This window comes from Mya arenaria, chromosome 16 (genome assembly GCF_026914265.1).
Source record: "Mya arenaria isolate MELC-2E11 chromosome 16, ASM2691426v1".
Taxonomy (NCBI): Eukaryota; Metazoa; Mollusca; class Bivalvia; order Myida; family Myidae; genus Mya; species Mya arenaria.
Window position 1 is genome coordinate 22,013,136 of NC_069137.1, and position 144,179 is coordinate 22,157,314.

General features: G+C 34.2%; 6 protein-coding genes across 10 annotated transcripts in view; 3 read left to right on the forward strand and 3 right to left on the reverse strand.

Moving 5' to 3' along the window:
* Window positions 1–5,521: 5,521 nt before the first annotated feature.
* LOC128221157 (uncharacterized) lies at window positions 5,522–64,727 on the reverse strand. Of its 3 annotated transcripts, XM_052929618.1 has the most exons (14): window positions 64,622–64,727; window positions 61,808–61,928; window positions 30,934–35,169; window positions 29,777–29,894; window positions 28,975–29,101; window positions 27,605–27,834; window positions 24,499–24,651; window positions 23,668–23,744; window positions 21,310–21,422; window positions 21,057–21,121; window positions 19,234–19,339; window positions 18,475–18,677; window positions 16,394–17,032; window positions 5,522–15,824 (listed from the first exon to the last, which is right to left on the reverse strand). In XM_052929618.1, the coding sequence occupies exons 2-14, from the start codon at window positions 61,895–61,897 to the stop codon at window positions 15,118–15,120; spliced, it is 6,864 nt and encodes a 2,287-aa protein (XP_052785578.1). In that variant the 5' UTR covers window positions 61,898–61,928; window positions 64,622–64,727; the 3' UTR covers window positions 5,522–15,117. The 3 variants fall into 3 exon arrangements, with proteins under 3 accessions (XP_052785578.1, XP_052785577.1, XP_052785579.1); XM_052929617.1 differs by lacking the exons at window positions 61,808–61,928; window positions 64,622–64,727 and adding an exon at window positions 51,667–51,863; XM_052929619.1 differs by lacking the exons at window positions 61,808–61,928; window positions 64,622–64,727 and adding an exon at window positions 39,245–39,640.
* Window positions 64,728–72,693: 7,966 nt separating this feature from the next.
* LOC128221488 (cell death regulator Aven-like) lies at window positions 72,694–73,457 on the forward strand. Its single transcript, XM_052930095.1, has 2 exons — window positions 72,694–72,929; window positions 73,304–73,457. Exons 1-2 carry the CDS (start codon window positions 72,694–72,696, stop codon window positions 73,455–73,457), a joined length of 390 nt encoding a protein of 129 aa, XP_052786055.1.
* A 5,609-nt stretch (window positions 73,458–79,066) lies between these two features.
* LOC128221934 (cysteine dioxygenase type 1-like) lies at window positions 79,067–104,381 on the forward strand. Its single transcript, XM_052930630.1, has 5 exons — window positions 79,067–79,593; window positions 87,820–87,937; window positions 88,808–88,928; window positions 89,446–89,615; window positions 99,054–104,381. The coding sequence occupies exons 1-5, from the start codon at window positions 79,259–79,261 to the stop codon at window positions 99,096–99,098; spliced, it is 789 nt and encodes a 262-aa protein (XP_052786590.1). The 5' UTR covers window positions 79,067–79,258; the 3' UTR covers window positions 99,099–104,381.
* A 1,889-nt stretch (window positions 104,382–106,270) lies between these two features.
* LOC128221118 (heterogeneous nuclear ribonucleoprotein R-like) lies at window positions 106,271–124,510 on the reverse strand. Of its 3 annotated transcripts, XM_052929573.1 has the most exons (17): window positions 124,426–124,490; window positions 122,109–122,151; window positions 121,182–121,264; window positions 120,367–120,516; window positions 118,411–118,484; window positions 117,637–117,737; window positions 117,042–117,212; window positions 115,887–115,962; window positions 115,231–115,361; window positions 114,294–114,433; window positions 112,931–113,005; window positions 111,514–111,664; window positions 110,466–110,651; window positions 109,262–109,307; window positions 108,540–108,553; window positions 108,407–108,473; window positions 106,271–107,422 (listed from the first exon to the last, which is right to left on the reverse strand). In XM_052929573.1, the coding sequence occupies exons 2-17, from the start codon at window positions 122,137–122,139 to the stop codon at window positions 107,290–107,292; spliced, it is 1,629 nt and encodes a 542-aa protein (XP_052785533.1). In that variant the 5' UTR covers window positions 122,140–122,151; window positions 124,426–124,490; the 3' UTR covers window positions 106,271–107,289. The 3 variants fall into 3 exon arrangements, with proteins under 3 accessions (XP_052785533.1, XP_052785532.1, XP_052785531.1); XM_052929572.1 differs by having other exon boundaries at window positions 108,407–108,553; window positions 124,431–124,510; XM_052929571.1 differs by having other exon boundaries at window positions 108,407–108,553.
* A 6,803-nt stretch (window positions 124,511–131,313) lies between these two features.
* On the reverse strand, window positions 131,314–132,882 carry LOC128221489 (uncharacterized). The gene has a single exon (XM_052930096.1). It carries the CDS (start codon window positions 132,880–132,882, stop codon window positions 131,314–131,316), a length of 1,569 nt encoding a protein of 522 aa, XP_052786056.1.
* Window positions 132,883–141,644: 8,762 nt separating this feature from the next.
* The window catches only part of LOC128221881 (CDC42 small effector protein 2-like), a 24,290-nt gene continuing 21,755 nt past the window's right edge, over window positions 141,645–144,179 (forward strand). Inside the window, exon 1 of the mRNA XM_052930521.1 lies at window positions 141,645–141,776. The gene's annotated coding sequence lies outside the window, so the exon portion shown is untranslated. The remainder of the gene's footprint in view (window positions 141,777–144,179) is intronic.

Sequence of the window (144,179 nt, forward strand, 5' to 3'; positions counted from 1 at the left end):
ACAGCGCGTTAAGGACACAAATATAGACACATATCCGGAAATAGAGAGAACGGCAGATTTAAAACTTACTGATTCAAAAAGTATTGAACAGGCTTAATAAAACAGTTACAGTTAAGACTACATTGCTAGATTTCGTAAAGTTTGTTTAAAGGATGAAACTCACACGTCTTGTGTACGTACCTATAATATCAATGTTGCTTGTATGTTTGTGGTTTGAGGGAATTCAGGAGTCATTTTCTTTGTGTGAAATATACAGATATACTATTGAAATGGTGTTTAGGCGAAAAGCTCTTCCTGTGCCTATAGTGTCGTAGAAAAAAATTCTTATTTCCAATGGTGTTTCTGGCGCACAGAAAATGTACAAAAGTACTGGAGCATTACTATGGAGTATGCACAACTTGTTTTTACGACATTGTGTTTAATTAAGAAACCTGGCGAGTCCTTTGTGTTTAAGAAAGATGACTGTTTGGCGCAAAAAAAATATCGTGCCTGTTTTAAAATCGGGAATCTTGCAAGAAACAAAAGCCGCTTCTTTGAGTAGAAAGTCATCGAGTTACTCTTTTATCCACAAAACTGTTCAAGAGTTCCTAGCTGATATGAACATGTTCCACAACCCTAACGAGTTGCATATAATGTATTGACATATTTTAAAGAAAGGTTATTGGTTGGATGTTTCACAGGTTTTTATTTGCATGCAAGGTCTCAGCATTGAGTAAACAAATAAGATGTTTACCGAGATAACGAATAGTAGACACCCCTCGTTTACGATATATGGATAATGAATTCAGTCACATTCAACTTCATTTGGAACTCCTCGGCCTTTTACACTTTCGTGGCAATCAATTTAAACTTAGATATGCTTATAGACGTTAAAACACAACATTTAATTAATTATATTATTTAAAAAAATACTAACTACTGATGTACCGGCATGCATCCGAGATTGTTTTCGATAAAAAAAAATGGCCGCGGAGCTCCGAAAGTTTCAGCGTACGATTGTTTCGGGTTTTAAAGAGGCTCAGGCCTGTCAAGTATCGCAATATGTAATGGCTTGCCTTCAATCTTTTATTTTCTAAGGCAGACTGTGTGTGATGCTCATAGTTTCAAACAATAACTGCGTTGTATCGTCGCAAAGTGTTGAATTAGGTACTCTGAATTGTGTTCCTCCGTCTGCAGATAGAGCAGTGATCCCTAATCATTGAAGTACTTGAGGTTTACCTATTAGCTTATTATTATTTGTTTTATTAGTAAGTTTCCTCAAGTTAATCTTATGCATACCTTGATAAGATTTACCTTTTACGTTTTTTATTTATTCAGGACTGTTGGGATAAGATTGAGGTTTGTGCACGTAAACTGGTTTAAACTCCCCAGTAAATTTACATTTTACTGACCGTTCCAAGGCGGTACATAACAATCCTTGATAAACATACCTAGTTTATTTATATAGTATATATCTGCACTGTGTTGTTTGTGGAGTTTTGTGCTTTTTTTTTCATGTTACTTCTTTGTATTTTTTTTTGTGTTCTATGTCTTTTGCGTTTAGCTTGTGCCTTTAAACGGGGTTTATATTTAAACTTTTGGCTACTGAGCTTTTCTATAGTTTTTTTTAACATAAATATCGCTTTCAATAAACATATTTAAGATACGTCATATCGTGATCTCATTCGGTATGACCCAGGCGAAACTCCAGGAGCTGTTCAAATAGCTCAACGGAAACTCTTATGCCAAAGAAAAAAGATTTCGTTACAGTTACATCCATTCAAAAACAGGAAAGGTCGTTAGTCTTTTTATTTGTTTTTATTTTTATAAGGCTTTATTTAAGAACGTTATTATCATCTTTTTAGAATGGTGTTCAAGTAAAATTTTGAACAAAGCTTTAAATGTTTTAAACTAAATATTAAAACACAGATGTTTTTATTATTTTTTTACCTACTGAATTTAATGACGGTAGAGTCGATGCCTATTTCGAAGGTAGGGTCGGGTAACCCAATCAAATGTATTTTAATGCCTTACAAATGTTGATATATTTTGATTTGCTGGACATTATGACCTTTCTGTCTGCAAACTTCTCCAAATTTTATAAATTAATGAATCTGAAACAACGGATATCGTGGTCAATGCCTTAAGTTTAGTTACATTGGGATTAGATTAGTGTTTCAAAATGTTTTGTGGACAGTATTTTGCAGTTATTTAAGGATGGGTCGAAGATTTGAAAAGCTTGGATTTAAGCATTCATTTATTCTGTCAGACACTTTCCAAACTTAACAATTTATATGAATTGCATATATCAGGTAAAGACGTCGATGATCTCACTCTGATCTAGTTATGTTCCGATGATCGATTATAATCGAAAATCGATTGGTTGGGCCTGAAATCAGCCACAATCGATTGCATAAGGTTATAATCGATCATCGAAAAAAAATTATAATAAATTTTTTTTAGTAAGTGTTCAGGTGTTATCTTTTACCAAATGGCTGATGAAAGCCACAATGAGCAAGAGAATGAACTATTTTTAATACAACAACATTTACTTACTTCAATCATAGACTAACGTATATGCATATATTGATTAAGAGTATAATACTGTGCATGGATAAAACTACAATTCAGGCTCTATCTAGTATTTAAAACAAACCGATTTTACAATCGATTATCGGTTACTTGAGTGGAACCGATTATCGATAGTAACATTGAAACCGATGTCCAACACTTCCCTGATCCTCCCAGTCTCTGTCACAGCAGCTACACTGGCCATGCTGACAATGAAAGCGTAAGCGTTGTGGATGTTGTCGGAGAGGCATTAAATCAGTTATGAACTATATTGGTGTATGTTCCAACCAATCACAGAGTACGAATGTATTAAACGGTATATTCAAATGGTTGGTCATTTCCCGTACAAACAGGACACAATTCCGTTGGATAATACCATAAATAAACGTGATAATTATGGATGTAGATATTCCATACTACGCACTTTAAATACATATATACAATGTTAATCAATAATACAAATAGGCGAAGTGGCATATGGAAGCTTTTGCTGCTGAAACTGAAACAAAATTGTTCCGAGAGGGACGTTAAATGGTTGTCCAGTGTGACAAAGCTATACACTGGTGCACGTTAGAGAACAAGTGTAGCTCTAACCAGAGTAACATTCTGCCCCTGCACTATGCTCCAAAAACCTAATATGACTTACAATATTATCGGAGCATTCACCAAATGGGCCTTGACCAAGTGCAAGAATAAATAAACTCACTCACCAAACCCTTTTTCGTGGACAGCGGATGCAGACGGTATGGACATGGAATACATGTCTTAAAGTGACTCGCTCATGTTTTTCGACCAAAAATTAGTTTTCACGGTAATGCATCTGAAAACACTTATATCATCATTATTTTACTCTTGATATCGAAATTGCAGAAAAAAATACAGATATAGCATAAAAAGTATTTGGGTTTAAATGGGTCGACCTATACCGGTAAAGTCAATAAAAAAAATAGAAAACAGCCTGGTAGTCCACACGACCACCGGGACTTTAACAAAAGAGTTGGATATGCCTTCCTGTTAGGATATTGATAAAATCATGTGATAATGTCAATCAACCAATCACGCAACACCACACCGTAATTATTTTCAATCACGTTATGAACACTTATGAGTATTGTGGTCTTCAAAGACGATATTTGAGCAACTATCAACATTTGCTGAAGTTGTTCCAGCTTTTGGTATTTTTGTTTTAACACTTCTTATGATTTGCCACACTTTATTTCGTAATTAAAAAAGTGCATTTTACGAACCATGAGCGAGTCTTTTTAAAGCTACACTCTGACAGATTGAACGTTTTGACAACTTTTTTTTATTTTTTGTCTTGGAACGAGCCATTATTTGCGAAAATCCATGGAAACCAGACTGCTGACAAAAAATTAGATCGTAGATTTTTATTTTAAAGTTTAAAAAATGATGTTTAATGCATTTTTCTTAAACCGTTAGATACAGTTTAAGCCATAAAACATTAATTTTCGAACGTAAATATGAAAATCACGATCTGATTTCTTGTCAGCAATCATCGGTTTGCAGATATTTATGCAAACAAGAGGCCCCTGAAGGCCCTGTATCGCTCACCTGATCCAATTCAACTACCTTGCTGTAATAAGTACATTCTGAGCAAGTTTCAAATAGATAGAGTAGAAAATATGGCATCAACAGTGTTTTAACAATGTTTTCTATGATTTGACTCCGTGACCTAGTTTTTGAACTCAGGTTACCCAGTTTCAAACTTGACATAGACTTCATAATAAACACAAACATTCTGACATAGTTCCATGGTGATCAAAGAGAGAATGTAACCTCTACAGAGTTAATAAGTTTTTCTATGATTTGATCTAGTGGCCTGGTTTTCGACCTCTGATTACTCAGTTTCAAATTCTACCTAAAGGTCATCAAGGATAACATTCTGATCAAGTTCCATGAACATATGGTCATAAATGTGGCCTCTAGAGTGTAAACATGCATTTCCTATTATTTGACCTTATGACCTAGTTTTTGACCGCACATTGCCCAGATGCAAACTTGGCCTAGAGCTAATCAATATAAACATTTTAACTAAGTTTCATGAACATACAGTCATAAATGTGACATCTAGAGTGCTAACAAGCTTTTCCTATGATTTGACCTAATGACCTAGTTTTTGACCGCACATGACCACGATTTAAACTTGACTTAGAGATTATTAATACAAACATTCTAACCGACTTTCATGATGATACAGATATAAAAGTGACCTCTAGAGTGTTAACAAACTTTTCCTTCAATTTAACCTGGTGACCTAGATTTTGAACGCACATGACCCAGATTAGAACTTGACATAGAGATTATTAATATTAACATTCTGACTAAGTTTTAAACATACAATCATAAATGTGACCTCTAGAGTGTTAACAAGCTTTGCCTTCAATTTGACCTGGTGACTTAGTTTTTTACCGCAATTGACCCAGATTGGCACCAAAAAGTTTTTTTGTGTAACAAATCTCAGCACAATTATCTAATAGAATGCGTTACGCTTTGATATCATAATTGTAAAAAAAGTACCAAAATGTAAAAAAAAAAATTGTGTCGGAGACCGGGTTCAAAGCTGTGTCGCCAAAATTGCGGTCCGATCCACTGAGCTACGACGGCTTATTTTAATTGGGTGACATAATTAGGCTATACACCTACCTCGGTGATATCCGTGATTACACCGACTAGCCAATCATGCATAAGGAATGAAATCTACCTGGTAGACATATCCAGTAATATTTTTTAATGGAAAAATACGAAATAACTGCTAAACTTAAATAAATTGTAAACTATGTTGTACTTCAGTTAGTAAGTTTAATGCATTGTACACATCAATACCAAGTAAATGTAAGTTTTCAACAATTTTCTTTTTTTCTCGCTATTTTATGATACGGAGTACAGCCCCTTTAAAGATTTCTATCAGTGACCATTGAGTGCATTATGGAATAATTAAAGACAAGGCCAATTAACTGAAGTCAGATTTATTTGACATAAACTAAACAAATCTAGTTAGAATGTCAGAAATAAAACAATATGAATAATGGCATGAAATAAAGCAGCGATTTGAAATATAATCTTGTTTCACAATGAAATTATGCTTTCAAGGGGAGATAAAATACAATATTATTACCATAGTAACAGCATATTTTAACAAAGAGTATAGACGTTTCAAGGCAAACATGTGTAAAAATTGTGAAATCATAAAGAATAATACATCAGAGTAATGCTTCTTAAAACAAATTACTTTCAAACTCGTCTTAAAGGTGCACTCTCATGGATTGACCGTTTCGACATTTCTTTGTCCTAAAATGAGCCAATTTTTGCATTAATGTCTGGAAACTAGTGATATAAGACTGCTGACAAAAGAACAAATCGCAGATTTAATATTCATTTTGAAAATTGATGTTTTATGGCTAAAAGCGTTACTGACGCTTTAGGAGAAATGAATTTTAGGGCAATTTTACAAAGTATTGAGATATGTTCTTTAGTTATCTTCTATGACTGGATTGAAGGCAGTGATACCAAAATTAGCTCAAAACTGTTTTTTTTTTAAACAGGTGCCAGTATTAAACATTGAGGCATAGGGGATAAGTGTGGCGGCCCCCTGAGACAAATGTGCAAATTCTGAAATAAAAGATGAAAATCCAGAACAAATAAGCATCAATTTTCAGAGATGAAAACAGAAGATTAATTTGCAGTTGGCCTGTCAATTATTTCAGTAATACGTAGTTCCGCAAAGGGTAACACGAGTCTGAGAACATACAGAAATTTGTATCTTCTATAATGCAGCGTTTTCCATTTAATAAGAATGTGACAAACTCTCTAAATGCTAAAAACAATCACAGATGAATGTGGTAAAAGGTAACATAATGTAAACCTGTTTACTTTAAAGCTGCACTCACACAGATAGAACGTTTTGACAACTGTTTTTATTGTTTATCTTGGAACAAGCCAATTATTGCAAAAATGCATCGAAACCAGTGATATATTAAGATTGCTCACACAAAAATCAGATCACAGGTTTTCATATTTATATTAAAAAAATGATGTTTTATGCAATTTTTAGCATTAGTAACGCTTTTCGAATTTTGAAAGGAAATATGAAAAACTGCCATCTGGTCCTTTATCAGCAGTGTTATATCACTTTTCTAGACATGAACACAAAATTTGCCTGATTCTAAAACAAAAAAATAAAAAAGTTGTCAAAACAGTCTATCTGTGAGAGAGCAGCATAAAAACACAATGTCAATATATCATATTATGTTACGTTATGAAAAATCTTTTACAATATTGTTGCACATGCATTGCAATGACGTCTCAGGCGAAAACAGCTAAACCTCCTTATAAATACATCATCGCAACCACCATACCTTCCTCCATTACACTCTATGATAATACAGTGTGAAAATTGACTGGCAAAATCTGGGTTTTTTATGAAAAAGCATGAAGCAGGGGGGACAACTCTTCTTCAAATTGAAAACTCTATAATAACCCTGTTATGTCAGTTGTCTCCACAGGCGAGTGGTCTACGTAGCTCTTTTGAAATTTGAAAAGAACTTGCAGACAGAGTGTAATCCCAGTCTAAGCCAATTTACTTTTTCAGTGTATGTGCATATTGCCACAATGGTTTCTTAAAGAAAATAAAACCGCCTCATTGATTATTCATGATAACGAGATTTTCTTGCCAAATCGCCAACGGGACACAACGAAGCATAGCGCAGTAGTGTATGAGAGGTACCAAACGATGTATCAAAATTAGAAGGAGATACGTTTGTATTGCACTGAGCCGTCGATTAAACAATTAAAGAAAGGTAATAAGCGCCTATCAAGAGTTGTTGCATAACACTTGTAACTACATATTAAAATATTCATAGTTACGTCGCTTTTGCACCAATCCCCAGACATATTGACAATGTTCATCAAAACAATAATATTCACAACACCAAATTTAGCACAATGACCTTCCAAAAAAATTGTGGTACCAAATCGAAGGGTGGTGTGAAAATAGTCTGTGTCAATGAGTGACATCAAAAATAATATCATTCGGAGCTCCGCAGCCATTTCTATTGAGAACAACCTTGGATGTATGCCGGAACATCAGAAGCAGTTCCTAATTTTTTGAATTATATCATAAATGGAATATAGTGTTTTAGCTGGTATTTATGGATCTACCGCTAAGTTAAAATTGATTGCCAGTGAAGTGTATCATTGCAAACATAATTTAGGTTAACAAGAGTTAAGTCAGTAAGTTTAACTGCTAAATTAAATTACTAAGGGATCTATTTGCAGCGGACTTAAACAGTACTGTTTTCTGACTATGTTAACCGTCCATATACATCCATGGTTGTTTTCGATAAAAGTGGCCATGGGGCTCCGAATGAAATAATATCAGAGAGAAGAATTTCTTATTCACCCCTCGATATATTGGTACCCACAATGATTCGAAATTCACAAAGGTTGGAAAACCAAAATGCATATGATGAGGTCGGAAGGGTGGAAAGATTAATACTCTTTTTGAAAAAAAAAAGACAAATTTGTGGCGAGGCGAGATGAAATGCTCCTCTGTAAAGAAATCAGCTAACAAAAAAATAAAATAGAGACCAGAAAATATATGAGACATCAAATTCAATCACAGCCAAATAATATAGTAAAAACCCGTTGGCTCGGTGTTGCTGGGACTGGGCCAAATATTTCGAGCTCGTGAATATCAAGCCAAGCAGGAATGCTTTCAAAGAGTAAAACAAAATCGTCATTTACATCCAGTTCAAGCCAACAATGAACCAGCGATATCCAGCCAACAGGTTTCGACTGTAAATGCATATGTATAATGTGTAAGCGCCATTTACATTGCCAATGAGAAAGTCTAATAAACACCTCTGCCATAATCATAAAATGGCATAAATTTGTGATGAATACAGAGGTACGAATACACAAACATTGTTCTCCTCAACCAGATTACAGAATGTGTTGGCCGGCTACTTTAATTAACCAATCACCAATTATCAGATTTGCCAGTGTGTTTGTCCATGGCCGATGTCCAAGATTTTCAAAAAGATTTTAATTGGATTAGGCAACCATGTGCTCTTGATAATTAAAGAATCAGATCGCCATGCCGTTGTGTTTGTCCAAGGCCGATGTCCGAGATTTTTAAAAAGATTTGATTGGATTATGCAACCATGTGCTATCATTGGTGACCAATCATAATTTCATTACCTCATCTCTTCATCCTATGTTTGTCCAAGGCCGATGTCCAAGATTTAAAAGTTTTTTTTTTAAATTATGCAACCATGTCATTTCTCATTGATGACCAATCATACGTTGATTTACCTCATCGCTACGCCGTTATGTTTGTCCAAGGCCGATGTCAAAGATTTTACAGAAATTTGATTGGATTGTGCAACCATGTGCTCTTATTGGTAAACCAATGATAATTGGAGAATCAGATCGCTGTTGCATTTGTCCAAGGCTGATGTCCAAGATTTTACAGAAATTTTATTGAATATGCAACCACGTCATATCTCATCGGTGACCAATCATATTTTGATTTTCCTCATCACTACCCCATTGTGTTTGTCCAAGACCAATGTCCAAGATTTAACAGAAATTTGATTGGAGATTATGCAACTATGTGCTCTTATTGGTAAACCAATGATAATTGGAGTATCAAATCGCTTTGCTGTTGGGTTTGTCCAAGGCCGATGTCCAAGATTTTTAAAGAAATTTGATTGGATTTTGCAGCCATGTGCTCTAATTGGTGACCAATCATAAATTTGATTACCTCATCGCTATGTGGTATGTTTGTCCAAGGCCAGTGTCCAAGATTTTACAGAAATTTGATTGGATAATGCAACTATATCATATTTCATTGGTGACCAATAAAATTCGATTTACCTCATCTCTACGCCGTTATGTTTGTCCAAGGCCGATGTCCAAGATTTTTAAAGGAATTGGATTCGATTATGCAACCATGTGCTGTCATTAGCAAACCATTCCAGTACCAGATCACTTGTGTTGTCCAAGGCCAATGTCAAAGATTTTTAAGGACTTTTGATTGGATTAAGCAACCATGTGCTCTTATTGGTAAACCAATGATAATTCCAATATCAGATCACTGCACTGTTATGTTCATTCAGGGCTGATGTCCTAGACTTTTAAATAGATTTTATTGGATTATGCCATCAACAGCTGTAATTGGCAAACCAGTGATACTATAATTGTCAGATCACTATGCCGGTGTATTTGTCCAAGGCCAATGTCCGAGATTTTAAAGAGATTTGAGTGAATTAAGCAGCCATGTGCTCTTATTGGCAATCAATGATAATTCCCTTACTAGTTATTTGAATAAGTCACTGATGATTGGTGATTGGTTGAATCATAATTTAAATTAACCAATGAGGTGCTATTATTCCATTACCCAACATTGTTATAAGGTTTGTTGGAAGTGACTGGCCTATAAAGTTCAACATAAAACATATTACCCATTAACCAAGAAAGAGATACAATGTACATTGATTAATTGCAGTAGTAATATAATCAAATAAACTTTAGGGCTAAGCAAAAGACTGACAATAACCCTTCTACCGGATATATAACCATCTTGCCCTGAACACTCCATTTGTATTTGGTTTGGTTTTTCTGGTCTTTTTCAAGGCAGCAGATGAACAATTCTGAGAATCTTTAATATATGGTAACGCTATAATATTTCGGTATCATTATATAAGTGTTAATTAGAAAAATATTAGTAGGAAATGAATGTGTTAACAATATACCCCAAAACAATTTTCTTTGGTTCTTTACCATGGTATGTCATTCATGCCAAATTTCCGTTGAAATAAAGTACAAAAACATTAGTAATATGAATCCAATGCCCTATGAAATAATACCAAAATTATACTTGGGCGCCAAGCGTTCAAATTCAACATAACTGCCAATAGCATAATAAAATGAGATGTTTGTACATGTACATCAGATACCAGGCCCCAATTTCTTGAAACTTTTTAAAGAGACCAAACACCAGATGGTCCAAAAATCGGCAAATACAATTATTCCTCAAAACAACCCCAGAATTGTCAATGTGAGCTCAAAGAAAGCAAATAATACATCATTTAACATGATTAAAATAATAAGTGCAACAATTATTTTCATGTCTCATCTGAGTTTCCCATTTAAAAATAGCGCATAACGGTTTCCTAGTTTAAATCATATCTGTTTATGAGTACAGATAAATATACCGAGGCTATATTTTAAACTTACTGGGATTTACATGGTAGACAACCCCAATAAATTTCGATTTGGAAAAAAACCTGTGCGAGATGCATGTGTCGTAAGCAATGATACATCTGTAAGTAAGATTCAATGTGTTGTAAACAACGATATCGAGTTTTTGACAATTTTCATTTTTTTTCCTGCACTTGTATCATCTGGTGTCTGGTCCCTTTAAGCTCAATAGGCTTAAGTAGTTCACTTCACTTAGCCAAAATACAAACTTAAATTTGATTTCTATATTGAAAAAATTGTAATTATCAGAAACATCATTTCTATTTTAAGTCAAAAGTCTCTTAAGAGAAGTAAATATTACACAAATTTTAGGAAAACAATAATTGTGAGATTAGCTTAATCCTGTTATAAGGGACTTAAGATGTTTTGCGAAATTTGGGCCAGTAGTATAACTTAATATTGCAGACTGGCATAAGAAATATGAATTTAGCATTATGAAAGATTTCAATGTTACAGTACATAATTTAATAAAGAAAATTGTAGAATATGTAAATATGTTATTGCACAGGATCAACATTTGTATACGAATGACTTAGCATAATAAAAAGTAAGACTTAGCATGATAAATCAATCATTTTATAAGTAAATACTAATCTTAATAAAATCAAAATACTGAGAAGTAATTAGCATAATAAAATTTACATTTTTTTAAGTAAGACTTGGTTTGTAAAAATGAAAATGTTTATAAGTGAGACTTTGCTTAATAAAATTTAAATTTTTATAAGTGAGACTTAGCTTAATAAAACTGACATTTTTAGAAGTAAGACATAGCATAATAAAATCAATATTTTTAGAAGTAAGACTTAGCATAATAAAATTGATATTTTTAGAAGTAAGACATAGCATAATAAAATTGACAGTTTTAGAAGTAAGACATAGCATAATAAAATTGACATTTTTAGAAGTAAGACTTAGCATAATAAAATCGATATTTTTATATGTAAGACTAAGCATAATAAAATTGATATTTTTAGAAGTAAGACTTAGGATAATAAAATCAACATTTTAAGAAGTAAGACTTAGCATAATAAAATCAGCATTTTTAGAAGTAAGACTTGCCATTATAAAATTGAAAAATATATATTTTTAGAAGTAAGATTTAGCAGAATAAAATCGATATTTTTAGATGTAAGACGTAGCATAATAAAATTGAAATGTTTATATTTAGCAAGAATTTAAGCATAGGAATATTTATCTTTCATCTCTATTCCAATCATCCGTCGATTCGCCTTTTTACGCCTCACATATTTGCCTTATATAACGAGGGGATAAACCAGGGGCCGGTCTTATAGCAAGAATGAGAAGACACACCCCTTGGGCCAATTTCTCGAAACTACCTATGTCTGTTATAAGATGATTAAGCTAAGCTCATTATTTTTGTTCTTACATAATTTGTGAAATATTTACTATTTTGGAAGTTTTTTTTTATTGTTGATTGAAGTTATCTGTCTGATAATCACGAACAACTGAGTTTGATTTATCAAAATCAGGTTAAAGCAAGAAATTTTGCTAAACAAAATAAGCTACTTAAGTCTGTTTAGCTGAAGGAGTTTCAAGAAATCAGGGCCAGACTCAAAGATGTTAATAAATACAAAACCCAGATTTAAAACATATTTATGAATAGATATCGTACTGAAGAATCAAAATATGTTTATGAATAAAGACACAAAACTCAAAACATGCCAATTAAAATAGATGTATACTGTACCTCAGACTTAAAATATGTTAATGAATACACAACGCAGATTTAAAAGATGTTCATAAATTAATATCATACCGAAAAATCAAAATATGTTAATGAATGCAGAGCAAACAAATCAAAGCATGCTAACTAATTTTGATGTTTACTGTACCTCAGAATTAAAATATGTTAATGAATACAGACTTCAGAATCATAATGAGTTAATGAATACAGACCTAAGACTTAAAACATGTTTATGGATATAGACCCCAAACTCAAACATGTTAATGAATACAGACCACAGACCAAATCTGAACAATGATAGTGAATTACATACATTAGAATGAAATCTTTGTTATCTGTTATTATACATTAATTTAAATAAGAACAATGTATGTGAACATATATATATGCACTTAGAATTGTACACAGACTAAGCATTTTACAATTGGAGTTCTAAAGCAAAAAACATAATTATACAATTATAATTAACATTACACCAATGAAAGATTAAATAGGCAAAAATGTTTAATATAATAATTCACAACACCTTTTTTAAGCAAGAATATCACAAGAAAACATAAGCAAGGCAAGCTGAGGCCAACGACCGTCTGTTTTTCTCAGCAAAATATTGGATTTGGCTATATACACAATTTAGTCAGGGACTTTGTACTCTTTCATAAAGGGGAATAACTCTTTACTTCATTTAATCAGACTTTTGGGACTCATACATAAAGGGGAATAACTCTATACTTCATTTAGCCAGAGCTTTCGCACTCACACATAAAGGGAAATAACTCTACATTTAATTTAGTCAGACCTTTGTGACTCATACATAAAGAGAAATAACTCTATTCTTCATTTAGCCAGACTTTTGGACCTTTTAGATAAAGGGAATAACTCTACACTTAATTTAGTCAGACCTTTGGGACTTTTACATAAAGGGGAATAACTCTATACTTTATTTAGCCAGACTTTTAAGACTTTCTACACACATACACAAGGACATAATTAAACGTTTGTATCGAATAGCATATTAATATCCTGGGATAAAAATAACAGTTTAGTGTTTTTTATAAAACCACAAACTGTCAACAATGCCAAAGCTATGACAATAACTCTGTAAAACAGACTAGCTTAGAACAACCGAATTATACATCTTGAAAATAAATAACATGATAAATAGAAGCTATTATGAAATTTACACTAACAACATTTTTTACATCCCATAAATGATAACACATAATGCAATCATTTCTAATTATCATGAAACCTATATACATTACATGATCACAAAAATGAAAAAGAAAATCAGGCATAATCATTTTCTTCACAAATGATTTTTTTTTCAATACTATAAAAACTACAATGCCATTTTCACAACTTCAAATATTTCAGGTTACAGTCAACTTACATATACTTAAATAGCCAGAAAATACCAATAACACCTTATAATAAATAAAATCTTGAACATGTATATACAAATCTAAAATAAAGTTTCAATCATAAACACACATATATATATATACAAATATATACCTTTTTGTCATGGTATACATACACATAAATGTAAAATTGTAAATGAGAAAATTAAAAAATCAAAATGAAGCTTCCAGTCTGAAGTGTGTTCTGTTCTGTTCTGTTTAAATATCTATTTTAAAGCCGAGTTTAAGTACTTTTATAGAAGCTTTTTTTATGTTCAAAGAAAAAATTTGAACACTTGAATATTTTAACTACTGTATGTACATTAGCTCCATAAATTGGTCACATGGCTACATTTTCCATGACATCAATGCATTGGTTAAACAAACATGATATCTGGGCCGCATCACGCGATTTAGGTCTTCCGACATGATAATTACAATGAAATAATCATAAATATAAGATGCCGAAAATAATGATTTTTTCAATGCATTTTATTTTCTATCATTTTTTTGTATTAAAAGGAATGTCATTGGAAATTAAGTTCCTTGACAAATAACAGACAATGTTTTGACGACAGTTTTCATAACAGCAATGTTTTCTTTAATTTTGACTTTTTATAACTACAGTCATAGTGTCTATTTAAATTTCCGTTCTGTTTTGTAATCACGTATCTTTCAGAGAAATCACCATGGAGTTTTCTTCATGAAATTTTATAGTTACACTCAATAAAATAATAAAAACCAAATGAATGTCTGAAGGCCCAAAATTGCGCAATGTGGCTCATATTGTATATACAAATATTGTTAACCATATTGTGTTAACCATTTGTGGCGGTATCGGTCAGGGTCTGTATCATATAAATTTGATATTATAATTTTTATTAGTTTATACCAATTTATTTGAGTTGATTGTCAAGACAGGTGAAAGCCGATATGAATTCTAAAACTGGCTTCATCAATAGAAACCAATATTAGTGTTCTTTATCAGAGGCCATGAAAAAGTACCCCTGGTGAGGTTCGAACCCACGACCTCTTGGTTGAGAGGCGGACACCGTATCCACTAGACCACACTCACCCCTCATATGTATATAATTATAAAATGAAATCATCTGACCAATACTACCACCTATGGTTTACACAACAAGACAGAACACATTGACAAACATATTAGGTGAAAGTTTACAATGTTGCCATAGACTTGTTTCTAGCCTGGTGAACTGGTGTCGATTTTTTGCTGTCTGTTTCGGACTGAACCAGTCTAGGTGGTTTAGGAGGGGCAGAAACTCTTGAAGCAGTTGTCTTTGTTGATGTTCTACTGCCCTTGCGTAATTTATTATCTGTCGAGGCAGGTTTTGGTCCATGTTTAGGAAAATGTTCATTTCTACGTGGAGAATCTGTTGTTTTTCCTCTATTTTTAGACTGGTTTTCTTTGGTTGTCGTAAGCTGCTGTGTTTTCAAGTCAGTATCAGTAGAAGCTTTACTCAATGTAGACTGGTTTTCAGAAATGGCAGGTGATGTAGATTTTGTAATCCCAAAGTTCCAACTCCATCGATTTTTCGGTACTGGAATTTTACTGACTGGTTTAGGTTGTGTTGGTTTGCCCTCAGGATTACTTCCAGGCAACAGAAGTTTGTCAAACATTTTGACAATGTCAAATGACACTCTTTTGTTCCTATTTTCACAAGCCTGGGCGTCCGGTTTCTTCTCCCTAAACTTTACTTCAATTTCTTTGTCACCTTTTTCCTCATTCACAGCTTTCTTTGATGCCTCATTCTCATTGGCTGGATTTTCTGCATTATCAGACTGGTTTACTTTCATATCAGGATTTTCACTCTTGACTGGTTCATTTTTCGTGATTTCATCTTGAAAACTGTAATCTGTTACACCTGAAATATACAACAATTTACAATGTTTTGAATAATGTCCTTTTAAGCATATTACGGATGGCTTGTTTCTTTTCAATTAGGTAGCATTTTTACTCTACTTAGTTTTTGAGAACTTATGCATATAAACAATATTTATGCAAAAAAACTACAGAAACAAGCTCTGACAGTAGCAGAAAGTTTAAACATAAACCTGGTTTAATGACACTGGGTAAATGCCAAAGACATAGAACATAAAAACAAAAAAATCACAAACAAGAAAAATGGAAAAACAGCACAAAACTCCACAAACAGCACATTGCATACATACTATATTTATAAAAAAAACAGGTATGTTTATCAAGGATTGTTAGGTACCGCCTTGGAACGGTCAGTAAAATGTAAATTTACTAGGGGTTTAAACCAGTTTGTGTGTACAACCAAGTTCAATACTAAGTGATACATGATACTGTTGCATGAAAATCACATTCAAAAACCTAGCTAAAACACGATAAAAAGTCTAGCTATCTGATGAGGTTAAAAAAAAATATACTTTTGCATGGCCTTCTGCGTTACCCTTTTTGTCACATTACCTTTTTTATAAGTCTTCTGGCTGGAACCTAACTTTATACCAGTCAAGCGCAACATCAGGCTGGATGCTGATGATGTCATAGACTGGGTCAGTGATTGGCTGATGGATTGTTCACCTGACCTTGACTGGTTTGACTTGTTTTCTCCTAGTCTTGCAGACAAGGTGGAGAAAAGAGAGGTGAAACCAGTCGCTGAGCTTATACTTGATCTTAAACTTTCATTTTGAGAAATAAATGGATCCACATCTAATTGGCTTAGTTTGGCATCAGAGTAAAGCTGCCTTTGTGATTCACTCAGTTCATATTTAGGCTTAATGGTTTTGGAAATAACTTCATCATTATCATCCAGCACATTTGTTAACTCTGGCACCTGATTGGTTGAACAATCTGAGTCAGTACTTTCATTGGTTGAATCAGATGTTTTGAACTTAGAATCAGTCACATCTACAGAACTCTGCATTCGTGATATTGTTGCATTAGCCAGCCAGTTAAGGGCTTTGGAAGCGCTGAAATCAAGCATACTGGGTCTGCTTCGTGATGGGGTTAAATTGGTGGGAGTGTCAACATCTGCATTCTGATTGGCTGCTACTTCAACCATTCCTGTATCAGAATTTGTCATTTCTTGTGACTTGAATTTGGAATCTGAAATCAAAACAAATACATTCCGGAGAACAAGGTTTTGACACTCAAAGAAGCATTACAAGTTGCACAAATGATTTAAACAATGCAAATGTATAGAGGAATGGTTAATCAAATATTTAATTTGGTGGTTTACCTGTCACAGTCAGAGGGAAAAAACAAACATTTAATCTTTACAAAAAGAGGTAGAAAAAACCTTCACAAAGCGAGGTGAAACATGATCAGTTAAGCTTCACAAAGGGAGGCAAACACAAACCTTTAACCTTCACAAAGGGAGGTTAAAAAACTATTGACCATTTACAAAGGGAGGTAAAAAGAAACAATTGACCTTTTATAGGAAGTAAAAATCTTAAACAAATAAGGCAGACAATGCGAATGTCCGTCAGACAGTCGGACATGTCCGGTATATTTCCATATTGACCGACGAAACTTTCGTTTTGGTCGGTCACAATGTCCGATGAAAAATTACAGTCAGCACCGTTTTATTTTCGGCAAATTTACTTTCAGTTTCTAAATAAATGTTAAAGAGTTATTTTTAACTATTATATCATGATTATTCAGCGTGTTAATGCGTGTATCACTATTTGTAAACCCTGTTTCGACATGTTCCCGTAAAAGCCGATAAAACGCGTAAGGTTCCGATTTTAGCTCGTACTGTAAGACTTTAATTTTACGGAAATGTTCGGAAATTACAAAATTCCATATGTATTTTTTTTTTGGCAAAGTGGTTCCCGCCAATCGTGTTAATTTTAATATGATGATGAATATACCGAGCTGCCACTCTTTCCGCTCTGTTTAACATTGCCAATAACAAGAACTCTACTTTCGTTTTTGCATTTAATGTTGCGTCTGAGTTTGACTTGTAGTACAATTCGTTACATTTTATAACCCTACTGTATCTTTAATTTAAAGATGAATTAAAAGAGTAAGATCTAGCTGTTCCATGGGTAGACGAACCAGATGAGTTTTTTTGGGTGGCATGGGGGAAAAAATGACATAATATCCGAATTTTTTTTTTTACATGATTTTAAGCTTCCCTTTTGTAATTTATAATGGAAACACACATCTATCCAAGAAGATTTAAACCTGTTATAATGGGGAATTACAAAACTTATTTAAATAAGAGACTTAAAATCAAGGTTTAGGCTGATGTAACTGAATACCGTTTGTAACATTGCGACAGGTAAAAATTTGGTGCGATGTCCTGTGAAGAAAAAAACGTTTTCGCGTTGTCTGATAAGGGAGGTAAACCACAAACATCTAAGCTTTATAAAAGGGAGGCAAAACTGAAATATTTTAGCTACACAAAGGGAAGGAAAACACTAACTCTCATATTCACAAAGAGTTCGGGTAACAAAGGGAGGTAAAAACAAACATTTAAATTTAAGAAAGGGAGGTAAACACAACTCTTTAACCTTTAAATGGAGGTAAAACTTGACACACACCTGTAAGCGCCTTCTCCTTGATAAAGGTCATATCAAGATGGAAAGGGAGTACACTCATTTTTCCAAGGGAGGTAATCATGTCATCATAGTGTTTCTTCAGAGCTGTAGGGGAGTGAACTAGGATTGCCCCAGAGTTGTAGAACTTGGCTAGTTGTTCTTCTTTCTGTCTAAGGTAACTCATCCAGAAGTCCAGCACTCTCAGGCTGCAAGGTAGGAACATGTTCTAATCTAGTTTTTTAAAATTGGTATTTAAAATCAATAAAACAAATATATATAATTTTCAGTGATAAACCTTTTACTTTTCATGTAATGCATATTACAAAATTACTGAAGTTAAAACCGAAACTCAACTCATATTACCACATAAAAGCCTAGTATGATTAAAACATCTTGAATGTTTTTATACTTTTTGAAAACATATTAGTAAGTTTTTGGCTGAAAAATATTTTTCCCTTGGAATCTAGACCAAAGGTTTTAATCAACATATTCAATAATGGTTGTCTGGTTAGCACAGTGGTTAGGGCACTTGCTTATCACTAAGGCGACCCGGTCGGGTTGGATACCCAGCCTGGGCACAATTGAGTTTGGTTTGTGGTCACCAAGCCGGACAAGAGGGTTTTCTCCGGTTGCCCCACAACACAAGACAACTCTCACAACATCGTGCCAACAAGAGTGACTTAGTATAAGTAATAATAACTTCTTCACAGTCATTGTAAAACTGTCACTCCGACAATGTTAAACAAAAATAAGTTTACTTACTTAAGAAGTCCAAATACAAAGGCATCAAACTTCTGTTGATGTGTTGCCAGATAGCTTGTTTGTTTAACTTTCTGTACAAGGTCACAGAGCGATCTCGTCTGAGGTACTGAAAAAACGAAAAGTATTTTTTTTTTAATTTTCTTTAGTTTAATAAATGTGTTACAAACAAGATATTTTTGGATTTCAGTGGATGTTTTTGATTGAATTAAGGATTATGTGTCAGAAATATAGAGAAATGGAGATACAGAAAAGCAGAAAAAGAAAGGGAGATAGAGTGAGGAGAGATAGAGGGAAGTAGAAAGGGGGAAAAAAGAGAAATAGAGAGTGGGACAGAGAGAATGGGATAGAGGGGAATTGACAATGGGAAAGAGAGAATGGGATAGATGGAAATAGAGAGTGGGCAGAGAGAATGGGATAGTGCAGACATCGCGAAAGCCGTCAGTCCGACGGTCCTGACCAGTAAATTTTGACTCGGTCCGACTAAATTTGTGATGGGATTGGTCTGTCTGACCGACAGTGTTCACGGCGAGATGTAAAAAATAATAAAGACTTAATCTTTATCAATTATCAAACACCCCTTATAAGTAAGAATAATTTATTTTGTTTATCAGAGAATCAATAATATTGTCAATTAACCATTTGTTTATCAATCCGATGTCGTTTTCCTGTGTAGATGCTACCGTAAAATTTTATTCCGGGGCAAAACCTGGCAATATTTTTATCAGATAAGAGTTATATGATCTGTTCTTTGAGTTCAAGTTGAAATGGTTAATATCTTAATATGTTTTTATTTCTTGGAAATTAGCAACAAAGGTTATGAAAAAGCAAGTTTTCAAACAATAATTGTCGGACAGGCAAATTTTATTTCGGACCGACAAAATATCACAGGCTGTCGGTCCGAATGAACTTTCCCGATGTCTGATAGAGGGAAATAGAGAGTGGGACAGAGAGAATGGGATAGAATGAAATAGAGAGTGGGAAAGAGAGTGGGATAGAGGGAAATAGAGAGTGGGACATAGAGAATGGGATAGAGGGTGGGAAAGAGAGAATGGGATAGAGGGAAATAGAGAGGGGGGCAGAGATAATGGGATAGAGGAAAATAGAGAGTGGGACAGAGAGAATGGAATAGAGGGAAATAGAGAGGGGGACAGAGAGAATGGAATCAAGGGGAAAAGAGAGGGGGACAGAGAGAATGGAATAGAGGGAAATAGAGAGGGGGACAGAGAGAATGGAATAGAGGGAAATAGAGAGGGGGACAGAGAGAATGGAATCAAGGGAAAAAGAGAGGGGGACAGAGAGAATGGGATAGAGGGAAATAGAGAGGGGGACAAAGAGAATGGGATAGAGGGAAATAGAGAGTGGGACAGAGAGAATGGAATAGAGAAATAGAGAGGGGGACAAAGAGAATGGGATAGAGAGGGAACAGATAGAATGGGATAGAGGGAAATAGAGAGTGGGACAGACAGAATGGGATATAGGGAAATAGAGAGTGGGGTAGACAGAATAGGATAGAGGGAAATAGAGAGTGGGACAGACAGAATGAGATAGAGGGAAATAGAGAGTGGAACAGAAAGGGCAAAAAAGATGAGTGGTAAAGTGAGTGAGACAAAAAAGTGAGATAAAGAAGGAAATCGAGAGAGAAGACAGAGAAAGCTTGAGGCAGAGAGATCGAAATAGAGGGAGACAGGGAAACAGAGATAGACATAAGGAGACAGATGGTTTTATAACAATGTATTTTTTACATATTATTTTTCTACATGTAAAACCTTTTCCAAAATAAAATTAAAAGTGATTTGTAGATTTTATACTCCTTTTACCCATACCTATTTCCACAGAGGCTTCGACCACTTTCCAAACTGTCACTTGAACACTGCCAAACATCTGGAACCTGGGGATACCAAAACAAACTTATGAAAATCAATACAAACTCATGTTTTTTTGGCCTAAATAGGCAGGGCAAAATATCATCAATGTCAACTTATTTTATATAAGTGTTGTGTAATTGATGTATTATACTCAAAACAAGCAAAATCATGTAATAAGTAATTGTTCATGGTTGCATTCTGAACAACCTACCCAGCTAAATGATGCTTCAGTCCATCCTGCAACACAGCTGTAATTGCCGTACACAGCCGAGTGATGACAATATCTCCCAACACAGGGGTCTCAGTAGTGTTGCCTAACCTCAACTGAAAAATAAAATTTTAGGTTATTTCCCTTTGTTTATTTTCTTCCATTTTCATGACAGTTATTTCCCATTGTTTATTTTCTGCCATTTTCATGACAGAATAAGATGGATGACAATATCTCCCAACACAGGGGTCTCAGCAGTGTTGCCTAACCTCAACTGAAAATATTATTTTAAGTTATTTCCCTTTGTATATTTTCTGCCATTTTCATGACTGAATAAGATGGATGACAATATATCCCAACACAGGGGTCTCAGCAGTGTTGCCTAACCTCAACTGAAAATAAAATTTTAGGTTATTTCCCTTTGAATATTTTATGGCAATTTCATGACAGTTATTTCCCATTGTTTATTTTCTGCCATTTTCATGACAAAATTAGATGGATGACAAAATCTCCCAACACAGGGGTTTCAGCAGTGTTGCCTAACCTCGACTGAACATATGATTTTAAGTTATTTCCATTTGTATATATACTGCCATTTTCATGACAGATTTAGATGGATAACAAAAACAACCAAACCATGATTTTTCAGGAGGGCCAAACCACAGCTGAAATTGTTAATTAATTTACCAAAATGTTTTGGTAAACTTTCAATGGCTGACAGTGGTCTACTTAACCTATCTAAGTTAATTACAATTTCCAGTGAAGTGTATAATTGCAATAATAAATAAGATTCCCAAGATTTAAGTCATTAAGTTAGAGTGCAAAATTAAACTAGAGATTGCTTTTTTTTTAAAAGCGCTTGTCTCCCCTATTGTGTGGTTGTAGCTAAGAAAAAATAAATGATGGACATGAAATTTGTAATTTGGGACTGGAGACTAACCAACAGTGAAGTTGGGTTTATTCACACGTATTAAATAGTGAACATCTACTGCGACCTTGACCTTTGACCTTCTGATCTCAAAATCAATAGGGGTCATCTACTAGTCATGACCAACAAGCATACCAAGTATGTAGTTCCTGGGTGCATGCGTTCTTTATTAACTGAGCGGAAACCAAGTGGGACGTACAAACTGACGTACAGACTGACGGACGGACGGACGGACGGACTGACTGACGGACTGATCACAAAATCAATAGGGGTCATTTACTAGTCATGAACAACCTGGATACCAAGTATGAAGTTCCTAGGTGCAAGCGTTCTTTAGTTACTGAGCAGTAACCGTTTCTTCGTCTCAAGGTCATGGTGACCTTGACCTTTGACCTACTGATCTTAAAATCAATAGGGTTCATCTATTAGTCGTGACTAAATAGCATATAAAGTGTGAAGTTCCTTGGTGCAAGCATTCTTTCGTTATTGAGCAGAAACCGTTTCTTCACGTCAAGGTCACAGTGACCTTGACCTTTAACCTACTGATCTCAAATTCAATAGGGTTCATCTACTGTCAGGACCAACTAGCATACTAAGTATGAAGTTCCTGTATGTAAGCGGTGACCTTGACCTTTGCCCTACTGATCTCAAAATCAATAGGAGTCATCTACTAGTCATGACCAACTAGTATTCCAAGTATGAAGTTCCTGGGTACAAGTGTTCTTTAGTTATTAGGCAAAAACCATTTTTAAGCTTAAGGTCACCACCAACACTTTACTTGAAGGTAACAGCCACCTTGACCTTCGATCTTTTGATCTCAAAATCAATAGGGGTCATCTACTATTCATGAACAACTAGTATACCAAGTATGAAGTTCCTGGACCCAAAGGATCTTTAGTTATTGAACGGAAACTGTTTTTTTCACCTCAAGTTTACAGCGACCTTGACCTTTGACCTACTGATCACAAAACCAATAGGGGTCATCTACTAGTCATGACCAACTAGCATACCAAGTATGAAGTTCCTGGGTCTAACTGTTCTTTAGTTATTGAGCGGAAACCGTTTTTTCACCTCAAGGTCACGGTGACCTTGACCTTTGACCTAGTGACCCCAAAATCATTAGAGGTCATCTACTAGTCATGACCAACTAGCATACCAAGTATGAAGTTCCTGGGTCTAAGCGTTCTATAGTTATTGAGCGGAAACGAAGTGTGACATACAGACTGACTGACTGACTGACGGACAGGGAAAAACAATATGTCTCCCCATGAATGGGGGAGACATAATTACAATGGGATCTACTTGCAGTGGGCTTAAAGTGTTTCGATTTCTGACTTTGTAAACCGTCCATATACATCCAAGGTTGTTTTCTATAAATAGGCCAAGGAGCTCCGAATGGATATGAGGGCTTTTAAGAACAGTGTGTGTCTCACCTTGTCAAATGTACTGGTTGATGTGGCAAAATGAGCCACGAGAACATCTGAGGCCTTCGATATTGACTCTAACAACCCTGAAATATTAAAAGAAATAACATTAATTGTGGATTTATGTGATAAGGTAAAATAGTAAGAATGTGTACCCCCAAAACACTACTACACTATGCTTTGTTGTGTACCATTAGTGATTTGGGCTATGAAAAATCTCGTAATCATGAATAATTAATGAAGCAGTTTCATTGGTTCCAAAAGGTACCAGATGCTCTCAGCCCGGCTGTAGAAAATTATTCTGACGAAAGCCGGAATAGAACAGGGTCTGCCATTTTAATACAATATTTTCAACAGCAGTTAATACCACTCGGCCACTGACACTATAGGGTTATTGAAGAATATTGAATTGTAACATGCCAATTCATTGGAAGAAGAGTTCTCTCCCTTGCCTCGTGCATATTCATTAAAACGAAATTTTGTCAGTCAATTGTCTCATAGTATTTATGAAGTATAACGGAATAAAGTACAGTGGTTGTCGACGATGCGAACAGAAATTGGTTTTTGAGTTTATTTCTGAAATTATCAGTTCAGCAGTCCCCATTCCATATTAATTTCCAGGAAACTATGACATTTTCAACCTGATATCTAAAAGACAAGTACTATTTGAGCATGTCATGGTTCATTCAATGTAAAATAAAAAAACTCTTAGATAACTGTGCATATTGTCTCTGGCAACAGGTATACCAAGTTTCATTCAAATATCTTTAACAGATTTTGAGTTATAGCCAATGTTTTTGCAAAAAAAGTACAAGGAAAATTCAAGAATATCGGATGTACCTATTTTCTCCAACATGACGTCTTCGAACCAAAGATTGTCATTGGTATCCATGGTAACGTGGAACTCACTAGGGGCGGAGTCTGTGCTGGAACTGTCTCCTTGACAACTCTCATCGAGGCTACAAGCACCTGCCTCTGGCGACAAAGGCTTTCCTAGAAGATAAATATTTGAAAAATAATAAGTTAATGAATATAGCAATGGGTGTTTTTGTGTTAGAGCATAAAGGTTGGTGTTAAATTTTGACTACAGTAACTGTTATCTAAGCTACAAGCACCTGCCCCTAGCAACAGTGAGTTTCCTGATAATTATCTCAACTCGTGAACATCAAAAAATGATTATGTTACTTGTGAAATACGTCTTCTGGTGCTTACTCGGTGATATATATTACAATCTTATACTTAAACAAACAATTATCCTTTATATACTTCATAAATTCATGTTTTTTTGTGGATATTAGATTTTTTTATGCTGCAATCATTTTTGGTCTTGAAAAAAAAAATGGACAAAAATCTTTTTTTTTATATTTTATTTTTTTAGGGGTGGGGTGTGTGGTCTGGTGTAAGATGGTGAAAATGGCCAAAGGATGGGTGTTTTCTACATAACTGCCACCTATGGATCAAACATGATAATATTTCATGAGTCAATTGGTATGTTTATCATAATTTTACAAAACAGCAACCAGTAGTTTAAAGTGGCACTCGTATTTAAAATTTATACATACAAATGTATTAACAAGCATGAATTACGAGTGATAAATCTACTACTAGTACTACTTACTAAATAATGCATTTATTGAAAATATTTATTACTGATAACAAGACTGTAAATATGCATTTAATAGCGGAAAACGCACAAATATTAAACGACTGGTGGGTCTTTAAAGATTTACAGTGTTCAACTATTGTCTCATAAGGTAGAAATACTGAAGATTCTGCACATTTCTTTCAAAGTAAACACAGTATCTTTCATTAGAACCATTGTTTTCAGTATTTATTCATTCATTTTGGTAAATTAAAACAATTGTATTAATTCTGGTACATCTTAACTTTTCAGAGTAAAAGTGCATCTTTAAATTAATAACAGTACTGTTATACAAGGAATAGGGAAGTTTAAAACACTTCAACAAGGAATAAGAAAGTTAAAAAACTCACTTAAGTAACATGTTCACACTTAACTCAATTTTATCTTTTTCAACATTTATATGAATTAAATCCCATCTGCTCACTGTGTTAAAATACAACTCAATTTTACTTCCTCGTTTTAAATGAAATGAGATATCTTCATGTAGAAAATAATGTAAACAAACATGTACAATCACATACAGTTAGTTAACAGATGTTCACAAAGATGACCTACATTTTAAACGTTACTATGCTGCAATGTTGTACAATGTAATTATAGTTCAGTTCTCACTGCTCGGTTGTTTTGATTGAATGTTTAATATATAAGCTATTGACTTTAAAAGGCTACCATTTATATGACCCTTATTCTACAGCATTCAAACTTTCACACAGTGATGTTGAAATATTAAAAATTTACTTAAGGGCTGGCCACAATGCATACGTCGTTTGAAGGACCAAAATTTAAAATGTTTAAAGATGCACTCTTACTCCCAATTAAGATTTATCACAATTAATATTAAATATTGTTTTAATATTCCAAAAAGGATGAATAAATGTCAAAAACAATGGTTTTATGAAGGATATCGAGTTTAATTTGAAAGAAATGAGCATAAAAAACAGTATTTCTACCTTATAAGACTAAAGTAGAATCTTGTTAATCTTTTAGCATTCACAAATCATTTAATATTTTTCCGCTTTCTGCTAATAAATTCACTGTTACGATCTTGTTATTAGTAGTAAATATTTTCCATAAATGCATTATTTAGTATTATAAAGCAGTTTCAGGTTTATCAGTCAAAATTTATGTTTGTTATACGTGTGTATGTATTGATTTTGAAAGAGTGTCACCTACTACTCAAAAAATGTCACCAAGAATTTGTGTTTTACTCCCAAAAAAGATCATTCCTTAAAAATAAGTAAAACATGAACTTTTGAATTTTTTACCTTCCCCACCCACTTTTGCACTGTGGCTGGCCCTTATGCTGTCAGAAATTGAAATTCATTCAATATAACCATGGAGACACATTCTTGTCTCAAAAATGTAACTTTTATGTAGCAAAAGTATTGTTTTTCATAAAAACATTTATGTTTATCTATGAAATCGATCCAATTTAAGTTTTTTGGGGAATAATGAAGATAGAATACAGGGCTTTTTCTGCCCAATTTGGGAAAAAGACCCTAGACATTTTGGGAAATTTTGCGTCGTGAAAATGCCGAAATTGGGAAATTTTACAGTTAAACGAAAAAGCTGTCTAGTCTCCAGCGAATAGGAAATGGTTTTATATTAGTTTATTTCCCTTTAAAATAACCAAAATGGCTGAAATATCAATCCTTGGTGTAAATATCTATTGCAATAAATCGATCATGACAGATAATATTTTATACAGATATCTGAATGTGATGAAAATCAATGATTTCCGAATTCAATTATCAAAAAAACTTTACATCACATAATTGATATGATGTTGAAAATGATCCAGTACATGTAAAAAGACTTTCTAAAAAAAATAAAAAAAAATAAAAAAAAAAAAAAAATATTTTGATTGGGATTTTTTTCTGAAAATTGGGAAAAATATCTTATATTTTGCTTTGGGAATGGGTCCGATAGTCGGACCCGTGGGTACTATAGAAAAAACCCTGGAATATAATAGGAAAGATGTTAATAATTCAAAGTTCTTCAAAAGTTCAGGAAATATTTGAATATCTATTTATCATTCATCAAAAGTTGTTTTATGGTGTTGCATTGTGTTTTTTTTTCAATTCAAGTCTGGCCTTGGCCAGTATTCAATATTGATATCATCCTTATCCTTAGACAAGCCTATTCCATTCAGCCTATTGGTCAGCTAAATACAGGCCAATCAAAACACTTAGTTTCTAATCTTAAATTTAAAGTTCAATTAACGTTTTTTATTGAATTCCATTCCTGGAATCAAAAAGAGATTTAATGAAATATAAAGGACTCGTGTAAAACATCCTTAGATACCTTTTTCCGGGGATGTGTCTTCAATTTCCTTCTCAGTCTCCTTCTGTGATGTCACTTCCTGTTTATCTGATGTCAATTCCTGTTTGTCTGATTCCACTTCCTGTGTGTCAGCCTCACTTTGACTACCATTTTCTGCCGTCTGCTGTTTCCGTGGTGATGCAGCTGGGCTTATCGACTGGATAGAAACTTCGGACGCAAAACTCACAGATTTGCGCTTACCGTTCCCTTCTCTGAAAGGAAAACATCCATTTGAAAGTTAATACATATAACAAAAGTGCTACTGAAGAATGCCAACCCTGATCTGTATTGTTTATTAGGAACCAGGGGCTGTTTTTACTAATGTCTCAGGCTCAGAAAAGCAAACTTTTAATTTTGTTTTAAAACTGCTATTACAGGAGCAAATATGGTCAAAAGTGGTGCATCTGTTACAAATAATCAGGCACACATTTTTTGTAACAATTAGTTATATCATAGATTTTTTGAATAATTCAAGAATTCAGTTTTCTGAGCCTGAGTCTCAAGAATGTCAAGATGTTAGCGAATACAGCCCAAGGGATAATTTTAGTAAGTAATTTTCGCTATTTTTCACAAAAAAATAAATTGTCCAAATCACATTGAAAATAGATAAATGCATGATATTCTCATGCTTGCTCGCATTATGTGTATTTTGTGCCTTTTCAATTTTATAGTTTATCAACTTACAGCGTCATCGTTGCCTATGGACTCTCTTGTTGTTAATTGAATTAAGGCATCGCTGTTACCAATGGTCTACCAGTGCCTAGCAACTTTTATCATTGATATTGTTTATACACTTATTTTCAAGCATTTTTGTGACCCGTATTAGTTATTTTACACAGGTTTCAATCTGCATTTAATATGCCTGTACAATTTGGGAAGTATTTTGTAAACCTCCCAAAATGTCAGGACAGAAAACATTGTTTTCATTCATTTTTTATTAAAAATCTCAGTAAAATTAAAATTCTCTCATCACTTTTGGACAAATAGGAGCAATTCTCTCATCAAAAATCAGAAGTCGAATATACCCTGTTAAAAACTCATCAGTTTTTAAAGTCTACTGAACTAATTTCCTAGTAGTTTTTACTATTTTAATAAGAAATAAAACCGCACACTTCATGGAATTTGCTCACATCCCCTGCTGCATTCATACAGCAAAAACGCAAGAAAAACTGCAATCAAATCATTAATTATCAGTAGAACTATCGCTAGCATCTATATTATCCACAGCTTCAATTTTGAAATAAGCCAGTTAAAACAGTGTTCTTTAAATCTGATTCTGGGGATAAAACTGAAAACAAACATCATAATTTTTTAAGGCCTAAGGTATAAAATCTTTTTAATGCTAGTCTTACTTATCAGTTGAACTATCATCGCTAGCGTGTATGCTATCAGCAGCTTCAATGTTGAAATTGGCAAGAGATCCGAAGTTCTCCAAGTGGTTCCTCTGTCCCTCTGTCATATGGCATTCACCATCCTTACCTATAAAAGGTATGAATATATGGAACAAAGGGAGACAATAACCTACACAAAACATGACTGGTTCCACTATTTGTTTTGTGATATACATTAATATGAAAAATTTGTCAACACTAATAATGACAATTTCAGAACTTAGGGAGATAATTACCTAGATAAAACATGACTAGTTCTGCAGGTTCCTTGCTTTATAAATCATCAGGTACAAGAAACATTCATCAAAATAAATAAATGATGATTTCAAAACTACGGAAGACAATTACCTAGATAAAACATGAGTTTGTCTGATTGATACACAATAAGTTGTCTTTTTGTCAATCACAAAATGGCATTTTTGAAACAAAGGGAGATAATTACCCAAGTAAAACATAACAGGTTCTGCAGAGTCATCTGCTTGAAACAGCATTAAGTTGTTATTTTGTCAATCACAAAATGACATTTTTGAAACAAAGGGAGATAATTACCAAATTAAAACATAACAGGTTCTGCAGATTCATCCGCTCGATACATCTGAACTTGTCATTTTGTCAATCACAAAATGGTGTTTTAATTAAAAGGGAGATAATTACCCAAGTAGAAGAACATAAAAGGTTCTGCGGAGTCACCTGCTTGATACATCTGAACTTGTCATTTTGTCAATCACAAAATGGCATTCTTAAAACTAAGGGAGATAATTACCCAAGTAGAACATAACAGGTTCTGCGGAGTCGTCTGCTTGATACATCATCATCTGTCCATGTTCGTCCTGCACTATGTAAACCTCGTCACAGCCGTATGAGTGGCGATGATTGCGCACCTGTAATTAATATAATAATTTGTCAGGCTTAACCTTCTCAATGTATCTTATATCTAGATATATCAATCTATTATCTATAATAGTTCTACCATTGTATCATATTTCATTTAGCTAAATTACTTGCTTAAACTTAATTTAATAACCCCAAAAATAGGGGCGGGTGGGAATGAAAACCCAGTAATTAATTTATAATCACCTTACAGCTGAAAACTGGACCCTAAAGCACTTTATTTGTACATGCGAAAAAATGAAAACAATTAACAATGTTTATCAATTATGCACCAGCCAATTGTAACCACGGCCACTCCAGGTCCAGGGACCAGCCGGGACTTTGACTTTCGGCCTAGGCAAGCCCGGGTAAAATCCCCACCAAATACCCTCGCACCCCAGTGACCCTAGTTAAGGCCCATTCCCCGCTATATTTGGCACGAAGAACAAAACCACCACGTTCACCCGGCACTGCGGGGCCACCTGGAAGGTAAAAACATGGCCCATTTCCCCGGCTATCCCCAGTATACCCCCGGACCTGGGGGAGCCGTGGTTACAACTGACTGGTGCATTATCATAACAATTCACACAAAATATATATAAAAAAAATTTGTAAATCCAGAATCCTAAAATTTTGCATAATGATATAAAATTTAAGTTTAACTAAGATTATTCCCATATGAAGCTCAGGGGACTATAAATTAATTGCTAGATTTTCATCCCTACCCGCCCCTTTTTTTTGCCGCCCCTTAAATTGATTGACTCAAATAAAAATATTGAATTGGGGTCTGTATCTGCATATCAGTCCAGTACTGTCTGGAAATAGCGTTTATTCATACCTACGATGTTGATGTATAACATTCACGTGTAAAAAAAAAAGGTGAATTGTTACGATCATCTCCATGGTTCCTCTAGAAATACATGTATATGGTCCATTATGCAATAAGATAGAGCATGAACACATATTCAATGGCGAAACAGGCAGAAAAATAAAACCCACCCTAAATAACACATTTTCACAATGTTTGTTTTATCAAACATTCAATCTCACCTTTGCCTCAATGTCATCGAAGTTCAAGGTCATTGTATCAGTTGCTGACATTGATCTAGTTGACCTCAGTGTCCGGTTACGCTTCCTTAGACAAGACTTAAGTGGCTTTCTATCACCATTTGGAATGGAACTCCCGCTTGAGGAGTTAGAATCAATATCCATGGCAACGCCGGCATAGTAACCATTTCCCACCACAATCATTCTGTCATTTTCGACAGCCTGGTAGAATTCACTTTCTGTAAAGTCAGTTTCCCCTCCCCCGTATAATCCACAACTGCTGTTGTCATGGTTACATGTAGCATCATGGCAGCTGTTTTCATAGCAACCGCTGTCTCTATGGTAAACAGGGCCATCAGGGGATGCTACCGGTGTCTGCTCTTCTTCCAAAGCATACAAATTGTCAGCCGCAACCTCCCCTTCCACATTTTTATTTCCACTGATCCACTTTGCGCTAATCCTACACTGACCTTTTGAGCCTTGACATTGAACTTTGGCAACAAGAGGTCGTGCCTCATTTGCATATTTGGTGAATTTTGTCTCATACCCATTAGCATTTGCACACTCTGACAATCGGCTAGGAACAGACTGAGCTTTTCGCCTGGCATTGCAACAATCTTTAGCGATCTTAATCTTCTCCTCAGTATGGGGTGGGAAGAATATTAATCTCTCAAGGTCGTTTTCTGGACTTTCCAATGACCTTGACCTACAGTCACAGTAACCAGGGTCAATACCAGATGATGCGGAACTGGTTGAAATTCCACTACTGCTTGATGCGGAATCTGGGTCGGATTTTAAGCTAAGTTTTGCAATATTGATGCAACATTTGGTCTTAATATTCTGTAGTTGTTGTTCTTTCAATTGTTGTTGTGGTTGAGACTGGCTATTCTGACAGATGCTTGGTTTCTTGTTGTCATGGTGATGATGACAAGGGCCAGAACTCTGTTTGTAAATGTTAAATTGTTCAAGCTCTGTTTTCGGTGCAATGGTTACAGGGTAGGGAAGGTCGAGTTTCATTATGTCAAATAGCGAGTCCCTTGATTCTTCCTTGTCGATCGAAATAGAAGAAGTTAAGAACGCTATATCTGGCAACGACTGTTGGGAATAGTGTTTGCTTATCCCCATTCTGCGCCTACATGACACAGATGAAGACCTTTCTCCCAAGCGTCCCACTGAACGTGATCGACCAACCCCAGAAGCGTATTCATGAGGTACTGGTTGTGATGCATTAGGGTTTCGATAACCTTCTGCACTTTTTGATCTTTGAATCTTAGCACTTTTGTTTTTTAGATCATTCTCAAAATATTTTAAGTCTGGGCAACTTATCAGTTCTTTTGCACTTCTTTCATTGGACTTTAGAAAATTGAAATCTTCAAAATTGTCCGATAAGATCGACAATATTTCTTCTTCCTCAAAATCCGACGTTTGTAAAGCCTGATCTTTCTTAACACAATTCATAAACTTATCATTCAAGTTCAGATTGTCATTGGAGTTTTGGAGGTTCACAAACGTTTGAATTGCACAATCCTTGGTTTTTGGCGGGAACTGGGATCCCACAGTTTTCGTACCACACCATAATGTAACAGTCTGTGGTGAAATTAATGTCTCTTTTGTTGAACACTCTGGTATCAGACAAGTCTGACAAGCGAGTGAACTTGGTCTGTTGGAATCTTTAAGCGACCCTGAGCACTCCATTTTCAACCAATCAAAAATCCTCTTGTTTGTGTACGCTTTCGTACCACTGTCAGCCAATTCGACACCTTGCAGTTTGCCCAAACAATGAGGACATTCTTGCGATGATCCTGAAGAATCTGTCAATTCTCCGGATTTTACTTTTTGACTGATAAAATTTGGCCACAAAATTTGCTCAAGGTTATTCATTGTATCTGGGGAAACTGGATTTGATTCACTCTTCATTCTCTGATAAAACTCCAGCAGTGAGGCAGAATGCCTCTTGTTGTGAAAACTCTCACTCACATCTGCCAATTTCCGGCATTTTAGGGCTGCTATATCTTCCCAACTAGTGCATGTTGGTATTTCCGGCAAACTTTGACATTTGCTGCTATCGTTCTTGATATTTTTTACTTGTTTCCATGAAACCAGTTTGGATTTCGGAGGTAATGAATGGCTATGTACACTAGCTTTGCGAAGAATTTCTAACGGTTTTCCAATTCCCACCAAATACAATTGTTCTGGTTTACCTTCTTTTTGACCTACGGCCAGGTTACTATGACAATGACCTTCAACATTGACCTTGCCGACTGGTTGACAGATTGGCTTTAAATTTCTCTTCTTTAGTGACATTTGAGGACTTACTGAGGACACAGTCTTGCTTCCAGCAGTTAAAGTGGTGCTTGTTCTAGTATTTTCATCTTCCGATGAATTCCCATGCTCAGGTGAACTCTCTTTCACTGTAACCAGTCTCTTCATAACGCGACCAGTCAAGTTCTCCCTAGCAACATATTGGCCACTTTTGTGACGTGGTGACAGCTTATTGAAACAAATGTGGAAACTGTCCGTGCTTTCTTCCTGCCCCTCTGAGCCTGAAACCTCGTTGCTAGCCTCATGACCTTCACCATGGCAACCGTTGCAATGTAAGTCATGTGACCCTTGACTGGTTTCGCTCTGCATCCAATGACCTTGGTAGGAATCATGAGAAGTAAAGGACAAAGAGATATCAGTTTCTGAACCAGACACTTTTGAATTGGAGCCATCAAACGATAAAAAATATTCCTCTTTTCTGGTGTTACAGTTTACATTCAGGTTTGTATCAGATGACGACCCATTACTGCCACTCATATCACTATCCTGACCTTCACCCTGACCTTTTTCAACTTGACCTTCACCTTTACCATCTAGGCTGTCACATGACTCCTCATTTCGGCTATTAGAAGGTGTTGGGGTAAAAAGGGGACCGTCGCTCAAATCTATCAGATCACTTGAGCCCAGCATATTTTGGTCACTCGAGTCAATTTCCATTGTAGAAACATGGGAACCAGAATTTCCAGAGTTTTCAGAATCATACTGCCCAGCTTCATACTGTGCAGCTAAGTCAATTGTATTATCAGTGTTTGACACTTTTAGAGTGTTAACACTCGCATTTTGAGACGACGCTTTGGAATTATTGAAGCTGACATTGGAAGACCCACCATTGAATCTTAAGTAGCTGCCAGTAACCATATTAGGAAAATCAAGAATTGTTGTATTTGGATCTGATTCTATTGGAGTCACAGATGTTTCTCTCAAGTTAGTATCAAATTGAACACTGAAGTCTTCATCGTAAAAATAATCATTGTCACAATTATCATCATTTGGGTCTCTTCGCTCACGTTTTGGGGATCCGTTGTCATTTGAAGAAGTCTGACTATTGACTAGAGCATTCTGGTTGTCGGGGGATATCTGTTTTTCTTGTTTGTCATGGCAACAGACATTACATTTCTTCACACATTTGCAAACCCCAGATTTCTTGCATGGAGAACCACATTCATTTTTGCAGCATGTTTTAACTTCTTTATCCTTGTTAACATTTTCAACATCTTTCGGCTTCTGAGCCTCATTGTCAGTATTTGAACTTGATGTGGACTCATTTAAATCTTTTAATGACCTACTCGAACTAAATCTAAATATTCTATGTGTGCAGTCTGTGCTCTGGTTGCTATGGCAACTGTGTTCAAGGTCAGAGCTAGAAGCTGATTTAGATGGTGAAATATCTTTCCAAGACGTCATGGCTTTACAGTTTTTGTGTTTAGTTGGTGAATGGTGGGGCGATCCTGATTCTTTTTCATCAATGTCTTGTTTGTCCTTTTTTGTTTTCTTTGGTGAAGTATTTTTAACTTGACCCCAAGTTGTTCGTTTTGAATGGTCTGAACTATCAGAAGATGAAGAACTAGACAATCTGATTGGTTGACTGTTTGTAAGGTTGAATCTGATTGGCTGATTTGAATTTGAATTTTCAACAGACTTGTTACTTTCATCATTCTGTTGTATCACAGCATTGTTACTTGGGATTTTCACTGGACTGGTTTGAACTTGGTTTGCGGGAGTATCAGCGTTTTCCATTGGTTGCTGGTTGTCATTGACTGTTTCAGGCTCTTGGATTGGCTGGGTGGATGTATCGGTGGTTTTGATTGGCTGGGGAGTAGACTGGTTGTCATTCATGTTGACTGGTCGTGTGAGTGTTGGTCCGGAGTAGATTATCCCCCTTTGCTCACACGATCTGCTGTCTCCTCGCCACACTCCCTGGAAATAGACAATAGAATTGGGATAACAATGAGAAATAATTATATTTTATCACTATTTTTTGTTGAAACTTTATTAAATTTACAACAAATGTGAAGAAAGTTATATTATAATGTTATTAATAAGGTGATTTCATATTGGCCCAGTTATTTGTCCCAGGTCAGCTGTATTGGCCTGAAACCAGTATTGAGCAAGTTTTTCATATATTGTTGTCAATTCTCAAGTATTTGTACTACGATTGTCCCGCAGTTGTGTCAAATATTTAATATTTGATTAATAATAAAATGTACTAGGTCACTGTCATTGGAATAATATTGCCCTAGAGTGAAGTCTTGTGTTGTGGGGGAAACCAGAGAAAACCCACTTGTCCGGCTTGGTGCCCATCAACCAAACTCATGTAACCAGGTGTTAAATTATAGGCAGTGCAAGTGTTTCCCAGGCGTGTATGTTGATTAGCTTGAATGTGAATACAAATTATCCTGTCATGGCAGTGAACACTTTTTACTTACATAATTGTTATATTCACGGTCTATGCACGATTTATTAAATCCTTTGTCCCTTTCCTTTCTTCTTTATGTCATTCCACATTTTCTTCTCGTAAGAGAAAGATTGTAATTCTAGACTCAATACTTAACTTTACTTGATTTTACAAACATCATAGCTGTCCTGGTAAGCTTCTTTATCTTCTCATATGTCTTAATTTCTATTTGGCATGTCGTTCGTAATTGTATTTGTATTTGTGAAATATTCTCTTTATGTCTCTAAAATACTCTTTTGTTTGTTATAGGTTTCTTTTCCATCATATATGAATAAAACAAATATCGAACCCTTTAAGGCGTTTATTGAATAAATAGCCCCAGGTTACACTCACAAGCACCCAGGGTTGTATTGGTGAGCAAGTGCGCTAATAACAGCGCATTTAAATGTTAAATAGATTGCTTTTCAGCAACTCCACAAGTTGCTCTTTTCTTTAAAAGTACTTCTTTTAAAAACAGATATTGTAAAAAATGTAAAGCATCTGATCTCACTTATGTTTTCAGAATCTTTGCAGCAAACAGGAAAATGTCACAAAAAAAAACAAACCCTGAATACACTTTAATGTTGACAGATTAGACCGTGTAGAATGAGGATGTGGCATAAATAATTGTTGTACAATATTCTGGAGTGTTTTCGTTCAAATTTCCTTGATTTCAGCTATATATTAATTTCCATATTAAAACCAGGCGCGTAGCTGGCTACAGAACGCAAATACGCAGTTGCGTAATGAAATTTTGACAGGTCCAAGTTTTTGCCATACCAAAATCTCCGACTTTGAAATAAAAATCGAAGGGGGGTAAAGGGCTAGGGGGTGAAGGGTTATATACCCTTAGGCATTGATCTGCGTAATCCAACATTTGCCCTCTAAGCTACGCACCTGAAAACAGTAACAAACCAGGCAGAGCTTAACTGTTCAATAACCATGCAATAGTTAAGCTTGCGAGGATTCTGAAGAGTTTTCCATATACGGTAGACATATATTGAAATGCAACACTGCCTGACTGCGGCGGCCATGCTTTTTTTACCGAATCAACATGGGATGAATGAATTCGATAGAGGGTCACCTAAGAAACATATCTGTGAAATTATTTTATAAAAAAGACATGATATTCACTAAAAGGCACAAATTTGGAATTGATATATGTGAATTTTAAGTAGAAGAAGTAGAAGCTGATCAGTTACTTTACTTTTTGAGATGGTTTAACTGAAACTTATTGATCGAGAACCCAGAGTGCTACTTATTGAACTCTGTCCTTGACAATAAGACACAAAGCAATTACTGCACACATAATGCTAATAATTGAAGTTATACGACTCATGCTAATCCGATGTATATAGATTCAAGTACACTAGTTGTTGGTTGGTGCAGTTATTATAACACTACCAGCATTTCTTAAGATTTTAAAGCTGCACTCTCACAGATTGAACATTTTAAAGACTTTTTTATTTTATGTCTTGGAACGAGCGAAAAAATTTGCGAAAATCCATGGAAACCATTCATATAAATGATAAAAAATAAGATTGCAGATCTTTATATTTAAGTTCAAAAATTGATGTTTTATGCATTTTTCTTAAACCGTTAGTAACGTTAGTTTAAGCCATAAAACATTAATTTTCGATCGGAAATATGAAAATCTACGAACTGATTTTTCGTCAGAAATCTTATATCCATGGTTTGCAGATATCTACGCAAAAAATTGCCCTTTCCGAGACAAAAAATAAAAAAAAGTTGTAAAAATGGTAAATCTGTGAGAGCGCAGCTTTAAGCTACAGGCTTTTTTATAATTTCAACATGAACTCAATCGAGGACTGCTTTGATCGAAGTATTAGATAGAAGGTGTATATAGTACAGACCTAAGGCAAGTATTCATGAAACATTTCCAAACTTAATTCAATTTCTTGTTTATTTAATATTAAAGCTGCACTCTCACATTTTGACCGTTTTAAGCACTTTCTTATTATTTTTCTGTTTGTTTATGAATATCATGCGGAAATAATTTAGATGACAAAATAAAATTTATATGACTGGATTGGAAATTTAATTCTCTCAAAACTTTACATTGATGACTTATTGATTAAACCAAAAGAAATACTAAGAAAATAGGTTTGTAATACATGAGGGTCGAAATTCCAATAATAACCAATAATCTCCTAAGAAGTAGGGGTACTGATATGAACTGATAAGCCATACACTGGCAGCCTGATATGGCTTAGTTTTACATGAAGTAAAGGGTTAAGTGAGCAAATTGTTTGGAAACCAGTGATATAAGACTGCTGACAAAAGATCTGATCACAGATTTTCATATTTACATTTGAAAATTGATGTTTCATGCCTAAAAGCGTTAATAATGTTTTGTTTTTTTTAAATGGATTTTTTGGCAATTCCTCAAACACTTGAGGTCTGTTCTATTGTGAGTTATCTTATATGACTGAATTGAAGACATTTATGCCAAAATCAGCGGATTCTGAGACAAAAAATTAAAAAAAAAAATGTCAAAACTGTCTATCAGTGTGAGAGTGCAGCTTTAAATTAAAAGAATTGTACATGTTTAAATTCAGCTATTTTTTTCTTCCTTAGGTCGTAAATGTTTGCTAAGATGCCTCACAAAAATGGCTCCAGACATACCAAGATACAGTTACTTGAATGCAAATTTAATTCCAAGCAGTCTGCAAAAGAATATATCAATTCCCATACACCCATCTCCAGGGAAGCAGCACAGCAGAACAATAATCCAGGATTCAAGATCAACTATCTATACAATACTGTGAAAGTTGAATCTATTTTTACATTTTACGAATTCACTAAATGTCATTAAATATTCTTAGACTCTGATATTAATCTCATAGAGTCTATGAGATTTGCCAAAATTTAAGATAGTGCTTCCCAAATCAATAGATTCTGCTGTCCCAAAAATAAGTCTTTAATAACATCAAACTCCTTGTCTATTGGCTAGTCACTTTTGTTATTTCTTAAATTGGTCTTAAAACCAAAACAAATTAGTTCCATAATGACAAAAGCCTGCTGGGCGGACCAGAATTTGACATTAAGGGTGGGGCTCTTTAAGCTGCAAAGCCTGCCCTCTGTTTCATTTAAAATGGTGTAGAAAAAGAAAAGTTATGTTTGTTTCAAGTCTTCATTTTAAGCAAAATGTTGCCTTCCAATGTAGCTTATATGATGTTACAAATTTATCATGTCGTATACACACACTGTTTAAATATAAAACAAACTTCTTCATTGACCAGAGGGGCGGATTTGAAGCTAGAGGGGCGTAATTTTGGCATGACCTTTTGACTTGCGCCATTCCCAATTAATTTGGTTTTAAGTGGGCAGGCGGTTCTCAAAAGAATACAAGAAAAAAGAAACGATTTCAAGCAAAAACAGTGCTTCTTAGACATATTTTATTACCCTTTTTAATATTGTTAAATAAAAAGTAAGATTTGATGATTTAATGTGTGGGGGGTGAAGCGACGAACCCGCCCCCCACCCCACCCGGATTCACCAGTGTTGACTACTTGTAATTATAAAACATAGTTGTACCATAATTCCAGACAGGAAGGACCACATTGGACTAGGAATTGCGCGAACTCTTCTTAACTTTTAAATCCATTTAGAATGACGTCAGAGCATTTTCGATAATCCATGAAACCTAAGGAATGTTCCCTGCTTAATTTGACCACAATAACTTCAAGACAAAAGCTTCAAAACACATCGATGCTGATTTCTGATTTTCATTGCATCACAAAGCACAAATTCCAGACATAAAATCTCCTTAACACAGACGTAAAACAAATCACACAATTAAAAAGTTATATTATTAAAGTTTACACATAATAAAAACAAACACTTATTAATTCAAAACTCATAAAAATCACAATTCTTGATCAATGAACTCAAAAATTATTGAGAACACAAAAATACAAATATCAGCTCTATCACATATTGCACTGGGTATTCCCGAAGTAAAATATGTCTTTGTATAATATCATCACCTGAATTTCCTACCTAGGTACTCGGCCAGATTTCATTGTTTTTACATAATTTCAAAGCCAAAATGATGTAACGTGTGTGAATAAATCATCAGGTACCGCATTCTAGCAATAATCAGATCAGGATTCCTCCATTTACCATTTGAACAACATCCAGAGAGAAACAAAGTTTTTTTGTGGTTTCTTCACTTTTCTCTGCTTGGTTACCATGGTAATATTCAGTGAGTTTTGCCTTGGCTTATCATTAAGCAGTTACATCTCATCAACAGTCTGCAGAATTGACTGGGAACCAGACATATAATATAAATAATAAATACATCTTTTTTATGTTATCATTTTGTTTTTCATATGTCAACTGTCAGGTACGACAAACAAAGATTGAATGAAAATAAGCGCAGATTTTTTTCTACAAATGTGTCTAAATGAGACAACCAATCAGAATTCAGTAAATGTGTCTCAAGATGGAACAACCAATCAGAATTCAGTAAATGTGTCTCAAGATGGAACAACCAATCAGAATTCAGTAAATATTAATTTCAACATACATGAATACAAACATGAAACTTGCTACTATTTGTGGTGACTAATAGGCTTTTTCATAATTGAAATAGAATTATAATTTTGCATGTAGTTCTTCATACAGTTTATTATTTTATTTGACTGATGATATTATGTGGATATCTTTTTTCATGGACCAAAAAAAGTGATATTCACCGAAACAACATTCAGATGAAAATCACTTATTGTGGTCTTATTGTGGTTGTATGGTTAGCGCAGTGGATAGCGCACTCGCTTCTCACTTAGGCGACGCAGGTTTGATTCCCAGTCTGGGTGCATGTGAGTCTGGTTACTGGTCACCATGCTGGATAAGTGGGTTTTCTCCGGGTACTCCGGTTTCCCCCACAACACCAGACCACACTCTCGCGCAATATCGAGCCAACAAGAGTGACTTAGTATAAGCTATCATAGCTTCCTTCACAATCATTGTAAAATATATAATGTTTAAAGAAATATAATGTTTAAAGAAAAAAAATAGATATCATAAGTTGAGTGTTAATAGGTGACCCGATGTGGGAAATACGAGGCAAAGGAAACCATATCTGGTGGTGCGCCTCGTATATTCCTTATAATCGCGTCAACAACTAACCTGGTAACGTATATATCACATCGATAACATGTTTACATTCATCGATTTATGAAAAATATTTCATTCATTAATCAGAATTGGAAAAGAGAAGCCATTATGATACGATATAATTTAGTGACCCTATATGGAATATGGGGTTACTGTGTGACCAGTCCTTGACCAATGGTTTTGCGTTATTCATGTTGGAGACTTGATATAAACTGGTAACATCAGTGTGTAAGTGTTTTATTATCTGCTTTAATAATAATCCCCCTAAAACCAGTTATACATCATTTTTTTATTTATTACATTTAAATACTCAACGCTTTGAAATGAGACATCGCTGATTTTAGAATTACTTTAAGTAGCTTATTTTTATGTTAGTGTACAAAGGTAAATAACATCATGCACAGGAGTTTGTTAACAGAAATAGCACTTTTTGCCTGTTATCATTATTTATGGTTCATCACATGACAGCTTTTCCACCAATGGAAATGGCGGAAATATACAGGTTATTTGTAATATATATATATATAGCATTTTTTTCTCCATTATTGCTCTTGTAAGTGCGATTTTACATAAACATTAAACAATGCACTTTTTGGAATTCAGATGCTGTTGAATATTGACCCAGGTACCAGTCAACATATTCCACAGCTGCACTCTTGCAATAACATTACCAGGTGAGTCTGGTTTACCTGAGTAGGTTAGACTCTAGTAATACTAACAATAATGGGTCAGATTCTATTAGGCAATGTCCATGATAATTGTTTGCAGATATAACAAGAAAGAGAAACAATAATAATTAACTGATAATGATATACTTAACCTGATTCCCTGGGGTAGTATCATTTGTGAAAACAATGGGTAACAGTAATGCATCACCAATTTCCTAATCAGTATACAATATGACTTGTTCTTCAATTTAGAAGTCATCAAAATTAATTTATCAGTCAAGTTGCTAAGGGCGCTCCAGAATTACAGTCTTCGTTGTAACTGTGTTGCCCGACGCCCGGGACAAGTAAAAACTGTTTCGGGCAAGTCAAAATTCCAAGGTGGTTGCCCACATGGGCAATTAAGTGCATTTTTCCAAAATTAAAATCCCTCTGTTTTCATAACTTCTTCATCAACAATTCACTCATCATGATTGGAAGTTATTATTATATTGAAATATTAGCTTTTGTATATATATAGGCATGAATTGGTTATTTTGGGCAAGTGGTTTCTTTAATTACTTGCCCGAAAGGACAAATGCTGAAAAAAATTAAGGCACAGACTGGAACTACACTACATATTACTTTTTACTTTAAGTGTTTTGTATGTCCTTCTGTACCTTTGAACCCAGGAACCCCCTTATGCAGTTCACTTCACCTCATTAATTTAATTATCTATTATCAAAGTTTTAATTAAATCCCTTTCAGATGGCTGGATGGAAAGTTGGACAGATGGACAAAGCAGTAACGGATTTCACTAAGACCATGGCTGACTGAACAGCTCATGAATTATTTAGTGGGTGCAAGAATGCTTTGCTGCTGATAAGCCACCAGTAGTAAATTCAATACATTGGTGTTTGTTTTGTTAGTTTATACATGTTTTCTGTAAGTTAAATTGGTGAAATGGTTAATTATAAATTGGTGTGCTGTCATGAACTGTAAGGAGCATAAAAATCTTTGAGTATTTCTAAGAATTTCTTTAATAATTAACTGACATTATAACTACAGTGATTTAAGAACTATGGCTTACTTCCAATTCATAGATTTGTATTTGAAAGAGGATGATTACCTTACCCATCATAATTTAATTGCACAGTTAATGATTTTATAAAAAAAAATGATGCTATTTGACTGAGTCTGTTTATTGCTGGGGGAAGTTTCCAATAACAGCCTAAAAGAACTACTCTTAGAATTAATGATCACTCAGATTGATTGGAAATAAATGTACATGAGTCACACGCCCTTAGAATTGGAAATAATAACGGCACCAATAATGTCCATAGCAGCTATTTACTCTAAGTGCTTGAAATTAGGATTTTAATGTTTGAGTATAAATTGATTAGAAGTTAATGTTAACGTTTAGGCCACAATAAATTAACTGTGTGTTTGTCGTTCCTGACTTGTTCACCAAATTTAAGCGACCTGATTTTTTTAGACTCTCTGGTAGTTGTAACCTATTTTTTAATTTTAAATTTAAAAATTTAGCATTAAATTGTTACAAGCTAAAACCAGTCTACTTATTTCATCTAAAAATGGGCGGATGATGTTCAGAACTTAAGTTAACAACTTTGTAAAAATTAACAACTTTGTTGGCATCATCGTTGTTAACTTTTAAATCATTGCTAATCTGGAAGTTTAATGGATGCACTTGTGATCTGCTGCATTTCTAATAAGATTTCAGAAATCTTTTTCAGCTGTACTTTAATTCTTAATAGTTTATATTAAAATTTGTAAGCTGAAATCATCAAATATTACACGTTTAAAAGTAAAAAATGATGTCATTAATCAAGTTGTTAACATGAACAAAGTTCTTAACAATGAGCCAAATGTTGGTTACTGAGGGAAACTCAAAACCAAATATTTTATCATTTTGGCCTGAGTAACAAATGGATTATGACATGGCATCAATAAATTCTAGTCAGCAGCTATATTTACACTCCTACTACTACTACTACAAAATATCGTATTGAGAAATTGATTGGATGGAAATAAATGTTTATCCTTAATATGGGTTCCTATAAATACATAAATTATGGCACTAATAATTTCTTCAGAACCCATTTAGGGACTTGCTTATGTTTTTGTGAAATGCACTTGTTCTGTATGACGAAATAAAGTGCTGCAAATCATTAAGAATGATAAAACTAAGATACTGACTGCTGGAACCGTTCAACATATTCCTCCAATATATCTTAAGGCTCCAATTTCATGCATTCTAAGCCTGCCAAAGAAATCATTGGTACCATTCCATTATCTTATAGTGACTCACAGACATTAATTTCCTATCAATTTAGAACTCCAATATTTAATTCCTGTTTCATGCAGAGATGGGTGGCCCTAAGGGTGTTGTTGGTGACAATAATCAGGTGGTGTTTTTTCCAGCTTTTTTTATAACTCAAATTGGTTTATACAAATTTAGTTTTGCTCCATTGTAAAAACAGCTAAAAGCTTATAAATATGGATGGAAGAAAATAAATGGTCATTTGTCCTTTTTGTGAGTCACAATAAAATCCTGGAATTCACCAAGAATTTCCAGGATGTCTTGACAGCTATTTACCCTGCTTGCATGAAATTGCGTAATCAATAACTACCTCAGATTTGATTTAATTTTAAGTGTATATCTGAGTGTTTCGAGTGGATTGTAATTAAAATCAATCAGCCAATCAACTGACTGGAATCACTGTGAGACAAGTCTTATGATAAGGATAAGAAGCAGGGGCGGCTCCAGGAAATGACCATAGAGGGGGCGTTACTTATGGGCACAACCTAATGTGCCCCTCCATATGTATATATTATTTGTATATGGCATAAACTATTTGCATGGGGTTTGGAAGATACTCCCTAAAGAAATTTATTAATTTGTAGTTGGAAATGGTTCATTTGATGCAAATTTTATAACTTTTTTCTCCAATATTGAAATATAAAGTCAGATTGAACGATTTTAGAGGGGGCACGTGCCAGTTTTTCTAGTAACATCATACGATTTATCTTTAAAATTAAAATATTGTTATATGAAAATATTTAGTAAAATTCATTCCACTTGCTTCTACCAGACAGAAACTCTAGAATGACAGATGGCCATTTATAGAACCAGACTCCATGAAATTGGAATTGAAATAAATATCAGAGCAAATAAATGTACATGAGTCATGATAGCACTTTGGAATAGCACCAATACTTTCTAGGACAGTTATTAACCAGGACAGACATGAGATTGGAATCAGAGAGTCATAATATATGAGTCACGAGTCTCTCTCAGAGCTCCGATCATTACTCTTCCCATTGATATAGAGAGTGACACAAGGTAGGGAGAAAACAATGGAAGAAAAAGTGACACATTTGTTAAAGGGACCATACACCAAATGGTTCCAAAATTTGAAAATACATTTTTTCCACAAAACAAGCCTAGAATTGTTAATACAAGCTAGTATGAGGCTGATAATACATCACTTTACATGATTTAAAAAATATTATGTCGCTATTTGACAGCTGAATTTACCTGTTTAAAAATAGCACATAATGGTTTCCCAGTTTATAGTGTGTAAAAAAACTATATTTAGTATGTGAAAGACATGTCATTAGTACAGATACATATACTGATGCTATTTTTAAATTAACTGGGATCTTCATGAAAGACGTACCCATTAAATTTCAAATTGGGAAAGTATGCAAAATCTGCGAAATAAACATGTGTCGTGTGTTTCAGTAAGTAAGATTCAATGCGTTGCACACAACGATATCAATTTTCAGGTTTTTGAAATTTTCTTTTTTGTTTTCTTGCATTGGTATCATCTGGTATCTAGTCCCTTTTAAAAGTTTTAAACTACATATATAAACACACACTTAAAAAAAAAATGTTTTTTTTTATTTTATTTTTAGCAACTGACTTTAAAAACGCCTGTTTCTAAGGTAGGGTCTGGTAGCCGGAACCAAATGTATTTTATTTCTAGGCCTAATGATAAATAAAAATGTTTGTTTCCTATCTAAAATCCAAATTTTCTGTACAAAAACTTATTTTTGGTGCAATTTTTGGATTAATTGATAACAACGTAAAAACAAAAATTGGAAATCTTTGGTTCACATTTAGGAAAAAAATATACATTGCACACTTCGGGAATGTTTTATTAATGAAATTAAAAGTCAATTAACACTTTTTTTAGGAAAAATGCATTGATTCGTCACTGAAATTGTGTCCCAGCTCTGTGTGTGCTGACATTTAATTTGGAGCCGAGAGCAAGATTCAATTTAAAAACAGTGAAAAATATCAAATTGAGATTTTCACTGTTTAAAACAGTGAAATATCAATTTTATTTCAATGATAAATCTTTATAAGCCACTGGAAAGCAAATATATATATCTGATGAACTGCACAAGGCCAAAACAAAGATAGGTGCAATTATATATAACACTAGAATAAAAGTTCCATTAAGAATTTGGCACAGAGAGAGAATATTACTTCATCAATTAGACACTCCAAGCTACATAATTCATAGAAATGTCTTGGTTCCCTGCCAGAATAATGGTTCCACTGTATATTCATTCATCAGTATCTTTTTGTTATTTCTTGCAGAATATAGCAAGTAGCTGCATGACTGTACGCAAATACAAAGTTGTGTAATGAAATTTTGACAGGCCGAAGTTTTTGTCATACCAAAAACGCTGAAGTTTATATAAAAAACGAGTTATAGATGGGGGTAATATACCCCAAGGCATCGATCTGCATTATCCCAGATTGGCCCTAGCTATGTGCCTGGTAAACCAATTGTAATTACCAGGGGTGAATTTAGGATTTGGCCTTAGAGGAGGCACACTTTGGTAGCAAATCTAGAAAAGAATTCCCCCTACCTGATAAATACGAACAATAGATAGTTTTAATGAGTTTTTTAGGGCTTGAGGATGTTTTCAAAGAGAAATAGTTCTTAAGAGGAGGCGCGTGCCTGTGTGCCCCCCGTCTGAATCCGCTGGTGATTACTGGGGCCTCACAAATTGCTATAAGGGGAACGAATTAGACCGCAAGACTGCAGCAAATTTAGATTGTGCACAATTTTGCACAGACTGATAAATTGTGCAAGCATAGACTTGAGATTCTACAAATAGGGTTTCCCAAAAAAACATGGTTTGTAATTAATAAAATTGATATTTCACTGTTTCAAACAGTGAGAATATCAAATTGATTTTTTTCACTGTTTTGAAATTTAAGCCCACTCTCAGTTCCTAATCAAATGTAAATTTCAGAATTTTATTGACATCTTTTCTAAAATTATGTCAAGTGCGCATACAAATTGGCGCATTTTTCACCAAAAAAGTGTAATTAAATGACTTTTAATTCCATTTTCAGGCATATAATAAAAAGAAAATTGTTTGTTTCAGTGTAAGATAGCAAAATATTTCACTGGTGAACACCAAAAGTGTAAATTTCACTTGTGGCTACGACACTTGTGAAATATTAACTTTGGTGCTCACTCGATGAAATATATTATGATCTTACACTGAAACAAACAATTATCCTCAATATACTTCATAAATAGTTTGGGACAATTGACTAACAAAATCTCGTTTTAATGAATATGCAAAAGCAGGGGAAACAACTCTTATTCCAATGAATTGGCATGTTAAATTTAAATATTCTTCAATAACCTAATTGCGTCAGTTAAGCCGTGTGGTCTTGACTACAATTAAAACGAGTTGTGCCGAAATGACGAACCTGGTTCAATCCTGGCTTTCACTAGAATATTGATTACGAGATTTTCCTAGCCAAATCGCCCACAGTACATAACAAAGCATAGCAAATTTAAGTGTATCGGGGGTATCCGGCCATGAACATATATAAGCAAAGCAGACACACGAGAGAAATATTCAATCTGTCTTGCCAGCATAATTGTAAACAATGTAAAAACCTATTTTTTCTTCTATTTTTGGCTTGATACAGACAAATAAAGACCATAATGACATTTCAAGGTCGTAGCGACCAAATTCGATAAAAGAAAACTGCAGCATTTTTCAGGCCTATCAAGGAAATCAATGGCAATTCAGGAAGCCTTCAATCCTAGCTACAAATGCAAGAACTTGGTATTTCCCATTAAACCAGTAGACACGTATAGAGTTCTTGCACTAAGGAAATCAATGGCTATTCAGAAAGCCTCCAATCTTGAGTATAAATTGAATTCAATAAATCCTCTTAGAAGACCAGAAACTTATTGAGTTATGGTGTTACGTCTTTTCTCAGCCTAAACTTCTTCAATATTATCATTGATAAACAAGAGATGTTTGTAAAACATGACTGTATGCCCTCTTAATACCCACAGCAAATTTGTAATTTCACATTAAATGGCTGTATCCCTCCAGTCCACAGCAAATTTTACACATTAAATGTTTACAGGGTAATTTTAAGATTATGACCAACATCCCTTCCAAGTTTGAGGATAGCAGGTCGAATTATTGACTAGTTTAGAATGTTTTTAGAGGAGTTGATAAGTAAAACATATATGTGTCCTTCTGACAGAAAGCTGTTTTTAAAGCTGCACTCTCACAGATTGGCCGTTCTGACAACTTTTTTTATTTTTTGTCTTGGAACGAGTCAATTTATGCGAAAACACATGTAAACCAGTCATATAAGACTGCTGACAAAAATTAGATCGCAGACTTTAATATTGAAGTTCAAAAAATGATGTTTTATGCGTTTTTTTCTAAACCGTTAGTAAGGGTTTAAGCCATAAAACCTTAAATTTGGAATGGAAATATGAAAATCTGCGATCTGATCTTTTGTCAGCAGTCTTTTATCATTGGTTTTCAGATATCTACCCCAAAAATTGCTCATTGGATAGACAAAAAAAAAAAAGTTGAAAAAACAGTAAATCTGTGAGAGTGCAGCTTTAAAGGTGAGTTAAGTACTTTTAGTTCCCAGTATAAATAATGTTTATAATAATACAACAATGGTCAATTACTTGCAACTCCCTAGCCAACCATTTTAGTTATTTATCATTGAACTTTTATAAAATACCTGTTTTGAAAGATGACCATGACTGTGAACAATCTGGTGACCTTGGCCTTTGACCTGTTGATCTTAAAATCAAAAGGGATCTACAGGTCATAACCAACCTTAAGTCCAAGTTTGCGGACCATAAATCCATGCCAAAATCTCAGTATATTGATTGGACAAGGTGTTTGTGTCCAAGGTCACTGTGACCTTGACCTTTGGTCTGCTGACTGCAAAATCAAAGGGGGTCATCTGCAGCTCATCACCGACCATCCTACCAAGTTTGATGACTATAAGACCCAAGCAATTACTCTAGTTATCAATCAAACCAGCTCAAGAATACAAGGTCAATTCAACCATGATCTTCACCTATAGACCTCAAAATCAATAGGGGTCATCTGCTGTCAACTCATTATGAAACACATAACCAAGTTTAAGGAACTTAGGCCCAAACATACTCTAATCATCAATCAGACAAGATTTTATACTAGATCTGTGACCTTTGACCACAAAGTTGTCAGGGGTGATTTGAAGGTCATGACCAACCTCCCTACCAAGATTGAGGACCATAGGCCCATGCATACTATAAGTTATCAATTGGACCAGCTTTTTGTGTTCAAGGTCACTGAGAATGTGACCTTTGACCAACTGACCTCAAAAATTAATAGGCTCAAGCATATTATTATTATCTATCAGATAAGATTTGGTCTACCAACAAGCAGACTGACATGTGCAAAGTGATATACCTCCCCTTCTTCATAATAAATGTAGATTGCTTTAATTTTGCCATGTCTTTCGCTAATATTTGCAATTCCATCAAATCAAGAATTCAATATTTCACTAATTGATATAAGATAAAAGACCTACCGTATACAAATTTGATTCATGTAATCATGGCATCACCAATAATCAACCTTGTAAATCTGTTCAAAACAAAAATGGCAACTGAAGGTCCCCCATACCACCCACCCCCCAGCATCCAGGGTGGTTACAATTGTCTATTTTTTTACCAAAAAGGGGCATACCTGAACAATTATTGATGACAGATTTATCGGATTTGCTATACACAATGTGCTATGTCTCTGGCTACGTACTAAGTTCCATTTAAATATTTTAAACAGTTTTTGAGCTTGGCCACTGCAGGCTTCAAGTTTTTGCACCAGGACAAAGACATTGCATTGTTATTTTCTCATCAAAAAGGAGAATTACAGAAAAATTATCAAAGCCAGAGGTACAGGTATTGCAAAACATTATCTGCCATGTTGCTGGCAACATGTGAGCTAAGTGCATTTGAAGATCTTTCTTAGTTTTCAAGTTTCACCAGTACAATGAAAACGCAGACATGGATATCAGTAAGACTTCTTCAACTTTTTTTATTAAAACCAACATGGCCCTTGCAATTTTAAAGGGATATGCTCACAAATTTGATGATGGCATCATGTTTTGAAACTTTGTTGAAATTCAGCTACTTCAATTAATTGTATAAACACCAGGCTTAAATAATTGAATTTTCAATAGAGTTACAAAAGCTATTCAGCAAAAAAAGAGCATTTCCTGTGACATTTGGAAACCATTTTAAACATTGTTACAGAGGACTTATTTGGAATTCTAATGATGTTCTATGATTGTTACAATCATTTTGTTCACATTCAACACAAAGTTATTTTTTTCCGTATCTGAAAATAGAAAAATGGACAAGTCCCTTTAAGGCACTCTATTGTACGGGCTCAGTAGCATTGATGGATTTCTTACATAACTGCAGACAAATCAATACAAAAATACAAGTTCTCTAAATTGGCTGGCTGGGACTTGCGAGCTGTGCCAATCATAGTTTTTGCCAATCGCTAAGAGTTTTTGCTGTTCTATAACGAATGTTTGCTTTTTCCGAGAATAAGAAAAAAAATAGAAACACGTTGCAGCTGTATATCTGTTTCTGAACGGGACAGATTTTCTCATGAAATTGAGATCTGAAGTGAATGAAATTGATTCCAGTGATTAAAAGGCCACCTTTCACATAAAAACATGATAAAATTTTGACCATCTTCGCTGAAATTTATTTATTTTTTACATCAATGCTTAGATATAAAAGTTTTTAAACAACATAACTGGACTGTTTTATTTTTTTGTATTTATTATTTATTTAATTGATACAGTACTTTTCAGTCAACATTTAAATATACTTGGAAGAAATAAAAATGCAATTTTTTAACCTCATATTAAAAGATAATAATAATTATTCAGTCTGAATATATTTTTTATTTATTTTTTTTATAAAATGTATTTAACCATATTATGGTACAAGAACTCAGAAGGGCTGTTTTAAGATTGACCTTGAAAAGAAGAAAGTCTAGCATTCGGAACTCCTCGGCCATTTTCTTCAAAAACAACCTCGGATGTATTTGGACGGTTTACATACTCAAAAGGTGGTACGTTTAAGTCCGCTGCAAGTAGATCGCGTAGTAATTTTATTTAGCAGTTAAACTTTATGTCTTTACTCTTGGTAATCTTAATTATGTTTGCAATAATACACTTCACTGGTAATCAATTTAAACTTAGATCAATTAATACAACTCTAAAACACTAAATTTAATTAACGATATATTTTTAAAAAATACGAACTACTTCAACTGATGTACCGGCATACATCCGAGGTTGTTTTTGAAAAAATGGCCGAGGAGTTCCGAATGAAAGTCTAGATAGATGCAGAAAAGAAACATATTTATTTTAACGCATCATGTTATATTTAACTCATTACACTGTAATTGTCAAATGAATTAAAAGTATGGCTTTTGTGCAGATAAAAAATTATTCACATATTTTTTTACGTTTTTTTTTTTAACTGAGGAATTTGTGGCTTCTTAGCTATTAATTGAAAACACTATTTATGAAGGCTTTTATTTTTTAGAACAGCATATTCTACTCCATTTCAGTTAATTCACCTGTTTTTTTATTCAGCATCCATTTCTACCCCCCCCCCACATAGTGAAAGAAGAAACTCATCTACATCTATTTTTCTGCACAGACTACTCTCATTTCCAAACAAATCCCCCTCCTAGCAAAGGAGAAAAGCTCACCCGTTTTTCCAGCACAGACTATTTCCACAAAATCCCACCCCCAAAACATCCCCCCCCCCCCCATAGACAAAGGAGAAAACTCACCTCTTTTACAGCACAGACTATTTTCATTTCCACCACCAACATATAAAAAATGTTCAACAGCACAAGCAGTACTTCCATACATAATGATAGCAGTTCAAGGACAGCAATCAGAGCATCCTCTAGCATATGGCATCTGAATAACCTCCCTTTGTTAACACAGATTTAGCTCCCTTGTTATAGACTCGGATTGTGTTTTAAACAAATACTTCTGTAGCTTCTGTGTAGCATCCCCTTGCTAATACAGACTCAGCTCTCTTGATTTCATTTCCAATTGATTTATGTTTTAAGTCTTAAGTTTAATTTTGCAAATTTATTTCATTTGCATCCTCTACACTATCTAAATAATCTCCCTTGCTTACAAATACTTAGCTCCCTTGTTTTAGACTGAAATTTATTAAAAAGTATACTTCTGCAGTTTCATAGACAGCAATCAATGCAACCTCCCTTACTTAAAACAGAATTAGCTCCCTTGTTTTATAGTGATCTTTAAATATCACTTTTGCAAATGAAAGCATCCTCCAGCATTTGAATAAACTCCCTTCGAATTTAACACAGTTTTAATGGAACCAAAATAATCTTCCTTTTTAAAGACTTGCTTAAAAGTTTTTTATATCTCCTCAAACAAAATAATATTATTAAGAGTTAGACAGCGTTCGAATGGTCTAAAATACATGAAAATATGCACAAGGTTCTTTTTTTCTATTGAAAAATATTTTCTCAATATTTTATTAGCGCTTATTTATAACTTTAATTCCTTCAACTTTCTTGGCAAAGATGAAAATTAAATTCAAATATCTCCATCCAAAGTTATAATGCCTAGCGAAATAAATTCTTCATCAAGAATTGTAATGAAACATAGCTTTTCATAGCTCCACTGACATTTAAGCATACAACATTTCCGTTAACAGTAATAACACAAAAAACCTTAAATTGCATGGCTCACAATATAACCACTATACTCAATGCAATGTCTGATTTTATCACAATATAAAATATTAGCATCCTTCATAACAAACAACGCTCTCCAAAACTATTGATATAATAACTTGGTGGGAATGCAAAATTACCCAATACCGAGATAGCATTATATTTGGCATTTTTTAACGAATAACAAAACGAGCAGCCTACAATATTGACCAGCAATCTCTCAGGACCAGCGATATCAGACTTACAGCCAGGAAGCAAATGCAGTCAAGGTTTAGTATTTCATGCTAATGCAGTTTTTTCTATTTCCTATTTTGGAGATAAATATTCTTGTAGGGTTTTATCGTATATTAGCTAAGCAGGTGTCCTGGAAGAATTTTAGAATCATCGATTTAATTTCAAGAACTGGGGCAGTATGAAACTCTAAGAGTCCTTTCCTAACTTTCCACACTAATATTAGTATCTCTTTAGTCATATGAAATAAAAAATAAAGAATTTCCAAAATACATTATTTTCATTGACTTTATTGAAAAAAAACATACTTTAATGGTGAAAACACTTAATAAACTTTTCTTTTTTTTTAAATTTGACTATGAAAATTTTAAACAATCGACTTAAGTTAGGAAAAGACTTAAAGTTGCACTCTCACAGATTGATCATTTTTAAACAACTTTTTGTCTTGGAAAGAGCAATTTTTTGCGTAAATATCTGCAAACCAATGATATCAGATTGCTGACAAAAAATCAGATCATGGATTTTCATATTTTAGTTCGAAAATTAATGTTTTATGGCTTAAACCATTACTAACGGTTTAAGAAAAATGCATAAAACATCAATTTTTAAATTTAAATGTAAAAATCTGTGATCTGATTTTTTGTCAGCATTTTTATATAACTGGTTTCCATGGATTTTCGCAAAAAAATTGGCTCGTTGCAAGACAAAAAATAAAAAAGTTGCCAAAACTTTCAATTTGTGAGAGTGCAGCTTTAAGATACAGCCCCTGTTCTTGTTCATTTCTTAAGAACTGTTCTCAACCTGTAAATGGACTTTGTGTTATAGAACTTTTCTAGAACAAGTGGTCATGAACAGTTACAGAAGAGTTCTAAAACATCTGTCCATAAAATGTTATAGAACTGTTCTTGAACAAGCGCTCAAAAACAGTGGCAGAACGGTTCCAGAACATCTGTGACATTCTGTCCCTGAAATGTTATATATATCTACTTAGAACATGTGGTCAAAACCAGTAACAAAATGGTTCTATAACATCTGTCCCTGAAATGTTATAGAACTGTTCTAGAACATGTGGTCAAAACAGTTATTGAAGAGTTCTAGACATCTGTCCCTGAATGTTATAGAACTGTTCTAGAACATGTGGTCAAAACAGTTATTGAAGAGTTCTAGACATCTGTCCCTGAATGTTATAGAACTGTTCTAGAACATGTGGTCAAAAACAGTAACAAAATGGTTCTAGAACATCTGTCCCTTAAATGTTATAGAACTGTTCTAGAACATGTGGTCAAAACAGTTATTGAAGAGTTCTAGACATCTGTCCCTGAATGTTATAGAACTGTTCTAGAACATGTGGTCAAAACAGTTATTGAAGAGTTCTAGACATCTGTCCCTGAATGTTATAGAACTGTTCTAGAACATGTGGTCAAAAACAGTAACAAAATGGTTCTAGAACATCTGTCCCTGAAATGTTGTAGAACTGTTCTAGAACATGTGGTCAAAACAGTTATTGAAGAGTTCTAGACATCTGTCCCTGAATGTTATACAACTTCACATTTTGTAAGAATTTCCCAGTCAAATTTACTGACTTTTTTAGGATACTTATTTATATTATAGCTATTTTAAGCTAAATACTACCCTCTTAGCCAAAGGTTATTTTAAAATGTGAGGTGCACTTCATAATGTGAAAAAATGTTTTGAAAACTAAATTAAATTCATATTCATGACCTTTACCAAATAATTATGATTAGAATCATTTAAATTAACCTTAATTGCAGCTAAGATTTCCAGCATTTTTTCCCCCCTAACAACCAGTCATTAATGACTTCGATTCCTGAATTGTTTTTTTTTGTTGCATGGTCTGCAGAAATAATGATCATTTTGAAATTAATTAAAAATCAAATTTTCCGTCCAATGTCTTGGAAAGTGCTTCATATTATTATATGACAAGCATATTTTTAGCTTTTTTTCTTTCATAAACAACTTGCAATCTGAAAGTATTGATCAGGCAATCCGTAAATTGACTGGCCATCTCTGAAGTCTGAAGATTGTGGATTTCAAATCTATTGCTTGGAGGCTATAATGCGGTTAGGGTTTAGAATTTCATGCAAAACATTTCTATTTCCTATCTTAAAGAGAATTCTTCCGTGCGCCTGGTTTTGTGTAGACTTTTTTTTTTAGACATATTTGACTTAAAGGTACTCGCTCATGTTTTTTTTAAATGCAATTTTTTGTATGACGAAATAAAGTGTGGCAAATCATTAAACGTGTTAAAACTGAGATACCAAAAGCTAGAACACTTCAGAAAATGTTTAAATTTGCTCAAAAACCGTTATTGAAGACTATACTTTTCATTAGCGTTAAAAACGCTTATAAACACTTAATTACAGTTTTGTTGTTGCTTGATTGGTTGATTGGCATTATCACATGATGTTATCAATGTATTGCTAAGAGGTAAAAATATCTACCACTTTTGTAAAACTCCCAGTGGCGTTGAGATTTAGGCATCTGCTTTCTTACTTTTTCTTGACTTTACCAGGGAGTGATCGCACCCCACTAAAGCCAAAATACTTTTTTAGGCTATAACTGTATTTCTTTCTGCAATTTCGATATCATAGAGAAAAATAATGATAAGTGTTTTTAGATGCATTACCAGGAAAACTTATTTTTGGTCGAAAAAAACATGAGCGAGTATCTTTGTATAGTGCATATATAGTTTTGGTGCTACCATTTTAACTTTCACTTTCAATTTAGGGTTGATATTACATTTATTTTATATATTATATTTTACTTTGTTGCAAACCAAGAACCAATCAAAACTGTTGTGACAAAATGCCTTTACTGATCAATCGTATTTACTCGTGTATCCCCGGGAATCAACATCATGATCGCATATCGGAAATCCGAAATGGCCGACTTTTGGCGATGTTATGTGACGTCAATATCAGTATGGGATCAACTAACTACCGCAAAGGCAAATAATCAGCGAAAGTTTTTATAGTCATTTCGCTTTCAAATACCTTTTCGCTATTTAGTCGTCTCAATATATGTCGGTCATTCGGACCGTCATTTTCGGAAGATCTGCCGGACCTGTACAAAATTTGCCGGACATGTCCGGCGAACCGGCACATTTCAGGAAGACTGATATACCATTATATTTATTGTAAATATCACAGTTGAATTTCGACAGAACTTTTTGTTTTTCTACAAATACACTGCTTTTTAATCCAGTTTTGGAAACTGTGTTTATCGAATTGTAAATGAATAAAATAAACCACACAAACACGTAAAGTTTATTATCTTAAACGTTTCGGCGTAAACGCCTTCATCAGTACATATAAACAAACAATATAAACAGGAAGTTACGTCAACGTAATATACCTGCTGTAGGTCATTTGGCGGCAAAATAAGTGACATGCTAAATATTTTTTTGTTTATCGAATTGTCCAAGTTTGGAAATTTGGAAAAATTGACACTTTTTTGTAAAGGGAAACTGCCTTTTGGAGAATACTTGATTATTTAAGGAACAACATCAATAAAGTTACGTGAGATTATCAGCATATTTACATCCCACAGTGTCGCAGAGCCACCGTCAGATGTTACGTGCCTGAAAACATGCATGTCTGGGCAATCTTGTCCAGAGCATAACTTTAAAGTCTTTGAGGTATTGACTTCATACTTCATACACAAATAGATCCCATTTAGGAGAAGTGCAGTACACAGGAACCATAACTCTGGCAGCAGTATTTTTGAAGTAATTTCCCTTTGTTAATTTCATTGTTATTTTATTGTCTTCAGGTGAAATTGATACAATTAATTCTGAATTTTGCAGGGGGGGGGGGGGGGGGGGGGGGGGTATAAGGCAGAATGTGATTGCTCTTGTAACACATATATTACAATCATATTAACATGGACACCTCACTGAGCAAAATATTCATCCCTTTAGATTATCCCGTCAGTCTGGCATCCTAAGTGTCTAAGATTGAGAGGTGGTCAATAAAAGCTGTCTGCCTCCAGCACAAGACAAATTTAAGCATTGGATTCTTATAAAGGGGCACCGCATAAGTTTGAAAATTAGAAAAATATTCAAGCTGTTAGTTATGTGTCCGACTATTATGCATTGACTTGTCTTTAAATAAGTAATGTCTATTATTGCAAACAATATATGTTGATTTGTGATAATTTTCTTAAGCAAAAATTAGAACTTGAATTGAGCAGGGTATTATGTAATAGCTAGATGACATGAAGTAACATTTTAATGATTAAGATTAGGCAGACTGAGCGTAGGCAACGAGCTCTTCTTAATCATTAACATAATAATTCAGGTCATCTAACTTACTCCGAATACAACCTCATTGGCTGACACATTGTTTTAATACACAAAAATAAATTGACGCCAATGAACTTTATCACATTTTGTTTTTCTATAATTTTATAAAGCATTCTTGTTTATTTCTAGGCAAAAACCAAATATAAGAATGCTGAAAGCTCAGATCGCAGTTTTCCATATTAACATTTGAAAATAAATGAATTATGACTATAATCAATCCTTTAAGAAAAATGCATAAAACATCAATTATATATCATAAATATGAAAACCTACAATCATTTTTTTTTTGTCGGCAGTCTTATTTCACTGGTTTCCATGCATTTTCACAAATATTGGCTCGTTCCAAGACAAAAATAGAAAAAAGTTGTCAAAATATACACTCTGTGAGAGTCCAGCTTTAAAAGGTTTACCAAGCCTGATCTTTTAAAGGGGCTGTACTCCGTATGAAGAAATAGCGAAAAAAGGGAAGAAAATTATCCAAAACTGACATAAACTTGGCATTGATGTGTACAATGCACTGAAATTTACTAACTGAAGTACCACATAGTTTACAATTAATTTATTTTTCGCAGTTTTTTTCATATTTTTCCATTAAAAAAGATTACTAGGTATGTCTACCTAGTAGAATTCATTCCTTATCAAGTTATGCGTGATTGGCTAGTCGATGTTATCACGTGATATTACCAAGTTAGGTTTATAGCTTAAATATTCAAACCATTTAGGATAAGCCTTCGTAGCAAAGTGGATACAACAATGGAATGCAATTTTTGCGACACCGTTTGAACCCGGTCTCCAACCAGATTTTGTTTTTACATTTTTTTTTTACAATTATGATATCAAAGAGTAAAACATTTTATTAAATAATTGTCCTGAGATTCGTTACAGAAAAAAAACTTTTTTTGGTGCCAATCTGGTGTATAGTCCCTTTAATGAGTGTCGGGGCCTCAAAGCTGTGCAGTGCAACAACCTCTAAGTGCGTAATAATAATTCCACTGGCGTCAATATTTCTGCAGACCATGAAACAAAAACTCAAAGTACAAACAAATATCTTGCTAGCCCCGTCGTTATTATTACGGCGCCATCAATTCAAAGCAAAGATCGATATTCTCAATTTTCCCCCGGCTTATGCAATGTTTTTTCCCCAGAATAGTCTAATGTTGCCCAATACTTCAACTTGAATTATAGCTGACATTTTTTCAATCTATATTTTGTCTTTTGCAGAGTAGGAAATCCCAAAATTGCGATGTTTGCTTAACAATCATGCTTCAGTAGCAGGAACTGAGTATCAATTTTCAATTCAGGCCTAAAAAAAAATTGTGTTGTTAGATTTATTTTCATCCAGTCCAAAAAGGGTAGGGTAGGTAGGCTTTTTTTTCTCAGCCATAGTCTAACTGAATTCACCCTTTGAAATGAACAGAGATGAACTGAATATAATTCGATAGATAGATTCTTTTATTCCTTCAACAATGGAGAGCATAACATATTTATAACATATAAAACATGAATATACAGTGTTTATATAAACATAATTAGTGTTTGAAAATCGGACTCTGCTATCGATTATAATCGAATCGAATCCAACGAAGAAATTCTATTTACTATCGGGCCATAATGAAAAGTTCATAATATAATTTGGGAATACATTCTTATACATAGTATCATCATGATCATTTAAATGGTTTAACCTGGAGTCAGTAATACTATAGTCATGCTTATTGAAGCAGGTAATAAATGTCCATGAACTTGTAATGACTTTAATAACTTCACGAACGAACATAACAACAAAACACATTTATCAGATGCAAAATGATGCAAACCGCATCATGTACATGTAAGTTACCGCACTACAAAAAGATACTTAAATACCAGAAGTAACATTAGCGACATTGATTTTGGACAAACACTATCAATTGTCGCCGGCATTACATTGTCAGCGACGATTTATTGATTGTACTCGATAATCGTTTCATCACTAATCATAATCACTTGTCAAGCACTGGTTTACCACAGCCATGTAGTTTTTTTAAAGATATTTCTTGTTGTTTTTTATAAGGCTTCATGTAAGAGCATTATTGTCATAGTTAGGTAATGGCGTTAAAGTAAAAGTTTATTAGTAATGGCGTTAAAGAAAAAGTTTATTAGTAATGGCGTTAAAGAAAAAGTTTATTAGTAATGGCGTTAAAGAAAAAGTTTATTAGTAATGGCATTAAAGAAAAAGTTTATTAGTAATGGCGTTAAAGAAAAAGTTTATTAGTAATGGCATTAAAGAAAAAGTTTATTAGTAATGGCGTTAAAGAAAAAGTTTATTAGTAATGGCGTTTAAGAAAAAGTTTATTAGTAATGGCGTTAAAGAAAAAGTTTATTAGTAATGGCGTGTAAGAAAAAGTTTATTAGTAATGGCATTAAAGAAAAAGTTTATTAGTAATGGCATTAAAGAAAAAGTTTATTAGTAATGGCATTAAAGAAAAGGTTTATTAGAATTTATCAGTATAAAACTTTTTAAACTACATACTAAAATATATTTTATTTCATTAATAAACCATCCAACTATAATATAAATGGTAGGGTCGGGGCCCATTTTGTAGGTAGGGTCGTATTTTTTCTTTTGTCTTATTTGAGCCTCAATTTCTAATTCAATGTACATTGACTTGAAATTGGATTAATTAATATACCGTAAATGACTGGGTATAAGACGATACTAAGGGGGTATTAGACGCAGGGAAAAAAATCTGTGAAAAATCCGAGAAAAAAACTTTTAATCTATGTTTTTGGTTAAAAGACGCATAGAAAAAATGTCAAAATTGTCCGGCATTTTCAGCCACCATGTTTGTTGACAGTGACAAAAAAAAAAAATCGTGTCCGAACTCTTAGGTGAATTACGGTAACTTTAATCGAAAAATATTTTTGTTGAAATTATAAACGTCTTACGATATACAGTATCCCGATCTTCAACTGCCGTTTTAACCCGTATATACTCGATCAATATGACGCGAGTAACATCCCTTTCTACATAAATCTAAACAAACTCGCGGCTTGAAATTGACCTCAGAAAAAAAGTTCAAAAAATTGTTACTGGGTATTATACGCAGGCATTTTTTTTGTATCAAAATCTGAGAGAAAAAAGTGCGTCTAATACCCAGTCATTTACGGTATGGCTTAATTAAATTGTAATATGCAACAAATATTTTATTATGTGCGAAACCAAAATCCTTACTTGCATTAATTACAAGAACTTACAGTCCTGCCCTCATAAAAATATTCAAACATATCCAAGGCGTACCCTCCATAAACTCATCCTAGATTACTTTTTATGTCAATATAGGAGTAAAGAAAGTAGTAGTATTGAAAATAACATTTGGTCAATTTTTTTCAAGATAATATCAAATAACACATTCTTTTGGACGAAGCTGATCATCTTTTTATCATCGCAAACACGGCCACTTGAGCCTAAAAAAATAAATTGTTTGGTTAGGGTTACATCCTTTTCAAAAATAGGTAGGGTAGGTAGGCTTTTTATTTTTTTTTTTTTTTTTTTTTTATTATATGAGAATGTTATTTTCATCATTGGAGAAGGGTGTTAAAGTTATCTCCTGTATAAGCATTTAAGGTTTTAAACTACACATTGAAAAGCAATTAAAAAAAAAAAGAAAAAATATTTGTTTTATTATTTATTTTTTTAGTTTTTCATTTTTTTTTTTCAAACTGACTATAAAAACGGTAGGGTCGGCGCCTATTCCGTAGGTAGGGTCGGGTAACCCGAACCAAATGTATTTTTTTTTTAGGCCTTGTCAAGCTAGGTGACCACTTACACAACTCATATGCCCCCAAGCTGGGAATTGAACCAGGGTCACCTTGGTGAGAAGCGAGTACGCTTACAACATTATATTACTTCTTGTTTCATGTGTAAAGAAACACACTGGACTTTCAATTATGGACTTTACAGGATGAACTCGAGGTGAAACAACTCCATAGATCTACCACTTAGCTTTCCCTTGTATTCCCTATGTATTCAATACTGATAATAAGGTCTAAATGATGTGAAAATTGTTCACAGGTCAACATTTTCACCTGACTCCAGGGGACCGACAACTGACCACTGGGCAAGTGTAAAATCAGGCCCATATAAAGCTGCATTCTCACAGATATAACGTTTTGACAACTTTTTATTTTTTGTCTTGGAACGAGTCAATTTTTTGTGAAAATGCACGGACACCAATTATAGGAGACTGATGACAAAAAAAAAATTAGATTGCAGATTTTAATATTTAAGTTCAAAAAATTATTTTTATGCATTTATCTTAAGCATAGTTACGGTTTAAGCCATAAAACATCAATTTTCGAACGGAAATATGAAAATCTGCGATCTGATCTTTTGTCAGCAATCGTTTATTGTTGGTTTGCAGATAATTACGCATAAATTTGCTCTTTCCAAGACAAAAAATAAAAAAAGTTGTTAAAATGGTGTATCTGTGAAAGCGCAGCTTAAACAGCCGAAATCTGAAGGGCAGGGTCCTCCCCATTAAATAAACACTCAATATTTTCAACATAAAGTTATATATCCCATACAATTTAATATCCAACATAACTCGAAGCTTGAGCTGAGAGCAAACAGCACAAAGTACTAATGTTTAAATGAAAAGGAAGACAACTCTTACATACCTTTTTAAGGGAGTTGACATAGTTTAGAGTTCTCTCCTCCTTATTTACATTATAATCCATTTCAATCTCCATCAGGGGAGTACTTGGCATACATCATATCACATGACTGTCATGTGACCACCTGCAAATATAAAATACAGTCATTTTTCACCGTCAGTTCTGTCTGCCCAGCACAAGTAGATCAAAACACGGGCTTGGTAAGTTTGGGGGTGGGAGGGGGCTGGGTAAAGTTGTTAGGGGATCTAAGCAGCGGCTCCAGGATTTGACATCAGACCAGACGCAATTTGGTGGCACAATTGGCCAATTTTAGGTTAAATTTGCATATTTTTGCATTTTTTTCTTCAATATTGACCTAGACAGTTCATTGGGGTTTCTTGTTATCACCTTCGATGTCCCCGGAATTCCTCATACCAAAAAACAGGGCTTCAGTGACAATGCTATTGAATTAAATGTAACAAAAAATGTGTACAACACCCTGAAGTGTGATTTGTATGGAATTTTGATGTATTGATACATTGCAGTAAATTTGTAATCTCGCCTCGTTGAGGCCAGCACGCAGCAGCATGGAGAACTTTGAATGGTTGCGATCTGGATGATGGAGGTACCGTTAGGAAGGTATTGATGAGACCTATCCAAGGTGTCATGTTTGCTCACGTTACAGTTGATCCGCAGGTCTGCCTTACGTGCAGCTATTTACACATAAAGGGCTTGTCATGGAAAATATACAAATAGGAAACACATTTTGAGATAAGTACTGAAAACATACCAGTGTGTGTGTGTGCGTGCGTGCGTGCATGCGTGCGTGCGTGCGTGCGTGTGTGTTTAGACCTTGCGGTCAACCATTACCGCTGAAAGTACAAGCACTTTTTTCCAACGAGGTCCTTTGTTTTTGCAAAAGGGACAGCACGCGGAAGAGACAGTGGTGGGATACAAGGAAGTCCTGAAGGGATACCCTAGCTCTTTTTCGAGGAGACCCCTTGGTTCTTTTACGTGTAAAGCAACAATACATGGGGTACAACTTTGCTAGGTTAAACCAGTACTGAGTACACCACTCTTCCAAGCACTACCCTTTAAATGCCGAGCACCAGGCAAGGGAGCTACTTGTACCAATTTATAACATCTTTAGGTATGAAGCAGCCAGGGACTGAACCCATGACTTCCCACTCCGTAGGCGGATGCCTTAACCACTAGGCCACGGAGACTGATTGTATATATATATATATATATAATTGGTCTCAATGATGTTTTTCCAGTGTTTGTTTTTTTCTATTTAAACACAGTCATTAAAAAGCCCAATTTAGGGATGGAAGTAATACACTTGCCCACACAGAAGCTGTTCCTGTATAAATTTTGACATACATAAAGGGTCATGTAAGAAGTTTAGAATTCCTCCTTCCAGGAACTGTAAGTATTAATATTAAGTTGAATTAGGAACTCCTCCCCTGTAAAAACTATGTGCAGATTTATTAATAAGATAATGCAATTTATATAATATTATTCTATATTTTACTTTATGAACGATCTGCATCCATCATTTGCTATATCAGAGGGATCCAGTGTTACTAACCTCAGTCCCCAGTGTACAGTCAAAATTGGCCGGAATCTGTCATACCATCTGACACTGGTACTTTTATACTTTATTTATAAACACTTTCCCTTCATTTCAGTTCGCCAGTCGGAGAAGACCACAGTGGTCCATAATAATAAACAGCCGCTTTAGAGTCTTTGACGATTTTTGATTTGGCAAAAAAAAAAAAAGGAGTTCCCTTTATTGTGGCTAGGGACCACAGTAGTCATTCAATGACTAGGGACCACAGTAGCAGTATGATCGGTTGCACCATTTATCTTGACTAGTAATTAAATAACGACTGCATGACCACTGGAGGCATTGCCAGCCATGTTTATTAACTTGATATCTTTCCATATAATGTTACCTAGCTACAATAATGAGCGATCAGGGATACTCTTTTTATTATTTTGACATTTGTTATGTATCCCTGTAACGCTACAACTCTCTACCATTTAACAACTGGCGAAATGATATACTGTAATAATATGCATTGATGTTGAATAATAATGACAAAGTTGTTCAATTTTTATCCGACAGTGATCTGAACATGATTAAATTTGTCATAAGAGTTGTTATTTTCACATTAATATATGATGGGTCATGAATACCGTTTTACATGTACACAACCAGTCAGATTTGTCCAAGATTTACCCATATCGGGATACTTGATAAACAATCGACACTTGTAAGTGTTTTATGATAACTTAACATGTTTTTGGGCATACTGACATAACTTAATATGTGTTTAATAGAAGGCAATAATATTTTCGTAGAAACTTGAATTTATAACGGAGATAATTTTAAAATTGTGGCCGCGAGGATTCTCTGCGCAAGGACCGCTTGCTACTTTTTGCTGGGATGGTGGACGTCACGAGTCTGCCATATTAAACAAATCGTCAAAAGACTCTTTGACGGCCATTTAGGTGGACTATAATGTTACCATAACTTGGGACCTATTCGAAGTACACAACAGTGTTTGGAAGCATTTTCTTTTTATTTCAAGATTTTAAGATTCACCGGGCTTTCTAAACCGAGGGTCTTGACAACAGGGCCCGGCACGGAAGCCACTGCCATCAAATTAACAGGTCAAATAAAGCCAGTCTACATACTGTTTTAGTAAACAAATCATGGAGTTTTACTATATCAGAATAAACAACGTTTTATCGCGAAAAGGAAGGGACATATTTACAACGAAATAAAAGGTAAATGGATGAGTGAAAGGATAACTAAATTGGAATACTTACAGAGGCTTTGGTACCCTAAAATTCTACATTTTAGTTCAATTTCGCAAATACACACGTTGTAAATTGGTTATGTTTGTAATCAATTAACATACATTACTGTGCGCAGCCTCAGTACCAATTCTTGAATTCGGTAGTCTCCGTAAACAGCTTCGGAAGTTATCGATTATGCTTTATTTGTTTGACGGAAATAGGCGTTCTCATTCGTGATCAAATTTTGATTTTTCCGTGACTGTTCGGTTTAATTTCCGATAAATGGGTTACAGACTACCAATACTTTAAGCAATATGTGGTGTGTTCGATTGGAATACGGGTGTCTCTTGCATCGCGATATTAATAGTGTAAATGTAGCAAACACATACTAATGAATTCAACGTATACACTTGTCCACTTATTACTTAGAATCGTTCGCATGTTCGTAGAAGATGAATAAGTGTCAACTCAGCCCTGTTGAATATGAGTAAATGAAAGTAAAAGATATATATATTCTGAACTGTTTACTATGGCGGATCCAGCCCGGCGCCCCTTTAAATCTTCCTTTAAATTTTACTTTTAATTTCAATGTAGGAGATAGAAAGACAATAAGCCCGAACTGCATCTTTTCGCACTATATATCGTTAATATTTTTTGGGAGAACCTCCTACCAACATTTAAAGCTGCACTCTCACCACGGACCTATAAACATAGGTCCGTCACTCTCACATATATATATACAATTTTTACAACTTTTTTTTATTTTTTGTCTTGGAAAAAGCAAATGTTTGCGTAAATATCTGCAAACCAATGATATGAGATTGCTGACAAAAAATCAGATCGTAGAATTTTATATTTCCGTTCGAAAATTAATGTTTTATTGCTTAAACTGTTACTAATGTTTAAGCAAAATGCATAAAACATTAATTTTTGAACTTAATTATAAAGATCTGCGATCTAATGTTTTGTCAGCAGTCTTATATAACAAGTTTCCATGGATTTTCGCGAAATTTCGCTCGTTCCAAGACAAAAAAAAAAAAAAAAAAGACCAAAAAAAAAAGTTGTCAACACGGTCAATATGTGAGAGTGCATCTTTAAATCAGTCATGTCAATTTCGGTTCTGGGCGGGAGAGATGCGGGTCAAAAGGTAACGCCCCCAGGTTCAATCGGAACACCTCGGCCAGTATCCAACAGGAAGTGGCTATCTCGAAGCTTGCCGGAGATGGCCGAGTTGTTACGATTGCCTCAGTTTATGCTCCTTTTACGTCAAATTCTGGAATCGCCCCTGTTTACGGGTCCCAGCTAAAAGCCGTTCAGAGCTACTAAGAAGTACTAAGGAGTAGTGACTTTTAAGTATCAATACATTATAAATAAACATAATGAAGTTAAGTTACATTAATGTGAACCGCATTACTACTACGCGAGTCAGAAGTAGTGAAATGTCGATATGCTTAGAACAAAGTATAATCGTTAATGGAATAGCAACCAAGAGATGATTCAGGGGGCGCACCCCCCCCCCCCCCCCCCCCCCCGCCAAAAAAAAAAATCGTCCAAATTTACGGGTTTTTTTACTTTTTTCAATATATACTGTAGGGTGTACCCCCCCCCCCCTTCCTACGCGTATAGCAAAATAAATTTCAAATATGGGGGAAGGGCGCAAGTCAAAGGTTACGCTCCGTAAGTTACGCCCCCTCTAACGTCACATCTTGGATCTTCCCCTGCTAGAATAATAGTCACGAAGGGCCATACTACATATAGAGTTATTAACGAATAGTCATGCTGCATATAGAAGGTTTGAAACAATTTAATTAGTAATGGAAATGTATAACAGTATATTACTATAATATATATTCTTTGAAATACAATGGCGTAGCGCATAACTGGTAATCCAGATTTTAAACTTCCATCATACTATCATCAGCCGTTACCATGACATACATTCGGTGTGCTCCAGTAGTGTGTCTAACGACGGCGCGTGCAGCCTCTGTGGTACCGGTAAATGACCTCCAAATACATCGAATACCGGAGTGTAGAATTTTCACGTTCAACGTACATGTATACAATTATTGCGCAATTTATGGCATAACAGCCAGTACTGCTTATCAGAACGACACAATATCTGAAAAGCTTTCATGCACTCAGAACGCAGAAAGTCTTAAACGCTGACGCTGACATCTATACGAGAGAAATGTGCACATTTATTTATTGTGCTATTCAACTCTTACCACTATAAAATAGTATAGTCAATCGATAATGACAGTCATTAATGAAACCTTAAACTAAATTCACTTCATATCGTAATATAATTATTCTGTTTTGAAGTTTATTTTTTAATGTCATGCACTTTCTATGATATCATTATATGCTCAAATCATATGTATATTCGTTTACATAGTGTTTATCATATAGTAATGCTTATATGTTTGCATATGTATACATTGTAATCGATTGACTGTTTTGATATGTTAGCATTTATTGTAGCACATGTATACATTGTAATCGACTGGCTGTTTTAATATGCAAGCATTTATTGTAACACATGTATACATTGTAATCGACTGACTGTTTTAATATGTTAGCATTTATTGTTGCACATGTATACATTGAAATCGACTGGCTGTTTTAATATGTTAGCATTTATTGTTGCACATGTATACATTGTAATCGACTGACTGTTTTAATATGTAAGCATTTATTGTTGCACATGTATACATTGTAATCGACTGGCTGTTTTAATATGTTAGCATTTATTGTAGCACATGTATACATTGATATCGACTGACTGTTTTAATATGTTAGCATTTATTGTTGCACATGTATGCATTGTAATCGACTGACTGTTTTAATATGTTAGCATTTATTGTTGCACATGTATGCATTGTAATCGACTGACTGTTTTAATATGTAAGCATTTATTGTTGCACATGTATGCATTGTAATCGACTGACTGTTTTAATATGTTAGCATTTATTGTAGCACATGTATACATTGTAATCGACTGACTGTTTTAATATGTTAGCATTTATTGTTGCACATGTATACATTGTAATCGACTGACTGTTTTAATATGTTAGCATTTATTGTAGCACATGTATACATTGTAATCGACTGACTGTTTTAATATGTTAGCATTTATTGTAGCACATGTATACATTGTAATCGACTGACTGTTTTAATATGTTAGCATTTATTGTAGCACATGTATACATTGTAATCGACTGACTGTTTTAATATGTTAGCATTTATTATAGCACATGAATACATTGTAATCGACTGACTGTTTTAATATGTTAGCATTTATTGTAGCACATGTATACATTGTAATCGACTGACTGTTTTAATATGTTAGCATTTATTGTTGCACATGTATACATTGAAATCGACTGGCTGTTTTAATATGTAAGCATTTATTGTAGCACATGTATACATTGTAATCGACTGACTGTTTTAATAAGTTAGCATTTATTGTTCCACGTGTATTCATTGTTATCGACTGACTGTTTTAATATGTTAGCATTTATTGTTGCACATGTATACATTGTAATCGACTGACTGTTTTAATATGTAAGCATTTATTGTTGCACATGTATACATTGTAATCGACTGACTGTTTTAATATGTAAGCATTTATTGTTGCACATGTATACATTGTAATCGACTGACTGTTTTAATAAGTTAGCATTTATTGTTGCACATGTATACATTGTAATCGACTGACTGTTTTAATATGTAAGCATTTATTGTTGCACATGTATACATTGTAATCGACTGACTGTTTTAATATGTTAGCATTTATTGTTGCACATGTATACATTGTAATCGACTGACTGTTTTAATATGTTCGCATTTATTGTTGCACATGTATACATTGTAATCGACTGACTGTTTTAATATGTTAGCATTTATTGTTGCACATGTATACATTGAAATCGACTGACTGTTTTAATATGTTAGCATTTATTGTTGCACATGTATGCATTGTAATCGACTGACTGTTTTAATATGTTAGCATTTATTGTTGCACATGTATGCATTGTAATCGACTGACTGTTTTAATATGTAAGCATTTATTGTTGCACATGTATGCATTGTAATCGACTGGCTGTTTCATTATGTTAGCATTTATTGTAGCACATATATACATTGTAATCGACTGACTGTTTTAATATGTTAGCATTTATTGTTGCACATGTATACATTGTAATCGACTGACTGTTTTAATATGTTAGCATTTATTGTAGCACATGTATACATTGTAATCGACTGACTGTTTTAATATGTTAGCATTTATTGTAGCACATATATACATTGTAATCGACTGACTGTTTTAATATGTTAGCATTTATTGTAGCACATGTATACATTGTAATCGACTGACTGTTTTAAAATGTTAGCATTTATTGTGGCACATGAATACATTGTAATCGACTGACTGTTTTAATATGTTAGCATTTATTGTAGCACATGTATACATTGTAATCGACTGACTGTTTTAATATGTTCGCATTTATTGTTGCACATGTATACATTGAAATCGACTGGCTGTTTTAATATGTAAGCATTTATTGTAGCACATGTATACATTGTAATCGACTGACTGTTTTAATAAGTTAGCATTTATTGTTCCACGTGTATTCATTGTTATCGACTGACTGTTTTAATATGTTAGCATTTATTGTTGCACATGTATACATTGTAATCGACTGACTGTTTTAATATGTAAGCATTTATTGTTGCACATGTATACATTGTAATCGACTGACTGTTTTAATATGTAAGCATTTATTGTTGCACATGTATACATTGTAATCGACTGACTGTTTTAATAAGTTAGCATTTATTGTTCCACGTGTATTCATTGTTATCGACTGACTGTTTTAATATGTTAGCATTTATTGTTGCACATGTATACATTGTAATCGACTGACTGTTTTAATATGTTAGCATTTATTGTTGCACATGTATACATTGTAATCGACTGACTGTTTTAATATGTTAGCATTTATTGTTGCACATGTATACATTGTAATCGACTGACTGTTTTGATATGTTAGCATTTATTGTAGCACATGTATACATTGAAATCGACTGGCTGTTTTAATATGTTAGCATTTATTCTTGCATGTGTTTACATTGTAATCGACTGGCTGTTTTAATATGTTCGCATTTATTGTTGCACATGTATGCATTGTAATCGACTGGCTGTTTTAATATGTTAGCATTTATTGTTGCACATGTATACATTGAAATCGACTGACTGTTTTAATATGTTAGCATTTATTGTAGCACATGTATACATTGTAATCGACTGACTGTTTTAATATGTTAGCATTTATTGTAGCACATGTATACATTGTAATCGACTGACTGTTTTAATATGTTAGCATTTATTGTAGCACATGTATACATTGTAATCGACTGACTGTTTTAATATGTTAGCATTTATTGTGGCACATATATACATTGTAATCGACTGACTGTTTTAATATGTTAGCATTTATTGTTGCACATGTATACATTGTAATCGACTGACTGTTTTAATATGTTAGCATTTATTGTAGCACATGTATACATTGTAATCGACTGACTGTTTTAATATGTTAGCATTTATTGTAGCACATGTATACATTGTAATCGACTGGCTGTTTTAATATGTTAGCATTTATTGTAGCACATGTATACATTGATATCGACTGACTGTTTTCATATGTTAGCATTTATTGTTGCACATGTATGCATTGTAATCGACTGACTGTTTTAATATGTTAGCATTTATTGTTGCACATGTATGCATTGTAATCGACTGACTGTTTTAATATGTAAGCATTTATTGTTGCACATGTATGCATGGTAATCGACTGGCTGTTTTAATATGTTAGCATTTATTGTTGCACATATATACATTGTAATCGACTGACTGTTTTAATATGTTAGCATTTATTGTTGCACATGTATACATTGTAATCGACTGACTGTTTTAATATGTTAGCATTTATTGTAGCACATGTATACATTGTAATCGACTGACTGTTTTAATATTTTAGCATTTATTGTAGCACATATATACATTGTAATCGACTGACTGTTTTAATATGTTAGCATTTATTGTAGCACATGTATACATTGATATCGACTGACTGTTTTAATATGTTAGCATTTATTGTTGCACATGTATGCATTGTAATCGACTGACTGTTTTAATATGTTAGCATTTATTGTTGCACATATATGCATTGTAATCGACTGACTGTTTTAATATGTAAGCATTTATTGTTGCACATGTATGCATTGTAATCGACTGGCTGTTTTAATATGTTAGCATTTATTGTAGCACATATATACATTGTAATCGACTGACTGTTTTAATATGTTAGCATTTATTGTTGCACATGTATACATTGTAATCGACTGACTGTTTTAATATGTTAGCATTTATTGTAGCACATGTATACATTGTAATCGACTGACTGTTTTAATATTTTAGCATTTATTGTAGCACATATATACATTGTAATCGACTGACTGTTTTAATATGTTAGCATTTATTGTAGCACATGTATACATTGTAATCGACTGACTGTTTTAATATGTTAGCATTTATTGTAGCACATGAATACATTGTAATCGACTGACTGTTTTAATATGTTAGCATTTATTGTAGCACATGTATACATTGTAATCGACTGACTGTTTTAATATGTTCGCATTTATTGTTGCACATGTATACATTGAAATCGACTGGCTGTTTTAATATGTAAGCATTTATTGTAGCACATGTATACATTGTAATCGACTGACTGTTTTAATAAGTTAGCATTTATTGTTCCACGTGTATTCATTGTTATCGACTGACTGTTTTAATATGTTAGCATTTATTGTTGCACATGTATACATTGTAATCGACTGACTGTTTTAATATGTAAGCATTTATTGTTGCACATGTATACATTGTAATCGACTGACTGTTTTAATATGTAAGCATTTATTGTTGCACATGTATACATTGTAATCGACTGACTGTTTTAATAAGTTAGCATTTATTGTTCCACGTGTATTCATTGTTATCGACTGACTGTTTTAATATGTTAGCATTTATTGTTGCACATGTATACATTGTAATCGACTGACTGTTTTAATATGTTAGCATTTATTGTTGCACATGTATACATTGTAATCGACTGACTGTTTTAATATGTTAGCATTTATTGTTGCACATGTATACATTGTAATCGACTGACTGTTTTAATATGTTAGCATTTATTGTGGCACATATATACATTGTAATCGACTGACTGTTTTAATATGTTAGCATTTATTGTTGCACATGTATACATTGTAATCGACTGACTGTTTTAATATGTTAGCATTTATTGTAGCACATGTATACATTGTAATCGACTGACTGTTTTAATATGTTAGCATTTATTGTAGCACATGTATACATTGTAATCGACTGACTGTTTTAATATGTTCGCATTTATTGTTGCACATGTATACATTGAAATCGACTGGCTGTTTTAATATGTAAGCATTTATTGAAGCACATGTATACATTGTAATCGACTGACTGTTTTAATAAGTTAGCATTTATTGTTCCACGTGTATTCATTGTTATCGACTGACTGTTTTAATATGTTAGCATTTATTGTTGCACATGTATACATTGTAATCGACTGACTGTTTGGATATGTTGATTTTTAAATCACTGTATGGTTGAAATAGAGAGAATATATATAGTAATAAATATAGCTAGTACTATTAAGAACACTATTATTACTAGAGCTGCCAAGTACTACTAAGAACGCTTATACAAAGGCTACTAAGAAATATTGAGAATGGTATCACAAGAGCAATTCAAAACTACATGTACTACGAACGGTATTTACAAGAGCTTCTAAACACTACTAAGAATGCTATCATTATGAAGTACCGAAGCACGATCATAAGAGCTTTTCAGAAAAGTTTACAAAGCTACTAAGAGGGGAGAGGGAAAGAAGGGAGGGGAAGAAGTGAGGTGAACAGGTTAAAATGACTAAATAGGGGGAAGGGAGATAGCAAAAAGGGAAAGAAGTGAAGAAGGCAGGAGAAATGGGGGCGGGGAAATGGGAGAGGGGAGGGAAGATGGGGCGAAAGAAGGGGAGAAGGGAGGGGTGAGAAGAGAGGAGGAGGGATGGGAAAAGGGAGGAGAGAGGGGGCGAAAGGAGGAGAATGGAGGGGAGAACGGGAGGGGAGAACGGAAGGGGAGAACGGGAGGGGAGAACGGGAGGGGAGAACGGGAGGGGAAACGAGAAGGGAGGATAGAAGAGGGGGGGGGGGGGGCAGGGAGAAGTGAGAAGGTGTAAGTTGACAGAAGAGGGGAAGGGAAATGGGAGATAATGTGGAGAGAAGAAAGGGGGAGGAAGTGAATTGAACAAAGGGAGAAGGGAGGAAAGTAGTGGGAGAAAGGAGAAAAGTGATGATGAGGGTAACATTTTAAGAGAAGAAGGCAGTATAGGAGAAATAGAGGGGAAATAGCTAGGGCAGAAGCAAGGATTAAGAAGGGAAAAGGGAAATAAAGATAAGACAGAGTTAGGGGGTTCGGTGGGGAGGTAAAGGGAAAAGAGAAAAATGAGGAATAAAGATGAGAGATGAAAAAAGGAGAAGAGGAAACAAGAATTAAATAGTTCTCGTAAAATGCGCGACCACATACGCATGTACGATTGTGACTCGCAGAGTCAATGGAAAGACAGAAAAGAAGACAGATCTCGTACCATGCACGACCACACGAACGAGTGGTGGCTCTGAGAGCCGGGTTCGAAAACCAGCATCGCTAGTTCCCGTACAAGTGAGTCCAAGATATGAAATCCTGGGAGATTGTGTATTATAGTAATTTTGTAGTTTAAATGGCAGATTTCTATATCCCTTTCCATGAAAGTATCATTTGTATAATTGTTCGCAATAGTGCACAGAAAACCTACATGTTATAATATCATAATTTTAGACCATTATTCTGAAGCAATACTACTTCAAAATTGAGTTTTTTGTCCTATTTTAGAGATTTAGTAATATTTTAATGCCTTCCGGTTTTGTTTTCTACAATCTATTTATATAACCAATAAACTTAATAAATATTCTATAAATTAATGTAGTATTACAATAACAAGGCTACACAATAGCGCGTGTGACCATTACAATAAGACGTGCGAAAATAGCCAAAAAGAAAATAGGTTTGAAACTTGAATATCGGTAGTAAATGTATTAAAACTGATGTTTCTACTACAAATTCAACTACAGCTGTTGAAATATGAGTGCTGCTTATCTAAGCGTAAAAATGTTGTTGTTGTTTTTTCCGGTTTCCCTATTTTTGACCCAACCTGACACTCTTTAATTTCCTTGAGAATTTTTTTTATCATTAAGTTAAAAATGTGTTCTTTGGGCTTTTAACAATACCAGTGATGCTAATTCTGACTGTAGAGGCGTTTTTAAGATTATTATTTACAGTTTTTGGTAAAAGAAAAATGTCAAGGAACAATTTACCTAATAAACATACAATTTTTTTACACCGTATTATACTCTGATATTAATTTCTGTATGTTTATTTTTTAATAATATTTTAAACAAACTATCAGACTAATGATAAAAGATAAAAAAAAAAAAACAATGGGGAAAATAAAATGAAAAACTCTCACAAACATTTGCAGTGACACTATTTTTATTCGGTCTGGGACTGGAAAAAATACAACGTATTCACAACGAGCTTTTAGGTAAACGTATAAATTATAGACTCCAAAATTAAAAACAAAAGAAACCATATACACAGTATGCATTGCCATTGGAAAAGGGTAGGAAATGAGAATTGTCATTGAATTGCATTGGGGGGGGGGGGGGGGTGTAAGACGACGTCGGCTGTGATGCTGCGGACAAGCGGATGGGATGCTGACAAAGTTGCGGCGGTGGCGGCTCCCGCGCAGTTGGGCTTTTTGTCGACTGCCTCACTGGGGAGCATGTACTTCGTAAAGCAAGTGCTACGGTCCTGGAAACCCAAGTTCGAACAGACGTCGATCGTGTCAGAGTGTCATCATAGGTGACATGTTGTTCACAGGACAAAACAATCCATTTATCTACGAATCAAACTCATAGAGTAAACATATTTACAAAAATAGTCTTGTCCGGTATCAGAAGACTTGCATCAGATACATGCCCTCTACCAAGTTAGTTCTAATTCATGATGCACCTTTTGCCGCCAGGATGGTGTTTGGACAGCCTCTACGCCGGTTAAGTTACTATTTTCTTTTTCCTTAGTCTTTCCAAAACATGATATTAGTTAAAATTTTGGTTACTGATCAGGCCCTGTAGCGTTCATTGTATAAGTTATTTTTAAACAGGTGAACAAACATAGCATTCAGTTTGATAGGCTCTTCTTTCAAGTGTATGCACGTGCGTTCTGCTCCGGGGGGGGGGGGGGGGGAGGTACATTTTGACTTTGGTGGGGACGTTTTGACCACAGGACGTTTTAACCTGGGGACGTTTTGACACATGATCTTGTTTCTAGTCGGGGTCTTTCAAAGTATGTTGAAATCATGATTAATTTCCTGTTTGATATGTTTAAATCAGTTAATTGTTTCATTCATTTTGAGATTATAATTGATTGATTGATTGATTGATTGATTTATTGAATTTATTAACGTTCGTTCATCCGTCCATCTATCCATCCCACAGTGGCTTGATCAGTCCTGACCCTAAAAAAAACCAACCTTTTTACATGTATCACGGGACATAAAACAACTATTAATCATGATTAATCGACGATATTTCAACATAATGTCAAGAACTTATAAATCATGGTTTATAGGTTCGTGATATTATCAAAGCTAAAAATCCACTACAGTAGGGTTATCAGGGGCGTACCTAGGTCAAAATCTAGGATACGCACAGTCTAGGGGGGTCCGGGGGCATGCCCCCCCGGAAAATTTTGAAATCCAACATCGCATTTGGTGCTATCTAGGGGCGTTTTGGCACGTATAAAAGCATACAAATAGATGAATATTTATCTTAAGTAACATTGTTAGTCCCGATATTTTTTTATTATTTTTTCCAAAAATCAATACTTGTATTTGATTTAAATAAACAAAAAGATCTGGGGTGATGGGTGGGGTCTCTATTTAACATCCAATCCGCTGAATAATTGAGATATTGCGTTGACCAGAAAGGCTTGCGCACCTGGGAGCAGGATTTTTCAACCCCAAGACTTTTCAACCCCTTCTCAAATTGAAGACTTTTCAACCCCTATTTTAAAGACTTTTCAATCCCTACCTGTTTGGACTTTTCAACCCTTAAATCAAAGACTTTTCAACTCCTAGTTGAAATATTTTGATAGCCATATTGAAGGCTTTTCAACCACTATTATTTTTGTCAGCCAGGTGTTGTCTTTTCATTGTTTTTGCAAGAAACTTAACCAATTGTTATTGAAATACAATTAGAGATTTGTTTGGCTTATTTGTTACACTTTTCTCCAAAGTATTGGATGAAATTTACAAAGGCTTTGCCTTGATTTACTAAGCACTTGATGGTTAGTTTTTTTTTCAAAATAATATTCCGAACATTAACAATGGTACGGTAAAGTAAGATTTTGGTGCCTAGTTACTCCGAACATGCAATTGTTGTATTATTCTGAAGGATATTACATATCACAGCGAATTCACATATATTATGTACAATGTTATTACCATAATTGTGTTCTTTAAATAACAAATTTAAATAATTGAAAAAGAAAATGAATGCAAAGAATAACTACAACTAATAACTAATAAAAGAACATTCTACTTTTTGTGCCTGTAGAATGCCAATAAAAACCTGAACTTGAACATTTATAAAACTTTCATTGCTTTTAAAAAAGGTCAACAGTGGAAAGTATTTTTGTAGTACCATATTGCTATTTCAGTACAGTTTGATTTTAATTCTTGATAATGTAATATCTAAAAATTCAGAGTTTGCGGGTATAAATAAATAAAATATATTTTTTGTTTGATTTTAAATCCTGAAAATTATACACAAAATTTATCAAGCTGGCCATAGTTTGGAATGATGGCCATGATATTAGAACCTTAGTTAACTGCCACTTTCAAGTTACTATAACCTCAATTAAAGGTGTTATGAAGCCCCTTAATCCCTTAGGAATTTATGACAATGTCACACGTGTTGCCCATTAATGAATGTGCGACCTTCATTCCATTCTTTAATTGCATATATGAAAAGAAAATACAATGCTTATAGCATTTTTTACATATATACCACTTTATAATAGAATGTCCTTATTTTTTTAAACTGAGAAATAAAAAACGTTAATAAAATCTTATGTTACATTTATGTAATTTGAAAGCATTTGGAACTCAATCTATAATACATTTATAACATCTTTGAACTCAATGTATACTTTTGTATTTCTTAAACATTGTCTGCTAAATCATGATATTTTGAAATATTATGAAGAATTTTATTTAAAGTTCAACTCATTTTATTGTCTTTTTTATTGATGACAAAATGCTTTAAAAAAGTGTTTAAAAAAACTAAAAGAAAAACAAACAAACGCTGTTTCAATTAATTGATGGAGCAGTACCATGCACATAATATATTGTGTGAGGATTTCCTCAGGGAGATAAGGAAGATTTATGGTTAAATGACTAAATAGCTAAATGGACAGTCGAGCATTTTTTTTACTTATTTAAATGTAAATATTTAATGAATTATTGTATTATCATGTGTTTTAAGTATGTATATTTTGTATGTATTACATATTTTTTGTTTGTTATGTTTTTAGTCTTAATATATTCTTGATTTTTAAAAGAAATTTCATAATAAATTGTTTACTGTTGTAGTTATTTTCTTAAAAAGGTGAGAAATTAAGGGGTTGAAAAGTCTTCGTTTATTAGGGGTTGAACAGTTTTTGTTTAAGGTGGGGTTGAAAAGGCTTAGCACTTTTAGGGGTTGAAATGACAAAGGGGGTGAAAAGTCTTTGATTTCACAAATGACAAAGGGGTTGAAAAGTCTTGGGGTTGAAACGTCTGACAGCCGCGCACCTCACCGGTATATTTAATCACATGCGGAGTCTGAAACTGTCTCCATGCTATGCTTAACAGCATCTAGATAAGTTAATAAAATATTGTAACTTAACACAAATAGATCTATACTTAATTATTTTGCTTTTAAAATGTATGGGAAAATATCTGTTCTTTCACGGCACTAAAATGATGATAACAATCAGAATATCATCTAACTTGTATTCATGCACACCTGACGATTTGTAAACATGATAATTAAACGCACCTGTTAATGTGCTTTGCTGTGGCGTTTACATGAAATTTATCACTCAGGTATACAACTATCGTAATCGGATCAGTTATTTCTTACTCTTCTCACGGTGGAGAACCCACGTGACTTATTCGGTAAAGTGCACGGCAACAAATGTCAACAAGTCTCGATTCAGGTAAGGTTTTTAAAGATAACTTTCTTAATATTTGGAGAATTTTTGTGAAATAAAGACCATAAACCCCGCATTTAAGAGCTAGATCCACGGTAATAAAGAACTTTCTGTTCAGTCATTTTTAAAAGTCCCGCCTTGTAAACATCATTCGGATCATTTACCAGGAGGTCAACAGGATCCACACCGATTTGGCAGGTTATGGGGAAATAACGCGTGTATAACTTAAGTTGAGATCTACATCGTGATCACCTTTTTTGCGGAATTTAGGTATTACACTATAAAAACCAACAAACGATAAAATTCTGACGTAATTATTTCTTATACCCCCCCCCCCCAAGCCTTTACTTTTTATTGCATTTTTGGAACTTTTATTTTTTCGCTTTTTTCTGACGAAGTGTACGCATTGGCGTACTGGCGTATGCCTGGGTACGCGCCTGGTTATATAATTTGCAAGTTTCTGTGACCATCCCTTCATTCATTTGTTCGTTCGTTCACTCACTCACTCATTCAACCACTCACTCACTCATTCAGTCACTCACTGACTGACTCACTGAATCATTCAGTCACTCACTCACTCAGTCAGTCAGTAACTCACTCACTCAGTCACTCACCTCACCTCACCACCTCACCTCACCTCACTCACTCAGTCACTCACCTCACCTCACATCACCTCACCTCACCACCTCACCTCACCACCTCACCTCACTCACTCAGTCACTCACCTCACCTCACATCACATCACCTCACCACCTCACCTCACTTCACCACCTCACCTCACCTCACACCCTCACTCACTCAGTCATACATTCATTATTTATTTATTCGTGTGTTCTCGTTCGTTCGCGTTCGTCCGTCCATGAAGCCATCCACTCATCCATCATCCATCCATTCATTCATTCATAGCGGAATCTTTCCGTCCACATTTTTCATTTACTGGTTCATTCTGGATTAATTGACAGATAAATTGATAAATGTGCTGTTGTCAAATTTCATGTCAAGCGATGAAACGAACTCGCCCTTGAATCAATTTTGACCTTGACCTTAGCTCGGATCAGTGGAGATAATAAACAACTGAGAAGGCAACACACGTATTCTGAGTTTGAAAGAAGAAAGATAAGAAACTATACAGTAGTGATTTAAGTCATAAACTGTATTCGGTATTTAAGTTGTGTTTTTTTTATTAAAGTGTTTGTTTGGCATATTTGACGATGTCGACCGATATTTGCAGCGACAATTATCGAAAGTGTAGTAGTAATTCGGATAACTGTAAGATGGAAAATCCGGATACCGGCAGTTCTGAAGGCGAATTTGAGATGGATATTGAATCGACTGATGTTGATTGCGGCAATAAAGAATGTTTGGAAAAGGGGCGGTGCATTACAAACGACATTAGGGTTCCAGTTACACTGGCGGACTTGGTGGATGGACTTCATAAGTTTTTCTCACATGAGAAAATAAATATTGACAATGTGAAGGAATATATGTCTATGTACAAAAGTAAAAATAAGGAATGGAGAAAGTTTGCAAAGTTTGACCAGCACAGGTAACGCTAATTGTTACTTTTAATACTTTTTTAAGTCTTGACAAGACTAAATGATTAAGTTGCTAAAAACGCATTTGCTATTTTTATTTCAGTTATTTACATGTGTGCTAAATTTAGGAGTCGTTACAGAGCTCAGCATAATGGAATAATTTGGTATAAAAAATTCTGTTGTTGTTTACGATCTGGATATGAAATTCTGTACGAAAGGCATGAACTCACTGAGAATGGAAATTAGGCTTCCTGAGTAATTGGCTATTGCCACATGCCCAAGGGTTGTATTTTTTTAAGATTTAGATCTTCTCTGCATTCCTAAGTTCATTTTTGTGTAAAATTGCTTTGCAATGAGCCAAATAAATGACCTTGATTAGCCTGCAAATTCATTTTTTATTTGTTTACCTAATGTTCCTTTCAATAAATCGGCCCCCAGTTTTTAAACTTACTAAAAGGTTTGATTGCAAGGGTTTTTTAGCAAAAATTTGAAGAGGCTTTTTTAAAACCTGTTAAATTGGGGAACATGTAAAGGCATCAAAGTGGAATAACTGATTGCCTAAACATGTCAATCTCATTTATACAAAATAATTGTAGCTTAACATATGATTCCAAACAAAAACAGCTGTAAACAGCACCAACAATGATTCCATGAATTTATAAAAAAAAGTTCATTGGAAATCAAATACAGTCTAAATATTGGGATTTTTTTGTTTTTCAATGTCAGAGGATGTAGGTGAATTTCAGTGCTGAAGAAGATGAAAGACCCAGTTGAAGCAGCTGACAGACTAATCTAGGCTGCACAGATAAAATTTTATTTTTATATCTCAACATATTGACTCGCTGAGTAATTTCTAGGCTGAGCTAGATAGCTGCTGATGGAAATTTACATACCTAGCCTATACCTTTACATAAGCCTGTTATCCTAAGACATGCATCAATGAAATTTGTAGTAAGGGCTTTTTCAAAACTTGCATTTTACATATAATGTTAAGGTAAGGCCTAAAAAGAAGTTGTTTTTTTAGGGTCAGTGATTTTTTTGGTGCAGTCCGATTTACTGCTTTCTAACGGCTGCTTCCCCTTGTGAAAAAGTGTTCATTTCCCTCAGAATTTATGATATTTCTCAATTAATTAAATACATATTCTGTGAATGAATAAAAAAAATCTTGACAAGACTACCTCTTTTACAGCAAAACTATGTATGCATAAAAAAGTGAAAGCATGTATATTTGCTATTATATTTGCTATTTTAGCATGATTTTACAAAAAAAATCAGGTAGTGAAAATAATTCCCCTTAAAATCACTGAGGGTAAAATTCCCCCAAATACTTAGAAGGGAAGGTAGAGTATTGTCTTTTTCAAATATACTTTTATGTCAAGATGATGCATTTTCCTTCAAAAAGCGCTGTTTCTTGAAAATATAACCCATATAATATTGTTGTTAAAAGAGATTTATTTTATCAAAAATTAACAACAGAATATGTTTAAAAAAATTGTGTTTATGGTGTGTGTAGATTTTTTTTGATTTTTGATTTTTTTTATTCTAGAGCAGGCAGCTTTTATAAGGTAGAGTGGGTTACCCGAAACAAACATTCTTTTAAGGCCTAAACAATGAAATTCAGAGTTGAATGGATTGGGTCATGGAATATTGGTAGTGGTTTTTGTCAGATTATATAAATGATTTAATCACAATCCTCTGGCAATCCCATACACGGAAACATTAGGCAAAAAAAAAATATGTTTGTTTAGGGTAACCTTCCCAAAATTTTAAGGTAGTGTAGGTAGGGATTTTATTTTTTTTTCAAAATCTGTCGTAAGTTCAGAGTGTTTCCTTGCAAATGGCAGTCTTTCCTACATTACTGTCATTCCCTGGCTTTGTTTTATCATATAAACAATAATTCTGATCGTCCAATTCGCATTTATCCGCCCTTTGTAACTCACTATTCGCTAACGAATATTTTTTTGCTCAGAAACAGAAAAAATAGTTAGGGTCGGCGCATTTTTATAGGTAGGGTCGGGTTACCCGAAACAGACATATTTTTTTTTAGGCCTTAGCATTAAAGGGGCTAGACACCAGATGGTCCATAAATCAGCAAATACAGTACATGAATTTCCTCAAAACAAGTCAAGAATTGTTAATGCGAACTAGTAGGAGGTCGATATAATACATCACTTTACATGCTGTTAATAATAAACGCAACTATCAGAGTACAGAAAATTTTACCGACACTTTTTTTAAACTTCCTGGAATTTATATGGTAGACAACCCTTTTTGAAATAAATTTTGAAAATGGAAAAACTGTGAAAGATGCATGTGTCATAATTAAGCGATGTGATACATCAGTAAGTGAGATTCAAAGCATTGTATATGTAGTACAACGATTTCAATTTTATGTAAGTTTTTGACAATTTTCATTTTTCTTGCAATTGCATCATCTATAACACTATGAAGCATGATGAGTTATGGTCTTATTCAATATTTTTTTTTTTTGGAACAACAACCTAAGGGTGCTCTAGTCCCCGACTTAATTTAGTGTCGATCCATCGTCAGTATATTACATATATATATATATGTAAACAGAAAGAATAATGGTCGGGAGTAAGCCTCCACCATGACGAAAGAATAATGGTCGGGAGTAAGCCTCCACCATGACTGATCACCAGTTTTTTTATGACCACTTGTTTGAACGATCATAGTTTTATTGTAAAGATACGCCCAAAATGCATCATATTTGACTAGATTTTTTTTTTCTTTGGGGAGAACCAAACCCCATTGCCAAATTTTAAAACAAAGGTTGTGCCCCTGAGTTATGCCCCCTCTCATATCAAAATCCTGGATCCCCTCCTGGGGCTAGTCTAACTCAATCTGCTATTTTATTAAAGAAAACAAAACTGGCAAATCTCTGTGTTATCAATAAGAACTGTCTGCTGGACATTTCAAATGGAAACTGGGCTGGTTCAAATTTGTGAAATGAGTTAATTTTAAGTAGTAGTGGGTTGGTTACTTTCCTATTTAAGAAAGTTCAATAGAAACTTATTGAGAACTCGGCAAACGAGAGAATAGGGCTTTAAGCCAACAGATAAAAGCGCTTTAATCCACTTGGGGCTTGAAGAAAAATGGATGTAAGTGTTGTAAGTCTGAATAACGAAATGTGTTCTTGCAATTAACTTCAGATAAAGAACTTCATAATAAAATCTAGTGATTTTTTAGTAACAGCTGCGCTATAGATCAATATTATATTATACAATTTCATGATTTTACCTTTATTTCCGGTAATTTTCTAGGATACTTGTTATACCCGTAGGCAACTATAAATTAATTACCAGATTGTTATTCCACGCCCACCCCCTCTTTTTTCTGCCACCCCTTAAATTTTATTGACTCAGATAAAATAATTAAATTTGGGTCTGTACTTGCGAATTGGTCCGGTACTGTTGGCCGGAATGGCGTTTATCCATACCTACAATGCTGATATTTAGCATTCCCATTTCCATTGTAAAAAAAGGAGAATTGTTACAATCATGTTCGTGGTTCCTCTAGAAAAACATGCAATAAGAAGGAGCATGAACACATATCCAGTGATAAAACAGTCATATAATTATGAAATATGAAAAATAAAATGTCAACCCCTGCCTGAATTTAATCAAAAATTTGGATAAAAATCTAGCAATTACTTTATATTGGCCTTATTACCATAAAATGTATCTAGGTTATAGTTCATAGTAGGGGGCAATTGCTGTTTTCATTTCTTTTTTTTATGTAACCAATTTTGGGCCAAATATTGGCCCCTGGCACCATTGCTAATGACTTTTTTCCAAATTCAAAATTGTATGTTTTAAAAAATGAAAATATAAATTTTTATATTATATTATATTTAATAATTAAAATTTGACGCCAAAAAACATAACTTAAAATTGCTTTTTGGGCTTGTTGTGAATAATTTCAATAGCTGATACTGCAGTTGTGTGCCCAGTGACTATAACTGCATATTAGGCTTAAAAAAATACATTCGGGTTACCAGTCATTGAGATTAGACTTTTGGATTAACAAGCCCGAATTCTAATACTATTGCTTGGCATCAAATTTTTGAGCAAGCCCTACTATATAAAATTCAGAATTTGAGCAAGCCCGAAAGACATTTTACCAGTGCAGGGCTTGCGGGCTTGTGTAAATTTCAACCACTGAGTTTCCCGACCCTACCTAGGAAATAGGCGCCTACCGTTTTTATAGTCAGTTTGAAAAAATAAATGAAAAACTAAAATTGCTTTTCAATATGTAGTTTAAAACCTTGAATGCTTTATGAAAAAGATGAAGGCCAATAAAAAACATTAAATAGCCTACCTACCCTACCTATTTTTAACACGGATGTAACCCTAACCAAACCGTTTTTAGGGATATTAATCATGCATAATATTAAAATAGCATTGAATATTTGTATTGAAGTTATAAATATTGTCACCATCATCGAATAATGTCATTGTATATCTTTTATATACGTATGTATATAATATATCTAGTTGAATCCTGAATGAATAGCTATATAAATTATGCATGTTATCATAATTGCAATGATTCAGGTTTTTCTGGGTATTAATTATGATACTACATTGTATATTATTTATGATGTATAGATAAATAAACCTTAAAATATCCCCTTCATTATCATTCAATATGAAACTACATTTACATATTTATTAAAATTGATTTATTTTTGCTAAGACTTGTATTGATCAATAACATTGAAAGACCATTTTGTAATATCCTTACAAGTATATTGAATATTAATTTCTTTGCTTTCATAACTTTAGAAATCCACTGTCATTTCTCTAATGAAACACTTCATCGATTGGCATGTACTGGGATGTTACATACCTGGTGGACACACACTGCCAGCACTAATGGTACTTTGCTTTTGATAACTTGAGAAATCCACTGTCATTCTCTAATGAAACACTTCATCGATCGGCATGTACTGGGATGTTACATACCTGGTAGACGCACACCTCCAGCACTTACGGTGCTTTGCTATGATAACTTAAGAAATTCACTGTCATTCTCTAATAAAACACTTGATTGACATGTATCGGGTAGTTAATTACATACCTGGTGTACACACACCTCCAGCACTAATGGTGCTTTGCTTTCGATAACTTGAGAAATCCATGGTCATTCTCTAAAAAAACACTTCATTGATTGGCATGTACTGGGTAGTTACATACCTGGTGGACGCACACTGCCAGCACTAATGGTGCTTTGCTTTCGATAACTTGAGAAATCCATGGTCATTCTCTAAAAAAACACTTCATTGATTGGCATGTACTGGGTAGTTACATACCTGGTGGACGCACACTGCCAGCACTAATGGTGCTTTGCTTTCGATAACTTGAGAAATCCATGGTCATTCTCTAAAAAAACACTTCATTGATTGGCATGTACTGGGTAGTTACATACCTGGTGGACGCACACTGCCAGCACTAATGGTGCTTTGCTTTCGATAACTTGAGAAATCCATGGTCATTCTCTAAAAAAACACTTCATTGATTGGCATGTACTGGGTAGTTACATACCTGGTGGACGCACACTGCCAGCACTTATGGTGCTTTGCTTTTGATAACTTGAAATTCACTGTCATTCTCTGATGAAACACTTCCTTGATTGGCATGTTCTGGGTAGTTACATACCTGGTGGACACACAACTCCAGCACTAATGGTGCTTTGCTTTCGGAAACTTGAGAAATCCACTGTCATTTTCTAATAAAACACTTCATTGATTGGCATGTACTGGGTAGTTAATTACATACCTGGTGGACACACACCTCTGGCACTAATGGTGCTACCTCTATTTTAGATGGTAGAAGAGGTGTGAAAAAGCCGGAATTCTTACATATGTGCTTTGAATAAACAAAATTCAACAACCCCTGCTATTTAAAAATTGAGAATTTAGGTTTCACCAATCAGATATGTAAAGTTGTATGTATTTACAATAAAATTATAAGTTTTAGACAAAACAAAAGAAATATTTGACAGTCTTGAGCATTTCATTCTATGAAGGAAGAAAGGTGCCCATGCTGGTCTCCATATGGGCAGAAGGTTGCTACTGAAAAAGGACAGGGTGCAGCTCCCTTCCACAACCCTACGGATAAAATCCTACCTTACAACCAGAAGATGCACACCTCAATATAACTGTAGCACCACCTCAATTTAACTGTAGCACCATCGGTACTGGCGGTGTGCGTGGAGCAGGTGTGAATTAAATATAACTGTTCCGCCTTTCAAGGTCTTGGAATACATGTACTCTGCCCTTCTGAAGTCTTTAACAATTATCTTTTTCAAATATTATATATTTATATTATTTATTGATTCAAACATTGAATTGTTTAGTGGCCTTCCAAAAAAATGCCATGATTCATGATCATTTAAAAGTGCATGACCTTAGAGTATGGAGGTCTGCATTTTCATAGAGGTTTATAATTTAATAGAGGCTTAAAGATCTGTTTTGTGGTTTAAAGGTACTAACTCCCATTTTGAATGTTGATACATCAGAAAAATATTTTCTTTAGAAATGTGCAGAAAATGCTTGTTTCATTCATCAGAAGTTCAAATTAGAGATTTATTGTTTATAATTATTTAAAAATGTGCATAAATGCTTTATTTTTCCCCAAATATGTTTTTGAAAAATGAATAAATTAAGTATGGACTTGCAAATTTGTAATCAAATGGAAGTAACATCAGTTTGCCTGTTGCTGTGTGGTGTCCATATAAAAACAAAAGTAAAAGAACTCGATTTCAACATACTTTTTTACAAAATTTGTTGGCCAGCATGAAATATATGTTGATTGAGTCTCTTTAAGTTATATCTGTTTTCATGTTGTGAATACCTTTTGGACAATGATCGAAAGATTAACTTGTGCATTAAATTGGCTTTGAAAGCCTCAATACGTTTTATGGTATAGCGCATTTGAATAGGTTAAATAAACACAATATTGATAATAGTATTTGATAAGGTCAATAATGTCACAATTAAAGTTCTTATAGTTCTGACACCTTTATATATATAGAAACAAAAATTGGTGTCCGAATACATAGAAAATTATGAATACATAGAAAATTACGACAATTACGAATACATAGAAAATTACGAATACATAGAAAATAACGTCAATTACGAATACATAGAAAATTACGAATACATAGAAAATAACGTCAATTACGAATACATAGAAAATTACGAATACATAGAAAATAACGTCAATTACGAATTCATAGAAAATTACGAATACATAAAAAATAACGTCAATTACGAATACATAGAAAATTACGAATACATAGAAAATAACGTCAATTACGAATACATAGAAAATTACGAATACATAGAAAATAACGTCAATTACGAATACATAGAAAATTACGAATACATAGAAAATAACGTCAATTACGAATACATAGAAAATTACGAATACATAGAAAATAACGTCAATTACGAATACATAGAAAATTACGAATACATAGAAAATAACGTCAATTACGAATACATAGAAAATTACGAATACATAGAAAATAACGTCAATTACGAATACATAGAAAATTACGAATACATAAAAATAACGTCGGAAAACCATTTTTTCTGTGTCCCAAAAAAAAATAAAACATACTTTCTTTTTGCAATCAGGTTTTTTGTATATACCTGTTAATTTGCAGGTTTCAGTACACATTTAATAATTCTTACATTAATTAATTCCCAATTATCAATGGTTATTTATTACTCCTTATGTAAGACCAATCAAGTGGAATCCAAACAAACACCTGTGAGAGTTTGATATTTTACATGTGCATTAAAAAGTGTCGTATTTTTAAGACATTCACTGCTGTTTGTTTGTTGGCTGCAGATCAAACGGTACACTTTATGACTTCAGAGCAAAGATTTTTTTTCAGGTAAACAAGGAACCTTATGAAAAAGGCAATAATAATCACTTAAATTTAGCTTGGCAAGGGGAACCTTTTTTTGTTATTAGTATATACAATGACAAATTTACAACTAAGGGAAAAAAATCTTTTTTAAGTATAGAAGGAACCTTGGTAATGTGAACAATGAAAAGTTTAACTCAGTGAAAACAACGTAAATAAGCTGGAAAAAAACTGTTAAAACAATAAACATCATTGCATTTAGGGGCAGTGGGAATATGTTTTTACTTATTGCTATGACAATTTACAACTAAGGGCAATAACTGTATTTTCAGGTATACAAGGAACCTTGTGGACGTGGGCAATGGAAAGTTTAACCTGATGATCTTGTGCTGGAATGAAAACCAGGGATCCAGTATCCACTCCCATGCTAACTCTCACTGCTTTATGAAGGTGAGAATAAAATCAGTGTGTTGATAATAATTTGTTTTGGAAACCATGTTTTGGAAACCATAGATGGCACTTCTAAGCCTTCAAGATTTGCTTTGCTGCTTTGACTTGACTTAAAAAAACTTTGTCCCTACCCTTCTTAGCATTTTGAGACTGTTGTCTTAAACCCTCAGATCTTCACTGTACCTATTGAAAACCGTCTGTCTTTCCTATGGAGCATCCATATCTAAAAGGTCAAATATGGAACATGTATATATAAACATGATAATTGTTTAAAATATTGACCAATAAGAGATTGCGTTACTGGCTATTGAGAGCAGTGTACATAAGATGTTTGATTGGTCAATTTTAGCAATATATATCTATTTAAGACATTGGGGGATCTTGTTATAGGTGCTGATTGCCTTGTTTTTATAGTCAGTTAAAAAAAAGAAAAACTAAACAAAATGTAGTTTAAAACCATGATTGTTTTATACAAAAGATTTCTTCAACACCATTCTTCAATGATGAAATTGACATTCTTATATAAAGCCCAATAAAAAAAATAAAAAAATAAATAAAAAAAGCCGGCCTACCCTACCTATTTTTGAAAAGGATGTAACCCTAACCAAACCTTTTTTAGGCCTTATAACTATTTAAAACTAACAGTAAATACTTATAGATTGACCAATGCGAGGTCTTGAAATTTGTTTCCCAAATAGCTATTTAAAATTGATAGTGAATATTTAAAGATTGACCAATGATATCATCTTTTAGCATGACATTGAGTGCAGTGTAAATTTGTATAATTATATTTGATAGGTCAATTGGTCAACTTGTTTTTAAAGGTAATAATTGACCATAAATATTGACCATTGAGAGATCTTGTTACAGGTGGTTGATGGCAGTGTAAATGAGGAGATGTTTGATTGGCCGAATGAGTCAGAGAGTGAACATGAGATGTCGGCGAAGGGAATGAGCACTTACAACAGGAATGAGGTGGCTTACATTTGTGGTGGGTACAGTATATTATTAGTGTAAAGTCTCATCTTGAGAATTATTTTTAAAGTGTATATTTTATTTTTGAGGAAAACAATTAATTCCTAGTTTCTCTAGGGTATTTCCGGTGCATTCCATTGATCTGTTAAATTCATCTGTCCTGGCACAGTAGTGGAAATTAGCGCAAGCTCGCAAGCCCTGCACTGGTATCATTCTTACCAAGCATGCTCAAATTCTGGATTATATATATATAGCAGGACTTGTTAATTTTTTTATGCCAAGCATTAATTTAAGAGTTCATGCTTGTTCATCCAAATGTCTAATTTCTAAGATTGCTGGCATTCCTATTGATATTTTTTTTTTCGGCAAATACTGTTTTTTGTTGGTTTCCAGTTCAATGATTTGGATAGTATATATTCCAAAACTTAAGTTAGAATATCTTGTTCCAAAAGTACCAAGATCACAATTTATTTGCTCAAGAATACCCTGTCCTAAAACGCCTTCAGCCCTTTGATTTCTGTTTTCTCCCTCAGACGCAATGGGTCTACACCGTGTCTCAAATCCGAGCCACACGGACAAAGCTGTGTCTCTGCATCTTTATTCTCCTCCATTTGATGAGTGCAAGGTATTTGATCAGAGAACTGGACACGAGTCAAGCGCGAAAGTCACCTTCTGGAGCAAGTTTGGGCACCGTACACCATTTGTAAGTATTACATTATTTTTTTTATATCGTCGTCAAACAAAGTTTTGGGGATAGTCGGGCAGGAGTGAGCTTGTCGGTGGGGCGTTCTGGTCCAGACGAAAACACCATAGAGTTCAGGTCAACTTCGACTTTAGTTACAAACAACTATTTTTTGTGGAATTGTATTCCTTTTTCAACTTTGAATATGCAAAAATCAATCGTGTCTGGGCAATAACTAATAGATAACACTGTCAAAATTTTCATATTTGAATAATATGCATAGAATACACTAAAGTATACATCATTTGTGCCTATAAACTAGCAAAAACTCCCATACCATATTAAAGCCCATGATTTTTACTTTCTTTGGGGGCTTGCATTGTCAGCAACCACAGTACTTTCTTCTGTTACATGTCATACATATCATTGGACAATTGACTGATAAAATCTTGTTGATATGATTATGCATGAGGCAGGGCCAATGAATTTGCATGTTTCAATTAGATATTATTCAATATCCTGGTAGTGTCAGTAGCATATATGCCCGAGTGGTCTTGACTACTGACATATATATTATTGTACTGAAAAGGTAGACACAGTTCAAGTCCCCTTTCACCTGAATTTTTTTCAACAGAAAAGCATCTTGAACCTTGCAGAAGCAATAAAACGGTCTCATTAATTATTCATGACTATGAGATTTTTCCTAGCCAAATCAAATCGCCCACCATGCACTACAAAGCAGTCTTCGTTGTAACTGGGTTGCCCTAAGCCTGGGACAAGTAAATATCATTTTTGGCTAGTCAAAATTCCCAGGTGGTTGCCCGAACGGGCAAGTGCATTTTTCTGAAACTTAGATCCCTCTGTTTTCATAATTTCTTCAGCAACAATTCACAAATCCTGATTGAACGTTATAATTATATTGAAATATTGGCTTTTGTACATTTACGCATGAATTGGTTATTTTGGGCAAGTAAAACTGTTTTTGGGCAAGTGGTTTTCTTCAATTACTTGCCCGAAAGGACAAGTGCTGCAAAAATAAAAGGCAAAGACTGACAAAGCATAGTGAAGTTGTGTATCGGAGGGGGCTTGGTGCATGTACCAAATTGAACCATTTCAAACATAAAACTCTGGCATATCTGTCATCATTGGCATCAAAGAAAAGAAACTTTCTTAAGATGACATTTAAAAACTCATTTTATGACATTATATGGCATTTTTGGATCCTTGTATTAACTGATATTGTCAAAAATAGTTAAGATGTGTTTTTGGTGATGCAGAAGTGGTAACAAAAACAACAACTTTCTGTTTTAATGATGCAATCTTGAACCAAATTTTATTTTGTGGTGAAAATGAGTTATTGAGAATTATTTTAAGGTTTGTTATTTTAAGTATAAGTGTAAAACAAATTTACATAAGGCCTAATAAAAAATTGGTTTGTTTTGGGTAACCCGATCCTGCGTTACTTAATGAAAGCTGCAGACCCTAGTACTTTTTTTTTAAAAGAAAAAATAACAGTCACACCATAACACAATTTTGTTTAAACATAAACTGTCATTAATTTTTCACAGAATGAAGCTCCATAACAACAGCAACATATGAGTCATATCTGCAAGAAATATAAATATGCAAGAAAATGATCTTGACATAAAGTATATTTGAATAAAAAATAGGTCCCTACCTGCCCTACCTTATAATTTTGGGAATGTTACTCTTAACAAACATTGTTTTTAGGCCTCACTACTGAAAAAAGACAAAATCGCAAAAGTGGCGACAACTTTTCAAATTTGGCGAATTTATGGCGACAACGATTTTTTTCTAAAATATTTTCTAAAAATGATGTAAGTGGTGCCCATGCGGCCTGTATGATAATCAATTCTGTCACTGTCATAAATCAAGCGCATCTGCTGGTGCAACAACAAAAATTAATCCGATAATTAATTAGGGCAAGCAGTCACGGCCCAGTCAACACCTCGCTAATTATTGCAGAATTTTATTGCTTTCATGGATCAACAATGACATCCTTTACTTGTTATGTCTGTTATTAGCAAACAATTTTAATATTTAGCTCAACAGCTTTGTTGTTGCGTAATTATCGTGTAAGTTTTAAAAATGCAAATCATAGAATTTTATGTTGTCGGAAAGTCACGTGATATGCAAATTTCGTAATGACGTTTACGCGCTTAAAATAGATTTGCTTTCGGTTTTGTTGCAATTTGTTATTACTATAAATGCAGCATTCTAAGGGTTTAAATAGATTAACAGAAATCATTGGGTAAGCTTACAAATAAATAGAATTAACCCCATTTGATAAGGCTTGTAATAAGTTGGCTGGAGTAAAGAGTAGGTAGACAAATTTCTATTAGGAAAGTTATGGCCCTTAAGTTTGACATTGTATATTTCTTTGAGTTTCCATTTATTTTAAATTTATCTCACAATTTCACAATTGTATTCTTTAATGCTATGACACTATTGTATGCAGGCATTAGACTGAAATCAACATATTGATGTTTATGTCACATTTTTTTGCAATATTTTCATATTTTTTTATTTATATACTGGTCCATATACAATGTATTTTGTCAATATAATAACAATTTGCTAATATCTTGTGCGTCATGTACAACAAAATGTTTTGTTTTTGCACGACAATGTGCTAATTAAATGCAATTTAAGGCTCTTAAAATGCTTAAACCCCTTCGCCCCCTTGGCCCCCACAAGGGCGCTGCCCTGGACCCGTAAGGGTGCCTTTGGCAGCCCCCTTAACCCCCTGCGAAAAAGTGGCGACAACTTTTTAGAACCCAGGGGGAACCCTGAACCAGGGATATCTGCCTTTAAAAAATACCAAAAAGCTGCACTCTCACAGATTGACCGTTTTGAGAACTGTTTTATTTTCTGTCTTGGAATAAGTCATTTTTTTCATAAATGTCTGGAAACTAGTGATATAAGACTGCTGAGGAAAAATCAGAAAGATGGGCTTTTATCATATTTGCATTCGAAAATTGATGTTTTATGGCATAACTAACGCTTTAAGAAAAATGATTTTTTTGGCAGTTTACCAGACAATTGCAATTTATTCTATTGTGAATTACCTATGACTGAGTCGAAGAAATTGATATCAAAATGAGCCAATTCTGAGACAAAAACAATTAAAAAGTGTCAAAACTGACACTCAATGAGAGTCCAGCTTTAAGATTTCAGAGCATCGTGACATCAAAATTTGTCCTCGTGATGTTTATTTTCTTAATCTGAATATCTAGAACATCTGCCTAGTTTTTTTGACATGACGGGGTTAAGTTGGGAGCCCAGTATCTACCATTTTTGCTTCATCTTTTTATTTTGTGATGGGTTTTTTATCGGTCAAGTGATAATAAACTCGGTTAAGCTATGGGTTCCAAAGATAAAACAGTTTGTCCGTCCTTGAGAAGTACATGTTAGGCATATCAACAAAAATATTTGTTTCTGGTTCTTTAGGACTCGTTTGGAGCATTTCAGCAAATTTCCATCAAAAACAACCTAGGATGTATGTCAGTACATCAGTTGAAGTAGTTTTTTAAAATTTAAATAATAGCATTAGTTAGTGATGTTCCGATGATCGATTATAATCGAAAATCCATTGGTTGGGCCTGAAATCGGTGGCAATCGATAGTATTTTGTTATAATCGATTATCGAGAATTTTTTTTAATTTAGTAAGTGTTCAGATGTTTATCTTTAACAAAATGGCTGATGAAAGCCACAATGAGCAAGAAAATGAACTATTTTTTATACAAAAACACTTAATAACTTCAATCATAGACATAAGGTATATGCATATAATGATTAAGAGTTTAATACTGTACATGAATAAAACTACAACTCAGGTACTATCTAGTATAAACTGATTGTACTATCGATAATCGGTTTCTTGAGTGGAACCGAACATCGATAGTTAAATTGCAACCGATTCCCAACACTAGTATTAATATATTAGTAGTGTTTTAATGCTTATTTTGTATACCTAAATTTAAATTAATTGCCAGTGAAATGTGTTATTGCATAAATGATCAAGATTCCCAAGTTTTAACTGCTGGATTGAAATTGCTACGCGGTCTATTTGCCGCTTATTTAATATAAAGACAATTATTATACTTTATTGGCCTTGTCTGGCCTGTTCGTCTGTCTTTGGTTATTGGGATAAGTCTGCTTTTCTCCATAGCTTCATATGTGTTTATTTTTTATGCCCCCGAAGGTGGGCATATTAAAATCGCACCGTCCGTCCGTCTGGCTCTATTACTTTCCCTTGTATGGACAGATTTGTCCCTACCTCTAAGGTGAAAGATACACTAAGTGTTTATTCACAAGGGAATTCTGAATATAAGGACATAACAGTGTAGGTTGTCAAGTATGGGTGGTATTTTTTATGTTCAGAGGCAATTAAAAATAACTTGCCATATGCATTTGACACGTAAAGGTAAGATCAACTTTTCATGTACTGACCTTGTTCGTAGGTCAATGTCACATTCGGGGGCATTCGTCACATACTGTGACAGCTCTTGTTTACTGTTAATATGGTCTCCTTTACGGTAAGTTACGCTTCTTGTACCGACATAGATGGCACTGAACGAAAAACAAGCATTTTGGCGCAATAATATTTTTTAACTTGCTATATAATGCTAATTTTCACGTTTTTGTGAGAAAATACCCAGTCTGGTAGCAAAAAAGTATAAAAAAAATCCCTCCTGAAAACACCATTTTTGTATTTACTGTATTTTTTTCTGTTGCCATCAAACAGGTCTTCATAGAGCACAGACCTTCAGTATGAAACTTTTTATATTACATATTAAAACAGAGATTTTTTTTAACCAACTGACTATAAAAACAATAGGGTCAGCTTGTTTAACAGACTGATTATAACAATGGTAGGGTCAGCTTGTTTAACAGACTGATTATAACAATGGTAGGGTCAGCTTTTTTAACAGACTGATTATAACAATGGTAGGGTCAGCTTGTTTAACAGACTGATTATAACAATGGTAGGGTCAGCTTGTTTAACAGACTGATTATAACAATGGTAGGGTCAGCTTGTTTAACAGACTGATTATAACAATGGTAGGGTCAGCTTGTTTAACAGACTGATTATAACAATGGTAGGGTCAGCTTGTTTAACAGACTGATTATAACAATGGTAGGGTCAGCTTGTTTAACAGACTGATTATAACAATGGTAGGGTCAGCTTGTTTAACAGACTGATTATAACAATGGTAGGGTCAGCTTGTTTAACAGACTGATTATAACAATGGTAGGGTCAGCTTGTTTAACAGACTGATTATAACAATGGTAGGGTCAGCTTGTTTCGTAGGTAAGGTTGAGTACTTAAACCAAAAGCAATTTTCTTTTGGCCTAGCGACCCCATTTTTTTGGTACCTAACTCAAAAAGAAGCAAAGATAACCAAGTTCATTCATAACTTGAGACAAACTTTTGAGCTTTTTGTTTTCTCGCATGTATTTTCAATGTTATTTGGGCAATTTTTCTGCAAGAAATCGTGAAAATCGCTTACTAAAATTATCCCAGATAACAACTTTTCAAAGATTGCAAAATAGATCTATTACTTCAATTTCAGTTGAAATAAAGAAGAAATACACAAACTGTAGCTTAATCCATAATGTATGTTTGACACCATAACATTTTGGCAGAAAATTTAAACCAAAAAATGTCTTAAGTTCGTGCAGAAATGAATTAACAATAGAATAAAATTTCTTTTATTTTTGGATTATTCAGCTCAGAAGTTATTAATGTGTACAGAGTTTGTTATGCTTGAGTCAGCTTCCGGTTTCAAATTTGTCTTAGATGAAATTGATCTGCATTCATAAATTCCTTTTATAATGAATGCTTTACAATTTTAGATGAAAACTTATCTGCAAACACTAGGTTTTTATCTCCCAAGCATGCAGAAAAAAAGGATGAAATTGCAAATATATACAAAAAATGAAACCATGCTGAATATTCAATATGTTTCATACACATAGATTTTCAACCTAAGGCCTAAAAAAAATACATTTGGTTCGGGTTACCCGACCCTACCTACTGAAAAGGCGCCGACCCTACCGTTTTTATAGTCAGTTTGAAAAAAAAATGAAAAACTAAAAAAAAAAAAAAAAAAAAAAATCGTTTTTTTTTTAATTGCTTTTCAATGTAGTTTAAACCTTAAATTCTTATACAGAAGATAACTTTAACACCATTCTCCAATGATAAAAATGATATTCTTATGTAAAGCCTAATAAAAAAAATAAATAAAAAAAAATAGAAAGCCTACCTACCCTACCTATTTTTGAAAAGGATGTAACCCTAACCAAACAATTTTTTTTTTTAGGCCTAATAAGGAGTTAAGAAATGAGTACTGTAGCCATCAATGTTTTAGTTACGGCACCAACTACCCTAGTTATTGAAATTGAATACAAAAAATGATAAGTAAATAGCATGATGATGATGATGATGATGATGATGATGATGATGACGACGCTATATCGTTAAATCATCAATATTTGTGGGACATTAACTTCCGTGAATTCCTTGGGTTGGCTTATCCACGAATTCAAGATCCCACCATAATTTTGACCTCTATTTCTGAAGTCATATTGTCTATGTATAGGGTATACATGTATTTACATGAATAAATATGGTCGTTTTATACAACTTGTAAATATTTTCAGCGTTGTTTATATAAATATATGTTTTATATTATACATTTTTTAATCTCAATGATTATTAATTTAAGTCAATTATTAAGCCAATTTTTTTACTCAAAAAAGGAAAATCCATGGATTTAGGTACAAATAAAATAGTCCTTTTTCTAAAAAAAACCCACTAAATTTCAAACCCACTAATGTAAATGATTTCACAGTATTTCTGCTTGAATCCTGCAAAGAAACAGATATTTCTGACATTAAGAGGGATGTTGTTCCATTTTCCCATAGGAAAATATGAGAATTTCAAAGTTTTAGCATCATAAGTGTAATTCTTCACATGAGAAATATTCTTATGGGAGAAAGTGTATGAAATGTTGTCTGAAAGGTATAAAATATTTAACCCTTCTTAGTTCAAACATATTTATTTTACAACGATTGTGAAACAAGTTATTACAACATTATATTAATCACTCTCGTTGGCACAATTTAACGCGAGAATGTGGTCTTGTGTTGTGGGGGAAACCGGAGAACCCGGAGAAAACCCACTTGTCCGGCTTGGTGACCACAAACCAAACTCACATGCGCACAAGCCGGGAATCGAACCCGGGTCGCCTAGGTGAGAAGCGAGTGCGCTAACCACTGCGCTAACCGGACAACCCTTCTGTTCAACTGTGGGACAAAAACAAAGAAGATAATCTCACACTTGTTACAGCTAAAGGTGCACAATATAGGTTGATGTTTAACTCATCGGACTTTTGATATGATCACCATACATGCCATATTTTCTGGAGACCATTCAGGGGGATTTGTTCAAAAGGCTGAAATTCAGGGGGATTTGGGTTGTATTCAGGGGGATTTTTTTAGCAAGTCTAAGTTGGCGAAATTTTAAAGTATTTTTAGACGCAAGTACGAAAAAATGTATTCACATATAGTTTGCTTTGAAAACCTCTTAACTTTTTCATTATACAGAATTATTTTATGTCATGATTTATCATATTCTTATGATACACTGTCATGTCATACTGTAATGCACTTGCAGAACAAAAAATGTCATGGGAAAAATATGTTTTCGAGACAATTAAATTAAATTTACCTTCCTCCAAAGTCTTTTAAAAAATTGTGCTTAATTCTATCAGCTTAATGACTTTCAGACAATAAGAGAATAGAATAAATATTATTGATTTCTTCCTTCCAAGATAGTAATATTTTTTGCCTTTGATAATTACTACAAATGAATTGATCACTTGTAACAGAGTTGTAAAAGTTTCCTTTTGGCATTTCACCCTTGTGGAGTTGTTAGATTCGGTTTCACTCACATACTGTGGTTTCACTTGCTTTGTCATCATTGCCTGATGTAAAATTTAAAAAAAAAAACAACATTTTTTTTATTTTTTTATATAAATTCCGGGGGATTTTTATCTCCCGCCGGGAGACCGGGGGATGGATCGAAATTCCGGGGGATTTTTCCCCCCGCCGGGGGATATGGCATGTATGGATCACAACAACAAATTGTGAATTATTTAAAAAAATAATAGCCTTTATAAATATTATGTAAATTTATAGCTATATGCCAACAAAATACACAGTAAAAAAAGTGCCTAGCTTTTATTTGGCTAATGTTTGTTTTTTATCTGTAACTAAATGATATGCTTTAGTTGTTTAGGTCAAATGAATTTTACACCATAATGCAGTAGAATAAAAAAAATAATGATTGGCATCGGCTTTTATTGTGTGTCTTTAACAAGTAATGCAGGCGAAAAGCATTAGGATGAGCTATTGAAAATTATTAAAGAAAATAATATTAAAATCAATAGACATACCAAATTGAACACCTTATATAATCTACCAGATTATAGAGAACCGTTTTAAATTATATATTATTTTATATATAAAATAATATGAGAAAACAAAAATAATATGAGAAAACAACAGCAATGGTAAATCTTTTTTCTGAAGTTTTAATAAGAGATCCAATGTTTCATAGATATTGGGCAGAGTATTTTATACGCTCGTCAATAGATGTGACATATTATGGATTCAGTTGCCGCGAATGGTCCTTTGGGGTCCATTAAGTTGTCCCGTTGTTACTTGAGAAGTCACGTTTTTTATGTTATGTATGTTTGTTATTCATGTTGGAAAATTAGCTCATTGAGCTAATGTTTCTTGTTTACACATACCCAACTTTAAATAAAGATTCTTGTATCTTGTCTTGTATCTTGTCTTGTTGTTGTCAAGTTAACACCAAACTTGTACAACATATGTATGGGCAGAATTTCTTGGCCAAGTTTGATAACAAGCCATGTCTACAGTCTGATATGCTAGAGTCACTACAGAGTTAACTCTGATCCATTTATCAACAGACTTGGACATTATATAAAAAAAAATATGTATGGCAGATTATCCTGACCAAGGTCAAATACCAGCTATTTTGCCCAATTCACTTTATAGTAATGTCCCTTGAATTGCTTAAATAACACAATAACACAAACTTAAAAAAAATAATAATAGGAATCACCATAATATGGTCTGGTCTGTAATATTGTGACACATTGCCACTATTGTTTTCATTTTCAGGAATGGTTGTTAATTATTTATTTTTTCAAAACACTTGAAACCTTACTCCTGAGTGTTAACATTATTTAAATGTGAGTCTAGCTGTTGCTGTTTAGGTTTTATTTCAACGAATTGACATACCGGTACTGGGTCAATTTCAGCGGATTTTTGGACAAAAAATATGGCAAAAATGCCCCCAAGAACATTTGAGAGTCTAATACATTTGTGTGTATCTGTTTCAGGGTCGGCAAGTGGACACTATTGATGAGACTGCAGAAAACAACTAAAGATTTGAAGAGTTACTGCCCTTTGCTTCTAAGTTGCCATTGCGAAGATGCATAGCACTGAACAATCTTGTAGCACACAACTATTTTGGATCTTCAGCAGAAAAAAGTGGATTGTTTAGTTAACATATATAGACAGATAGTTCCAAACGTGGATTATTTTATGACTGTTGTTGTTGTTGTTGTGTCTCCTGCGAAGTAGAGCAGACACATCAGAGTTGCTATGTCTGACATTTTCTGTGTCATCGACACACTTTCTTTTCCAATTGATATATTTTGAAGAGTCTTCAAACTAAGTATGCACATTGTTAACAGCTAGTAGGTAATCCCTATAAATTTTTGAGGTTGAAGGTCACGGACTTAAAAATATTGATGCACTCCGGACAGCAAAAACCATGTATTCATGATATTCTAGTTAATTAACTTGGAATTTTCTAGTATACGCCATGTAGTATAGTAGATAGTTGAAACAAATATTTGTCACATGACAAAAAACAACTGCTGTGTGAAATAAATGCTCATAAATATTTAAATTTGAGAGTATATAGGTTTGCTTATAAGGCCAAAAAAAAAAAAAATTGTTTAGTGTAACCTTCCCAAAATTGTTAGGTAGGGATTTTTTTTTTTTTTTTTTCAAAATCTGTCGTAAGTTCAGAGTGTTTCCTTGCACATGGCAGTCTTTCCTACATTACTGTCATTACCTGACTTTGTTTTATCATATAAACATTAATTCTGATTGTCCAATTCACATTTATCTGCTCTCCGTAACTCTCTAAACGCTAACGAATATTTTTTTGCTCAGAAACGGAAAAAAATAGTTAAGGTCGGCACATTTTTATAGGTAGGGTCGGGTTACCCGAAACAGACATATTTTTTTTTAGGCCTAAGGGTTAGTGCATAAACCATGTCATATTTTAAGGGTATATATTATACATATTAATATGCAAGAAAGCATTTCTTAGAGGCCTTTATATTGTTTACCTTAATAGCATTTATTCTGTAAGATTCAAAGCTTTATTTTTTAAGATTCAATGCATTTATTTTCTAAGATTTCTAAGTATTTTTCATATCAGTTTTTTTGCTTTGTTTATTTTCTGTCATGTTTATAGTATTTGTTTGTTTTACTAAGCAACAGCATTGATGTAATGTATAATTGGTTACATGTGTATAACGAAGGTAACAAAGGGGTCATAATATAATTCTAACAGATACCTAGTCCTTTTTGTAGGTGAAATTTCACATACATATTGTATTTAGAATATTATATAGATATTTCATAAATTATCAACCTTATTATATTTAAATGTATTGGTGTTAAGCATTATTTTCATAACATTGATGTTTTTTAATCAATCGCCCCACAAGTGTATTAAATTCACTGAAGCTTTTGTAATACAAAATTGGCACTGATTTTTTGAACAAGCCCTGCTGTATAAAATTCAGAATTTGAGCAAACCCAGAAGACATTTTACCAGTGCAGGGCTTGCGGGCATGTGTTAATTACAACCACTGATTATTTGAAACAGAGAATGAAATTATAGATCCCAAATCGGCCTTCAAAAATTAATGTAAAGAATGCAGTTTATACTAGTTTTAAATACTCAGCTGAAATATTAGACCAAAAATATGTAATTATCTAATAGCATGATGATAAAAAACTGACAATTTTTGTAGTACACCTGTAATGTGAATTAATTTAGCAATAATGGAGAATAAATGGGGAGAACTTGTTTTAATCAGATTTTTTTGGCAATAAATCTTATAAACATATCTCATTTACATTTTTCATGACAACGCTTTTTCGTGTGATTTGCTATTTCAACAGCTTAGCGAAAGATGGACTAACATTATTAACAAATTAAAAGAAGTTAGGACAGTCTTCTACAGAACCCTCAAAATGATGACATAAGAAAAATTTAGTCCATACTTTGAATTGCATGTGTATAATAGTGGAGTGTTAATTTAGTCAGCTGATTTTTACTGCAGTTTATGATTTGTAGCCTATTTTGGGTGTAAAAACTGTGACTCAAGGTGTCCTGTGCCATTGAATCTGTATTTTACTCAAAATTTGCTTAACAGTTAAAAGGACCCCCCCCCCCTAAAAAACAAAAAAAAACAACCTAAGCTCAGTATTTTTGTTTTGGTATAATTAGTGCATTATTTACATTTTGAACAGTTTTTGGGCTATAAAAGGAAATTATCTTTAAGCTAACAACCATAAGTTATTGTTAAATAGCCAAAGTTTGAACCATGGTAAAGGGAAAAAAAATTGACAAGATTTGTTTCTGTTTTCTGCAGTCATTTATATTCATTTGAGGATACTTCCTACAGTTTCTGAACTGCAAATGTCTGAGCCAAACTTTTTTTTTACAAACTGTACAATAGTCTGAAGTTAAAAGCTCACAATCCTTATTTCAGAATAAATCATGAAATTTAAAATCCCAAAGTATTTAAGATTATTAAGTGTTATATTATGACCTTGATGTATGTTAATGCATGACTTCCTCATATTTTGGAAGTTGATCTTATATAATGAAAGTCACACTGTTCACGTTTTCGTCTTTACATCTGTTTATCTTATGGAGTTGTAATTCATTCTTCATTGTGTTTCGTAATTCTACTGTAATTGCCTTTTCATACGAGTCACGTTTGCTTGCTATAAGGCCAATACAAATTTATTGCTGGATTTTCGTTCATTTTTTTTTTTTAAGTTTTTACCACAGATTGAAAGTTTTAATAACTTTATTTATTTTTTGTCTTGGAACGACAATATTTTTTGGAAAATGCATTGAAAGCAATGATGTAAGACTACAGAAAAAAAATCAGATCACTGTTTTTCAATAATATGTCTTTGTTCCAAAATTGATGTCTTATGCATTTTCCTAAAGCATTAGTAATGCTTTTAGCCATAAAAAATAATTTTCAAAACAAAGATCAGAAAAATTGTAATCTGATAATGGGTTCGCTGACAGTATTGGATGGATAGGTAGATACAGACCCCAGTTCAATATTTTTTTTAAGTCAATGAAATTAAAGGGGCAAGTATCAATAAAAATTCGAGGGGTTGTGGAAAAAACGGGGGGCAGGCGAGGAAGAAAATCTAGCAATTAATTTATAGTTGCCTTAGAGGTGAACTTTTAAAATATAGTGAACCATTTACGTGACAGCATTAGATTTGTTTTGAATTGTCTTATATCCTGTAATTATCACCATAAAGACAAGATTAAAAGTCTGATTTTAACTTCGTAAGCTATATAATGAAATGTAAAGATGATTTAAAATCCTTTGAAGAAACTAAATGATAATAAACCATGACACAATAAACTGCTATTTTGTTACAGTATAATTGTAGACCTGCCCAATTGTAAATTATATTTTTGCAATTAAATGTCGCAAATTCAAAACTCAGCCAATTTTATAAATATTATAATAAAATTATTATAAAACATGTTAAGAGTAGGTATTTATAGTATTTGTTTTGTTATTATATAAATATTATATTAATAAAACAACCTGTATATTAAGAAATTCATATCATATATGGGTCACTAATATTGTTATTATATTAATCTTATATGACTTGTATTAATTTTTATTATCAATGTTAACAGTCTTATCAATGAACAAGCCCAAATCTTATACTTGCAGTGCTCAACATCAAAATTGTTCACAAAACCCAGCTATATTAAATTTATAATTTTAGCAAGCCTGTAAACTTTTTTTCCAGTGCAGGGCTTGTGGGATTGTGCTAATTTCGACTACTGGGTCAATAAGTCACGAACAAATGACATTGAACAAGAAAGGCTCTTACACTATCAGCATTCATTCTCTCATCAGAGATGCGACAATTAAGAAATGTTACATACCACTGAGGGTCATAGGACATTATAAGGACCGGCCAGTCAGCCACTGAAGGTGTTTATGGACCGAGGTGCTAGCCGAGGTCCATTCACTTTTGGGGGCTGACTGGCCTGTCCTTATAATGTCATATGTCTCGAAGTGGTGTGTAAATATTCTTATATTATACTTATATATATTTATATTATATATATTTTAGGCGCTTTAGATGTGTCTTATTGAACAAAGGTTATAATGTTTACTTGCGACTATTTTTCGCCGTTGTGAAAATAGCAACTTACCAGAAGTGTGACGTCAACGGTCCATATTACATTTTTGGCTAGGTCCGGACCGGCCAAAATATGATATGGACCGCTGACGTCATAAAACTGGATTTTTATTTGAATTCAGTGATATACAAACCGATCGACTTTATATATACAAAGAAGGGACACATTTATGTAAGGTATAATATTTCTAAATCGCATAGCATCATCACTCTGGTGTATAAGATAGTCAGCATTCAATAAAGGCAATTTTGTCTGGTAGCATTATTTTGTTATTAAAACATTGCTGTGTTATTTGTTGTGTGTTTATTTTGAAACTTTTTGTCACAAAATTAATTAAACAACCATGCATTGTGAACAACTGTCTAAGGCCCCAATTTCTCGAAAGATCTGGAGTGTGGTATTTAGCTTAAATAACATATTTCATTAAGCAATTTTTTCTGCTTAAATCTTGATTTTACAGATCAAAAATTATTTCAGCGAAATTATCATAGATAGTTTCCTTTTTAATGTTCAAAAGCTCGAAGGAATGTAAATATTACACTGATGATATCAACAATACTTATAAGTTAGCTTAGCTCAGGGGAGGATCCAGGATGTGACTTTAAAAGGGGGCGTTATTTAGTGGCATAAGCTTTTGACTTGCAGCCCTCCCTCGGAACCAAAATTTATTTGGTTTAAAGTTTTGGCAGAGTGTGAGACCCAAAGAAAATTTTAAACATTTCTAAAGTATTTTATTACTTGTTTTCTCCCATAGTGAAATAAAAAGAGCACTTGGGCAATTTAAGTGGGTCGCGAGGCAGGTGCACACTCCCCTAGATCTGCTCGTGTAGCTGAATCCAGTTGATAGGGATAATTGAGAAATTGGGGCCAAATAATTTTGCCATAAATTGCATAATCGTGTTACTCAAATATATTTTTGAGCTGTATACATGAAATAAGTCGATCTTATGTTGTGATATTGTGCATACCCGGTAATGGATTTTACACAAATTGTTTAACGCATGTTTAAAAGATGTACCAATGTTGCAAAAAAGCGATCGTGTTGACATTATGAAAACAGGAGACATGTACTATATCTTATGCTGATTTTGTTTTATTTCTTTTTGCTTCATTGTATATTTTTGTTTTGGCTTTCGAAATAAATATTGTGTAATTTTAATTTGTGTTTGTTGAGATGTTTTTCACCAGCAAATAATTGTCAATCTTGAAAGATAGCCTGAGGATATCTGTTTGAATATAAGGAGTTTATGCCCAATGCAGGGTACCGGGGACAAAGCTTACTTACACGAACGAGTTTTGAAGTCTGGTAAGTCAGAATAGCATTCCATTGTCTTCCAGATATTCTTAGTGCAGGTACAATGGTAAGGAACGTAGGTCACACGCACCTGTCAAAACATTTGTGCAGTCATTTACATTCATTTCAAGGTACTTCCTACTTTGTTTGACACAAATTTTCGAGCCAAAAAATCAGTCTTTACAACTGTGCAATAGTCTGAAGCTGAACATTCTCAATCCTGATTTCAGCAATAATCTTAAACTATAAAACCCCTGGGGCCTTATTGCAGAAACATCTTAAAGCTACACTCTCACAGATTGAACGTTTTGACAACTTTTTTTATTTTTTGTCTTGGAACGAGCAGCTTTTGCGTAAATATCTGAAAACCAGTGAAAAAAGACTGATGACAAAAGATCAGATCGCAGATGTTCATATTTTCTCTCCAAAATTGATGTTTTATGCATTTTCTTAAACCGTTAGTAACGGTTTAAGCCATAAAACATTAAATTTGGAATGGAAATATGAAAATCTGCGATGTGATATTTTGTCAACAGTATTTGATTACTTGCTTGCAGATAATTACACAAAAATTGGCTAATTCCAAGACAAAAAATAAAAAAGTTGGAAAAACGGTAAATCTGTGAGAGTGCAGCCTTAAGTTAATTTTTTACCTTTTCCTTAAATTCAACAATTTCCTTAACTAGAAGAAAGTTTTATGCTTAATGTATATTCTACAATTAAAATATTGACATTTTAAATAAGTTTATAAAAATGAAAACTCCTTTTTAAAGAACTACCGTAAATGACTGCTTATATGACGCACTTTTTCCCCTCAGATTTCGATGTTAAAAAATGCCTGTGTCTTACAACCAGTAAAAAGCTTTTGACATTTTTTTCTGAGGTAGTTTTTTAAAGAAATATAACAATTCCAAATTTTACACTTAAAATATTTCTTAAGATGCTTTTGTAATACAGACACTGGTTTGTTATTGAACATGATGAGCTGTTGGAATGTATTTTAGTATTGAACTATTCCTGTAAGGTTCAAGGTCTGTTGTACTTTGAACATATATACCATGTAACAGGTGTTGATTAAAGTGTACCCCTTTCATTTAAGGGACAGACTGGCAAGTGTCCACCTCCGGACTAAGCATTTAGCATTTCGATCCATCACCAGGGTGAGACTGGGCTAGTTGTATATCTAGTTGTATATTGGTCTGCCTCTCGCCCACTAAGTTTGATCTCTGCCAGGGTGAGGGTGGTCTAGGTGTCCACATCTTACCCAAGTTATGGTTCAATTGCCACCAGATTAAGAGTGGTTTAGTGATATAGGTGTCCACCTCTCACTCAATAAGTTGCAGGTTCAATTCCCTTCAGGGTGAGAGAAGTTGACAGTTTGATCCCCATCAGATCTAGTGGTATGGGTGTCCACCTCTCACCCAAGAAATTCTGGGCAAGATCCCCACTAGGGTGAGTGGTCTAGTGGTATAGGTTTCCACCTCTCACCCAAGAAATTCTGGGCAAGATCCGCACTAGGGTGAGTGGTCTAGTGGTATAGGTTTCCACCTCTAACCCAAGATGTTGTAGGTTAGAGCCCCACCAAGGAGAGAAAAATCTAGCATAATAGATGTCAACCTCTAACCCAAGAAATTGTGGGGCTATATCCCAACCATGTGTATTTTCTCATGGTCTATCAAAAAGTACCCAAGTACTGGTTTCTGCCTAGGAAACAGACTTGAAATCAAGCTAAAATAAATGAGAATGAACAAAAGCAATTTTATTATTTTATTGGAAAATCCCAAATGATAATGGAAAATAAGTACAGCACATGAACGAACACTTGATGACTCATGATATGGATAATAAAAAAGCATCGCAAAAAAAAAATATACAAAATAAAATCATTAATTGGTCAAAAAAAAAGGTTTTCTAACAGCAGTAATGCAAACTTTGCAACTTGTGATCACAAAAATAAATCAACTGTTTTCAGTAGTGATTTATGATGTTTACATCTATATTGATAACGATGAATACAATTTACAAAATCTAATTTCAAAGAAACACATATTTCATTTCATTCCAAATGTTTATAAAGAGCTATCATGCAAAACCATAATTTCTTTCATACAGAAAATGAATTTATACAAATGGATGGTTCTTTTGAAGAATTTTTCACTGCGTCAACTTATTGCTTTTATAAAACAATTTTTTGTTGTAATGGTGAAAAACATTTTTTCTGATTCTGATAAATGTATGATCAGGTATTTATAATCAGAAACTATTAATTACCACAAATGGCTGTTTACTGATCTGACAAATATCTAGAAAACTGTTATCATGGTTCAAACTTTTGCTAAAACTGTTGAATGCCTCCAAATAAAAACTGTTGACTGTTTCACACAAGCAATACCAATGGGTTTATTTCAACCACTAAAATCTCCTAAATGCTTCCATTCAAAGACATCACAGTATCATGATTTAAAATGAAATTGAACAAAATTCACACGAACAGTTCACATCTCTCATAAAACTGTTTTCTGCATCTCAAGTTTCTGCATCAAAAACTGTTCACTGTGTCACAAAGTGAATCTCACCATGATAATTGCTGCTGGGCCTAGTATACAGGGATTATTCCTTGCAATGATCAATAGGAACTTGATTTACATTGAAATGAACAATGTTCAAGTAATTTTCCCTATAACACAAATGTCCACGGAAATATCAAAACCATTGACGGAATTAAAGAAGTCAAAGACTCCAGTCACTCTCCTTGTGGGGTTGGTTGCTAGGCCTAGTATCTGGGAAACTTTCCCCCACCCTGCCCAAATCGATTCCCACCCCGACTGTATCCACCGCCACCACCCCCATATCCACCGCCGCCACCACCATAGCCGCCATTGAAGCCACCGCCATAATTGCTGTACCTGTAAACAGGGAGGATTATATGAATAGTTAGGTTATTGCAATATATTTTGGCTCGACTATGAAGAAAGCCAACAGCTCATGTTAAACACTCTTGAGTCCACCTCCTTGGTCAAATTCACCAGTACTGAGTGTCCAAGCGTAAGGGCACAAGAACGTTCCCCGACTGAGGATCGAACCTTTGGTTTGGGGAGGCGGACATACTTGCTCTGGACCATCCCGACATTTTATTGAATAGTCAGGGTTCTCAATAAGTTTCAGTTGAACCGTCTCAAAGAGTAAAGTAACCGACCTGCTTCTACTTATTCTATTTAAAATTCATTTAGTTTTCCAAATTTTAACCGGCCCAATTGCCATTTGAACCATCCATTTTGGCCGGCAGCCGGTTCTTATTGAGAACACTGATAGTTGAAGGAAATCAATCCCAATGTGGGATATTTGTACCAGGTAGCATTTTGTGGCGTTGCCATAAAAACTGCCTTCGACTTATTAACCAACCTTTGACTATTAATGAGTTTTTTTTACATCAATACTATGCCCTATTGTGATCGACATACCATGAGTTTCAATGCTTTTTGTTTATGTTTGTAGATATAAGTTTTCTGACACTTTTTTTTAACGCCCCTCTTTTTTACATCATTACAAAACAATTGATAATATTTTCCTATATACAAAATCATTTAAAAAATGTTTTTAACTGATTCCAAAAATAGTAAGTTAGAGTATAATATAATACGCTACCATGCTCCACTTTAAGTTTTTTTTTTCTAAAAAATCTTTTCAAAAAAGCTTCAGCATAAAAATCCTTTAAATCCCTTTTCTTGATGAAAAAAAATTTCACATAAACTTCTATCGAATCCCCTCTTTTGAAAAAAACCCAACAACATAAAAATCCTTCGAATCCCTATTCTTGAAAAATAACTTAAAACATAAAAATGCACTATTTCTTTGCTTCATTCTAATTTTAAAACTTTTCTCATAGTTACCTATCTTCATATCCTCCGTTTCCCCTATCGTCAAAGCGACGCTTCTGTCCACCATATCCACCACCTCCTCCACCATATCCACCACCGCCACCGTAACCGCCACCAAATCCACCGCCGCCACCGTAACCACCACCACCACCGCCGAACCTTGAAGAACAATACATTGGTTTGACTATACTAGGGTTTTAACCAGGTCTTAAAAAGGACAGGGTGGTAAGGCCGAAAATGGCACATTGATTCGTGCTGTGCATTACCCAGACAACCAAAATAATTGAACATGGCCATTTGGGTGTTTTTTCAATATTGGCCATTACTGGAGCTAAAATAGAGGTAACTAATTAAATATCATTAGATATCAAGGTAGTTAATATCGTCTAAGATAAGGGTAGCTTATATTGACGAAAATGGCGATAAAGTAGTGCCTTAAATACCTGTGCTTCACTCATAATACATTCATTCATTCTACTGTGAAATCATTAATGTTCGTGGGCATGAAATTTCGTGGTTTGCCGAAAAAAAACAATTTCGTGGGTACTTGAATTCGTGGATTTTCATTTTTGAAAAAAAAAAAAAATCGAAGATGCGATCGTCCTAGATCGTCTGCATAATATCCACGCGCTGGCCCGAGATTTCCGTCTTCTACGTCACTCGGTTTATGACACTCGCTAATGTGGTACGACATGCCAATTAATTTGATTCGTGGGATCTTGAATTCGTGGATCACCCAACCCACGAACATTAATGCCCCACGAACATTAATGATTTCACAGTATATTGGGACTATGTTATTGCAAGTTTTTTACAAGCAGAAGTCGATGATGCCAACTTTATGTAAAATAATCCATAGCAACTAACCTGTTTCCTCCGCCGAAACCTCGGTTGCCACGGAAACCACCTCCTCCTGTAATCATAGCAACATGTTATGAGTAACCATAGCAACATCTTATGAATAACATGAAAGGAATAACATTCAACTTCAAAGACTTCTATATAGAGGATAAATGGGTGAAATATTTATGGTTGGTTTAGATATTTTGTCATCTTACACTGAATCAAACATTTTTCTTTTTATAATATGCCCAGAAATGGGGCTATATTTGAGTCATTTAAGGAATATATTTGTTAAAATTCTGTCCCAGCCATGTGCTCACTTAAGTTTGATTTTTTGATATAAGAACGGGCTTCATTTTCAAAACAGTGAAAATATCAAATTTATATTTTCACTGTTTGAAAAGGTGAAATATCAAATTTGATTTCACTGATAAATCTCTATTAACCGCCAGAAAGCATAAAATTAAATTTGTATATATATCACAGGTTATTTTATGATTTTTTTTTTTAAAGAGTGTGCTGACGTTCACATGGTTATTAACAATTTTGTAAGGTTTGATTGATTGTTAAACAATAGTGCGTCCAAACGAAGGAAAACATCTATTAAAGGCCTAGTTTAAGCCTTCTATAAGTGACCCCCCCCCCAAAAAAAAAAACACAATGTGTATTGTACACAACCTCTGTTAATTGATCTTAATCTAATTGCCTAATTGTCTTATCAGATCTCTGATCTGAGTATCCTGCTGTGCAGTTTGGGATAATTTAAGGTAGAAATGGACCCTAAATGGCCCTGAGCCAATAAACGAATACACAGGAAATTGGCCCCTACTGTGACACCAGTGCAATTAGCAGGAGATGCACAGCAGGGGATTATCATGCCAAACATTCCTTAAACTAGGCCTTTAAAGAAATTTCAGTCAAACACGAGACGTAACTTAACAATTATTGGAACAAGAAGTTATGGGTCAGTCTATACACATCATGTGCTTTGTCTCTGGCAACATGTGTACCAAGTTTTAATATCTTCTTTGAATTATGGCCAAGTTTTTACACGATGACCATAACAAAATCAAGGCTATGACAATACCAAACATTTTTGCTCTGAAAACCGAACAGAAATCACACTAAAAAAAGAAATTTTGAGAAATAAAACCACACCAGCCCAATTTTAATTTTTTTTTTTTTATTTATAAAAATCTTGATTCTCTGGGCCCGAAACTTATCCTACCTCCTCGTCCAAAATTTCTTGGGGGTGGCGGAGGCTGTCTTTCCTTCCTCTTTCCAAACCCAAACTCCCCTCGGAGACGCGCCATCTCATTTTTCCGTTTGATCTTACGTTTCATTGGTCCCGATGTTGACAGCCTTACGTTTACTTTGTACCCACATATTTCCATCCCATCACCTTCCTCGGTCGCTGAAAGATGAGTTAGAAAATGTGAGGAAATTCATGTATTTATATTTACAATTCTCTTCTTTCCATGGCCTATTCCATCGCCTTCCTCGGTCGCTGCAAGAAGTTTGAAAATGTGAGGAAATTTATGTATATATTCACTATTCTCTTTTCCTATGTTCCATCCCACTCCCTCCCACCATTGCTTAGGGAAAATGTGAGGAAATTCATGTATATATTCACTGTATTCTTTGTCCAATGGTCCATCACACCCCCTTCCTCCATTGCTTAAAGGGAAGTTTGAAAATGTGAGGAAATTCATGTATATATATATTTAAATTCCTCTTTTTTCTATGGTCAGCCTTTACAGTGACTGATAACAAAAAAGTAAGGATAAAAATGGGAGGATTTTTTTTTTTTAAATTCGAGTATAATAGGGATATTGAATAAGAGCAAAAAGAAGGGATAGTAGGACCATTAACTTACCTTTTTGGATGCAAATAAATGACTACTTAACCTATTCATCAATTGTGATGTACATGTAGTTATCTTTGCTTTAATAGACACCTGGCCCCGATTTCTCGAAACTTCTTAAGCTTAACAGGCTTAAGTAGCTTATTTCCATAAAGCAAAGTACATAATTAAAATTAAATTGGATTTTGATTAATGAAAAGTCATGTATTGTGATTATTATAATGATAATTCCTTTCTGAATCTTAAAACCTCTTACAGAAGCTAAATATTACGCAAATTATTGAAAGACAAAAATAGTGAGCTTAGCTTAATCCTGTTATAAGGGGCTTCAGAAGTTTTGAGAAATTGAGGCCAGTGCTTCAATAAGATAATAAAATATTTTGTTAAAAACCCTAAAGAAATACCACATTACCTTTTAACGCATCATCCCGATACTCAAAGTGAACGAATGCGTAGTCACGAACTTTCTGCACATGGAATAATTTCCCAAACTGCTCGAACTTTGTCCTCAGAATATCCTCATTAACATCTTTGGACAGGTTACTGACATGAACAGCTTTTACCTGAAGAACAAAATGGTATATAGGTGTGTTTTTTAGGGATTTAGTCTTTAGTTTTAAAAACAACAGGGTTCTGCAGAAAAAGGGACATGGTGCTATGGAAAAAGGGCCCATTGTATCGGGCTGAAAATAATTTTGATTTAATTAATGGTTTTGTGCCAAATTGATGAAATAATGTCAATTGTGTATGAAATTATAAGGGCTATTCCATTTAAACACATAACCTCCGGAGGGGAAGGCACTTTTATATTATGCACCCCCCCCCCATGTGTTATATATTTGACTAGAATAGCCCTAATCATATTTTAAATTTAAACTACCGTATTTTCTCGACTATAAGACGGGGAAATTGGGTCCCGATTTTTACCCCAAAAGTAGGGGACCCGTCTTATAAGCGAGTCGATAAAATATTAAAAAAAGATTCAAGTCAAAATCAGTAAATTTTACATAGTGTATTCGTCTATCCAGTATATCGTCTGCTGATACAAGTATGGGGCAATTAAGTAAACAACAACACGAAATCTCTTCACCGCGCGTGCTCTGACGTCACACAGTGTACCGTTATATCTGCATTTTTTCTCACGGCGCGTGTCAGTATAATTAGTTTAACCGATATATCAAATCAATAAATTGGAATCTTAATATGATGTAGGTACCTAACTGTCAATTTGATTAAGCAAACAAATGACAATGCGAATATGAATCCTTTATGTTCGTCGCCAATCAAGGGACAATATTGCCTAAAGCATTATTGCTAAACAAACACCTATTCATGCCTCGGCTTTTCGCAGTTATGTTATTGAAGCCATTTATTTTGCCGAAGAACTTCATTGGTGTCTTCAATAAAAAAATAAACTAAAACAAACATATGTTGTTATTGAGTAATTATTAAAATTCCGATAAGTAACGACCTGCAAACTTAAACGCGTAACCATGTACTCATTTTTAACCTACCTCCAAATAGAGAGCTCACACGCCATTTTCTTTGAGTAAAACAAAAACAGTTACCGCGAAAGTCGATAATTGTCCGTTGAGCTTGAACATTTTTACACATTAGGAAGAATTTTAGCATTTTAGATTTGCTTAAAAATTGACCCCGTCTTATAAGCGAGTCGAAACAAAAAGCACCAGATTTCATGGGCAAAGTTAGGGGGCCGTCTTATAAGCGAATCGCCTTATAGTCGAGAAAATACGGTACATATTAACACACACACTTAGAGCACATCTTGCTTACTGACTTATGATGCATATTTTTATGAAGAAATATACCTTGGCCGATTCCTCAGATGTGGGAATATAAACCGGCTCGGCCCATTCAACCTTCAGTAATTTGCCTTCATATATCTGAAATATTAAAATGTTAAAGTGAAAATCTTATTCAAAATCGATTCATACACATGTATGACAAACATAAAATTTGAGTGATAAACCTTGAACTACTTACAAAATAGTGCATTTATGGAAAACAATACAAGATTGTAACCATGTTACTTATTTTATAGCTGAAAACACAAAAATATTAAATGATTGGTGAATGCTAAAAGATTTACTGTGATCCACTATCGTCTCATAAGGTAGAAATACTGTGTTTTCTGTACCTTTCTTCCAAATTAAACTCGGTATCCTTCATAAGAACCATTGTTTTCGACATTCATTCGACCTTTTTGGTATATTTAAACATTTTTATTAATTGTGTTATAAAATCTTATTTGGGAGTAAGAGTGCATCTTTAATTGACAAACCAGAAGGAAAAGCCCAATTGCTGAAGATTTAGCAAAGATCCTGTCTTAAAGCTGTACTCTCACAGATTGATTGCTTTAACAACTTTTTTTATTCATGTCTTGGAATGAGCCATTTTTTTGCGTAAATGTCTGGAAACCATTGATAAAAAAATGCTGACAAAAGAGCAGATCGCAGTTTTCATATCTACGTTTGAAAATTGATATTTTATGACTAAAAGGGTAACTCACGCTTAAGGAAAAATGAAATTTTCGGCAGTTTACCAAACAATTGAGATCTGTTCTATTGTGAGTTATCTTAAATGAGTGAATTGAAGGCACTGATGCCAATATGAGCTGATTCTGAGACAAATTAATATGGAGTCACCAGGTATCCAAAATTCACAAAACTGTACATTGGATTTCTTTAAAGGGACTAGACACCCGACGATACAACTGAAAGAAAATTGTCAAAAACTTACATTAAATTGAAATTGTGTACGTTGAATCTTAATAACAGATGTATCACATGGCTTGTATCTTTCAAAGTTTTTGCATATTTTTCCAAATCAAAAATTTACTGGGTTTGTCTACCAAGTAAATCCCATTTACTTTAAATATACCGGGTCGCATGGAAATATGTATCAGTACTTGTCACGTGACTTCACATGCTAAGTATGCACACCCTGGAAACCAATATGCCCTATTTTTTAAACGGGTCAACTCAGCTGCAACAATGACAAAATATCAGTTTTATTAATTATGATGTTTTAAAGGGCCTCCTACTAGCTCGTATTGTCAATTCGAGGCTCGTTTTGAGAAAATACTGAATTTTCTGATTTTGGGACCATCTGGTGTCAAGTCCCTTTAATCAACTGACCGAAAAATACAATCGATTTAAAACATTATAATACCTTTTCTCCTATTCCTGGTATAATTCTCTTAGCATCTGCTGCCATTCCGTGATTTTTAAACTCGAGGAAAACAAAGCCCCTATTCTTCAAGCCCTCTTCCTTCATTTCTTCTGAGACAAACACTTCCGCATCTGTAAGCCCTGAAAAATCCAGTCAGTTTTGTTCATTTATTTAGTAATAGTATAAAGTATATGGTGTGAAAGAAAGCCTCGATTCTTAAACCTGGTCCTTCATTTCGTCAGAGACAAACACTTCCGCATCTGTAAGCCCTGAAAAATCCAGTCAGTTTTGTTCATTTATTTAGTAATAGTATAAAGTATATGGTGTGAAAGAAAGCCTCGATTCTTAAACCTGGTCCTTCATTTCGTCAGTTAAACACTTTGGCACGGGTAAACCATAGAAATATAGGTTATATTATCAAGTCTACGCTGAGAAAACCATTTCATCAAAGGAAACTCTCTGGAACCCATAAGCCCTAGAGAAAGATAACAGGAAAAAGTTTATGGTGAAAATAAAACAATGCTTCGATTATCAAAAATATCAGTGTTTATACATGTAGTTATATGGCCAGTAAACGTGTGGAATACGCAAACTCCCTAAGCTAGCTGCCGTGGGCCATTAACTATAGGCTTAAGGAAAGAATATTCAATGGCTTTTAAATGTATAAGAACACCTTCGGACCAATGTTTCAGTGATTTTTGTTGGTGCATCTTACTGCCTTAAATTTCAAAGGCTGATTCCCTATTGCAAAAATGTGTCCATTTTCCCAAAAATTCTTAATTTTTCCCAATTCAGTGACCACAGTTTACGTAAATTAATGAAAAAAAGAAATGTGCAAGGCCAACTCTAATACAGTTCAGTGTATGTATAAAAAGTCAATAAATGTATATGGCCGAATGACAACTCCAAATTTATCAGAAAATAACTGCAATCTTACCTTCCACAAATGGCTCGAAAGTCTGCTTTAATGCCTCAGCAGTTTCTGTTTTGGGCAGGTTGCCAACAAATAGTCGTTTATTGCACGAGGAGAAATTGGCCTTCAGTTCGATGCCATCCTCAATTTCCAGCCTGAAATTAGTTAGTTACCTTTTAATATCCAATTGGACCAAGTCTTTTTAATTTAACATATTATTGATTCCGTTTTTATACTTGTTATTTTATACTGTATCATGGTGAAAAGAGAAATATGTAATTTACAACTCGCCAGGTGAAAGCGAAAAGGTTCTATCTGCTTCTTTATTTAATGTCACTTACAACCTTTTCGCATTCACCCCTCGATTACTGCACATTTAAGAAAAAAAAGAACAATTTTGCTGATGTGCGTTTGCCAACACTTGTCGGCTGTTTTTCATTAAAAAAGGGACATGACTAGACAATTATTAAAGCCAGAGTTATGTGCCTTTAGAGGTGCATGCCGCATATTTTCTCCAGCACTTGTTTACCAAGATCCATTTGAATTTATTAAACTTTTTAAGAGTTATTGCCAAAGTTAAAGTTTTTGAAAGATGCCGCCAAAGCACAGAGCGACATGGACACCGAAATGTTCACAGAAGCTTTTAGTTAAAAAAAGATGCAATACAATTTGATGCTTACATGTCGATCTTGTCGAGAGCTGCGATGTTTTCAGTTTCATCGCAATACTTCACATAACAGAAGTTCCTCGTCAACCCTGAAAGGTGGATGGAATAGAAAATGATGGAGTTAACATCCATTGTGTATATTACATACTAGTGTTGGGAATCGGTTGCAATTTTACTATCGATAATCGGTTCCACTCAAGTATTCGATTATCGATAGTACAATCGGTTTTTAAAATACTAGATAGTACCTGAGTTGTAGTTTTATTCATGTACAGTATTAAACCCTTAATCACTATATGCATATACCTTATGTCTATGATTGAAGTTATTAAGTGTTGTTGTATAAAAAATAGTTCATTTTCTTGCTCATTGTGGCTTTTTTCATCAGCCATTTTGTTAAAGATAACATCTGAACACTAATATTTTTTTTTTTTTTTTTTTTTTGATAATCGATTATAACTAAATACTATCGATTGTCGCCGATTTCAGGCCCAACCAATCGATTTTCGATTATAATCGATCATCGGAACATCACTTTTACATACTATAGAACACAGGGGTCTATTACAATAAAATCTTAATAAAAACAAGCACATAAGCATATGACAAAATGTTGTTGAACAAGCAAGTTGGTTGAATTCATATCCCCGGCAAAAAATTAAGTTAAGTAGATGGCATGGAAATCTGTGTTGGTGAAATATTCCAATAAAAACATGTGCTACAGCTGTGGAGAACTTTTATGACCATTTGATATGAAATATGAGTTTGATTGCAACTGTTTAAAATGAAAGAATATCTTATATTGTGTGTCATTTAGATTTGACCTTGTAACCTAGATTTTGACCCCATGTTACGAAGTTTTTAACTAACAAAATATTTCAAGGCCAGATTGGACTAGAAATACTGCAAAAATAAAGCCTCTAGAATGTTACTAAGGTTTCAACCTAGTGACCTAGTTTTTTACCCCATGTGACCTAGTTTGAAACTTAGACAAGATTTCATTGAGGCAAATTATCATAGATATAAGTTTCATGAAGATCTGAGTGGATATATTGCCTCTAATTGTTCACAAGTTCCATATCGTCTTATTAAATAACAAAACAAATATGTTTGTTTCTTACACATAAGATACTATAGAAACACACAGCCAAACTAGTCCAACACATACCTGTAATGTTATCTATCATGATCCTGAGCTCATAGATTCTCCCGAACTTTTCAAACACCGGGACCAGTTTATCTTCATACCAATCAGGCGGGATTTTGGAGACCGATATTTCTCTATGTTCGGGTGGTTCCCCGTCCCAATTTGGCGGCGGGCCACCGTACTGACGCATTCCTATAAAAAAAGTTATGAATTTTAAGCGAGAATTTAACAAAACTCAGTAGTGTTTTGGAAACAAATATTTTCTGATGCTCAAGTATTTCTGTCCCAATTTTGGGAGAAAGCTACGCTGACTCTGCCCATTCTTAATCATTAAGATTTTACTTCATGCACTTTTCTATTACTTTGTGTATTGTACTCGATACCTTTTTAAACTTCTAGGAACTTAACAGCACCGTTCTCAGCAACAAAAAATTTCAGACTGAAAAGTTTAAACTAGTGCCTACTCTGTGCGCAACATGGTTTTTAAGCAAAAATAATGGATTTTTTTTTTATTCTTATATTTTTCATTGAAATTGAGCGAAACGGCTAATTTATCATAATGAATACTACAGCTTGATTCTCCATCGTCGGATGAATAATAATTGAAAAATCGTACCTGTGGAAACTTTAAGGCTATAGTTGGTCCTATCAAGGAGTTCCTGGACTTTCTGCTGATCTGGGCCATTAAAGATGGTTGCCTTTTGCTGTATGTAGTAGCTGTGAACAAGAAGCGCAAGGTTGATGAGTTTTCCATACATTTTGGTTTGTAAACAATCTTAATTGAATTCTTGAACCTATAGTCCTGGATTAGGTCTCTGTATTTGTTGAAATTCAGGAATGTGATTGACCCGGCTGGTGACGGGCTGAAACCATTTTGGTGATATATTTGGGGGGTACCTAAGGTTCTAATTGGGGGTCAAAGAGGGATTAAGCCCCCTGCGACAAAAGCTAAACTTCAAAAGGGGGATTAAGCCCCCTCCTGCAAAGACAAATTTCAAAGGGGGATTAAACCTCCTGCAACATCCTGACCACACACCCTCAAAAGCAATCCCAAGCTAGCTCTTCACATAAGCTTCCTACACACCAAATTTCATCACTATCCAGTGGTCGAAATTAACACACGCCTGAAAGCCCTGCACTGGTAAAATGTCTTCCGGGCTTGCTTAAATTCTGAATTTTATATAACAGGGCTTGTTTAAAATTGTTATGCAAATCAATAGTATAAGAATTCGGACTTCTTCATCCAAATGTCTAACTTAAGTGACTCTCCATCAATTCAATTCCATAAAGTTGTTGGGCGGAAACCAATGTTGCCCTCCTGACCAACGACATCCCAATTCTAATAACCTGGCTAAAAATATTGAAAACTGTATAAAAATAGTACCCTTACTTGAATATCTTGATCTGTGAACACAAGTATGGCCCCTTCCTGGCAATGTACGAGAGGTCTTTGGTGCCAAGCACCTGAAGGACAAAGAAAACATCATGAGCAAAAGCAGAGATTAAAAATCAGTTCTAATTATAATAGATTATTGGGAATATTTCCAAATATGTGAATTATGTAGCAGAATTTAGCATGTGGAAGTCATGTGATAAGTACATATACATAATTATAGAATGATATACCGATGCTTATTTTAGACTGGGATTTACATGGTAGGCAACCCACTAAAATTTCAAATTGGAAAAATACGCAAAAACTGCAAAGATTCATCTGTGTGATCTGACATTTGTAAATAAGTTCCAATGTGTTAAAAAATGATTAAACAAGAGCTGTCACAGTATGTGACGAATGCCCCCGAATGTGACATTGACCTACGAACAAGGTCAGTACATGAAAAGTTGATCTTGCCTTTACGTGTCAAATATATATGGCAAGTTATTTTAAATTGCCTCTGAACATAAAAAAATACCACCCATACTTGAAAACCTACATTGTTATGTCCTTATATTCAGAATTCCCTTGTGAATAAACACTTAGTGTATCTTTCACCTTAGAGGTAGGGACACGGGTCTTGCACATGACACGTCGTCTTCGTATGTGGAACACATGTAGCAAGTTATTTTAAAATCTGTCCATACAAGAGAAAGTTACAGCCCGGACACGACAACCTATACCCTATGTCCTTGTATGCAGCACTCCATTGTGAATAAACACTAAGTGTGACCTTGACCTTTGAGGTAGGGACATGGTTCTTGTACGCGACACGTCATCTTGGTATGTGGAACACATGTGGCAAGTTATTTTAAAATCTGTCCATACAAGAGAAAGTTACAGCCAGGACACGACAACCTATACTCTATGTCCTTATATGCAGCACTCCATTGTGAATAAACACGACAACCTATACTCTATGTCCTTATATGCAGCACTTCATTGTGAATAAACACTAAGTGTGACCTTGACCTTTGAGGTAGGGACACAGGTTTTGCACGCGACACATCGTCTTGGTATGTGGAACACATTTGGCAAGTTATTTTAAAATCTGTCCATACAAGGGAAAGTTACAGCCCGGACACGCCAACCTATACTCTATGTCCTAATATGCAGCACTCCATTGTAAATAAACACTTAGTGTGACCTTGACCTTTGAGGTAGGGACAAGGTTCTTGCAAGCGACACGTCGTCTTGGTATGTGGAACACATTTGGCAAGTTATTTTAAAATCTGTCCATACAAGGGAAAGTTACAGCCCGGACACGCCAACCTATACTCTATGTCCTTATATGCAGCACTCCATTGTGAATAAACACTAAGTGTGACCTTGACCTTTGAGGTAGGGACACAGGTCTTGCACGCGACACGTCGTCTTGGTATGTGGAACACATGTGGCAAGTTATTTTAAAATCTGTCCATACAAGGGAAAGTTACAGCCCGGACACGACAACCTATACTCTATGTCCTTATATGCAGCACTCCATTGTGAATAAACACTAAGTGTGACCTTGACCTTTGAGGTAGGGACACGGGTCTTGCACGCGACACGTCGTCTTGGTATGTGGTACACATGTGGCAAGTTATATTAAAATCTGTCCATACAAGAGAAAGTTACAGCCCGGACACGACAACCTATACTCTATGTCCTTATATGCAGCACTTCATTGTGAATAAACACCAAGTGTGACCTTGACCTTTGAGGTAGGGACCACAAGTCTTGCACGCCACACGTCGTCTTGGTATGTGGAACACATGTGGCAAGTTATTTTAAAATCTGTCCATACAAGGGAAAGTTACAGAGCCGGACGGACGGACGTACGGACGGACGGTGCGATTTCATTGCTTGATTTTCATTATTCCCACCTTCGGGGGCATAAAAAAAAATGAGTATTATCCCTAAAAAAATTACCTTGAAAAATTGGACTCCTTGTTTCTTTGTAAGTCTACAGATCGTCTTTCTCACAATTTCGTCGATATCTGTATACGCGAACATCCCACGCTCAATAAGCTTAAACATCTCGAAGATGACCTCAGCATCAAGGTTGGCTTGTAACAGCTCCTGGAAAATAATGTTTATTATTTACTTATAAATTGAGTTTTTTAGCAGAAGTTTTAACATATGGTCCCTTAGGCAATAAGATAGAGCATGAGCACAATGAAACAGTAATCTAAGAAAATGTCATCCCCCGCCACCATTCAAAAAAAAATTAATAATGAAAATCAAGCAATGAAATTTCCCGATGTTACTTCATGATATCGAGGATATGTTTTAATGGGATGATTACAACCAAATTGTATGTAATCATCGATCTAGTTTACATTCTTATTTATGCGCCACTCGTAAAACATATAACGATCTTACACTGAAACTTTCAAGGCCTAAAAAAAAAAATTGTTTGATTAGGGTTACATCCTTTTCAAAAATAGGTAGGGTAGGTAGGCTTTTTTTTCTTTTTTTTTTATTAGGCTTTATTTAAGAATGTCATTTTCATCATTGGATAATGGTGCTAAAAGTTATCTTCTGTACTATAGGCATTTAAGGTTTCCAACTACAAAGTGAAAAGCAATTAAATTTAGTTTTTCATTTTTTTTTTCAAACACAATAAAAACGATAGGGTCGGCGCCTATTCCGTAGATAGGGTTGGGTAACCTGAACCACATGTTTTGCGTTTTTTGGCCCAATTATCCTCCATATATTTCTCTCCATATAATCATCATACTTACATTAAACTGTGGCGATTGTTTCACATTGTTTTCCCATTCTATCTCTTCTGCGGACTTCTCCTCCTCTACTACCTCCATCTCCGCTGAAGAAAGCAGAACAATTGTTAATAAAAAGTTTAAGCAATTTTAATTTACATCCTGTACAAACAGTTGCCATGAAACAATCCTGTTAAGTTTGATTGAAATTGTTTCAGTGTTTAAAGAGAAGAAATTGTTTGAAGGAAAATGTTGACGACGGACGACCAACAATAACCTTATCACACACTCAGAATGAACTACATATTGTCAAGTCAATTTTCAGAAATAAGTTACTGTATAAAAATAATAAATATATATACACAATTCTGACACTAAAGATAACAGCTAAGGTATTCATTATAAACTATTAGTAGTGAAAGTAGTTAGAGCACATATACCAGAACATGTATGAGATCATCAACCCTGGCAAATGCCCAAATAAGGCTCATTCAATGAGCATCATTGATCAAAAGTGCCCTTTCTGACCTAGCACCCTGCTTTTTTTTCAAATCCTGGATGGTGCACTGTATCATAGTGTACTATAATCTATTTCAAAATTTGGACATTCTGACTAATACAATGACTGAATAACTGTTAGGCCTAAAAAAAAAAATTGTTTGGTTAGGGTTACATCCTTTTCAAAAATAGGTAGGGTAGGTAAGCTTTTTTTTTTTATTAGGCTTTATATAAGAATGTCATTTTCATCATTGGAGAATGGTGTTAAAGTTAAATTCTATATAAGCAATTAAGGTTTAAAACTACATATTGAAAAGCAAAAAAAAAAATTATTTTTTTTTCAAACTGACTATAAAATCGTTAGGGTCGGCGCCTATTCCGTAGGTAGGGTCGGGTAACCCGAACCAAATGTATTTTTTTTTAGGCCTTACTGTAACAACTTAGTAGTAATACCTTCCTTAACATTTTCCTCCGACTCCGACATGGCTTATCAGATCTGAAAAAACAAATACATACAAACACATATGAACTCTAATTGTAGCTCTGTCATGGCTCTAATAGGTAAAACTAATCATGAGTATGACCTTTTGAAGAGTATCAGTCATCAAGAATCAAGATAAAGTTTTAAAACAAGCCTGAGTTTAATCACTAGTGTTTTTGAATTAATAAATAATGAACAATTTGATGAATTTTACGGCAACAGTGTTTTTTTTCTTCTATTTTACAATGATGTTAGCGCCCTTTAGAGCCTGTTCGATCAGCACTAGAGCATCATCATTACAGGGCTGCCGTTAAAGGAAGTTTGAAAGTATATAACTCTATAAATGTGCCAAACTTCCAAAGTTGAGTCCTTGGAAGTACATTAACTTCCTATATTATTGAGAAAACTTGAAAAAGCGAAGGCTTGGAAGTTAAGAATATCAACCTGGTGTTTACCGGTATGTTACTTTATGGCCACATTTTCCATAAGTCATGAAGTAAAACCAATTGTTTAAATACAATTTTGTGAAGTTTGAAAGTTATAGCTATGAATTATTTAACACTTAAAGTATCTAGTTGGACAATAGTGGAAAATCCTTAGAGTTCCAGTGGCATAAACTTACATATTTTAGAGGAAAACTTCCAATATTGATGTCAAGAAATTTCATACTTCCAGTTTCAAATTCTTAATGGAATCCGTTATTGATTTTCTGAGATAAGAGCGGCAGTATATCAAGCATGCTATTGTGGATACTTTGGTACTGTGGTCAAGGTCTGGGCCAATTAGTAACTTCACTGTATTATGTGAAATTAGAAAACGACATTATATCTAGAAAACCTATGTTCAAAAAACCTATGTTCAACTTCACTTTCACAAAATTTTGCATAACAAAGTTGTAAATTTTCACAACCAAATTTGGCAAATTGTGCAAAATTAAATGTAATTTTATGTAAACAACTGGAGCATGTCAATATTGCATTCAGATCAAACTCCCGGGCGCTAGTACTTTTTAATGTAAAAAAATCCAATAGCGAGAAAAATAGGTCGGCTTTGATCAGATTCCTGGGACGCTTGCAATTTCATGACCAAATGGTAACCATTTGATATGTACCTTGCTTCAGTTTGCTTAATTTTCAATGACAGAGCGTTGTTTATGCAGCTGAATGATATCAGACTAATGACTCTCTTTACGACTTGTTCCAAGTGATTTTTTTTGGTGCAATTTACTGCCTTTTAAAGGCTGTTTCCCCTTGCGAAAAACTGTCTATTTTTCCCAAAATTTTATATTTTTTCCCAATTTGAAAAATGCAGATTACGTTAATGAATAAAAAAGCAATTAATTTCTTAAAATATAAACACAATCTTGACAATACTTACTCTTTCACAGCATAATGTATGCATAAAAAAATTAAAACATGTACATTTGCCATTATATTCCTGTTTTATGGCTTCATTTTGTATTTTCCCAGTCGACTTTTTTTCCAGATTTGCAAGGCACAGGCGGTAAAATTAATTCCAAAAAAAATCACTCCCAATCAATAACTGATCAAGTTGGTGTTTTTGATGCAGGGTAATTGTTTTGGCTGATTATTTGACTATTTTTGGCAGTTTGCATTTCGGGGAATTCTTATTTAAATTTTAAGCATTATCACCAAAGGAATCTGTGGTTTCAACATATAATTTGCTCGTTACATCAAACAAAACTAATGAGAGAGCATGCAAACTGAAGCAAGATATGGTTACCTCCTACTCTTTGGTATAAATTTTCCATATTCACAACCAGGTAGGTATTCTGATAACCTTATCCGAATATGAGCATCCGAATTTAGGAAAGTTAAGGTTGCAAACAAATTGACGCAATACAGACTTTGTAGCGATTTGGGCTTTTTTTTGTGAGTGAGTAGGTTGATTCCTTTTGTTTTATTGTCATCGAAACAAAAGAAATTTTTGTCTGCGACAATTTTCATGCTGTGACATTATTTATTTTTTTATGAAAAGAGCGAAACTTTGTTGAAAACAGAGTCTGATGGTGTTTATCAATTTATATTTTAAATTTATATTTGGTAGTGAACAGAGATAGCTAGGGAAGAAACACTTAGGAAGTGGTTTTTATAGTCCTGCAGCCGAAGAAACATTACAAAATGTCACATTATTTCGCGATTATGTGCAGATTTCAAACTTTGCATGTTTGACGGATGTAATCAAAGTGAAGTCACGTTCCCTCGGGAAAAGACCTCAATTATATTAAAGGCGTATGTATCATAGGTGTTAAGAAAGGCATAGGGTTACTTTGCCTTTGGTCTTTCAGAATATTTTTTTTCTCGATCATCCAGCGCTTTCCGGAATTAGTTTGCCTGGACTGGTTAGAGAGAAGGTTACACTCTACTGATTGACAATCTGAACAAATTTTACATGTTCACTCGTTATTTTTGACCCAGAAGACAAATCCAAATAAATACTACATAAGTGTTCAATCTTTCCCCACTCAGTTGTACATTGGAACTACTGGCAAAACCATGTTGTCACTATCTCTTCCTTGCCGCATTCAGGGTGGCTGTGACAACCATTCAGCATTAGATAAGCGTTGTTGTTGTTGTTGTTGAGTTTATAAAGGTCTGCCCGCGCCCTATAATGGCTGCATTATGGCTTGACCCCGTCACATCCCCAAGTGTGACTTAAACAGAATTTTGAAGCCAAAAGGGGAGTTTTACCCCCATCGGTTGATGGGATATTCGTCAAAGGAGTAATTTTTTAAACAAAAAGGCCGCGAAACCTGCGATGAATGACATCTAGGGAGGTCCCGCAGCTCTGAATATTGAAATGGTTTCATTTCTCCAGTCTTGTATCTTAAAAAACATTTACGTGTAAGAATGGTATTTTTTTTGAAGGATGGGCAAGACTCACGGTCAGTTCATTGACAAGAAAGTGTTGTGAGAACAGGACTTTTTGCCCACTATATGTATTAATATTTCTAATATATATATGAACTGACCACTATGTTGTCGATGCCCGACTATTGCCTCACTATTTACTTATTGGAAATTCTTCAAGACCAGAGAGTGCGTTGACATTACTTTGCCTACATGTTTTTTAAATGTACATGTACATATATAGAGAGGGTTATTATGGTTGTTTTTAAAAATAATAATGATTAATAATATAGGTTTTTTTGTTTTTTTGTTTTTTTTTTGCCTGCGCCCGATTTTTTCCATTTTAATATGTATGTGCGGGATAAAAAAATACATAGTATACTTTCTATATACAGGTATGTAGCCCCTGGTCCAGTGCCTTCTCTTTTTTTATCAATAGGTCGTAACCATGTATATTTTCAAAATTTCAATATCTTTAAGTGAATGAATGAATTAGGGCTAGGATCAAAAACTGTTTTTCCTAACAATAAACCTGGACCAGAAGCGTTATATTACAACACCATCACCATAGCATGTAAAATCATCATGGACTTCTAATAGCATTATGGATGTAACGGTTTAAATCGGTAGAATTGTTAACTCAAAATGTCTTTATACAGTTTATACCGATATTGGTTTTCTTTCTTGACAACTTCGCCCGAAAAATACTTTGGTTTCGTTTTAGGTTATGGTGACTTGCATTTAATAATTTATGGTTAAATCGATGTATATCATCATACTCCTTAATACCTTATCCTTTCATGTGAAAACGAAAGAAGAAAAGAAAAGAAATGTTTTGTCACCATAATGTAGATTGAAAATCAGTAATTTATAGCTACTAAAAGTAGTAGAGATCCAATTTATACGCGTTCATCTCATAACTCCAGGAATGAAATGTTTGTTTACCGGACTTGATAATAATGGATAGTCGATTTGGTATTCATCGTTCCAAATAACCTGCTTAAATCCATGAATTCCATTCGTATGTTTCGGTAATTCCAAAAGGTAAAATATGTAAAACAATAAATATTCTATATACATTTGGCTGTTAGCTTAGTATTTCGTTCATCGTGTGAATCACTATCGTGTGTGTCGCTTAAGGTGCCGGTTATCGTTTCGTTCCCTCTATGCTCATTCTTGTTCAATATAATATAATGTGTTTGTAGTTGTCAGGTAAACCTGCCATATTTGTTGTTTGTAATGAACGTATCTCTAAGCAAGGCGCCGGAGGGGATCGTGATGCCCCTCACTAAGATAAAGTTTTACTTATAGGGAATTATTTTCTAAGCTTCATTAGGATGTTTGAGCAGTCATTGTATTACCACCCTTTTGAAAAGGGCCCCAACAACAGGTACACGGCGTATACAATGAACGTGCTTTATATTTTACTTAGAAAAAAAAGAAATTATTTATGCTTTCTGTTTCTTTTGGATGATAAAGCAGTCGTTGTATTACCACCCTTTTAAAAAAGGGCCCCAACAACAGGTACACGGCGTATACAATGAACGTGCTTTTTATTTTATTTTGTTTTATTTCTCAAGTTATTATTAATGTATGTTTTTTTGCTTCCTTGGGATGTTAAAGCAGTCATTGTATTACCACCCTTTTGATAAGGGCCCCAACAACAGGTACACGGCGTATACAATGAACGTGCTTTTTATTTTATTTAGTTTTATTTCTCAAGTTATTATTAATGTATGTTTTTTGCTTCCTTGGGATGTTAAAGCAGTCATTGTATTACCACCCTTTTGATAAGGGCCCCAACAACAGGTACACGGCGTATACATTGAACGTGCTTTTTATTTTATTTTGTTTTATTTCTCAAGTTATTATTAATATATGTTTTTTTGCTTTCTTGGGATGTTAAAGCAGTCATTGTATTACCACCCTTTTAAAAAAGGGCCCCAACAACAGGTACACGGCGTATACAATGAACGTGCCTTTTATTTTATTTTGTTTTATTTCTTAAGTTATTATTAATGTATGTTTTTCGCTTCCTTGGGATGTTAAAGCAGTCATTGTATTACCACCCTTTTGATAAGGGCCCCAACAACAGGTACACGGCGTATACAATGAACATGCTTTTTTTATTTTTTGAAGATTATTATTTATGCTTTGTGCTTATTATTGATGTTAAAACAGTCATTGTATTACCACCCTTTTCAAAAAGGGTCCCAACAACAGGTACACGGCGTATACAATGAACATGTTTTGCATATGTTGTTTAATAAGTGCTGTGCTATTTAGACCCTATTTCTTATAGAACCTTTTGTTTTGTGTGGTATTAAATTTTGTTTAGGTAGTTTATTCCCGACAGGTATGCAAACACTGCTTCCCTTACCCTCTCTGTTATATCAGGTTCGGGAAACAGCAGATGATACCTGTCGATGACTGACATATTTAGTTTCAGAAGTTCTATTTTCAGGCTTTCTCGTTGTTCCATATAAGTTGGGCATTTAAAGAAAATGTGATGGAATGTTTCTTTGTCTCCGCATTGGATACAGCAGTCAGTATTTGTATAATTCTCAGCAGCTAGCATACTGGTTCCTAAACGAAGTCGTGTGTATACTTTATCTTTTAGTGTATTAGTACTATATGTTTTGATTGTAGTGTTAATTTCCCCATACTCAAAATTGTGCTCAAGTTTATATACTTCAAAGTCTCTTACAAATTTGTTTTTTGTTAGTTTCTTTATCCAGCTGTATGCTTCAGGGACGCTTAATTTGATGTTTGTTCGTGAACCTTGCCTTGATGCTTGTTTTGCAATTTTATCAGCCATTTCATTTCCTAAGATACCTATGTGACTAGGAATCCAGACAAATGTTATTGACACTCCTAGATCATGAAGCAGTGTAGTATTATTAAGTATTTGCTGTAAAATTTCTGGTCGTGACCTAGAAAAGCTTGTTTTCATTGACATGAGTGCACTTAAAGAGTCTGATAGTATTGTTACTTTGTTGTGTATATTGTTTGCTTCTGCTTGCTGGAGCAGCATTTTTAGTGCAAGGTCAATTGCCGCCAGTTCACAAGAATAAATAGAAAGCCTGAAGTCAAATTTTAACCCACATTCAAAAAGGGGTGTCATATTTTGAGATAAGCCTACTATCCCGGCCCCAGCCAAATGGAGGTGCGGGTCTTTGCTTCCATCCGTGAAGACCTGCCATGAGTTGTAATATTTGCTATTGATGTGTTCATTCACTATTTGGCGGTTAATATTAGGGTCCTTTTTCTTGTCTATAACTTTTGTTAAGCATAAGTCTATATTGAGTTCTTGTTTATTGATTAGGTTTAAGAAATGGGGTTGTGCTATTTTATTTTTTGTGAGAGAACATGCTTCCACTAATGGTAGTACTGTCTGGCTGTATGGCACTTTAAAGAGTTTTAATTTGTTGGCTTTGTGTTCAAAGATTGGGTCTCTGTTACATTTGTTGTTGATTGGTAGATCATCTTGACGTGAGGATCTAACCCAATATTTTAACATATTTATTTCTCTTTGGTAGTTCAGTGGAAGTTCACCACATTCTGCTTGTAGTGCTATTGTACGTGTACTTCGATAAGCACCTGTTATTATCCTTAATGCCTTATTTTGTATAATTTGTAGTTTCTTTAGTTTGTCATTTGAAGCAGAGTTATAAACTATACTTCCATAGTCTAGTTTTGATTTGATAAGTGATTGATATATTGTATATAAACATTTTTTGTCTGTACCCCATTCCTTTCCTTTGATAGTTCTAAGGAGGTTAAGGTCCTTTTCGCATCGGGCAATGAGTGAGTTTATGTGTAAGTCCCATTTTAGGTATTTATCGAATGTTAATCCTAAGAATATAGCTTTTTCGTTGTATGTTAATTTTTGATTACATAGTTTTAGCTTTGGGAAGTTTGGAGAGCTTTCCGGTGGTTTCACTCTTTGTTTGTGTACTATGAGTACTTGAGTTTTATTTGGGTTTATTTTGAATCCGAAGTTTTCACTCCATGTCTCTATGTTATTTAGAGTATGTTGGATGTTTTTAACTGCTATTTCAGGTTTTTTAGAAACTGTCCATATCGCTGCATCATCTACAAACTGAGAGAGGTCACTATGGTAGGCAGGGTTTTGGATTTCTGAGTTACTTTTTTCGATTGAGTCTCTTAGTGTATTCATGAAAAGTGAGAATATGATTGGTGATAAGACACTACCCTGTGGGCAGCCATTGGCTGTTTCTATGGTTTCTGAGTATTCTCCTTTTAGTAATACTTTTATTTTCCTGGATTTGATAAATGCATTAATCCAATTGAGCATTTTACCTCTTATTCCTATTTTATGTAGGTATGTTAGAGCTCCTTGACCCCATAGTTTGTCAAATGCTGAGCTGAGGTCCAAAAATACTGCCACTAGGTATTTGTTGTCAAGTTGTGCCCTTTTACAATCATGTTCCAGTCTAACTAGATTGTCCTCACATGAATGATTGGCTCTGCAACCTGATTGGAATTTTGATATCAGTTTGTTTGTTTCAAGGAAGTTACATAATCTAGGTTTTATCATTTTTTGCATTAATTTAGTGAAAGTTGATGTAAGTGAGATTGGCCGGTATGATGCGGGATCATATTTAGGTTTATTTGGTTTCAGGAGAGGGATTATTACAGCTTCACTCCATGAGTCTGGTGTTGAACCAGATTTCCAAGATTGGTTGAAGAGGCTTAGAAGTGTTTGCTTTGCAGATGTTGGTAATTTTTTAAGAATTTCATAGTGTATGCCATCTTCACCAGGTGCGCCACTTTTACAATTAGCTAGTGCCCTGTTGAGTTCAACCATACTGAAATCTGCATTATACTCAATATCTTCCCTACGAGTTTCTGTGTTAATTACATCACTTATAATTGAATTGGTCCTGTTTTTTAATTCAATGAAGTCTTGTGTATATTCATTATCGCTACTGATCTTTTCATAATGTTTTACTAATATATCTGCCTTATCTTTGGGATTGTGTATTACCTTGTCGCCTATTTTAAATGGTGGTTCATCGGGCAATGGAATTCCTTTTACTTTTCTGACAAAGTCCCAAAGTTCCTTAGAGTTTGTTTTGTGAGTTATTTTCGAGCAGAAATTTTGCCATCCTTGCTTTTTTGCATTTTGTATTGTGTCCTTAGCTTTTAGCCTAGCCATTAGCCAGTTTTCATGTTTAATAGAAGTTGGGTCTTTTTTATAAATTTTCCTACATTTTTCTCTTAATCTTATAGCATTGTCGCATTTAGTGTCCCACCATGGGACAATTTTCTTTACTCTTTTAATTTTTGGTTTAGATTTTGGTAAGGTTCTATCGAGAATTTCCGTAAGTTTCTCATAATAATGATTGAAATTATATTGAATATCATTTTCAGTTATATCATAGTTTAGTTCGGTATGACAGAGTTGTTGGAATTTGTTCCATGATTCAGTTGAGGCTTTTTCTGTTTTCCATTTTTTTGTAATATTGATTGTTGTTTTATTTGTGGAATATTCAATTGACGTTAGTAATGGTAGATGGTCACTACCAAAAGTGTTGTTTATTACATAGAATTCACTAGAGGAGTGGAGATGTGATGAGATGAGTGATAAGTCAATAGCACTGTCTGATTCGTTTTGTTTTTCGGATACTCTCGTTATTTGTCCATCATTTAAGAAATTTAGATTATTGTCATTTAGGAATGTAAGCAAGTCATCGGCCTCGCCGTCATACCGGAAGTCTCCTGCGGGGTTCCAGCAGATATGTTTTAAGTTAAAGTCTCCTACAATTAGGGTGTTTCGTCCTAAGTTTTTGAATATGTGTTGATATGTATTTATGTTATTATATTTAGTTTTAGGAACATATACATTATATATTGTGATGGGGTCTTTTTTACCGTATATCTGCACAGAGCAGACTTCTATGTCTGATTTGTGAGTTATCATGTTCTCTGCAAAGGGAAGACCCACTCTTACATAGATGCATACTCCACCTCCTTTACTACTTTTATCAGACTTCCTAATTTTGTTGATAGGTTGTTGGTAACCCCTCAATTTGAAGGTTTTGTCCTTTTCTGTATAATGTGTTTCCTGTAAACAAATAACATCTATTTGTTTTGTTGAATTGTTTAGGTAATTTTGGAGTTCATTAATTTTATGTGAGTTGTCGGTTTTCATTCCCCGAACATTCCATGACAAGACGGCGAGACCATTGTTTGTATCAATGTTTTTAGTATTATTTAATGTCGCCGCCATATTGAAGTCTTTATTTTATCCTAATGATTGTTTTTATCCCTTTACATAAACCTAAACATGTCGGAAGGGGCGGGGCACAGGGCCTCCATTGAAAGCTCTGGGAGGGCCATACCATAAAAAGGGAGGAGGTGCACACATTCCGAAGGAGCCCGCCATGTGAAATTGGGGGCGTCTTCGGAATGGTGGACCGGTCTTTTGCCAATAATTAGGTGGCGACGCCATTTGGGGCCTAAAATTGGGCGGGAAAGGCCTGACTATTGGTGGCCTAGCTTGTGAGGGAACTTGTTTTGTGGACTGTTTAATATAGTGACCACTCTTTCTTGATTTGACAGAGTTCGTCTGTACATAAGTTTTATTTGCGGTTTGCGATGGGGAATGCTTTTTCTTTTCCACATTTATCTGAGTGATCTTAAGTGTTTTTAAATTGGACTCTGCCACAAGTTTTTCAGTGAGAATATTTTCAATTTCAGCTTCTGTTTTACCCACGAGAAGTGAAGCAAGAGACTTGATCTGGTTTTCTGTTACTTTGAGTGTTTTCGGCATGTCAGGTTTTATGCCTTCTATCTTACATTTGTTTTGGTATTCGTTTGTTATTATTGCATTGTGTTTTTCTAGTTTTTCGGTGTACTTGAGGTAAGCTGGGCACCCCTTATATGCTGCACTGTGTTTTCCCTGGCAGTTTGCGCATTTTTTTAAGTTCTTTGTTAGACACTGACTGTGTGTATGATTATCAGCACAGTGAGGGCATTTTGTCTGATTTGTACAAATTCCTTTAAAATGACCAAATTCTTGGCAATTGAGACACCTATTTTCTTTCTTTAAGGTTGGTTTAACTTGATTGCCATTAACATTTAGAGGCAGGTCCTTGCTTGTGAAAGTTACAGCGATTGCTTGTTTATTTTTCGTTAACTGAATGTTGGCAACATTATTCCTTTTTTCCAGCGAGGCCTTAATTTCATTGAACGTTTTGTTGGGAGGGATTTCTATGATACCTTTTACTTTGGGTTGGTCTTGGGATACCTTAAAGTCATATGATTGAAACGAGAAGTTTTTTGCTTTACTGATTAGATCTTGTCTGATTTTAAGGATGATTCCATTTTTACTTTTATTTACCGGTCGACACAAACCGTTTCCTATGAAGGATACAAATTTCTTTGTTATTTCAGCCGCCTTACCTACCGGGAAGGCAGCCCCCACCGTCATGAGGGTGACTGACACCCAAACCAAACAAGCTGCCGGAACTGGCCTGGGAGAGACCTCTGCCGGGGTAGAGGTCTTGGTCTGGACCTGAACCGGGGTAGAGGTCTCTTTTGGTGAACCTAAAGGAGAGGTCTCCTCTGTCCCGTCGGATGAGTCACCAGACTCCTCAAGTGCGATGTGCAGCTTTCGGAATGGTGACTCCGCGGACGAGTCAGGGGACACGTCATCATGACCCCTTTTCTTGTTGTTGGACGTCACAAATAACCCGGCCCAAGACTTGGAGGTATCTCCATTCCCCTCCGTGGAGTTCGCTGTCTCCTCTGCACAGATGTGCTTAAAAGCAGGCGAACCCACAGAGGAATCAAAAGACACCTCCTCATGGACTCTCTTTCTGTTTGGTGTTTCAAAGACAGTGGCCATTCTGTGATAAGATTAAATTGTGTTGGTAGATGAGCAAATTTATGTTAAAAGAATAATTGATAATAATTAAATTTTCTATGGGAGGGAACGTAATAATGAAATTTTAATCAGTGGTAAATTGTTAATGTCTATTGGGTTTAAGGTTTTGACAAATTCACACTTAACAATTGTTGGTACCACTAATTGGCCCTTCTCGTTTTGATCAGCTAGCCCCAATTGGTCTGACAGGCAAACTGTCAATGCCAATTAAGAACCTGCTGATTGCTTATTAAGAATTTCCTGTCAGCCTTTTGTTAGTTGCTTTGCAGGTGTCACCGAGTTTGTTTAATGCCAATTAGTGGTTTAGTGTACCAATTTATCAGAGTCAATTAGTGCTTTTGTAAGTTTGTTTTCTTTTTCCTTTCTCCTAAAATTGTTAAAACTGAAGAGTTAAAGTAGAATTTAATAAATAAGGAAATAATAGTTTTTCCGACGATTAATAGTGTAAATGTATAGTATAATACGTATATATTTGTTAACTATTACAATAATACTTGGGACACCACTTTGTATTATTTATTTATTATAAACTGTACCAAACCTATTGATACATTTTACTTAAGACTTAATTCTTTTGGCATACAACTATTTGACAAATTGTTCAGCTTTTAATTGTTATATCTAAAATAAATAATCTTAATTCAGATAACAATTTGTTATTTTTGGTTGTTAGTGAAAGTAGTGTCACTTTTATTGACTTAGCTATTTCTGGAGACCAGGAACACTGCAACTAGTGACGATCCACTCACATTTAACACAACCACAAAACACACAGATATGAGAAAAAAACAGAGCGTAAACATCAATTATCTAACAAAGTCTAAGGCTGAATGATTCCAAGAATAATATATATCTAGAGTTATATCTAATCACTTAAATTTGAATAGCTCCCGGGAACTTTGTTATCTTATACGGATTACGGAGTATTAGATTCTATATATTTATTTACTAATTCACATAACTTTACCAATAATAGACAATATTATTAATCCTTTAATCCAAACTAAGGTACGTTTAAGCTAAATGAAATATGTCCGGTTAAATTCAAACACACAAACACACTTAATTGAGATTAAGTCAGACAATGATAAGCGAGCAATTATCTTACCTTTTAAACTTCACCTTTTATGATTCATGTAACTAAATTTAAGTTGAGGTTGCTTTTTACTCCAATTCAATGTTGATTTATTTCATCAGTGTTTTACTTTTCACTTTCCCTAACAAGCAGGCGGCCAGCTGTCATGTCTATTACACTCGGAAGAGGATTGATTTAAACATATTGTATTGCCTTTATTCTTTCAATATGATCGGTAATTAAAACAATGATATTGAGTTTTAAAAACGCAAACGGGTTGGCCACAAGTTCTAACAACATTAGTAACGTCTTTCCCATGAGCACATAAACTTGATAAGTATTTGGTGACAAATATAAATAAGAAAAAGGTAAGGAAATGGATAAGTGAAAGAAATGTCGGAAAAATGTCGGAAGAGGAGTTGTTATTATTCAGAGATAGATAGATATATACACGGACCTATAAACCATAGCTCCGTAATATATATGCCTTAATAGAGGAAAATGCACTTTTCGCAGAAAGTACGAACTTCTTCGGAAAGTACCCACAGAATGCAAATTATGATTAAAATTAATCTATTATAAATACTGTCGAACCCCATTGGCTCGAACTCCCAGGGACCGGCGAAATTACCTCGAGCCTAGTGAAATTCGAGCCATGCGGGAAGGCTTACCATCATTTCAAAGAAATCGGTCCGTTACATTAAGTTCGAGCCAACGAGGAATTCGAGCCAAGCGATTTCGAGCCAACGGGGTTCAACTGTATATTATAATGCTTAAAACACATAATATGTTTAATTTTCGTTCATTTTGGATAATATTTAGAAAATGTATATGAGATTCACATATTTTGAATTATTTGAAAGTACTGATTTCTACGGAAAGCACATGCAAAATACACATTTTTAATTTGAAAAGGGTTTTAAACTACTCATTAATGACTCCGAAGGTGAAATGGATCATCTTATTGTGGGGTTTTCAAAGGTGTGCATGTACTTAAAAAGAAGTCAAACCATCGGCAAGAACTAAGCCAACTGTTTGTGTTACATACAACGACGTTGTCCGCAGGTCTCCACCATGGTCAGCGAATCATGGAACTACCGCACATTCAAGACGAGAGGTGAGAGCGAAACGGTTTACAATGGCATTAAATAAAGAAGGAGATATAACCATTTTCGCTTACCCCCTCGAAGTACAACGCTCGAGGTAACCGCTATTACCCCAATGGTAAGTTTGCATTCAGTCGGGAGGGAGGTTCTGTGACCCCACCGGTCGACACACCTACCTTGCAAAGGACGCCGTAAGAAGCGATGATATGCCATATTAATATTGGTATATCAAGGAGTGTTAGGTAAAGCCTTTCAAAGTTTCTGGAAAGCCTTGACACAGCTTTTGAAAAAGACGAACTGAATGAAAATGTCACTTCTTTCTTTGACTGCCAATTAAACTCATCTATGGAAGTAGAAGATGTTCAGACAGGGCCATTAAACTCATCTTTGGAAATGGAAGATGTTGAGACACGGCCATTGAACTCATCTTTGGAAATGGAAGATGTTGATACAGGGCCATTGAACTCATCTTTGGAAATAGAATATGTTCATACAGGGCCATTGAACTAATCTTTGGAAATAGAATATGTTGATACAGGGCCATTGAACTCATCTTTGGAAATGGAAGATGTTGATACAGGGCCATTGAACTCATCTTTGGAAATAGAATATGTTCATACAGGACCATTGAACTCATCTTTGGAAATGGAAGATGTTGATACAGGGCCATTGAACTCATCTTTGGAAATGGAAGATGTTGATACAGGGCCATTGAAGTCATCTTTGGAAATGGAAGATGTTGATACAGGGCCATTGAACTAATCTTTGGAAATGGAAGATGTTGATACAGGGCCATTGAACTCATCTTTGGAAATGGAAGATGTTGATACAGGGCCATTGAACTCATCTTTGGAAATGGAAGATGTTGATACAGGACCATTGAACTCATCTTTGGAAATGGAAGATGTTGATACAGGGCCATTGAACTCATCTTTGGAAATGGAAGATGTTGATACAGGGCCATTGAACTCATCTTTGGAAATGGAAGATGTTGATACAGGACCATTGAACTCATCTTTGGAAATGGAAGATGTTGATACAGGGCCATTGAACTCATCTTTGGAAATGGAAGATGTTGATACAGGGCCATTGAACTCATCTTTGGAAATGGAAGATGTTGATACAGGGCCATTGAACTCATCTTTGGAAATGGAAGATGTTGATACAGGGCCATTGAACTCATCTTTGGAAATGGAAGATGTTGATACAGGGCCATTGAACTCATCTTTGGAAATAGAATATGTTCATACAGGACCATTGAACTCATCTTTGGAAATGGAAGATGTTGATACAGGGCCATTGAACTCATCTTTGGAAATGGAAGGTGTTGATACAGTGCCATTGAACTCATCTTTGGAAATAGAATATGTTCATACAGGGCCATTGAACTAATCTTTGGAAATGGAAGGTGTTGATACAGGGCCATTGAACTCATCTTTGGAAATGGAAGATGTTGATACAGGGCCATTGAACTCATCTTTGGAAATGGAAGATGTTGATACAGGGCCATTGAACTCATCTTTGGAAATAGAATATGTTCATACAGGGCCATTGAACTAATCTTTGGAAATGGAAGGTGTTGATACAGGGCCATTGAACTCATCTTTGGAAATAGAAGATGTTGATGCAGGGCCATTGAACTCATCTTTTGAAATGAAAGATGAGGCTGAGTCAGGGCCATTGAACTCATCTTTGGTTTTGGTATTTTGGCATTGATTTTAAGACAGCATTGGGAAATTCATCCATTGGTGTTCGAACCAAATACTTGAGCTGTTAAGTTGTGGGCCATAGTGCACATACAAGATGTAACCCTATTCAGAGCTACTCTGGTTCTTTAACGCGCACAGGTGTATTGCACTGTCACGAGTGTTCCCAGTTTTACGTGCCTCCCGGAAGACAGGATGTTTTTTGTTTGTTGAGAGTTAATAAAGGTGTGTATTTCGTGATCAAGTGGTTGCATTGTGGCATGGCCACGCCGTGTCACTTGAGAGACTGCGATAACTAAATAACAGCCGAGTTTAATTAACAGAGAGAGTTTCCACGAGATCCGGGTGTGATGCCCTAGCTCTTTTCGAAAAGACCCACTCCTTGGTTCTTACGCGTATACGGTGTAAAGAAACGAAACACTGGATATAACTTTTCTGTGTTTAAACCAGTACCGGCTAGCTCCCCAAATATGCCAGTTAAGATGCCAAGCTTCAGGCAAGGGAGCTGTTGTAACAACATGACACATAGGGCTTTTCTGTCAGTCGTCATTTGCATCGTCAGCATTGTCGGTGCCACTCTTACGTTTCCGATCAGTAACCTTTCAGTGACTTAGTGTTGAATCTTCAAACACGTTATGCACAGTGGTCATTGGTCACGGACAATAAATGAGCCCTATTGATTTGGGGGTTTATATTTCAAAGGTCAATGTCATTGTGACCTTTACCAGAACGGGCGGCTCATCCGATTCGTGGATTGTTATTGTAAGGTATTTCGGTATGGTTGGGTTTGGTCTGAACCCGTGACCTTCTTAATCTGAAAAAGACGTTGTACACCAGAGCTATTGGAGATGTCAAATCGACAGATGTTTTTGTTAGCATATAAGAAGGCGTCCCCGTGCATTATAGTATGACCCCGCAGTGACGCTGACAAATAAACAAGATGCTGTATGTTTACTGAGAGTAAGATTATTTTGTTATTGGTCCAAGTATTTTATTAGTTGACTTTTAAACACAGTCCCCTTTCAAATTGTAGAAACACACCATTTAAAATACTAAATATAAGAAATCGACAGAGCATATAATTGGTCAAAATTGTTAATTTTTATTACCGCTTTACGCGTTTCGTATTTATCGTAGACAAAATTCTTTTTAGTTGTCTGTAGCCTTTTACTAAACCAGTCTGGGTTTACTTCCGGGGTTTGACACAGGTGAGCAATCAGGTAAATAAATAAGAATTTAATATAATTTAATATTTATTTAATGAAAGTAGCTATAATTTAACATTTTACAATAAACATATTTACTGTTTAAAGCAACTTGTATAATAGCGAGAATCGTCTTTGAATGTCCTTCAGTATTTGGATCATAATCATATGAATTGTTTTGAAAATGACTCAGACGGTAAAGTCAATGAGTGAATTGGGTTCATTCCAAAACACATTTTTGACACCTACACATGAATGATATTTCCAGAAGCAATGTCAGTATTTTTCATATTTACATCATGTCTCATTGTTCCAAAAGTCTCGCAGACCTTATTTTGGGACAATGACCCATACCATTGGAGTTTGAATTTTCTTGTTTTAGGATTTAGTAGGTAGAAATTAGGGGAAATTATGCACCAGTCAATTGTAACCACGGCCCCCAAGGTCCAGAGAATAGCGGGGACTTTGACTTTGGTCCAGCCAACTCCGGGTAAAATCCTCGCCCTGCTGGGACGAACTGTTGGTAAAATCCCCGCTAAATTCCCCCCGCACCCAAGGGACTTTGGTAAGGCGCATTCCCCACAATTTTTGGCGCGAGGACAAAACCACCGCATTCACCTGGCACTGCGGGGCAACCTGGAATGGAAAAAAAACGGCCCATTTCCCAGGTTATCCCCGGTATATCCCTGGACCTGGGGGGCCGTGGTTACAATTGAATGGTGCATTATGCAGGACTTACAAGTTACAGCCAACAAATTGATATGATTATCAATATCAATTAATTCATCAAATGTTGGCCAAATTGGAGCAATTATCTCATATAGTCTACACAAATTTTTACTTTTGAATTTAAAAAGGCAACATAATTTTTTTACGAATGGAAGCAATGCCTATTTACGGCTATAAAAACAGCTGTAGAAAAGTTCTGACAGTTTGTTTCTTATTTTGATTTTTTCGGAATTGTTTGAGATGATTGTAAATCTGTTTACTTCTTTTTTGATTCAGTTACCAGTAATAATGCAGCCGTCAAAATTGGCGCTAGTCAGTCATTTACGTCATCAGACTGGTTTTCATAACAAATTAGTACTCTATAAAATCAGACTGATTTTTGTAACAAACTAGTACTTAATAAAATGAGACTGGTTTTCGTAACTTATTGGTACTTGATAAAATCAGACTGTTTTTTTTTGTAGCAAACTAGTACTTGATAAAATCAGACTGTTTTTTGTAACAAACTAGTACTTGATAAAATCAGACTGGTTTTCGTAACTTACTGGTACTTGATAAAATCAGACTGTTTTTTTGTAACAAACTGTAGTACTTGATAAAATCAGACTGGTGATCGTAACAAACTAGTACTTGATAAAATCAGACTGGTTTTCGTAACAAAATGGTACTTGATAAAATCAGACTGTTTTTTTGTAACAAACTAGTACTTGATAAAATCAGACTGGTTTTCGTAACTAACTGGTTCTTGATAAAATCAGACTGGTTTTCGTAACTAACTGGTACTTGATAAAATCAGACAGGTTTTCATAACAACTAGGACTTGATAAAATCAGACTGGTGTTCATAACAAACTATTACTTGATAAAGCAAACCCCACCAAACCTCAGAACATTTTGTCATCATTGTGCCAAATATATACCATTTACGGTATTGACCATAATACTTGGAACACATGTTGCCAGAGTACATTATTGACTTTTTATTATTGATGTTTTGTTGGACAGAAAAAAAGCAACAAATTCTATTGTTTCGTATTTTTTCTCTCAAAAGATTGAAGGTACTATGTTTTTTGACAGATTTCTTACAAGCACAATAGATATGCATGTAAGGGTCATTGCCAGTAATTTTAAGGCAATATCTTTGAAAAATAATTTCCATTTGTGCAAGTAAAAACTGCTTAGTCAGACTGGTCCAATTTTCTTGTAAATTTTGGGGTTGAATTGCTTAGCTGTGCATTATCGAGCACTAAGAAACAAAGTTGATTCAGCAGTTCATTGATAAAGAGCTAGGTTTACACATCTAATAATCCTGAAGTAGGTGGTTGCCTAGGTAAGGAACACTCTTTGTCTCTTACACAGTATTAAACACGTGGCACTATTCCGCCTATTTACTTGTCCCTGATCATATTTTTGATATCTAATATTTGAATGCAAATTATATATATTTGCTTTTCGTGTTTAATTTAAAGTGATCTTTTTAATGGTATATAAATATACATATCTGCAGCTAATTGTATAGAAGCAGTGAATTCTTTGGTTTGTGCATACTAGCCTGAAAATAACTTGCAGACAACTTTAATATACATGGGCTGCTCATGTTTTAAGGATGGTTTTTGAACTCTCGAAAGTACAAAATGAACATCGAATATAATGCCAATAAAAAAACAAGAGCTTTTTGCATATTAATTTTATACTGAACTTAAATTTTCAAACTTAAGTGTGGTTAAACAGTTGACACTTGAAAAATCACAGATCGGAACAATTTGAACACACAAAGTGTTGGTTTACTGCTCTCGAAAGTGTAGTGAGAGATAAAAACAAAATTAAACGCTTCAAAATATCAAAACCTGAGTCATTAAGTTAATCATGGTATCACTTTGCTTATAAACACTGCCTGCCATTGTGTATTTTAATACTACTGACACCCCTTTGGTTAGGCCTTCAATAAAAACTCCTTTGTTTTTAGATATACTTATTACATAACCGAAATGACTTGGAAAGGATGTCCATAAAATATTGTTTGTTGTTTACAGTAGCTTGACCAACTATCCAAAATGCCCTTCAAATTTTTTTTGTTTTACTTGTAGATTAGGCAAAACAATATTGTGATATGGATCTTGTTAACAAAAGTGATAACTCAGTCATGAAGAACAAAACTACGGAAAAAAATCTTGTTCTAGTCTTTTTTTTTCAAAAATGGCCATTACTTTTTTTCAAAATAATTTATAAAGAGAACATGTAGAAATTAATTCTGAATACAAGAGAAATGGCCATTTAATAAAGATCACATTCACACATTTGCCTAGGAAATAGGCTTTAAAATGAATTGAGCTCGTCAATTTTTTTCAGAGAAAGAGGTTTACGTACTGTCATAGCCAATTTATTGACTAGCCCCCCCCCCCCAAAAGGGTTTGTTTAGGGTAACATCTCCAAAATTATTAGGCAGGGTAGGCAACAAGATTATTTTTTTCCAAATGTACTTTGTCAAAATCATTTTCTAGTAAAATTTTATGTCACGAATATATTGCTGCTGTTATGGAGCTTTATTCTCGGTAAAAAATGAATGACTTTTTTTGTCTAAATATTGTATTATTAGGTAGGATCGGGTTACCCAAAACAATTATTTTTGTTAGGCCCTAAATAAACAGAAGAGCATGGGTGTCCTCGGTGCAGCACTCTTGCTTTCCATAATTTAAATTTTGTGAAAAAATAAATAAACTGATGTCAATTAAGCAACATTACATTGAGTTCCTCCTGTTTTTTAAACATTGATTGCAATGGGTTTTTACTTGTTCTTTATACTTAAAGATGATAAATTTAAGAATGAACAGGAAACCAATATATATTTTTTATTTTCTTGGCCTGATAGTGAATTATGATGTTTATGGTCTCCTGAAGTAAGTGTGTGGGGAATAGTGAATACATTGGGATGTATTGTATTAATTAGCCTAAGTTTATTAGCGGTTGTCAAAATAAAAATGTATTACACACATTAGCGATGACTAATTAATTGGAAAACCAAGAAAATGTTTAATGTAAGTACAGTTTTGCTTTGTTTTAAACTTGATTTAACTTGATCATAGTTTATTAGTAATTATCAAATGTCAACATAAATATGTATTGTACACATCAGTAATGACTAATGAATTGGAAAACCAGAAAATGTTTAAATAATAGTAAGATGCCATGAATACAAGCAAAAATTAAGTTAATTTTGTGTCAAATAAATGTGATAAACATGAACTTTATGGGATTGTGAATCAGGGCCGAATTTGGCCCCTTTTGGGTAAAATACCCTGCTGATTCTGATGCAATCAATGTTTTTGATAGGTTCTTCAAAGTGAAGTCAAACACTGCTTATAAACTTACAGCATTATTCATGGCGGCAGTCATGCCAAAAGATTTGGTTTTTAATTATACCTGTTGATTCTTGTTATCTTTGTAATTGTTAAAGTGAAACTCATATTTAAAATCAATACATACACATGTAAATTGATAAACCTATGACTAACTACTTACTAAATAATGCATTTATGGAAAACATTAATAATTCAATTAATTACTGATCACAAGATTGTAACCATGTATTTAATAGCAGAACACACACAAATATTAAATGACTGGTGGATCCTAAAAGATTTACATTGATCAACTATCATCTCATTAGATAGAAATACCATGTTTTTTGCACCTTTCTTTGGAATTAAACAAGATATCCTTTAATATTCGAACCATTGTTTTCGATTTTTATTCATCCTTTTTTGGGAAATTAAAACAATTGTATTAATTGTGGTACATCCTATTTGGGAATAAGAGTGCATCTTTAATGTTTATTGCTGTACATATTAAAAAAAAACTGCAATTCAGTAAATGTTATAACACAACATTCTGGTTTTTTGGAACATTTCCATATTATAGAAAATGTTACATTATGTAAATTGTTGATTTAAGTGAGCATGAAAATTATGAAATTATTTTGTTCAACTTCAATTTTCTTATGTAGGCCAAATGTCAACGCTTTTTTGCAGATATTTTTTTCTATATATGTTAGTTTTAAATTTATCATTGAAGATGTATTAATGAAGTTACACTGTAATAATAATTATTGAATCATTAAATATTAACGTTATTTTCATTAAAGAATTGAAAAATAAGAATACTTTTAAAAACGAAGTGAAATCACATCTCATTGTTGGTATGAAATGTGCAGAAATGGAAGGATTTCCTATTTTATTAATTGTTATTCATTTAATCTTGCATATCAGTCCAAAGATTTTTGTCATATTATGCTAAAGTGTCATATGGTTTTAACAGTCGGTTGCATTATAACTGTAAAAGTACGATATCAAACATTTAATCATTCTTTAACTGGTCAAGAGTACATGCATGTTATTTTTGTATAAGTAAACCTAATTTAAACAGCTTACAACTGAGATCTTGGCAAATAATTATATTTGTCATAAGGACCCCATTGGAAATAAGTTGAATAACTTTAATGGGTTATCCTGTGTAATATATTTGTCACATTGAATTAAATCTTTGTTAACGCACGTATGTATCCAAAGCATTCTAATGATGTTGTGCTTTAGTATAGATATCATCACTAATACTTTGTTAATCAGTCTGTGTTATAACTTTATGAGATATTTGGTTTGTTACAATGACATATATATGCACGAATAAATCTATCTATCTATCTATCTATTGATAAAAATATAAAGTTGTTTAGAACTGTGTTAAAGTTAACAATAATGTTAACTTCATCGTTGTTAACTGCTTTGGAAGTTGAATCAATACACTGTGTGATCTGCTGTTGTTTCCTAACCAGATTTGAGACAACTGGTTTCAGCTGTACTTTATATTTAAATATGTGAGCACGTCATCAAATATTTCACATTTCAAAGTTAACAACGATGTCTTTTATCAGGTTGTTAACTTTAACAAAGTTTCGAACAATCAACCCATAATGATCATTGAAGATAGTAAAAAGCTAGAAATGCTTTTTTTTTTAAATAATCATCTAATTATATTATAATAATATGAATATGATTTTTCTTAGCTTTTGTACTAGATTATGGAAGTTATTATATTGACTACTGGTTTAAAGGACAAGCAATTAATGTCGCCCAATGGAGCCCATGGAAAAAGCTTATGGGCTTGGACAATATTGCTTGACTTGTGGTTTCTCGCCAGAATATTGCTTGACTTGTGGTTTCTCGCCAGAATATTGCTTGACTTGTGGTTTCTCGCCAGAATATTGCTTGACTTGTGGTTTCTCGCCAGAATGTTGCTTGACTTGTGGTTTCTTGGCAGCATTAATATTTATATACTCATGACATTTTATTGACTATCATGCTGGTATGAGTAAAATATTATGATGTTTGAAAGCAAGTATGAATGATATTTGATAAGCTGCAGTCTGCTATTATCATGTTATG

What these genes read in the sequence shown, in the direction of transcription:
- LOC128221157 (XM_052929617.1), bottom strand. Translation starts at nt 51,792, where the DNA reads ATGCTAGAGGATGCTCTGATTGCTGTCCTTGAACTGCTATCATTATGT. An exon ending in CGAAGCCTCTGTGGAAATAG is followed by an intron (nt 19,340 to 21,056) that starts GTATGGGTAAAA and finishes TCGTTTTTTCAG; the next exon opens with TACCTCAGACGAGATCGCTC. An exon ending in TTTGTATTTGGACTTCTTAA is followed by an intron (nt 18,678 to 19,233) that starts GTAAGTAAACTT and finishes CCTACCTTGCAG; the next exon opens with CCTGAGAGTGCTGGACTTCT.
- LOC128221488 (XM_052930095.1), top strand. Translation starts at nt 72,694, where the DNA reads ATGGGAGAGGGGAGGGAAGATGGGGCGAAAGAAGGGGAGAAGGGAGGG. An exon ending in GCAGGGAGAAGTGAGAAGGT is followed by an intron (nt 72,930 to 73,303) that starts GTAAGTTGACAG and finishes TGTGACTCGCAG; the next exon opens with AGTCAATGGAAAGACAGAAA.
- LOC128221934 (XM_052930630.1), top strand. Translation starts at nt 79,259, where the DNA reads ATGTCGACCGATATTTGCAGCGACAATTATCGAAAGTGTAGTAGTAAT. An exon ending in GCAAAGTTTGACCAGCACAG is followed by an intron (nt 79,594 to 87,819) that starts GTAACGCTAATT and finishes CTGTATTTTCAG; the next exon opens with GTATACAAGGAACCTTGTGG. An exon ending in TGAGGTGGCTTACATTTGTG is followed by an intron (nt 88,929 to 89,445) that starts GTGGGTACAGTA and finishes TTTCTCCCTCAG; the next exon opens with ACGCAATGGGTCTACACCGT.
- LOC128221118 (XM_052929572.1), bottom strand. Translation starts at nt 122,139, where the DNA reads ATGTCGGAGTCGGAGGAAAATGTTAAGGAAG. An exon ending in TACCAGGAATAGGAGAAAAG is followed by an intron (nt 113,006 to 114,293) that starts GTATTATAATGT and finishes TTAATATTTCAG; the next exon opens with ATATATGAAGGCAAATTACT. An exon ending in TCGGGATGATGCGTTAAAAG is followed by an intron (nt 110,652 to 111,513) that starts GTAATGTGGTAT and finishes CTCATCTTTCAG; the next exon opens with CGACCGAGGAAGGTGATGGG.
- LOC128221489 (XM_052930096.1), bottom strand. Translation starts at nt 132,882, where the DNA reads ATGGCCACTGTCTTTGAAACACCAAACAGAAAGAGAGTCCATGAGGAG.